This window comes from Bufo bufo, chromosome 1 (assembly GCF_905171765.1).
Source record: "Bufo bufo chromosome 1, aBufBuf1.1, whole genome shotgun sequence".
Classification (NCBI taxonomy): domain Eukaryota; kingdom Metazoa; phylum Chordata; class Amphibia; order Anura; family Bufonidae; genus Bufo; species Bufo bufo.
In genome coordinates, this window is record NC_053389.1 from 609326439 (window position 1) to 609470617 (window position 144179).

Below are 144179 nucleotides of genomic sequence, written 5' to 3' on the forward strand. Positions count from 1 at the left end.
TTCACCGATATCTCAATGGTATTGACGTTGATTTACAGTTCACCATCACCTATTCAGATACCGCCGTACATTTTATGGACACCAATGTATTATTTTCTAATGTGGCTCTTATTACACAACTCTATACCAAACCAACTGATAGAAATACGATGTTGAGATATGAGAGCTGCCATCCTCGTAGTATGGTGAAACATTTACCATACTCACAATTCTTGAGGGCAAAGAGGATTGTAACAGATAATATCACTTTGGACAAGACAAGATGACATGGTTACCAAATTTAGACAGCGAGGTTACCCTAGCAAATTGCTTACTGAACAAAAACACAAAGTTTTGGCAATGGATAGGGATTCCATACTTCAAAAATCTAGAGATAGGAATGTTCAAAGGAGAATTACATTCGTATCTAATTATTCTGAGTGTAGCGGCGAAATCAACAAAATTCGGAAGAGGCATTGGCCTCTATTAGGCAGTTGTTTGAAAGCGGTACCTGAATTTAGGGTATTACCTTTGTTTTCATATCGCAGATGTAAAAACATTAGAGATCAGTTAGTGAGAGCGGATGTAGGCCCCAAAACAACTATCAGACAGTCTACGTTGGCACCATTGGGCACTGGTTGTTTTCCGTGCTTGCACCTAAGGGTCGGAGTGGGTGCACCTAAGGGTCGGAGTGGGTGCACCTAAGGGTTGGGGTGGGTGCACCTAAGGGTTGGGGTGGGTGCACCTAAGAGTCGGGGTGGGTGCACCTAATCGTTGGGGTGGGTGCACCTAATGACTAGGGTGAGTGCACCTAAGGGTCGGAGTGGGTGCACCTAAGGGTCGGGGTGGGTGCACCTAAGGGTCAGGGTGGGTACACCTAAGAGTCGAGGTGGGTGCACCTAATCGTTGGAGTGGGTGCACCTAATGACTAGGGTGAGTGCACCTAAGGGTCGGAGTGGGTGCATCTAAGGGGGTCGGAGTAGGTGCACCTAAGAGTCAAGGTGGGTGCACCTAAGGGTCAGGGTGGGTGCACCTAAGAGTCTGGGTGGGTGCACCTAATCGTTGGGGTGGGTGCACCTAATGACTAGGGTGAGTGCACCTAAGGGTCGGAGTGGGTGCACCTAAGGGTCGGGGTGGGTGCACCTAAGAGTCGGGGTGGGTGCACCTAAGAGTCAGGGTGGGTGCACCTAATCGATGGGGTGGGTGCCCCTAATGACTAGGGTGAGTGCACATAAGGGTCGGAGTGGGTGCACCTAAGGGTCGGAGTGGGTGCACCTAAGGGTCGGGGTGGGTGCACCTAAAGGTCAGGGTGGGTGCACCTAAGAGTCGGGGTGGGTGCACCTAAGAGTCGGAGTGGGTGCACCTAATCGATGGGGTGGGTGCACATAATGACTAGGGTGAGTGCACCTAAGGGTTGGAGTGGGTGCACCTAAGGGTCAGAGTGGGTGCACCTAAGGGTTGGAGTGGGTGCACCCAAGGGTCAGAGTGGGTGCACCTAAGGGTCGGGGTGGGAGCACCTAAGGGTCAGGTAGGGTGCACCTAAGAGTCGAGGTGGGTGCACCAAATCATTGGGGTGGGTGCACCTAATGACTAGGGTGAGTGCACCTAAGGGTCGGAGTGGGTGCACCTAAGGGTCTGAGTGGGTGCACCTAAGGGTCGGAGTGGGTACACATAAGGGTCGGGGTGGGTGCACCTAAGAGTCGGGGTGGGTGCACCTAAGATCCGGGGTGGGTGCACCTAATCGTTGGGGCGGGTGCACCTAATGACTAGGGCGAGTGCACCTAAGGGTCGGAGTGGGTGCACCTAAGGGTCAGAGTGGGTGCACCTAAGGGTCAGAGTAAGTGCACCTAAGGGTCAGGGTGGGTGCACCTAAGAGTCGGGGTGGGTGCACCTAAGAGTCGGGGTGGGTGCACCTAAGGGTCGGAGTGGGTGCACCTAAGGGTCGGGTGGGTGCACCTAAGGGTCGGGGTGGGTGCACCTAAGGGTCGGGTGGGTGCACCTAAGAGTCGGGGTGGGTGCACCTAGGGGTCGGAGTGGGTGCACCTAAGGGTCGGAGTGGATGCACCTAAGGATCTGAGTGCGTGCACCTAAGGGTCGGGGTGGGTGCACCTAAGGGTCGGGGTGGGTGCACCGAAGAGTCGGGGTGGGTGCACCTAAGAGTCGGAGTGGGTGCACCTAAGAGTCGGAGTGGGTGCACCTAATCGTTGGGGTGGGTGCACCTAATGACTAGGGTGAGTGCACCTAAGGGTCGGAGTGGGTGCACCTAAGGGTCAGAGAGGGTGCACCTAAGGGTCGGAGTGGGTGCACCTAAGAGTCGAGTGGGTGCACCTAATCGTTGGGGTGGGTGCACCTAATGACTAGGGTGAGTGCACCTAAGGGTCGGAGTGGGTGCAGCTAAGGGTCGGAGTGGGTGCACCTAAGGGTCAGAGTGGGTGCACCTAAGGGTCGGGGTGGGTGCACCTAAGGGTCGGGGTGGGTGCACCTAAGAGTCAGGGTGGGTGCACCTAATCGTTGGGGTGGGTGCACCTAATGACTAGGGTGAGTGCACCTAAGGGTCAGAGTGGGTGCACTTAAGGGTCGGAGTGGGTGCATCTAAGGGTCGGAGTGGGTGCACCTAAGGGTCGAGGTGGGTGCACCTAAGGGTCAGGGTGGGTGCACCTAATCGTTGGGGTGGGTGCACCTAATGACTAGGGTGAGTGCACCTAAGGGTCGGATTGGGTGCACCTAAGGGTCGGAGTGGGTGCACCTAAGGGTCAGGGTGGGTGCACCTAAGAGTCGGGGTGGGAACACCTAATCGTTGGGGTGGGTGCACCTAATGACTAGGGTGAGTGCACCTAGGGGTCCACGTGGGGGCACCTAAGGGTCGGAGTGGGTGGACATAAGGGTCAGGGTGGGTGCACCTAAGAGTCGGGGTGGGTGCACCTAATGGTTGGGGTGGGGGCACCTAATGACTAGGGTGAGTGCACCTAATGACTAGGGTGAGTGCACCTAAATGTCGGGGTGGGTGCACCTAAGGGCTAGGGCGGGTGCACCTAAGGGCTAGGGCGGGTGCACCTAAGGGCTAGGGGGCGGGGGCACCCATGGGTCACCTGGTAGTCCAGGGGGGGTCACCTGGTGGTCTAAGTTAAATGGCTGAAATTTGATTGGCTATTTTAGGCTCCGCCCACTTTTTAACATTTGAATCCCAGTCACCCATTGACCAACTGTCATTAACAATGTTGAAATGGCAGCAATTTAAAATTTTCTCATTGAAGTCAATAGGGAAAATCTGATTGGTTGTTTGTAGCTCCGCCCACTTTTTAATGTCCCCAAAATGTGACATAAATTTTCAGGTTGACCCCATGACTAAGTGACCCAAGTTTGGTGAGTTTCACTCCGAAGCTGTATGAGTGACAAACGTTTGCAATTTTCCAATAAAACTCTATGGGAATAAAAGAGGTTTTCGGGGGCCCGCCCCAGGTGGGATCGGTTAACAAAGCACAAGCATAATTCTCGGGTATGTACCGACCAAGAGTGCAAAGTTCGGTATTTATACTCCTAAATATGTGGGAGGCGTAGCAATTTGAACGTCTCATTATAGTCAATGGGGAGAATTTGATTGGTTCTGTGTGGCCCCGCCCACATTTTAGGGTCTCCGAAATGTTCTAACAAATTGCGCGTTGACCCCATGACTAAGTGACCCAAGTTTAGTGACTTTAGTTTTAAATCTGTGCGACTGGGAGCGATTTGAAAATTTTCCCTGTCAAAGTCAATGGGAAAAATGTGGATTTTGGGGGTCCGTCACAGGGGCCCGGAGGGTGGGATCGGTTAACAAAGCACAAGCAAGGTACTCGGGTGGGTGCCGACCAAGTCTGCAAAGTTTGGAATTTATACTCTTAAAAATGTGGGAGGAGTAGCAATTTGAACATCTCATTACAGTCAATGGGGAGATTTTGATTGGTTCTGTGTGGCCCCGCCCACATTTTGGGGTCCCCGAAATGTGCCAAAAATTTTCGGGTTGACCCCATGAGTAAGTGACCCAAGTTTGGTGACTTTAGCGTCAAAGCCTGGCGAGTGGGAGCGATTTAAAAATGTACCCTGTCAAAGTCTATGGGAAAAAAGGGGGCTACTGTGGCCCGCCACGGAGGCCCCGGGGGTGGGATCGCTTATAAAAGAACAAGCAACTCGAGTCGCTATAGGTCGAAGAAGTGTAGAAAGCTTGGGGTATGTAGCCCCAAAACTGTAGGAGGAGTAGCATATAGAAAACGCGGCTAAGAATAATAATAAGAAGAAGAATAAGCTGAAACGCTTTTTGACAATCGAATAACAATATGTTGGCTTTTGCAAGCCAACATAACTAGATAGTGTCGTTTCTGAAGAAACCACAGGATGTTGGCTTCAAATCTGATTGGCTGTTGGTGGCTCCACCCACTTTTTTGAATTTTAATCCCAGTCCTCCAGTGACCAACTGCGCCAAGTTTGAAGACTGTGCCAATAAAAGTCTAAGAGCAGCAGCAGTTTGAATTTTTCCCATTTAAACAAATAGCTGAAATTTGATTGGCCTTTGTAGACACCGCCCACTTTGTATACATTTTTTACCCCAGTCACCCAATGACCTACGGTGCCAAGTTTGGGTATTCTGGCTTAAATACTGTGAGAATGACAGCAATTTAAATTTTCTCATTAAAGTCAATAGGGAAAATCTGATTGGTTGTTGTTGGCTCCGCCCACTTTTTCTATTTTTGAAGTGGAAGTAACCTATGACCTGATAAAAAGAAAAAGAAAACAAAACGAGCAGCACTCACTGTTGATAGGCAGGTAACTTTATTCCATGGCAGGAATAAAGTTACCTGCCTATCAACAGTGAGTGCCGCTCGTTTTGTTTTCTTTTTCTTTTTATCATATATGCTCACTGCAGCTACAAGCTGAGCACCTCCGTGAGGCACCACTCCTCGGCAGTCGCATCCTGACAATTTTAGGTTTGGTGTAGTGCCACTGGTTATCTGCTCTACATTTTACATAACCTATGACCTGATTTTTGATATTTGAAACCCCTGACATCAATAATGGCAGCATTTTTCAATTTTCTGTATTTTTCAATTTTCCCATTGAAATCAATCAAAGAAATCTGATTGGTTGTTTTTGGCTCCGCCCACTTTTCAGAATTTTAATCCTAATCCTAAATTGTACAACTGTACCAAGTTTGGGGACCCTGCCATTAACAGTGTAAGATCAGCGGCAGTTTTAAATTTCCCCATTAACCACCTCAGCCCCCAGTGCTTAAACACCCTGAAAGACAAGGCCACTTTTTACACTTCTGACCTACACTACTTTCACCGTTTATTGCTCGGTCATGCAACTTACCACCCAAATGAATTTTACCTCCTTTTCTTCTCACTAATAGAGCTTTCATTTGGTGGTATTTCATTGCTGCTGACATTTTTACTTTTTTTGTTATTAATCGAAATTTAACAATTTTTTTGCAAAAAAATGACATTTTTCACTTTCAGTTGTAAAATTTTGCAAAAAAAACGACATCCATATATAAATTTTGCTCTAAATTTATTGTTCTACATGTCTTTGATAAAAAAATGGTTTGGGTAAAAGTTATAGCGTTTACAAACTATGGTACAAAAATGTGAATTTCCGCTTTTTGAAGCAGCTCTGACTTTCTGAGCACCTGTCATGTTTCCTGAGGTTCTACAATGGCCAGACAGTACAAACACCCCACAAATGACCCCATTTCGGAAAGTACACACCCTAAGGTATTCGCTGATGGGCATAGTGAGTTCATAGAACTTTTAATTTTTTGTCACAAGTTAGTGGAAAATGATGATTTTTCTTTTTTTTTTTCTTTTCTTACAAAGTCTCATATTCCACTAACTTGTGACAAAAAATAAAAACTTCTATGAACTCACTAAGCCCATCACGAAATACCTTGGGGTCTCTTCTTTCCAAAATGGGGTCACTTGTGGGGTGGTTATACTGCCCTGGCATTCTAGGGGCCCAAATGTGTGGTAAGGAGTTTGAAATCAAATTCTGTAAAAAATGACCTGTGAAATCCGAAAGGTGCTCTTTGGAATATGGGCCCCTTTGCCCACCTAGGCTGCAAAAAAGTGTCACACATCTGGTATCTCCGTACTCAGGAGAAGGTGGGGAATGTGTTTTGGGGTGTCATTTTATATATACCCATGCTGGGTGAGAGAAATATCTTGGTCAAATGCCAACTTTGTATAAAAAAATGGGAAAAGTTGTCTTTTGCCAAGATATTTCTCTCACCCAGCATGGGTATATGTAAAATGACACCCCAAAACACATTCCCCAACTTCTCCTGAGTACGGAGATACCAGATGTGTGACACTTTTTTGCAGCCTAGGTGGGCAAAGGGGCCCATATTCCAAAGAGCACCTTTCGGATTTCACAGGTCATTTTTTACAGAATTTGATTTCAAACTCCTTACCACACATTTGGGCCCCTAGAATGCCAGGGCAGTATAACTACCCCACAAGTGACCCCATTTTGGAAAGAAGACACCCCAAGGTATTCCGTGAGGGGCATGGCAAGTTCCTAGAATTTTTTATTTTTTGTCACAAGTTAGTGGAAAATGATGATTTTTTTTTTTTTCATACAAAGTCTCATATTCCACTAACTTGTGACAAAAAATAAAAACTTCCATGAACTCACTATGCCCATCAGCGAATACCTTGGGGGTCTCGCCGTATTCAGGAGAAGTTGGGGAATGTGTTTTGGGGTGTCATTTTACATATACCCTTGCTGGGTGAGAGAAATATCTTGACAAAAGACAACTTTTCCCATTTTTTTATACAAAGTTGGCATTTGACCAAGATATTTCTCTCACCCAGCATGGGTATATGTAAAATGACACCCCAAAACACATTCCCCAACTTCTCCTGAGTACGGCGATACCAGATGTGTGACACTTTTTTGCAGCCTAGATGCGCAAAGGTGCCCAAATTCCTTTTAGGAGGGCATTTTTAGACATTTGGATACCAGACTTCTTCTCACGCTTTGGGGCCCCTAGAATGCCAGGGCAGTATAAATACCCCACATGTGACCCCATTTTGGAAAGAAGACACCCCAAGGTATTCAATGAGGGGCATGGCGAGTTCATAGAAATTTTTTTTTTTTGGCACAAGTTAGCGGAAATTGATATTTTTAATTTTTTTCTCACAAAGTCTCCCGTTCCGCTAACTTGGGACAAACATTTCAATCTTTCATGGACTCAATATGCCCCTCACGGAATACCTGGGGGTGTCTTCTTTCCGAAATGGGGTCACATGTGGGTATTTATACTGCCCTGGCATTCTAGGGGCCCTAAAGCGTGAGAAGAAGTCTGGAATATAAATGTCTAAAAAATTTTACGCATTTGGATTCCGTGAGGGGTATGGTGAGTTCATGTGAGATTTTATTTTTTGACACAAGTTAGTGGAATATGAGACTTTGTAAGAAAAAAATAAAATAATTCCGCTAACTTGGGCCAAAAAAATGTCTGAATGGAGCCTTACAGAGGGGTGATCAATGACAGGGGGGGTGATCAATGACAGGGGTGTGATCAATGACAGGGGGGTGATCAATGACAGGGGGGTGATCAATGACAGGGGGGTGATCAGGGAGTCTATATGGGGTGATAACCACAGTCATTGATCACGCCCCTGTAAGGCTTCATTCAGACGTCCGGATGCGTTTTGCAGATCCGATCCATCTATCAGTGCATCCGTAAAAATCATGCGGACATCTGAATGGAGCTCTACAGGGGGGTAATCAATGACAGGGGGGTGATCAGGGAGTCTATATGGGGTGATCACCACAGTCATTGATCATGCCCCTGTAAGGCTTCATTCAGACGTCCGGATGCGTTTTGCGGATCCGATCCATCTATCAGTGCATCCGTAAAAATCATGCGGACATCTGAATGGAGCTTTACAGGGGGGTGATCAATGACAGGGGTGTAATCAATGACAGGGGGGTGATCAGGGAGTCTATATGGGGTGATCACCACAGTCATTGATCACGCCCCTGTAAGGCTTCATTCAGACGTCCGGATGCGTTTTGCGGATCCGATCCATCTATCAGTGCATCCGTAAAAATCATGCGGACATCTGAATGGAGCTTTACAGGGGGTTGATCAATGACAGGGGTGTAATCAATGACAGGGGGGTGATCAGGGAGTCTATATGGGGTGATAACCACAGTCATTGATCATGCCCCTGTAAGGCTTCATTCAGACGTCCGTATGCGTTTTGCGGATCCGATCCATCTATCAGTGCATCCGTAAAAATCATGCGGACATCTGAATGGAGCTTTACAGGGGGGTGATCAATGACAGGGGTGTAATCAATGACAGGGGGGTGATCAGGGAGTCTATATGGGGTGATAACCACAGTCATTGATCATGCCCCTGTAAGGCTTCATTCAGACGTCCGGATGCGTTTTGCGGATCCGATCCATCTATCAGTGCATCCGTAAAAATCATGCGGACATCTGAATGGAGCTTTACAGGGGGGTGATCAATGACAGGGGTGTAATCAATGACAGGGGGGTGATCAGGGAGTCTATATGGGGTGATAACCACAGTCATTGATCATGCCCCTGTAAGGCTTCATTCAGACGTCCGTATGCGTTTTGCGGATCCGATCCATCTATCAGTGCATCCGTAAAAATCATGCGGACATCTGAATGGAGCTTTACAGGGGGGTGATCAATGACAGGGGTGTAATCAATGACAGGGGGGTGATCAGGGAGTCTATATGGGGTGATCACCACAGTCATTGATCATGCCCCTGTAAGGCTTCATTCAGACGTCCGGATGCGTTTTGCGGATCCGATCCATCTATCAGTGCATCCGTAAAAATCATGCGGACATCTGAATGGAGCTTTACAGGGGGGTGATCAGGGAGTCTATATGGGGTGATCACCACAGTCATTGATCATGCCCCTGTAAGGCTTCATTCAGACGTCCGGATGCGTTTTGCGGATCCGATCCATCTATCAGTGGATCCGTAAAAATCATGCGGACGTCTGAATGGAGCTTTACAGGGGGGTGATCAATGACAGGGGGGTAATCAATGACAGGGGGGTGATCAGGGAGTCTATATGGGGTGATCACCACAGTCATTGATCACGCCCCTGTAAGGCTTCATTCAGACGTCCGGATGCGTTTTGCGGATCCGATCCATCTATCAGTGGATCCGTAAAAATCATGCGGACGTCTGAATGGAGCTTTACAGGGGGGTGATCAATGACAGGGGGGTGATCAATGACAGGGGGTAATCAATGACAGGGGGGTGATCAGGGAGTCTATATGGGGTGATCAGGGGCTAATAAGGGGTTAATAAGTGACGGGGGGGTGTAGTGTAGTGTAGTGGTGCTTGGTGCTACTTTACTGAGCTACCTGTGTCCTCTGGTGGTCGATCCAAACAAAGGGGACCACCAGAGGACCAGGTAGCAGGTATATTAGACGCTGTTATCAAAACAGCGTCTAATATACCTGTTAGGGGTTAAAAAAAACACATCTCCAGCCTGCCAGCGAACGATCGCCGCTGGCAGGCTGGAGATCAACTCTCTTACCTTCCGTTCCTGTGAGCGCGCGCGCCTGTGTGCGCGCGTTCACAGGAAATCTCGCGTCTCGCGAGAGGACGCGCCGGCGCGTCCACTCGGAATGAATCAACCACCTCCAGGACGCGTCTGTGCGTACAGCGGTCCGGAGGTGGTTAAAACAACTGACTAAAATTTGATTGGCCATTGTAGACTCCGCACACTTTTTTATAAAATTTTTACCCCAGTCACCCAATGACCTACGGAGCCAAGTTTGGGTATTCTGGCTAAAATACTGTAAAAATGACAGCAATTTAAAGGGAACCTGTCACCAGTTTTAAATTTCCCCATTAAAACAACTGACTAAAATTTGATTGGCCGTTGTAGACTCCGCCCACTTTTTAATAAATTTTAACCTTTGTCACACACTGACCCACCCTGCCGAGTTTGGGTGCTGTGACTTAAATACTGTGAGAATGACAGCTTTTTAAAGGTTTCTCATTGAAGTCAACAGGGAAAATCTTATTGGCTGTCATTCTCACAGTATTTAAGCCACAGCACCCAAACTCGGCAGGGTGGGTCAGTGTGTGACAAAGGTTAACATTTATAAAACGTCCAATCAAACGTCTACAACGGCCAATCAAATTTTAGTCAGTTGTTTTAATCGGGAAATTTAAAACTGCCGCTGCTCTTAGACTTTTATTGGCACAGTTGGTCACTGGAGGACTGTGAGAATGTCTGTCTCATTTTGGGGATGCTAAAAAGTGGGCGGAGCCACAAACAACCAATCAGAATTCCCCTATGGACTGAGCGGGCGGACTGAGCGGTCGGGCACTTCGGACGTGGTCTGAGGGCCCGGCCGGGATGGGGGCCCGCCGCAGCAGTGCACATAACGTCAGTCGTCACTGTGTTCCTTCTGCACCGCACTGACGTCACACACACACTGCCAGTGGCGTAACTACAAGGGGCCCGCCGCACGGCAGCGTGTGTGACAGTTTATTTTCAAGTTAGTTAAATATGATCGATTCTTGTCATAATGTTCAGGGCCCCTTCACAGCAGCGGCAGACCAGGCCCCCTCGCTAATGTGATCTTAATCTTACTGTCTTCTGAAGTCTCCCGATGTGTCTGGGATTCAAACCCACAAACTTAATGTATCAGAGGCAAAGCATTTACCCACACAGCCATAAAGGCTGCCTTGCCAATGACTGAAAAAATATGAGACTTTTACTGTTGTAGCTGGCTAAGTGTACATCTATACACATGACAGCTGCCCCAACACACCCAGCACTGCTATATCTCTATATGACAGCTGTCCCAGCACACTCAGCTCTGCTATATCTCTATATATGATAGCTGCCCAGCACATCCAGCTCTGCTACATCTATACACATGACAGCTGCCCAAACACACCCAGCTCTGCTACATCTATACACATGACAGCTGCCCCAGCACACTCAGCTTTGCTATATCTCTATATATCTATCTACTGTATAGCAATACTTAGAGATATATAGATGTAGCAGAGCTGGGTGTGCTGGGGCAGCTGTCATATATAGAGATATAGTAGAGCTGAGTGTGCTGGTGCAGCTGTCATGTGTATTAGATGTAGCAGAGCTGGGTGTGCTGGGGCAGCTATCATATATAGAGATATAGCAGAGCTGAGTGTGCTGGGACAGCTGTCATATAGAGATATAGCAGTGCTGGGTGTGTTGGGGGCACCTGTCATGTGTATAGATGTACACTTAGTCAGCTACAACAGTAGAAGTCTCATATTTTTTCAGTCATTGGCAAGGCTGCTCTTATGGTTGTGTGGTTAAGTGCTTTTCCTCTGATACAGAAGGTTGTGGGTTCGATTCTCAGCAGAAACTTTTCTGAAATACAAGCACTGACTCCATATATGGACATACAGGGCGGGACACAGGAAGAGGCTGAATCGCATCGCTGACATGGAGGTAAGTAAAAGTGTTTATTTATTTTTTTAATACCCGACTGTTACTGCCATGGGGGGAGAGGGAGGCACTTGATACTGGCACATGGGGGGAGGGGGTTGGCACCTGATACTGGCACATGGGGGGGGGAAGTTGGCACCTGATACTGGCACATGGGGGGGAGGGGTTGGCACCTGATACTGGCACATGGGGGGGACATGGGTTGGCACCTGATACTGGCACATGGGGGGGAGGCACTTGATACTGGCACTTTTTTTTGGGGGGGGGGGGAGATGGCACTATACTACTGGGACATGGGGGGGGAGGAGAGAGGCACTTGATACTGGCACGTGGGAGAGGGGGTTTGGCACTTGATACTGGCACATGGGTGGGGGGGAGAGAGGCACTTGATACTGGCACATAGGGGGTTTGGCACTATGATACTGGCACATGGGGGGTGGGAAGGAGAGAGGCACTTGATACTGGCACATTGGGGGGGGGAGATGGCACTATGATACTGGGACATGTGGGGGGGGGGGAGAGAGGCACTTGATACTGGCACATTATTGGGGGGCATTATGGGGGACACTAGGCTGGCAGCCTATCATAGGCCGGACACTGAGGGGCATCTACTGGGGCACTATATATGGGGCATTTTATACTGTTACATTATGGGGGGCACTAGCAGGAAGGGGGGAGATGAGCACTATGGGGGAATTTACTGGGGGCACTATATAGGGGTATTTTATACTGGGACATTATGGGGGCACTATGGGGACATTAGCTCAACTGGGGGCATTACAAGGGGGTATTTCTGCACTGTAACATTATAAGGAGAATTATTTCTACTGGGGGGCATTATGGTGGGCTTTATTACTCCCCCATGGTATGACCCCCTAGTAGCAGCACCAGCCTCTCCCTGCTCTGCTATCCCTCTGCCCCTTCTCCAAATCCTTATTATGAAATCTTTCTCATTAGGATAAAACACAACATCAGCTCCGCCGAGCCCCCGGCCAAAGTGTTGAAGTGGCGTCCGAGATCCCCAAGGGCCAAGCCAAGTAACTGTAAGTTTTCATATGAAATATGTTTGTTATACACATATAGCCTACACTGTGCCACACAATATACAGTATACCGCTACACTGTGCCACATAATATACAGTATACCGCTACACTGTGTCCCACAATATACAGAATACCGCTACACTGTGCCAAAGGAGTGGGGTTTACACAGGAGGAGGGAGATGCGAAGTGCGCTGGGGGGGCCCTTACAAATATTTGCTGTGGGGCCCAGTCACTTCTAGTTACGCCCCTGCACACCGCAGCGCTGTTCGCGCACTCATTGGCGCTGTGGGATTCGCGGGAGAAGGAAGGGAACTCTGAGGAGCGTGGGCACAGAGTTCGCTGAGGTAATGGTTTTTGGTTAAGTGGTAGCCTAGGCAGCTTTACGTCTCAGCCATGTCTGGTCTGAAAGAAATTGAAAGACTGTGCTGGGCTGGCCGTGCTGCTGTTGCTGTGGGCTGTGGCAGGACCGGGGTGAAAAGGGGAGAAAAATAAGTTATAAAAAAGTCTGATAAATACCAGTGTGAATGAAGGACTGTTAAAAGGGGTTAATAACTACTGAAGGCCCTTCACAGTAGTTATTAACCCGTTTCAGCAGTCTCCCATTCACAGTATTTATTAATCCCTTTCACTAGTCCCCTCTTCAGTGAAGGGGGGACTGCTGAATGGGTTAATAAATACTGTGAATGGGGGACTTCTGAAAGGGGTTAATAAATACTGTGAATGGGGGACTGCTGAAAGGGGTTAATAAATACTGTGAATGGGGACTGCTGAAAGGGGTTAATAACTATTGAAGGCCCTTCACAGTAATTATTAACCCCTTTCAAATGTCCCCTGTTCACAGTATTTATTAACCCCTTCAGCAGTCTCCTCTTCAGTGAAGAGGGGACTAGTGAAAGGAGTTAATAACTACTGTGAATGGGGGACTCAGGACTGCTGAACTAGGTTAATAATACAGCGCTTTTCCATCCCGCAGAGTACAGTAAAGCAAAAGCGCTATAGTGACGTATTTTTTTTTTCTTTTGCTGGGCACTTACTGGGAGAGGGGCGTCGTTTATCAGGTTGAGGATGTGGCCTAGAATGTCCTCCTTTTTGGGGTGAAGCAAGTGGCCACCCTAGTCGCGAATCGTAATACTTACCTGTATAGGATAGGACTCAGGAGGGGCCTGGTCCTGTACACATGGGTGTGGCTTGTGGCAGAACATGGGTGGAGCCTGTAAGGGGGCCCTTGATTTATTTTGCCCGGGGGCCCTGAGGCTTCTCAGTCCGCCCACTTTTTAGAGTCCCCAAAATGTGACAGAAATTTTCAGGTTGAGCCTATGACTAAGTGACCCAAGTTTGGCGAATTTAACTTAAAAACTGTACGAATGGCAAAAGTTAAAAATTTTCCAATGAAAGTCTATGGGAAAAAATGGGATCTTTGGGGGGCCGTCCCAGGGGCCCGGAGGGTGGGATCGCTTAACAAAGCACAAGCAACCTATTCGGGTATGTGCCGAACAAGTGTGCAAAGTTTGGTAATTGTACTCCTAAAACTGTGGGAGGAGTAGCGTATAGAATATTGCTAAATATTCATTGGCCGTTTCTAGCTCTGCCCACTTTGGGGTGTCCCCCAAAATTCACAGTTTTGTTCGGGGTGACACCAACAATATGTGATCCGAGTTTGGGGAATATAGCTTCAAAACTGTGCGGGTGAGAGCGACTTGAAAATTCTCCCTGTCAAAGTCTATGGGGAAAAAGTGGCGTTTGAGGGCCCGCCACAGGGGCCCGGAGGGTGGGAACGGTTATTAAAGCACAAGCAACGAACTTTGCTATAGGACGAAGAAGTGTGGAAAGTTTGGGGTATGTACCCCCAAAACTGTAGGAGGAGTAGCGTTTAGAAAGAGAGGGGGCGCCAAGAATAATAATAAGCTGAACCACCAACGAATAACAGTATGTTGGCTTTTTCAAGCCAACATAACAATCGAATAACAGTATGTGACAGAATAACAGTATGTGACAGAATAACAGTATGTGACAGCAGGGCTGGCGCCACCCATAAGCAAGGTATGCCACCGCATAGAGCACACTCTTGCTGGAGGCGCCGGCCCCCGGCCCGTGGCGCCGCCTCCTAGTCCTAGCTAATTTATTCACTTCACTTGCCTCTGTGTAATCTCACACAGGCGCACTGGCAGAGGCATCGTCGAGCGAAGTGTGCATGCGCCGTCTTCCAACAACGCACCTCATTCGACGATGCCTCTGCCAGTGCGCCTGTGTGAGATTACACAGAGGCAAGTGAAGTGAATAAATTAACTAGGAGGTGGCGCTGGGCAGGGAGGGGGATCTGTGGATGACATTTATGGGGATCTGTGGTGGATGACACTTAGGGGGATCTGTGGATGACACTTATGGGGGGATCTGTGGATGACACTTGTGGGGATCTGTGGATGACACTTGTGGGGATCTGTGGATGACACTTAGGGGGATCTGTGGATGTCACTTAGGGGGATCTGTGGATGACACTTGTGGGGGGGTCTGTGGATGACACCTGTGGGGATCTGTGGATGACACTTATGAGGATCTGTGGATGACACTTGTGGGGATCTGTGGATGACACTTATGGGCAGGGGCGTACCTAGAGCATTTGGCACCCGGGGCGAACCCTTTGTTTGGCATTTGGCACCACTACATTGTATGCCATATTAAAGTACAACTTCTCCCGCAAAAATTAAGCCCTCATATATCTATGTGAATGGAAAAATAAAAAAGTTATGGCTGAAGGAAGATACGGAAGAAAAAAGAAAATGCATAAACATAAAAAAAAATGCATAAACATAAAAAAAAATAAAAAACTCCAGTATCCGAAAAATGCCCCCCAAAATGCCCAGGCACCGCATACAGATAATACTTATGCCCAGTTGGGGGGGGGGGGGGGCAGCCAATAGCAGGCCGTGTCGGAAATGAGCCTCCCTAGCGTCACCCGCGATGCTAGGGAGGCTCGTTTCCATTGTGGCCTGCTATTGGCTGCCCCCCCATGTCGCTGGATGTTTTCATCTGCGTGACGGGATGGGGGCAGTGGCGGCTGTGTGGGCATCAGGAGCAATGTGGGTGCCGGAGAATGAGGTAAGTACGGTGCCCTGGCATTTTGGGGGGCATTATAGCGGTTAGATAGCACAGTGTGAACATAGCCACTAATCATATCCCCACCCCCGCAAGGTGACTGATGTGCTGGGGAGGGGGGGCCCTGTAGGCTTATAGAGGACTCAGGAGGACAGTGTGCTCCCCCCGGGGGAAGGGGGAGGGTTAGGAGGAAACCACACTGTCCTCCTAAGTCCTCTATGAGCCTACAGTGCCCCCCACCCAAAAAAAAAACCACTGCTTGCTGCTGCCCTCCCCCCCATCAAGAATACCCATCCAACCATACATGAACTTTAACTTTTTGACTGACTGCTGTCTTCTTACTGTGGCAGGCACACTATGGAGCGGTCCTTCTGTCTGTGTCAGGGAGGCTGCACTCACTGGCTGATGGGCAGATGGCGGGCAGCGCGTAAGCTTAGAGCAGGAGACAGGGCTCTGTGGATGACAATTGTGGGGATCTGTGGATGACACTTGAGGATCTGTGGATGTGACACTTGTGGGGATCTGTGGATGACACTTGTGGGGATCTGTGGATGACACTTATGAGGATCTGTGGATGACACTTAGGGGGATCTGTGGATTACACTTGTGGGGGATCTGTGGATGACACTTGTGGGGATCTGTGGGTGACACTTATGGGGCTCTGTGGATGACACTTGTGGGGATCTGTGGATGACACTTGGGGATCTGTGAATGTGACACTTGTGGGGATCTGTGGATGACACTTGTGGGGATCTGTGGATGACACTTATGGGGATCTGTGGATGACACTTAGGGGGGATCTGTGGATGACACTTGTGGGGGATCTGTGGGTGACACTTGTGGGGATCTGTGGATGATACTTATGGGGATCTGTGGATGACATGGTATGTAGCTGGAGGGAGAAAACGTGGCCTTACCACAATGAAGGGTACAGTCTGTATAAATAGGTGGGCGACTAAAAAGGGGCAGGTCAAAGGGCATGGTCAATAGGCGGAGTCAAGAGGGGGTGGCAAAATTAGCTTACCTAGAGCATTTGGCACCCGGGGCGAACCCTTTGTTTGGCATTTGGCACCACTACATTGTATGCCATATTAAAGTACAACTTCTCCCGCAAAAATTAAGCCCTCATATATCTATGTGAATGGAAAAATAAAAAAGTTATGGCTGAAGGAAGATACGGAAGAAAAAAGAAAATGCATAAACATAAAAAAAAATGCATAAACATAAAAAAAAATAAAAAACTCCAGTATCCGAAAAATGCCCCCCAAAATGCCCAGGCACCGCATACAGATAATACTTATGCCCAGTTGGGGGGGGGGGGGGCAGCCAATAGCAGGCCGTGTCGGAAATGAGCCTCCCTAGCGTCACCCGCGATGCTAGGGAGGCTCGTTTCCATTGTGGCCTGCTATTGGCTGCCCCCCCATGTCGCTGGATGTTTTCATCTGCGTGACGGGATGGGGGCAGTGGCGGCTGTGTGGGCATCAGGAGCAATGTGGGTGCCGGAGAATGAGGTAAGTACGGTGCCCTGGCATTTTGGGGGGCATTATAGCGGTTAGATAGCACAGTGTGAACATAGCCACTAATCATATCCCCACCCCCGCAAGGTGACTGATGTGCTGGGGAGGGGGGGCCCTGTAGGCTTATAGAGGACTCAGGAGGACAGTGTGCTCCCCCCGGGGGAAGGGGGAGGGTTAGGAGGAAACCACACTGTCCTCCTAAGTCCTCTATGAGCCTACAGTGCCCCCCACCCAAAAAAAAAAAACACTGCTTGCTGCTGCCCTCCCCCCCATCAAGAATACCCATCCAACCATACATGAACTTTAACTTTTTGACTGACTGCTGTCTTCTTACTGTGGCAGGCACACTATTGAGCGGTCCTTCTGTCTGTGTCAGGGAGGCTGCACTCACTGGCTGATGGGCAGATGGCGGGCAGCGCGTAAGCTTAGAGCAGGAGACAGGGCTCTGTGGATGACAATTGTGGGGATCTGTGGATGACACTTGAGGATCTGTGGATGTGACACTTGTGGGGATCTGTGGATGACACTTGTGGGGATCTGTGGATGACACTTATGAGGATCTGTGGATGACACTTAGGGGGATCTGTGGATTACACTTGTGGGGGATCTGTGGATGACACTTGTGGGGATCTGTGGGTGACACTTATGGGGCTCTGTGGATGACACTTGTGGGGATCTGTGGATGACACTTGGGGATCTGTGAATGTGACACTTGTGGGGATCTGTGGATGACACTTGTGGGGATCTGTGGATGACACTTATGGGGATCTGTGGATGACACTTAGGGGGGATCTGTGGATGACACTTGTGGGGGATCTGTGGGTGACACTTGTGGGGATCTGTGGATGATACTTATGGGGATCTGTGGATGACATGGTATGTAGCTGGAGGGAGAAAACGTGGCCTTACCACAATGAAGGGTACAGTCTGTATAAATAGGTGGGCGACTAAAAAGGGGCAGGTCAAAGGGCATGGTCAATAGGCGGAGTCAAGAGGGGGTGGCAAAATTAGCTTTTGCCTACGGTGGCAAAAATCCTTGCACCAGTCCTGTGTGACAGAATAACTAGATGTGACAGAATAACAGTATGTGACAGAATAATAGGATGTGACAGAATAATAGGATGTGACAGAAGAATGGGATGTTACAGGGTTTTTCAAGCCATGATTAAACGCTAACAATTGTATAATAAAATCAATATATTGCTTAATAGTTAAAAGTAAGAATATTAATCAGTAGCAGTAAAATATCTAAATCTATTTCAGCAGCAGTAGTAGTACTTGTTTTAGTCCACTAGGCAGTTATGTCCAGTTTATTTACAGGTCTTGCAGTACCTGACAATGGCACTAGGTGGCTCTTAAGCGCCGCGCTTGAAATGACTAGGGCGAGGGAGCGCACGGACAATTACTGAAGTGTACTTGTGACAGAGATGTAGGGGGAGGGAGTGTGGAGAAGACGCCTCTGCCACTTCTGTAACTGTCTTGGACTGACCTGACTAGCACAGCAGGTAGGTCTTACTAGCACGGGGATGGCCTGTAATGTCCCTGTCCGGGACAGATGAAGGTTTTCTGCAGAGGCTATTGCACTGACTGAGGAGAGGACTGTGAGTATCACGATATTATCGTGCTGCTGGGTGCATTTTATGCTGGGGTCTGCGTAGAAATGGCAGTTTCCTAACCTGTCCCTGTTACCCTCCTGCCTCTATCCAGTGCTGGTTGCAGCTAGTTTTGCACTGGAGATCTGGTTGGGTTGTTTTGCAGGCAGCCCATGGATAGACAAGCTCCTGTCAAGTGAATAGCACAGTGGAAACATTTCTGCAGCAAATCTGCCCCCATGTGAATCCCCCCTGATATTTAGTTTCAGGCTATGGGAAGCTACAGTCTGTGGGTGGGATGCGTGGTCCTAAAACTGTGTATGGACTGAATCCCCCCCAGTCCTTACCTACATCGGTTTCATTATGGATACCCTGCTGTAAAAAGTAGTGATTGATTCTGATTAGATTATATTGCCGGGATCGCTAGAAAAGCGGCATGTTCACCTATGCTTCAGCAAGGCTGTATTCACACGCTGCGGAAATTCCATAAAATGATGTCAAAAGTGTATTTAGCTGCATAGTGTGAACACAGCTTGAAAGAAAACAGGTTGTGACGGAAAAGTTATACTCCTACACCATAACTGTCATAATCATACATGGCTGAGCACTAACACATTGGGTGATAATTATATATGTATAACACCACAGTCTTCTAATCACTAGATGTCAATTATTATTATTATTATTTGTGCAAGGAAAGAAACAGAAGAATATTATGTCAGTAGAAGAGCCTATGGCCGCGCCAAGTTATAAAGCACAGTTACAGCCAGGTCCATAAATATTACATTAAATACATTTCTGGCTCTATACACCACCACAATGGATTTGAAATGAAACGAACAAGATGTGCTTTAACTGCAGACTGTCAACTTTAATTTGAGGGTATTTACATCCAAATCAGGTGAATGGTGTAGGACTTACAACAGTTTACATATGTGCCTCCTACTTGTTAAGGGACCAAAAGTAATGGGACATAATAATAATCATAAATCAAACTTTCACTTTTTAATACTTGGTTGCAAATCCCTTGCAGTCAATTACAGCCTGAAGTCTGGAATGCATAGACATCACCAGACGCTGGGTTTCATCCCTGGTGACGCTCTGCCAGGCCTCTACTGCAACTGTCTTCAGTTCCTGCTTGTTCTTGGGGCATTTTCCCTTCAGTTTTGTCTTCAGCAAGTGAAATGCATGCTCAACCGGATTCAGGTCAGGTGATTGACTTGGCCATTGCATAACATTCCACTTCTTTCCCTTAAAAAACTCTTTGGTTGCTTTTGCAGTATGCTTTGGGTCATTGTCCATCTGCACTGTGAAGCGTCGTCCAATGAGTTCTGAAGCATTTGGCTGAATATGAGCAGATAATATTGCCTGAAACACTTCAGAATTTATCCTGCTGCTTTTGTCAGCAGTCACATCATCAATAAATACAAGAGAACCAGTTCAATTGGCAGCCATACATGCCCATGCCATGACACTACCACCATCATGCTTCACTGAGGAGGTGGTATGCTTAGGATCATGAGCAGTTCCTTTCCTTCTCCATACTCTTCTCTTCCCATCCCTCTGGTACAAGTTGATCTTGGTCTCATCTGTCCATAGGATGTTGTTCCAGAACTGTGAAGGCTTTTTTAGATGTCGTTTGGCAAACTCTAATCTGGCCTTCCTGTTTTTGAGGCTCACCAATGGTTTACATCTTGTGGTGAACCCTCTGTATTCACTCTGGTGAAGTCTTCTCTTGATTGTTGACTTTGACACACATACACCTACCTCCTGGAGAGTGTTCTTGATCTGGCCAACTGTTGTGAAGGGTGTTTTCTTCACCAGGGAAAGAATTCTTCGGTCATCCTCCACAGATGTTTTCCGTGGTCTTTTGGTGTTGCTGAGCTCACCGTTGCGTTCCTTCTTTTTAAGGATGTTCCAAACAGTTGTTTTGGCCACGCCTAATGTTTTTGCTATCTCTCTGATGGGTTTGTTTTGTTTTTTCAGCCTAATGATGGCTTGCTTCACTGATAGTGACAGCTCTTTGGATCTCATCTTGAGAGTTGACAGCAACAGATTCCAAATGCAAATAGCACACTTGAAATGAACTCTGGACCTTTTATCTGCTCATTGTAATTGGGATGATGAGGGACTAACACACACCTGACCATGGAACAGCTGAGAAGCCAATTGTCCAATTACTTTTGGTTCCTTTACAAGTGGGAGGCACTAATGCAAATTGTTGTAATTTCTACACCGTTCACCTGATTTGGATGTAAATATCCTCAAATTAAAGCTGACAGTCTGCAGTTAAAGCACATCTTGTTCGTTTCATTTCAAATCCATTGTGGTGGTGTATAGAGCCAAAAATGTTAGAATTGTTTCGATGTCCTAATATTTATGAACCTGACTGTAATTCTAGTAAAGTGGACCCATCCAGTGATGATGTAGTGAACACACACTTGGCATACTTCTGAGGCAGTGAGCACACACTTTACACACCACTGAGGCAGTAACCACACACTAGGCACACCTCTGAGGCAGTAAGCACACACTGGGCACACATCTGAGGCAGTGAGAACACACTGGGTACACCTCTGAAGCAGTGAGAACACACTGGGCACATTTCTAGGGCAGTGAGAACACACTTGGCACACATCTGAGACACTAAGCACACATTTGGCATACCTCTGAGGCACTGAGCACACACTGGGCACACTTCTGAGGCACTAAGCACACACTGGGCACACTTCTGAGGCAGTGAGCACACCTCTGAGGCAGTGAGAACACACTGGGCACACCTCTGAAGCAGTGAGAACACACTGGGCACATTTGTAGGGCAGTGAGAACACACTGGGCACACCTCTGAGGCAGTAAGCACACACTGGACACACTTCAGAGGCAGTATGCACTCACTGGGCACACCTCTGAGGCACCGAGCACACACTGGGCACCCTTCAGAGGCAGTAAGCACACACTGGGCACACCTCTGAGGCAGTAAGCACACACTGGACACACTCCAGAGGCAGTGAGCACACACTGGGCACACCTCTGAGGCAGTTAGCACACATTTGACACACTTCTGAGGCAGTGAGAACACACTGAGCACACCTCTGAGGCAGTTAGCACACACTTGACACACCTCTGAGGCAGTAAGCACACACTGGGCACACTTCTGAGGTAGTGAGCACACACTTTGCACACTTCTGAGGCAGTAAGCACACACTGGGCACACTTCTGAGACAGTGGGCACACACTTTGCACACTTCTGAGGCAGTGAGCACACACTTTGCACACTTCTGAGGCAGTGAGCAAACACTGGGCACACTTCTGAGGCACTAAGCACACACTGGGCACACTTCTGAGGCAGTGAGCACACCTCTGAGGCAGTGAGAACACACTGGGCACACCTCTGAAGCAGTGAGAACACACTGGGCACATTTGTAGGGCAGTGAGAACACACTGGGCACACCTCTGAGGCAGTAAGCACACACTGGACACACTTCAGAGGCAGTATGCACTCACTGGGCACACCTCTGAGGCACCGAGCACACACTGGGCACCCTTCAGAGGCAGTAAGCACACACTGGGCACACCTCTGAGGCAGTAAGCACACACTGGACACACTTCAGAGGCAGTGAGCACACACTGGGCACACCTCTGAGGCAGTTAGCACACACTTGACACACTTCTGAGGCAGTGAGAACACACTGAGCACACCTCTGAGGCAGTTAGCACACACTTGACACACCTCTGAGGCAGTAAGCACACACTGGGCACACTTCTGAGGTAGTGAGCACACACTTTGCACACTTCTGAGGCAGTAAGCACACACTGGGCACACTTCTGAGACAGTGGGCACACACTTTGCACACTTCTGAGGCAGTGAGCACATACTTTGCACACTTCTAAGGCAGTAAGCAAACACTGGGCACACTTCTGAGGCAGTAAGCACACACTGGGCACACTTCTGAGGTAGTGAGCACACATTTGGCACACCTCTGAGGCAGTAGGCACACACTGGGCACACTTCCGAGGCAGTAGGCACACACTGGACACACCTCTAAGGCAGTGAGCACATACTTGGCACACCTCTGAGGCAGTGAGCATACACTGTTGGTAAACCTTTGAGGCAGTAAGCACACACTTGGTACACCTCTGAGGCACAACACACACATCTGGCACACCTCTGAGGCACTGATCACACACTTGGTACACTTCTGGGGCAGTGAGCACATACTTGGCCGTGTCTATGGCACTGAGCACACACTTGGAGCACTTCCCATCTACTTCCTAATGTTCTTTCATGTAGCCTATGTGCAGTGTATAGTACTCGCTGAGTATGGTTACTCCTTCCACATGATATTCACTATAGCTGCAACTGCCGTCACTTGCCAAATCTAGTTCTTCACACTATGGTGGCACTTGGGCATCAGCATATATATTGATATGGATCCACAGATATGATATGGTCATTGGGAGTTTCCACCTGTAAAAGTACCACATTCTGCACATAATAACTTAACGTTGGTCAGCGCTGTATGACAATTACCCCCTGGGGATGTAGGCAGATAGTCCCGTTCTACATGCTGGCCAGAAGTGAGAGGGTTAATGAGGTTGAAAAAAGTCAGGAGCACTCTTAGGATCACATTACAGGCGTGAGCTATGCTTAATGATACAAATCATTTCACAAACATGAATACTTGCATTAGTCAGTGAACAACCCCGAGCACAGCACAACCTTTACCTGCCGAGAATCGGTGGATGACCACAGGAGGACCTGATTCAGGGGGCTCCTCCAATATCCAGACATACAGATGCCGTCCTGGTGCATCCAGTTTTTTCTGGACCCATTCATTTAAATCAATTAGTCTCAGATGGACATCAGATAAGATTGGTGGATGCTGCGATTTTCTCTGCACGGACCAATGGAAAACGCGGTGTCTGAATTGCACCACTTAGTTTACGTGTGCGATCAAGGTGCAGTCAAGGCATCACACGGATAGAAAACACGGTCATGTGAATCAGGACTAAATGTTACTATTACGGTTTATTGTTTTCTGGACTGACAAGTATCAAATGCTCTGAAATGTTCTGTCTGATAATGGGCTTAGGAACTATCAGTAGAAACTTACTCTGGAGATTCATTTACATGGACATACCCAACGTCCACAGTATTTACAAGAACGCCGTTATATACGTTGGGAGAATTTCCTGACATTATACATTGAATATAGATTACAAATGGAGCAAGCCTAAGAGGATGTTCACTCTCGCAGTGTGCCTACTGTACATAAGCTCTGTGACTCCCTGCCTTGTCTTCATCCTGTTGGACTATTCCTTAGGCTACATTCACACGTCAGTATTTTTCTATAATCCGATTTTCTGTCCGTTTTTTGCGGATCCAATGTTCCTGAAAATGTTTCCGTATGTCATCCGTATGTCATCTGTTTTTTGCGGATCCGCAAAAAACGGAAGCATGTATAAATTTCAATAAGCAAATAAAGTTGTTTGGATTTCTTGAAAAAAGAAAAAAAAAAAAAATTAAAATGTAATTTCCAGGAACGGATTCCGTATAAAACGGATGACATACGGAATGACATCCGTATGTCTTCCGGTTTTTGCGGATCCATTGACTTTGTATTGTACCAGGATCCGATTTTTCAGGAAAAGAATAGGACATGTTTTATATTTAAACGGACATGCGGAACGGAACAACGGAAACGGACAGCACACATTGTGCTGTCCGTTTTTTTCCAGAACCCATTGAAAATGAATGGGTCCAGATCTGGTCCAGATCTGTTCCAGAAAAAACGGAAAAGATCAGGAAAGAAAAAACGGACGTGTGAATGGACCCTTATGGTCAGGCTTGGAAATATATTTCATAAAATGTAACTGGATTGCTAGAATTCATTTCTTACAGCTGGTATACGATTTATAACTATACCGCCCCTTAATGTTAACGCAATGGCTTGAGAAGTCTGGAGTACTAGACCCACTGTCCCACCATTGGACCAACTTTTGGGATTAGAGCGGCGCACTCTTATGCAAGGAGAGCTATGAAATGTATACAATATAGTTGTGTTAGGGCTCATGTACACCAGCGCGTGTGCCCCGTGCTCATTTTGCGGACCGCAGACAGCAGGACCACAATATACGGGGAGAGGTCATGTCCATTTTGTATCACGGATGCGGACCCATTTGCGGAGCGGAGGCAAGAATCGGAAACTATGAAGTGCTTTCGTTCGGTCTGTGCCTCAACACTGCAAAAAAATAGAACATGTATGTTGCGCATTGTGGACCACTATTTGCGGTCTGCAGCACAGGGCACACACCCTCATATGCATGAGCCCTTAGGCTGTTTTTGGCATGTGTCACCATCCATAGCTGCAGTAGTAGGCTTTTCTGTTAATGGACAGTAGTATTTCTGTCTGTTTTTTGCAGTTTTTGTTTGTTTTTAGGCATCACTTGTTTATCATCTTTGTATATCTATAAGTGAGTCCCAAGTGATAATGACCCTTGTTTCCAGTGAGGTGAGATTCCTATACAGGGATGGCCAGTTCGCAGTGTTCGCCCGCGAACACATGCGATCTGCCATCTTAACTGACAAGTCCGGCGAGGCACAGGTACGGTAAGTCCTTACCTGTGCCTGTGCGCGAGCCGGTCTGAAATGAAATGCGGTCACCGGGAGCAGGCAGTTCCGAGAACAGCCGCCGGACGAACACTGCGAACTGGCCATCACTATTCCTATATAGATGTAAAATAAAGTTATGTCGCAGTTTTTCGGAATATCCTTATAAGGCCCATGCACGCAAACGTATGCGTTTTGCGGTCTGCAAATTGCAGATCCACAAAATATGGATACCGGCCATGTGCATTCTGCCTCACTGAAGTGTATGGGTCCTCATCTAATCCACAAAAAATGTGGATCCGATGCAGATCAAAAATACTGTTGTGTGCATGGGGCCTAAACTAGAGTAATTCTTCTGTAAGGACATTCACAGATCTTGAGCCGGTTGGTTAAGGAAAGTAGGGAAAATTGACGGCTCCACATTTGCACAACTGATCGCACAGACTCATTGCTGTAATTTTTGCTTAAACACTGACTTGAAGGGAGGGTAAAGTTATATTTTAATAATTGTACTGAATGTACTGTAGATTGTTTTGTAAGGATTTTTTCACTTTGACATTAAAGAGTCTTTTGATCTGTCAAAACTTGAATGAATGGTGCTGTGATTCAGTGTTACACAATTATATGCACGGAAAATGACAGTCTGGCCAAAGTGAAGAGCGTGATGAAGAAGAGAGGTACATATGACTCGGATGGGGCATGTCACCACTTTATTTTTGCTGGTTTCATCATATGAATCCTACATAAAAACCTTTGAGATCACAGGCATACAGAGGCATGGTTGATGCCACGTGAACCTCTATGGCAGTCCTATTACGGCTACGTAGAAAGATCTGTATGGGGCGAAATAAATACCACTATAGCAGCTGCTACAGGGCCCACAATGTTAGGGGGCTCCTGCCTGGCACGCACTCAATCAAGAGTGGAGGATGTGCATTATGTCAAGTGTATGCAGCACATCCTCCATAGTCCATTCCATTCTTCCTGCTCCCTGGCTCTATCGGGTCAGACAGTGCGGCTTTTCAATACTCCTCTAACAGATTTAGGAATCATGCACACAGCAATGTGCATTTCGGTGTGTAATCTTATGGCCAATGGAGGTGGGGGGTTATTCAAAAGTTTGCTATGGGGGCCAGCCTTTTTTAGTTACTCCTCTCCAAGAGTTTTTGAGATACTGGATGTTCTTCTGTATAATTGCAGTTGTACAACTGGAAAAGTGGTTTATCCGGTTCTGTGCCTTAAATTGTATAAGAGAAGAGGAAGCAGTGACACCATAGTTCACAAGGACCACCCGTTATCCTCTGATTCCACAGTAAATTGTAGGAATGAAGATGCAAAAACCGTCATTTAATAGTTATTTTCATAGTTATATACCGTAGTTATCATCATTCTAAGGACTCACAGTAGTAACCAGCCAAATCACTGACACAAGTGAAACTTTGGTTCATTGAACGAGAAGTTACCCACATATTATAGGACATTCAACAGATAGTAATCCCCAAGTGTGCTCCCACACGTTCAAGGTTTTTTGATGCAGTTTTTGAAGCCAAAATCAGGAGTGGATAATAAAAGGAGAGAAAGTAAGGGTACTTTCACACTAGCGTTAGAAGAAGGATCCGGATATCATTTGTTTCCGGATCTGGATGCGGATCCGTCTGACAAATGCATTGCAATACCGGATCCGTCTCTCCGTTGTCATCTGGAAAAACGGATCCGGTATTTATCTTTTTCACAGATGCGCAGGCCGGGAAACCGGATCCGTTTTTCCAGAACACTTGGTACCAGAACCGGCATTAATACATTTCAATGAAAATTAATGCCAAATCAGGCAAGTGCTTCGGAATTTTCTCCTGCCAAATACCGTAAAAGGGTCTGAACTGAAGATATCCTAATGCATACTGAACGGATTGCTCTCCATTTAGAATGCATTGGGACAAAACTGAAGCGTTTTTTTCCCGGTATTGAGCACCTATGACGGAACTCAATACCGGAAAACGTTAACGCTAATGTGAAAGTACCTTATAAGGACTGATATGTTATCTCTCCTTTTTTTAATCCACTCCTGGTTTTGGCTTCCAAAACTGCATCAGAAAACCTTAGCACCCTTATACATTCCTGTCTGAATGGGACTGAGTGGATAATAAGGCAGCAGTGAGGACATCCTCCTTGCTCCGCTGTTGGTCTGTTTGTCCTCAGTGGAGTTTTCATTGGTTGGTGATATGCAGTATGTACATTAGCAATGATGTTCTGAAGATCAGTTGGACTGTCCATCAATGTTTACCAAAACTTCTACTACCTGTTTTTGGGGAATAAAGATGGAGAATGGTTGTTTCGATTGGCAGCATTAAGCAAGCGTTTATTTGCCTGGTCACAATTTCTCACGCTTAGGCCTCATTCACATGTCCGTGATGAAATCTATGATAAGATGGTCAGTGATGTATCCGTGAACATTTTTCTGAAGAATCCGTTGGGTCCATGTGTCTGTTTTTTGCTCTCCGTGTGTCATCTGTGTTCAACAGACACTGCACAACTGAAAATTTATTTTCAGAGTATCTCCTCTTAGGCTGCGTTCACACTTCCGTTATTTGATCAGTTATTTCCATCAGTTATTGTGAGCCAAAGCCAGTAGTGAAGCCTATTCAGAGACAAGGTGTAATGAAAAGATCTGCACCTGTTCTTTGTATTTGACCCGCACCTGGTTTTGCTTCACAATAACTGATGGAAATAACTGATCAAATAACAGAAGTGTGAACACAGCCTTAATGGTCCGTGAAACACGGATGAAACAAGTATGGCGTCGGTGTTGTGACCATAATGGGTGTGATGGATTTGTAAAGATGGACAAAATAGGGCCTGCTTTTGTGCTAAAACCACAGACCGTGCTAAATCACCTTAAAATGAATGGGTTCGTGTGCTGTCCGTGGAGACCACGGGGGGAGTTTTCATCATGGAGGTAATATGAGATTGATGGGCTCCCTTACTCAGGATCGCTCACGAAACATGCGGATACTTGTTTAGCAAAAATGCTGTAAACATGACAAGTTATGTGAAGACTGAGAATTCATGAACTTTTTTTATAATCCATGCTTGGCATCCAGCACTGAATATACAGGTTCTGCCCACACCACACGTGTCACTTTGCCCATTGTAGAAGACTGTGAACCACAAGACATCTAATTATAATTAGGATTACCTCATATAAGCAGTTTGTTTTATAATAAACTTGATGCTAAGCGATGCGTACACCATGTTGCATGATAAAACTTGACTGTTGTAGAGAAAACATTTCATCTGCATGCACAGAGCAGTGCTTGTGTAACACAAGTGGTACGCTACCAATCCGAGACATTCAGCGGGAGATTTATCAAACTGGTGTAAAGTAGAACTGGCTTAGTTGCCCATAGCAACCAGTCAGATTCCACCTTTCATTTTCCAAAGGAGCTGTCAAAAATGAAAGGTGGAATCTGATTGGTTGCTATGGGCAACTAAGCCAGTTCTATATTACTCCAGTTTGATAAATGAGCACCTCAGTTTTGTTATCTTAGGAAAATGTCAGTATTCTAGGAACTGCTGTATCCAAGTGGACATGGTATGAGAAATACGTATGCAGGACATATGTTTAGATGCTGCTCCACAAGACTCAAACCATATGTTTTTCTGCAGCCTCCTCCAATAAATTTCCTCTGACGTGGAGACGTGGAGACATGGCTGTGTTCAAGCAGCAGAAGGTGGAAGACCTGTACATCATAGCCGATGAGCTGGGAAGGTAACATGAGGCGTATTTATAGCCCTTACGGGATTATAGACCCTAAAATAATAACCTGACTCGTTTCAGTGCAGCAGCTGCTTGCGTATGTCAGTGGGAAATGCTTATAGGTGTCTAAACCCAGAATTGGATCTTATTTTTATACTGTTTCATGGGTTGACCTGTGGCCATATAAAAAATATCAGAACACAAACGATATCGCATAAAATGGCATGAAATGAAATAATGGAACCTAACGGGGACACAACCATTTCTTCCCATCAATACAGTAAACTTTTATAAATTTCTTTCAGGGAGTACACTACATTACAGAAAATAATGCACTATAATAATAGATGCAAGCATGACATATGGACTAAGACCTCACTCCATTGATAAAATCTGAGACACTTGGTCAATATATTTTGATCAAAACACATCTAAGCCCACCTACCAAGCGACAAGGTGGTCTCAGTTCAGGTGGGTCCTACGCTAAACCTGCCTATGCCGTTATGCATTTATGTTCAGGAGCGCAGACCCTCGCACATATAGTGTGTTGCTCCTTGTTACCTCCATGTGCAACAGCAATCGGTGGGGGGAGGAGCACACACAGCTATATGTATCACCTTCATCAAGGTCGCCTATTAGATAGGTGGGGCAAAAGTGCACATGAATACTACTCCCAAGTATAAATGTAGCCTTGTACATCCGCAACATTCATTATTATATTGTGCAGGATATTTTATATATTTTTTCCCATTATTTGAGTACACTACTTAAAGGGGTTGTCGTGGATTTGAAAAATATGTCTGCTTTCTTCCAAAAACTGTAGCACACGTGTTCACGGGTTGTGTGCAGTATTTCAGCTCTGTACGGTTCACTTCAATGGAGATGAATTTCAATACCAGACACAACCCATGGACAGGTTTTTCCAATCCTGCACGGCCCCTTAAATCGCTTATTGAGTCAGTTACCTATGTGTTGCCTGCAAGGAAGGTATAGGGGCATTACATACGGCAGTGCTATTTATCAGTTCAATTGCTGGGGCTATGTGAGAGGTACTATTTTTTTATGCAGGGGAGGAGGGGGTTAACAGGAGCTCTCCAGGGAGATGCAAGTGCTTGTTGTCCACCCACAGAAAATAAATAGATAAGAGCTCCAGGGAGGTGAGTAACAAACATAAAAAGGGTGAAAATTACACTAGAGTTTAAAGGGAACCTGTCACCTCCAAAAAATATCCCAAGCCGGCAGCAGTACCTTAGATTAGCCAGCAGCATGTTTGTAACGATCCTTTTCTTCCTGCAGGTAGTTAAGCAAAAGCTGTAAAAACGTTCTTTAATCCCCTGCCGGCGCGCTTCTCTAGTCAGGCTTGAGGTCACGGGGGCAGCGGCCTCCTTGCTTCAAGTCACGGTAACCACGCCCCCTTCCCTGCCCCTTCGCTGTTACTGACAGCCGGCTGTTCGGCAAAGCCAGCCAAACTGTCGTGCAAAAGCGTCGTCAGTCACAGCGAAGGGGCAGGGAAGGGGGCGTGGTTACCGTGACTTGAAGCAAGGAGGCCGCTGCCCCCGTGACCTCAAGCCTGACTAGAGAAGCGCGCCGGCAGGGGATTAAAGAACGTTTTTACAGCTTTTGCTTAACTACCTGCAGGAAGAAAAGGATCGTTACAAACATGCTGCTGGCTACTCTAAGGTACTGCTGCCGGCTTGGGATGTTTTTTGGAGGTGACAGGTTCCCTTTAAATAATGTTATGCATTACTGCATATGTTTTTAATGCATACAGTAACCCATTTAAATTATAATTACTATTATCATTATAATTGCATAAATCAGTAGCACCCAAGAATAAATTAAACTGTAATATATTTTATTGGTGGCACCTTTATCACCTTCTAATAGTCTATAGTTCAAAATGCTAAAAATCTAAATCTTGCTCACTCACCAAGATAAATGTCATAGAGTAAAGCAGTAAATGGAAGATAGGGAGGAGGGGGATGCAACTGCAGATATTATTACAGGGAAACAGTATGAGGAGTGGAGAGAAAGAGCAGAAGGATGGAGGGTGGCCAAGGCATACAGAAAAGCTCGGGCAGTAACCGGAAGAGAGACTGAGAAAGACCCAAATTATCCAATTAAGACACAGTATATTTGGTAAATTGGGGATTTTTTTGTTTCAGTAGGCTTTAAATTTGTTGTTTATAGTGCATGTACCACAGTAGAAAATATCGTTCAGGTCTTGGGCAGTTCCATGCACAGTGCATTACACGAAAACAAGCATTACCTAGACATTAAAGTTGTTTTTAAAAAAATATTAATTAAGAATATTAAAGGGGTTTTCCAAGATTTTAGTACTGATGGACAACCGGGACCCCTGACGGTCAACTGTTTGAGAAGGCACTGGCGCTCCTGTGCCTACCAAGCACAGCAGCTATACAATGTAGGGTAAACACAGAGAGGGCCGCAGACTGATTGGAGGGGGTCCCGGGTGTCGGACCCAGACCGATGAGATACTGATGACCTAACCTGATGATAGGTCGTCAGTTCTAAAATCTCAGAAAACCTCTTTAATTATCAAGAGATTACCCTTAGCCTGCATCACCTCCTTAAATATCCATACATACCAGCTTTCTGCTGCTCCGGTCCCGTGTGCTAGCTCCCATTGCTTTACCCACCGGTCACTTTGTCCTGAGTAAGGCTTCATGCACACGACCGTTCCGTTTTTTTACGGTCCGCAAAACCGCGGATTTGCAAAAAACTGAAGAAATGCCTATTCTTGTCCGCAAAACGGAAAAGAATAGAACATGCTATATTTTTTTTTGCGGGGCCACGGAATGGAGCAACGGATGCAGACAGCACACGGAATGTTGTCCGCATCTTTTGCGGCCCCATTGAAGTGAATGGGTCCGCACCCGAACCGCAAAAAATGCGGCTCGGATGCGGACCCGAACAACGGTCATGTGCACGAGGCCTAAAGGGGCTAAATCCTTATGTCAATGTAATATTTTAGTTTTTCCTTTTCAATAAATTAGCATTCTGTTTTCATTTTCTCATAATGGGACATTGAGTTCAAAATGATGGGGAAAAATTCATTTTTATTTTTTTATTTTAGCACAAGGCCGCAACATAAAATGTGGAAAAAGTGAAAGGGACTTTCTAGATATTGTGACATACTGTACCTCTCTGAATACCGACCTAATTCTTCCAGTGCCAGTGAAAAGGAGAAGCTTCTTGTGTGCTGGTTCTTCGTGTGCTGGTTCTTCGTGTGCTGGTTCTTCGTGTGCTGGTTCTTCGTGTTCTGGTTCTTCGTGTGCTGGTTCTTCGTGTGCTGGTTCTTCGTGTGCTGGTTCTTCGTGTGCTGGTTCTTCGTGTGCTGGTTCTTGTGTGCTCGTTCTTCGCGTGCTGGTTCTTCGCGTGCTGGTTCTTGTGTGCTGGTTCTTGTGTGCTGGTTCTTCTTGTGCTGGTTCTTGTGTGCTGGTTCTTCGTGTGCTGGTTCTTCTTGCTTTTCCTGCAGGAATCTCTGTGTCTATGAGGATCTGAGTGGTAGAACTGAGCTGCTGAGCATATGCTACCACTGGCACTGGACACATGAGGTGGACACAGACCATGGAGCTCTATAACTATCATGTAAAAGCAATATCTGGATACTGGGGCATTATTTTTCTATGATCCCAGTCATCTCATAGAGAAATCTAACATTGAATTGTGAGACAGCTCCTTTCTATAATGAAACTAGCAGTCAGCTTATCGCTGCAGGTCCTTCTTCTGAAGTGAAATGGCCAAAGTGGTTTCATATTCCTGAGCGGGGTGGTATTTGGAATACATTGAGCAATGAATTCCCCTAATGTCACATCAGTTGTTCTAGTGACTGTTTAGTGTCTGACATTTTCAACAGATCCCTCATGACGTCAGGCAGTTTCTTTACTTGGCATGATTTACAGATGAACCCCACATTACGTCAGGCATTGAGGTTGCCAGACAAGAGATGAGAAAAGCTGGTGTCATGGTGACAGGGAGGATAGTCGGAGGCATGTGCTAGATGACAGGGTAATTTACTGTGTAACAGGAGGTGATCTAGAGCTAAATGTCAGATGGGACCCCCGTTCTGCCACCTGCAGGTTAACAAAGGACAGAGTTGCATTTTTTCTTTCCTTTGTGTACATTGTATTTTCTTTCTATATTATAATTTGAAACATATTAATTGAAATGTAAACCTCTAGATAAAGGAATTTGCACTTCCTGCATAAGTTACCTCTGGTTGTCTTATAAGCATTAGTTACTTTGCGTATTGTGAAAATGTAATGTCTTAGGCCTCATGCACACGACTGTGTCTGTTTCGCTCAGCCCTCAATAGAGCAGTCCTACCCTTGTCCATGATACGCACAAGAATAGGACACGTTCTATTTTTTTGGTAGGGCCATGGAACGGATTAAAGTGAATGGGTCCTCATCCAAACTGCAAAACATGTGCCTCAGATGTGCACCCAAACCACGGTCACGTGCATGAGCACTTATTGGAAGTATTGCACACCTGATGCTAGAACAAATGTGGTTTAACTGAAGGTTCACAAAGTTCTTTGATTTAGGCCTCATGCACACGACCGTTGTTTTGGTCCACATCCGAGCCGCAGTTTTGGCTGCTCGGATGCGGACCCATTCACTTCAATTCACTTCAGCACTCTGTGTGCTGTCCGCATCCGTTGGTCCGTTCCGTGGTCCGCAAAAAAAATATACCCTGTCCTATTGTTGTCCACATATTGCGGAGAAGAATAGGCAGTTATATTAAAGGCTGTCCGTGCCGTTCTGCAATTTTCGGAACGCACACGGACACCATCCGTCTTTTGCGGATCCACGATTTGCAGACCGCGAAACACACAACGGTTGTGTGCATGTAGCACCAGTCTTAGTCCCTCTGCGCTGCCAGTGGATGCACCATAGTTATGAGGAGACGCAGGCCTCTACATAACTTTGGCGCTACCTCCAGCAGACTGTGCGACATACTAAAATCTACACCAGGTCCTTTGCTGGCATAGATTTAAGTCATTTTCCATGCCAAAAAGTGGCGTATAATGTGTTTTCCTCATGCAAAAACAACTCTGGCACAACTTTTCTTATGACTCCATCTTGTGCCGTTCCTCTACTATTCTGAATGTTCCAGTCAGTGCTGCCAGTGTTAAGCCTTATGCAGACGTCCGTGGAACACTGTCCGTGAGATACCGGACTGGCTTTGCAGGAGCTCACGGCGTCATTGGTTGCTATGATGGAGTACGCTTTGTGCCGCCGTCGCAGTACAGTAATACACTCTTATAGATCATACGAGTGTATTACTGTACAGCAGTGGCGGCACGAAGCGCACTGTGTCATAGCAACCAATGACGCCATGTGCTCCTGCAATGAGGCTTTAGACTGTGCACGGACAGACCCCCAACTGGTAACAGACAGTTGTAACTTTAGGCCTCATGCACACGACCGTTGTTTTGGTCCGCATCCAAGATGCAGTTTTTGTGGCTTGGATGCGGACCCATTCACTTCAATAGGGCCTTAAAAGATGCATCCGTTGCTCCGTTCCGTGGTCCGCAAAAAAAATATAATCTGTCCTATTCTTGTCCGTTTTGCGGACAAGAATAGGCAGTTATATCAATGGCTGTCCGTGCCGTTCCGCAAATTGCGGAACGCACACATATGCCTTCCATGTATTGCGGATCCGCAATCTGCGGACCGCAAAACACACAACGGTCGTGTGCATGACGCCTTACTCGTAAAGGTTTAGCAGGAATAATAATGGAACAGTACAGCACAGAGTCCTTAGAAAAGATGCACCACAATTGTTATTGTATGAAAAATATGGAATTAAATGGTTAAATACGCACTTTCAAAATCATGATTTCACACATAGTTTTTTTTATTTTTGCAAAAACTCAAAAATTATGAGCATTTCTTTAATTATCTTGCATAGTTTTGGTTAATGGCATTTTTTTTTTCAAAATGCAGCATGCTCTGGCTTGCAATTTTTTTCAGGCATTTTCTCTGTAGGAAAAAAAAGAAAACTTTAAAGGGGCTGTCTCATCTCGCCGTTACTACCTTCAGTAGCTCTCATTGCCAGCGTAGCATAGCAAGCTATGTTCATTCCCTAAGGCCCCTTTCACACGAGCAAGTTTTCCGCGCGGATGCGTTGTGGGAGGTGAACGCACAGCATCCGCATGGAATCCTGACCCATTCATTTCTATGGGGCTGTTCACATGAGCGGTAATTTTCACGCATCACTTGTGCGTTGCGTGAAAATCGCAGCATGCTCCTCTTTGTGCGTTTTTCACGTAACGCAAGCCCCATAGAAATGAATGGGGTTGCGTGAAAATCGCAAGCATCCGCAAGCAAGTGCGGATGCGGTGCGATTTTCAAGCATGGTTGCTAGGAGACGATCGGGATGGAGACCCGATCATTATTATTTTCCCTTATAACATGGTTATAAGGGAAAATAATAGCATTCTGAATACAGAATGCATAGTAAAACAGCGCTAGAGGGGTTAAAAATAAAATAAAAAATCATTTAACTCACCTTAGTCCACTTGATCGCGATGCCGGCATCTCCTTCTGTCCCCTTTACTGAATAGGACCTGTGGTGAGCATTAAAGGACCTTTGATGACGTCACTCCGGTCATCACATGGTACGTCACATGATCTTTTACCATGGTGAATCACCATGGTAAAAGATCATGTGACGTACCATGTGATGACTGGAGTCACGTCATCAAAGGTCCTTTACCTATAATTAATGCTCACCACAGGTCCTATTCAGTAAAGGGGACAGAAGGAGATGCCGAGCCACGATCAATTGGACTAAGGTGAGTTAAATGATTATTATTTTTTTTAACCCCTCTAGCGCTGTTTTACTATGCATTCTGTATTCAGAATGCTATTATTTTCCCTTATAACCATGTTATAAGGGAAAATAATACAATCTACAGAACACCGATCCCAAGCCCGAACTTCTGTGAAGAAGTTCGGGTTTGGGTACCAAACATGTGCGATTTTTCTCACGCGAGTGCAAAACGCATTACAATGTTTTGCACTCGCACGGAAAAATCGCTGGTGTTCCCGCAACGCACCCGCACATTTTCCCGCAACGCCCATGTGAAAGAGGCCTAACTCAGAAACAACATAGCTTGCTGTGCTACACTGTTTCCATAGCTCTCATGCACAGCAATGGCAGCTACTAAAACAGCAAAGCACTGGAGTGCTCTGCCGTTTCCCGGCCAGGAGGTGGTTGGGACTGTGTCTCATCTCACCTTAGTAACGGCGAGTTGAGACAACCCCTCAAAAACTTAAAATATGTGTGACCAAAAAATTCCACAAAAATCCCACTTGTAATGTTATAAGTTGTGGTGGACCAAAGACATACTCTCTCAGGTCAGGTTTTATTCTAATTTCATCACAATTGCTGAATGTTAGGCATAGTCTACCTCTAATGAATATTAAGTTGATATGTTTATGTGGGTTTGAAGGCAAACCTAAAATACTCAGTGAAAGTATTCACACCCTTGGTGTTTTGTATTATACACTGTAATTAAGATGGGTTCTAATTCAGGTTTTAAATAATGGACCTGATAAAATATTCCACACTGTTAGGGTACATTCACACGACCGTGGTGTGTTGCGGACCCGCAAATTGCGGGTCCGCAACACACCCTGCCGGCACCCCCATAGAAATGCCTATTCTTGTCCGCAAGCTGCGGACAAGAATAGGACATGCTCTATCTTTTTGCGGAGCTGCGGACCCGAAGATCGGGGCCGCGCTCCGCAAATACGGATGCGGACAGCTGTCCGCATCCATTCCGTCCCCATAGAAAATGAATGGGTCCGCACCCGTTCCGCAACATTGCGGAACGGATGCGGACCCATTTGCGGTCGTGTGAATGTACCCTTAGGGTCTATTCACACGTCCGTAAGTGTTCTGCGGATCCGCAAATTGCGGATCCGCAAAACATGGACACTGGCAATGTGCATTCCGCAATTTGCGGACCGCACATTGCCGGCACTATAATAGAAAATGCCTAATCTTGTCCGCAATTGCGGATAAGAATAGGACATGTTCTATTTTTTTGCGGAAACGGAAGCACGGATGCGGAAGTGCGGATCTGCAAATGCAGATGCGGACAGCACATTCCGGCCCCATTGGAAATAAATGGGTCTGCACCCGTTCCGCAAAATTGCGGAATGGATGCGGACCCATTTTGCGGATGTGTGAATGGACCCTTAGTCCTTGTTCAATTTTCCATTTTTCACTGATCAGTGCTCTCCATATAATCCACGGATAACACGTTTCCCCATTGCTTTTGTAGAGTTGGTACAGTACTGAACAGTATTTTTTTACTGACCATGGGTCAGTGAGAATACCACATAGAGATGCACTACTTTTGTCCATGATGCGGACCAAACACTCCTTCTGCAATGTCACAAGATTTATTTCCATCCAGTGTTGCATTAATTTTTCACCAAGATCTTGTATTGATGATGGTAGAGTCTGACTGCTGCGCAAAGCCTTCTCCAGCACATCCCAAAGATTCTCAATGGGGTTAAGGTCTGGACTCTGTGGTGGCCAATCCATGTGTGAAAATCACAATTTGAGCCCGATGAATCCGGGCATTGTCATCTTGGAATATGACCGTGCCATCAGGGAAGAACAAATCCATTGTTGGAATAACCTGGTCATTCAGTATGTTCAGGTAGTCAGCTGACCTCATTCTTGGAGCACATACTGTTGCTGAACCTAGACCTGACCAACTGCAGCAACCCCACATCATAGCACTGGTCCCACAGGCTTGTACAATAGGCACTAGGCCTGATGGGTGCATCACTTCATCTCCCTCTCTTCTTACCCTGATGCGCCCATCACTCTGGAACAGGGTAAATCTGCACTCATCAGACCACATGACCTTCTTCCATTGCTCCAGAGTCCAATCTTTATGCTCCCTAGCAAATTGAAGCCTTTTTTTCTGGTTTGCCTCACTGATTAGTGGTTTTCTTACGGCTACACAGCTGTTCAGTCCCAATCCCTTGAGTTCCCTTCGCATTGTGCATGTGGAAATGCTCTTACTTTCACTATTAAACATAGCCCTGAGTTCTACTGTTGTTTTTCTTCGATTTGATTTCACCAAACATTTAAGTGATCGCCGATCACGATCATTCAGGATTTTTTCCCCGCCACATTTCTTCCTCGAATACGATGGGTCCCCACTATCCTTACAGTTTTTAATAATCCGTTGGACAGTTCTTAACCCAATTTTAGTAGTTTCTGCAATCTCCTTAGATGTTTTGTCTGCTTGATGCATGTCAATGATTTGACCCTTCTCAAAAAGACTAACATCTTTTCCACGACCACGAGATCTGTCTTTCGACATGGTTGTTTAAGGCCTCATGCACACGACCGTTGTGTGCATCCATGGCCGTTGTGCCGTTTTCAGTTTTTTTTCGCGGACCCATTGACTTTCAATGGGTCCGTGGAAAAATCGGAAAATGCACAGTTTTGCAGCCGCATCCGTGATCCGTGTTTCCTGTCCGTCAAAAAAATAGGACCTGTCCTATTTTTTTGACGGACAACGGTTCACGGACCCATTCAAGTCAATGGGTCCGTGAAAAAACACGGATGCACGCAAGATTGGCATCCGCGGTCCGTGGCCGTAGGCTACTTTTACACAGACGGATCCGCAGATCCGTCTGCATAAAAGCTTTTTCAGAGCTGCGATGTCTGTGACCGGCCTGGCGCTCCTCCTACTGGTAAGTGACAGGTCTGTGCTATAAGCAATGCGCCGCACAGACCTTTCACTTACCAGTAGGAGGAGCGCCCGGCCGTTCACAGACATCGCAGCTCGCAGGTAAGTATAATGCTTCTAAAAATTGCTAAGTAACCATGGCAACCAGGACTGCAGTAGCGTCCTGGTTGCCATGGTTACCGATCGGAGCCCCAGCGATTAAACTGGGACTCCGATCGGTACTCTCCGCTGCCACCAATGATAGGGGGGGGGAGATTTTAATTAGGAGGGGGAGGGCCACTGGCCACCAATGTATCTACAGTACTACAGGGGAGGGAGGGGGGGCCGGCCGCACTGGCCACCAATGTTTTAACTACAGGGGAGGGAGGGCCGGCCGCACTGGCCACCAATGTGTTAACTACAGGGGAGGGAGGGGGGGCCGGCCGCACTGGCCACCAATGTGTTTACTACAGGGGAGGGAGGGGGGGCCGGCCGCACTGGCCACCAATGTGTTAACTACAGGGGAGGGAGGGGGGGCCGGCCGCACTGGCCACCAATGTGTTAAATACAAGGGAGGGAGGGGGGGCCGCACTGGCCACCAATGAGTTAAATACAGGGGGGGGGGGAGGGGGGGTCTGCCAGGCAGCAGGGGGCAGTCATGTACACAGTCCTTATAGTATATTCTAACCTGAAGCGTCCCCATCACCATGGGAACGCCTCTGTGTTAGAATATACTGTCGGATCTGAGTTTCACGATCTAACTCAAATCCGATGGTATATTCTAACATAGAGGCGTTCCCATGGTGATGGGGACGCTTCAAGTTAAAATATACCATCGGATTGGAGAAAACTCTGATCCGATGGTATAAAAGGGACTCCTGACTTTACATTGAAAGTCAACGGGGGACGGATCCGTTTGCAATTGCACCATATTGTGTCAACGTCAAACGGATCCGTCCCCATTGACTTGCATTGTAATTCAGGACGGATCCGTTTTGCTCCGCACGGCCAGGCGGACACCAAAACGACTTTTTTTTCATGTCCGTGGATCCTCCAAAAATCAAGGAAGACCCACGGACGAAAAAACGGTCACGGATCACGGACCTACGGACCCCGTTTTTGCGGACCTTAAAAAAATTGGTCGTGTGCATGAGGCCTTAGAAATGAGAAGCAACTCATTGCACCAGTTGGGGTTAAATAACTTATTGCCAGCTGAAAGATAATCGCCCATGCAGTAACTATCCAATAGAAGGGTAATAACTATTTGCTTAGTTAAATCCAGGTGGCGACTTTTTTTGGGGACAGACAGTGTATTTTGTTTCCGTGTCCGTTCCGTTTTTTTTTGCGGGTAGGATGCGGACCCATTCATTTCAATAGGTCCGCAAAAAATGCGGACAGCACACAGTGTGCTGTCCGCATCAGTATGTCTGTTCCGTAGCCCCACAAAAAAAATAGAACATGTTCTATTCTTGTCCGTTTTTCAGACAAGGATAGGCATTGTTACAATGGAAAATAGAATGATTGGCACTCACAATTTATATGGGTCACGCAGGATATTGGTATTTAATCATTCTATTTTCACATTATCTATTTGGTAAACGGGGGTTTACAATTGATCGTGCACCCGGACAGAATTCTCCACACTTAGTAGAGCCACCCATATCTGAATTCAATTGTTACAATGGATGCCCAAAAAACGGATGACATACGGACGTCATCTTTTTTTTGCGGATCCGCAATTTGCGGACCACAAAACACATACGGTCGTGTGCATGTAGCCTTATAGTCTATGGATCAGTGAAAAAACACGGAGTGGCCTAGTCAAAGTAATCTACCAGAGTGGAAGATGTTGGAGAGGTTTTGCCTGGAAGAATGGGCAAAAATTCCAGTGTCTAGATGTGACTCTAGATAGACATACCCCCAAGAGACTTGCATCTGTAATTGCAGAAAAAGGTAACTCCGCAAAGTATTGACTTTAAGGAGATGAATTCTTAGGCACTTTAAAGTTTTTTCTTTTTTTTTGTCTTATTTATTGTTTATATGACAGTAAAGAAATATTTTGTACCTTCAAGGTGGTAGACATGTAGTGTAAATGAAATGGTGCAAACATCCAAAAGTTCAATATAATGTTAGGTTGTAATGCAACAATACTAGAAAAGCACCAAGGAGGTAAATATTTTCACAAATGATCTCGAACAACATATGTTTGTTCCCCTTTACTTAATTTAGCACAGTTTTGCTTTCACACATTTTAATTGTATCTAACAAAGGCTTTTGTATGCTCTTTAGGCCTCGTGGACACGAACGTTGTGTGCCTGTGGCCATATTGCGGCCCGCATACGGCGGGTCCGCAATACACGGGCATCGGCCCTTGTGCACGCCGCATCACAGATGCGGACCCATTCACTTGAATGGGTCCGCAATCACGGAGATGCGAAACAGAAGCACGGATCGAACCCCACGGAAGCACTACTTTCTATTTTTTTGCGGATCACGGACCTATACAAGTTGAATGGGTCTCAATCCGTCCCGGCCGCCGCGCAGAAGTTGACGTGCAGTCCCCAATGCATGATAACGGATGCACATCGTTGGTGTGCAAGAGGCCTCAGTCAGTTTTGAAATTATAAGATCACTTAGATGACTCAAGTTTACTCCCTTCAAGACTAAGCCATTTTCTGTTGTTTTTTTTTTATTTTGTTTTTTACTCCCAGCCTTCCTAAAGCCATAACTTTTTTATTTTTCTATTCACATAGCCATATGAGGGCTTGATTGTTGTGGGACAAGTTGTACTTTTTAAAATGGCACCATTTACGGTTGCATGCAGTGTAGTAGGAAGCGGGAAAAACATTCCAAATGGAGTGGAATTATAACAAAAACAGCCACAGTTTTATTGGTTTTGCTTTTACAGCATTTCCTATGTGGTCAAATTGACCTGTTACTTTAATTGTCTGGGTCAGTACAATTACAACAATACCACATATGTATATTTTTTTTTGCGTTTTAATACTGAAAATATTTTTTTTTCTATGCATCACCATATTGTTACCCCCATAACCTTTTATTTTTATGTGTATGGAGCTGTTTGAGGGCTCATTTTTTTGCAGGGCAATTTTTATTGCTACCATTTTGGAATGTGTATGACTTTTTGATCACTTTTTATTCAAAAGGTGAAGCAACCAAAATACAGCAAATCGGCCATTTCGCCATTTGCCATATGGGATAAATATTTTTACATTTTAATAGTATGGGCATTTTCACACACGGTGATGCCCTTGATGTTTATTTTTTAATTGTTTATGTCATTTTTATTTTGGGGACTGGGGATGATTTCAATTTTTATAAATAAAAAAAAATAATATATATATATATATATTTTTTTTTTTTTCCTATAGTGAACTATGAGAAACAGTCATTAGATTGCTTTTCTCATAGACCCCTAAATGTATGGCTATGTGAAATACACTTTGGGGTCATTTATTAAGACCGGCAATTTTTATGCTGGTCTTATTCCCCGGATGGAATAAGGAAGGCGCAGGCCTCTACATAACTTTGGCTCTTGGTACTGCCGGCCCCTTGCTGGTGTAGTTTTCCACGCCATAAACTGGTGTAGAAAACAATAAATGAGACCGGCTGGCCGACCCGCCCACTTCCACTCCCACATCACGCCCCCTTTTTCCTCCACCTCAGAAAAGTGGCGTAAGCGGGAAAAAGTTGCAGATTTTGCTGTAGAACCCCTTTGCAACAAAATCTGTGCCTTTAATACGCATACGGTATATTTCTTAATAAATGACCCCCTATGTTTCTATGGAGCCCTACCTTTCCATAGGAGCTAGTGTGCAGCAGCCTTGTATCACTCACCCTCCAACTCACCTGATCCTCGCTAGGGGGAGCGGGTGCACAGCTGAGCGTGTGCTCCCGTTTTTTTTACGTCATATTTGCTGCTGTCACATTTGACCAGGGCATCTGAGGGGTTAAACATATGCAATCATTTAAAATAGGAGGCAACCTGTGGCTATGGAGCCTGCTGTGCTCGTGAGTGGATGACATTTTTAAATACTCAACCACCAATGTAAATTTACCAAAAGGGAAGGAGTTAAAAGGGTTGTCTCACTTCAGCAAATGGCATTTATCATGTAGATTAGGTGGGTGGTCGTAACCATGGATACAATCAGTGTATAATGTGATGGAGAATTATATCCAGCCAGCAAAGGAGGCAAAATGGACAATCACAATACATTAGTAAGTGTCTTGTATTAACTTTCTCTACATGATAAATGTCATTTGCTGAAGTGAGACAACCCCTGTAAAGGGCTTATCCCATGACTAATGTCAAAAATGAAAATCAGACATCGTATAGTACATGGCAATCTGTTTCTAACAAAGCTAGAACCAGCCCTGTACCTCACATGGATCCAGGGATCTCCCCATTTATATCAAGCTGGCAGCTCAAGGGGCGTGTCTTTCCTGCTGCAGCTAAGGGGGCGTGTCCATGCTCTCCCTATCACAGCTCAGGAGGCAGATGAAGGAAGAAACTGAGCATGTGCGGCCATCTCAGTGAGCAGGTCAAAGAAATAAGAAATTAAGTGGTACTATACAGATACATTTTTATTGAATAACTCAGTAGCTATACAACCTTTTTAATTACATGCAATTACAAAAGTGTTCAGATCCAGGTGCTGGTTTGAAAACTGCAGAATATTTTTTGTGGGACAACCCCTTTAATATGGCAAAGCCCAGTACATGAGGGCTTTATGGCTTCCTAGTACAGAGATTCTGTATGTATGGAGATATTCTCGTGCATGCCTCTGTAAGAAGGCATACACAAGTACTGTAAATGCTGCCTTTATGGCTGTGTGCATGAGCCCCAATGCTCATCACTTCCGCTTTAAAAATGCAGTCTGGAGACCTTATTCTGTGCACATCTGCTGATACCGTGCTAACCACTTTTCAGACACATGATAACCTCTACATGCTCTGCATGTGTCACTCACATTCTTCTCATAGCATTGCTACTATATTAAGATTCCCAGGAGCCTTTTAGGATTTAGAACATGCTTTCTAATGTAAGACATTAGTCTTCATATCGTTGTTGCTCGGAAAGATAATGCTTAGTCTCTTTCACCTAATTGGAACTGGACAAGTGATATTTTTATTGGTACGGCCAGGACACGTAGCCTAGTTTCACAAGAAAAAGGGCCTCACTTTGGCAGCAATCTAGAAACAGACTGGACTCAAAGATTTGTAAATAGCCTAATACCAGATAAAAAAGAGTAAAACATACAGGGTCTGATAAATCCAGCTGCATCACAGGGAAAAGATATCTTCAAGGAATGACTATTTATGCCCTGATTTATCATGTCTTCATTCCAGAATTCTGGCTTGAAAAAGTCGCAAAATAGGGCTTTTGCGACTTTTTGCACTTGCTTGCGCAAAAATGTGCAACTTTTTCACTCATTTGCGCAAAATTTACTGACTTTTTGCATTTTTACACCACTCACTCCAGTTTTGTAATGTGGGTGGAAAAGCGGGCGTGCTTAGCTGTGTAAATGAGTTTCACTCCAGATTTATCACTGAGACGTAAAAAAGTCCCAATCTCACTCCAGCAGGAGGGGGTAGTAGGAAAACTGGAGGAGCTTTTCTAGACAAAAGTGTTAGACCACTTTTACACAAGCAAGTGTTCCATGCGTGATGCGTACGCATTGCGCCCGCACGGAATCTGGCAACGTTGGCCCCATAGAAGTGAATGGAGCTGTGTGAAAATCGCATCCGCAAGCAAGTGTGGATGTGATGCGTTTTTCACGGATGACTGAATGACTTTGTTTGCGAAATTGCGCATTTTTTCACTGCAACGCATCCGGACCTAATCCGCACACGCTCGTCTGCAAGGGGCCTTAGGTTTAAGGATAAGACAAATTTAGCAAACAACATGTGACATTTGATAAATGTGTGGTAAAGTACATCAGCACAGACTCAAGCAAAAATGACTTCAAATATTCCTCTTATGATATATTCCCACTTTAGGCCTCTTTCACACGAGTGAGGTTTCCGAGCAGGTGCGATGCGTGAAGCAAACGCATAGCACCCTAACCTAATCCTGACCCATTCATTTCAATGGGTGTGTGTGCATTTTTTTCACACATCAGTTCTGCATTGCATGAGAATCGCAGCATGTTCTATATCCTACGTTTTTAACGCAGCCCTGGTCCCATAGAAGTGAATAGGGCTTCCGTGAAAAAAAAACATTGCATCCAGATGTAATCCGGATGCAGTCTGGGTGCAATGCGTTTTTCACTGGTGGTTGCTAGGAGATGTTTGTAAAACTTCTGTTTTTTTTAAAAACAGATTTATTGCATCCACGGGGAAAAAAAATGAACAACTGAACACAATCGCAGACAAAACTGACTGAACTTGCTTGCAAAATAGTGCGAGTTTCACTGAACGCATCCGGAGCCAATCCGTATCGTTTGCGTGAAAGGGAGTTTTCAGTCTGTTGGAATAGGTTGGCACATAGGAAGATTCACACACAATTTAATATATTTGAATGCAAAAGCTATGTTATAATCAATCGAATTTCTTAATAGAAAATCTTTCCATTATACCTTGTCTTTGAGTAGGCTTCACTACTGGTTTTAGCTCACAATGACGGAAATAACTGACCAAATAACTGAAGTGTGAACTCAGCCTAAAGGCTCATGCACACGAACATGCCGTGTTTTGCAGTCCGTAAGTTGCAGATCCGCAAAACACGGATGCCGCCCATGTGCCTTTATAGAAATGATCTATAATATTTGCGGGGCCAAGGAACGGAGCATCGGATCTGGACAGCACACGGAGTGCTGTCCGCATCTTTTGGGGCCCCATTGAAGTGAACGGGTATGCATCCGAGCTGCAAAAAATGCGGCTCGGATGCGGAACCAAATTACGTTCGTGTGAATGAGCCCTAACTGCTATAGAAGGACTGAGCTGGAGTAATGTGGCTGTTTTGTAACCTGGGTACTGTGGCTGGCACTGGAGGACATTATCACTGACACCAAGGGCCATTGTGACTGACCTTTGGGGGCACATTTTACCTGACGCTGCAGGGCATTGTGGCTGCCTTTGAAAGCACACTGTGGCTGGCACTGTACACTGTAGCTAGCAATCAGTGGGGTCACACTGGTGAAGGCATCATGGCTAGCACTATACACACCTCATGTTCTGCAGGCTTCATTTTGAAGACTCTGTTTCTCTTATTAAGGGCTCGTTCACGGTCGCTCGGTTGGTGTCCTGTGCTGTAAACCGTAAATTGCGGTCCGCAATGCACGGGCACCTTCCGTGGGGCAGGCGCATGGGGATCGCAGACCCATTCACTTGAATGGGTCCGCGATCCCTCCGTTCCGCAAAAAGATAGAGCTTGTTCTATCAGGTAAAAAATTAGAGGGGCAAAGGTTTAAAAGTAATATAAGGAAGTATTACTTTACTGAGAGAGTAGTGGATGCATGGAATAGCCTTCCTGCAGAAGTGGTAGCTGCAAATACAGTGAAGGGGTTTAAGCATGCATGGGATAGGCATAAGGCCATCCTTCATATAAGATAGGGCCGGGGGCTATGCATAGGATTCAGTATATTGGGCAGACTAGATGGGCCAAATGGTTCTTATCTGCCGACACATTCTATGTTTCTATGTTTAACCCCAGAAAGCACTCCGTAGTGCTTCCGTAGTGTTCTGTTCCGTGCTTCTGTTCCGCATCTCCGGATTTGCGGACCCATTGAAATGAATGGGTCCGCATCCGTGATGCGGAATGACAACGGAACGGTAGCCGTGTATTGCCGATCCGTCGTGTGAACGAGCCCTAAGAAAAAAGTTTTGCAGCAGCTGAGGGGTGTAGTATAAGGGATACTGTAAATGATTAGAAGTCTTCTTGGAGCCAGCTGTAAGTTCTGTGAAGTCCTTGGTGACTTCTTATACTTTTACAGGAGGAAAATATTATCCTACATTTACTTTTAATCCTAGGTACCCTTTCACTTCCTACCTTTGCTATAAGGGTACGTCCACATGGCAGGGTTGTGCCTGAGTACCACACGGGTTGCAGCTGGCTCTTGTTAAGGCTACTTTCACACTTGCATTTTTGCTGAATCCGGCAGGGTTCAGCAAAAATGCTTCCATTAGGCCCCTTTCACACAAGCGAATATTCCGCGTGGGTGCAATGAGTAATGAAAATGCATTGCGCCCGCATGGAATCCGGACCTATTCATTTCAATGGGGCTGTGTACATGTGCGTTGGTTTCCACGCATCACTTGTGCGTTGCAGCATGTTCTATATTCTGAAATTTTCACGCAACGCTGGCCCCATAGAAGTGAATGGAGCCCCGTGAAAATCGCATCGCACCTGCAAGCAAGTGCAGATGCGATGCGTTTTTCACGGATGGTTGCTAAGAGATGTTGTTTGTAAACCTTCAGTTCTTTATCACGCACGTACAAAACGCATTAAAACGCATTGCACCCGCGCAATAAAAAATCTGAACAACTGAACGCGATCGCAGGCAAAACTGAATGACTTTGCCTGCGAAATCGCTCATTTTTCACTGAACGCATTCGCAACACATCGTCTGCAAGGAGCCTTACTGATAATACAACCGTCTGCATCCGTCCTGAACGAATTTGTTTGTATTCATCATGAACCCCATTGAAAGTCAATGGGGGACGGATTCGTTTTCTAATGTGTCAGAGAAAACGGATCCGTCCCCATTGATTTGCATTGTGGGTCATGATGTATCTGTTTTGATCCGCATCCCATGACGGAAAGAAAACCACAGCTTGCAGCGGTTTGCTCTCCGGTACGAGAACGCAACCAAACAGAACTGAATGCATTTTGGAGCATTACCTTCTATTCAGTTACGTTTTGTCCCCATTGACAATGAATGGGGACAAAACCGAAGCGTTTTTTTTTCCGGTATTGAGACCCTATGACGGAACTCAGTACCGGAAAATAGAAACGTTAGTTGTGAAAACCTAACTTATGAAGACCGCATAGTCCGCAATGGTCGGCATTGCTAATATCTCCCTTCAACCATTAAACGACCGCACCACGTGGTTGTACCCTTACTGTCTTTTGCCCCTGACATATCTTGATATCATTACAGTCAGGCTCTGCTGCTCACATGGGGCAGGCATTGAGTATTCAGTATATATTTTTATTAGCTATGCAGTGTAATATGCACCTGTGTCTTTCCTCTATGAGTAGGAAAATCTCTTATTTTTTTGTAGTGCCCTTAGCCGTGATCATGTCAGTGTTGGAAATAGTATATAATATGAATTCCACATTGATTTTGAAACTTTCCAAAACTATACTAGACTTGTTGTTTCCAGTGTAACCAGTCAACAACCCAATTTGTATGGGGAGCTTCTGACTTTCCCCTACAGATGATGTGAGAGTAGAGAAGGATTGGACACTTGAATTGCAACACCGGAGCCTTTTATTCCTGAGTGATAATCCACCGCCATAGGTATCTGACTGCTGCTTTCTGCTCACTCCCCATGAAAACGCATGCACACAAGCCAAGCATGTACAGGTGAAACTCGAAAAAGTTAGAATATCGTGCAAAGTTGATTTATTTCGGTAAGGCCTCATGCACACGACCGTTCCGTTTTTTGCGGTCCGCAAACCGCTGATCCACAAAAACCGGAAGACGCCCGTGTGCCTTCCGCAATTTGCGTAACACAACGGGCGGCCCATTGTAGAAATGCCTATTCTTGTCCGCAAAACGGACAAGAATAGGACATGCTATTTTTTTTTTGCAGGGCCATGGAACGGTGCAACGGATGCAGACAGCACACAGAGTGCTGTCCGCATCTTTTGCGGCCCCATTAAAGTGAATGGGTCCGCATCCGAGCCGCAAAAACTGCGGCTCGGATGCGGACCCGAACAACGGTCGTGTGCATGAGGCCTAATGCAACGTAAGAGGTGAAACTAACATATGAGATAGACTCATTACATGCAAAGCGAGATATTTCAAGCCTTTATTTGCTATAATTTGGATGATTATGGCTTACAGCTTATGAAACCCCAAAGTCACAATTTTGAGGTACCCTTTGCTCAGGAGATATGGATTAATTAGCTGACTAGAGTGTGACACTTTGAGCCTAGAATATTGAACCTTTTCCCAAAATTCTAATTTTAAGCTGCGTCAATGCAATTCCTTTTAATTTCCATTACTGAAATAAATGGACTTTTGCACGATATTCAAATTTTTCGAGTTTCACCTGTATGTGTATTGGGGATTTGGGAGAGGTAGTTGCTGGCTGAACGAGTGCTCCTTGGACAGCTATTGAAGGTGTATAGACATCATTAGGCAACATTAGGCCTCTTTCACACGACCGTATGGCTTTTTCAGTATTTTGCGGATCCGTTGTTCCGTTTTTTTTCCCGTTGTGTTTACGTTCCGTTTTTCCGTATGGCATATACAGTATACAGTAATTACATAAAAAATTGATGGTTCCGCAAAAACGGAACGGATACAGAAGACATACGGATGCATTTCCGTATGTGTTCCGTTTTTTTGCGGATCCATTGACTTGAATGGAGCCACGGAACGTGATTTGTGGGCAATAATAGGACATGTTCTATCTTTCAATAGAACAGAAAAACGGAATGCACACGGAGTACATTTCGTTTTATTTTGCGGAACCATTGAAATGAATTGTTTGCGTATACAGACTGTATAAGGAATGCAAAAAACGGCCCGTAAACGGCAAAAAAACGGTTGTGTGAAAGAGGCCTTATAATATGTTGCATGGACTTAAAATTGGTTCATCTGCTTCCATCAAGATTTCCATCATTTTGACTGTATTGGGAATCAATGTGATACCTATTCAAGTGGAATGTTTTTTTGTGCATCGAGATGTTGCTGTGGATTTCCCCTCTCTTTAATGGCTCATGCACACAAACGTATTTTCTTTCAGTGTCCATTTCGTTTTTTTTGCAGACCGTATACGGAAGCATTAATTTCAATGGGTCTGCAAAAAAAAAAAACTGAAGTTAATCCGTGTGCATTCCGTTTCCGTATGTCCGTATTTCCGTTCCGCTAAAAAATAGAACATGTCCTATAATTGTCCGCATTACGGACAAGGATAGTACTGTTCTATTGTGCCTCATGTATACTAACGTATTTTCTTTCCGTGTCCGTTCCGTTTCTTCTGCGGACCATAAACGGAACCATTCATTTCAATGGGTCCAAAAAAAAAAAAGGAAGTTACTCCGTGTGCATTCCGTTTCCGTATGTCCATATTTCCGTTCCGCAAAAAAATATCCGCATTACGGACAAGGATAGTACTGTTCTATTTGCACACGACCGCATGGCTTTTCAGTGTTTTGCGGTCCGTTTTTCACAAATCCGTTGTTCCGTTTTTGTTTCCATTGTGTTTCCGTTTCCGTTCCGTTTTTCTGTTCCGTTTTTCCGTATGCCATATACAGTATACAGTAATTACATAGGAAAAATTGGGCTGGGCATAAAATATTCAATAGATGGTTCCGTAAAAACGGAACGGATACGGAAGATGTACATTCCGTATGTGTTCCGTTTTTTTTGCGGACCCATTGACTTGAATGGAGCCACGGAACGTGATTTGCGGGCAATAATAGGACATGTTCTATCTTTCAACGGAACGGAAAAACTGAAATACGGAAACGGAATGCATACGGAGTACATTCCGTTTTTTTTGCGGACCCATTGAAATGAATGGTTCCGTATACGGACCGTATACGGAACGCAAAAAATAGAACGGAAACGGGAAAAAAACACATTTGTGTGCAAGAGGCCTAAGTCGCGCGACACATGTCGTCGTGTAGACCTAGCCTTAGGCTACATTCACATGGCAAAATCCACAGCAGAAAAATCAGTAGCTAAAAACAGGTCCTTTTTGGTGATGATTTTGTAATTTGGTGGTGATTTTAGAGGCGTTCTTAGGGTACTTTCACACTTGCGTTGTTTGATTCCGGCAGGCAGTTCCGTTGCCTGAACTGACTGCCTGATCAGGCAAACTGTATGCAAACGGATGTCATTTTTTCTGACTGATCAGGCATTTTTCAGACTGATCAGGATCCTGATCAGTCAGAAAAATGCCTGATCAGTCAGAAAAATGCATTGCAATACCGGATCCGTTTTTCCGGTGTCATCAGGCAAAACGGATCCGTTTTTTTTTTTTTTTTCATTTTTAAAGGTCTGCGCATGCGCAGACCGGAAGGACGGATCCGGCATTCCGGTATTTTGAATGCCGGATCCGGCACTAATACATTCCTATGGAAAAAAATGCCGGATCCGGCATTCAGGCAAGTCTTCAGTTTTTTTCGCCGGAGATAAAACCGTAGCATGCTACGGTTTTCTCTTTTGCCTGATCAGTCAAAACGACTGAACTGAAGACATCCTGATGCAAACTGAACGGATTACTCTCCATTCAGAGTGCATGGGGATATGCCTGATCAGTTATTTTCCGGTATAGAGCCCCTGTGACGGAACTCTATGCCGGAAAAGAAAAACGCAAGTGTGAAAGTAGCCTTACAAGCATCTGGATGAGTTTTTGAGTAAGGTTCTTCTGCTTCCCCACTGACTTCTGTGGAAAACCACCATCACATCTACTTTAAAGCAGTAAAGTTTTAAAGTGAACATAGTGACATCACTAACATGGAAAAGCTAGTTATGGAAGGAACTAATTACAATATGATAAGGCATAAAAATGTTTCCTCTTTGTCCTCAGGCAGCACAGAGTGGTATGTGTTTGCTATCTAATGACTTAGGCCTCATGCACACGACCGTTGTTGTGTTCCGTTCCGCAAAATGGGGTTCCGTTGTTCCATGATCCGTTTCCGTTTTTGTTTCCGTGTGTCTTCCTTGATTTTTGGAGGATCACCAGACATGAAGGAAAGTTAAAAAAAAGTCTAAGTCAAGTTTGCCATGCAAATGATAGGAAAAAAACAGACGTGGACGCGGATGACAATCTTGTGTGCCTCCGCGTTTTTTCGAACCGTTATCCGCGAAAAAAATAGGACAGGTTATATATTTTTGACGGACTGGAACCACGGATCATGGACGCGGATGACAAATGGTGCATTAGCGGAGATTTCAACTGACCCATTGAAAGTCAATGGGTCCGCAGAAAATCACGTAAAACGGAACAACGGACACGGAACACAACAACGGTCGTGTGCATGAGGCCTTAAGGAAAGCAAAACTACAGGTAAGAAAAATGTTCTCTATCCATCTCACAAACCTCTGCTATTTCATCTGGTCAAGGGTGTCCACCTGCTGAGACCACTGTTCCCAAGGCTGTGCTCAGGGGCGGATTGGCCATAGACCTTACAGGGAAATTTTCCCGATAGGGGCCGTACAAGCCCCCATCTCTGGGGCTTTCACTGGCTGGGCACATAATAAACTATCAGTGGTAATTAACTCTGTGAGAATCAGGTACTCATGTAATCGGCCAGTGACATGCCCTCCTGAATTCAACTATGTCCCGCACCTCACCTCCTTAGCACTCTGCTCCATATCTTAAAGGGGTTGTCTCACTTCAGTAAGTTGCATTTATCATGTAGAGAAAGTTAATACAAGCCACTTACCAATGGAGTGCCTAGGGTGTTTGGCACCCCAGGCGGGTCCTTTCTCTGGCACCCCCCCCCTTAATACTTGACCACATACCTCTTACATCCAGGGACATCTGTCATGTGGACCTTCTCTTTCCTCTTCTCCTCCGTTACACCGCCATGACAAAATATTTCAGACGCATCTCGTCTCTACAGAGTTTGTAACACAGACACGTTAGATTTCTCTGTCTTTCCATCAACTCCCCACAGTGTCATCCTGCTGCCACCCCCAATACTGTGCCCGTTGTGCCCCCGAATGGCCCAGGTACTATACTGCTGAAAAAATAGTGACCCCAGTAGACATAATTGGGGTCATTTATCAAACTGGTGTAAAGTAGAACTGGATTTCCAAAAGAGCTGTAAAATATGAAAGGTGGAATCTGATTGGCTGCCATGGGCAACTAAGCCAGTTCTACTTTACACCAGTTTGATAAATTACCCCAAATGTCCCTATAGTGTCCACAGTAGCTATAATGTCCCCTAGAGTGCCCCCAGTAATAATAACACCCTATATTGTGCTCCAGGTAATAATCCCTGTAACGTGTTCCCAGAAATAATAGAATTGCCACTACAGTGCCTCCCCAATAGCAACGCCCCCACACTGCCCCATATAGTAATTTCTTCCACACTGCCCCCACATAGTAATTTGCCCCCCACACAGTAATTTCCCCCACACTGCCCCATATAGTAATTTGCACCACACAGTAATTTCCCCCACACTACCCCCATACAATAGTTTCCCACACACTGCCCCCACAGTCATTTCCCCCAGACTGCCCCATACAGTAGTTTCCCCCACACTGCCCCCATATAGTAATTTTCCCCACACAGTCATTTTCCCCACACTACCCCCATACAATAGTTTCCCCCACACTGCCCCCACAGTCATTTCCCCCATACTGCCCCTATACAGTAATTCCCCACACACTGCCCCATACAGTAATTTCCCCCACACTGCCCCCACACAGCAGTGTCTCCCACACTGTCCCCACACAGTAGTTTTCCCCACACAGTAGTTTCCCCCACACTGCCCCCCACACAGTATTGCCCCCCACACATTAGTGTCCCCCACACTGCCCCCCACACAGTAGTGTCCCCGACACTGCCCCCCACACAGTAGTGTCCCCGACACTGCCCCCCACACAGTAGTGTCCCCGACACTGCCCCCCACACAGTAGTGTCCCCCACACTGCCCCCCACACAGTAGTGTCCCCCACACTGCCCCATATAGTAATTTGCCCCCCACATAGTAATCCCTCCCATAATAATTTGCCCCCACAGAGCGTCCCACCATAATATTTCCCCCCCACATGTCCTTCTGTGTCGCCCCACCTCCCGTGTCCTCCAAAGTTGGCACATAAAAATAAATAAAAAAAAGCTAAAATACTCACCTATGTCTAGGCGCTTCCTTTCAGAGGAAGGCGCGCACATTTCACTGTGCTGCTGCGTCCCGGCACAGGCACGCGCGATGATGTCATCATGCACGCCTGCGCTGGGATTTCGCTACCGCATAGGCCTCAGGCCTACTAGGTCTGAAGCCTATGGCGGTGATCGGTGGCGAGGCAGGGAACTATGCGCTCCCATGCCCCGCCGCAGTATGTAAGTATGTGGGTGCCAGCGCTCCAGCAATGAGCGCTTCCATCTGTATTGATGGAAGCGCTCATTTCTTTTGGAACCCCCTGAGGGCCGGCACCCGGGGCGGACTGCACCCCCAGCCCCCCCTAGGCACGCCACTGCCAATAATTAATGTATTCTTATTATCCATATTGCTTCCTTTGCTGGCTGAATTCATTTTTCCCCTACGCCCATGACAGCACCCTTGAGAGAGACTGATAGGAATCTCAATGTCCCACTTGGTACCCCTGGCACCAAACTTCTAGTATCGGCTTGGTTTGAGTCCCTTTCTGACGTCAGGAGAGTGCTTCACTCAGTAGGTAATGAAAGACACAACAGTGATGTACTGAATAAACACTCTGAGGTTTATTTTTAATGCACACAGGTTATATAGAGGGGGCTTTACCCTCTTTATTAGCATATCATCGTATGTTATGTATTTAACCTATCATATTAACACGTTTCATTCTACAGTCAGAGAAATAGAAACAAAAACGGAACTTCCATATTAGGAATATTGTCCGGGAGTAGTGCCAAAGAGATAAGATTCAGGGTTACAGAGAATAGAAACCTTACAGTTATTAGTTTTACAGCAATCAGAGTTACTTCTTAACAGAGAAACAAAACTTCAGCAAAAAGCAGAATTGGTTTTGACATAATAAAGAACATGGATTCCTTTCAAATCCCCTCTTAGAACCTTTAGTGTTTCACACTACATGGTTCTTTCCTTTCTTGTCCTCCTGGGGTAGAGTAGTCTGATATAATGACATATTAGAGAGCCCTTTTTCTAGCATTCGTCTCACACAAGGAATAACACATAATGCTACAACACCTATTACTACAATTACTATTAGTATGACAATCCCTAGTTGCATGAGACCTTGTTTCCAACTTGTGAACCACCCAAAGTATTGATCCCATGGATCATTTATACCTGAGTTCTTTTTCAGTTCTATTGACAGATCTTCAAGCTTTTTTATAGCTATTGTGACCTTACCAGTGGGGCCAGTATTATTTGGTATGTATGTGCAGCAGGAGGTTGGATCAATCAATACTCGGCACACTCCGCCCTTCTCTGCAAGAATCATATCCAACACCATTCGATTCTGGAATGTCATGATTGAGTCTGCTTGTAGTTCTTCTGCTACCCCTAGAAATGCATCTCTGGTATAGTTTACAAACCTTTGCTGATTGTAGTATATGTAATTTATCCAATCCACATTTTTATTCACAGTAATGGAAATATTGATTCAAATCCGGCAGCTACTTGATCTCTAGCTTTGAACTCATCTGGGACCCCTCTTGGAACACCTATTGCATCTATATACACATGGGGATCAAAACTTGAAAGGGGGTTGCTTCTTTTGTTTATCTTTAGCACCCCTTTGTCTATAATATCTGATTCAGTAAAAATGTGCATGTTCATTATAGCTTTGGCAAGCGCACATTCACCTTTCCAGGCACCTTCCAATCTGGATCTTATTTTTCCATCTCCACAGATCCAGTACACATCTCCTATGGAGTACACTTGGTTCTGAGTGAGGGATATGTTTAGATTGCTGTATTGGTGACAATAACCTTTGGTGAAATTCTGTACATTCCTCCCATGTGTACTCCCTTTGTAACATGTGTAGTTACCTGGATATACCTGGATACCTGCCCCATGGCGAGGATTTTTTAACAAAAGAGGGTATTTTGATTTCCATTCTGTACATACACTGTGGTTATAAGACATATTAACAAAAAGAGTCAAAAAACATTCTTCAACACTTTCTGGTAACACTAGGGGTACGGTACTTAGGTGTGGCTTGGCAGCACCGCATATGTAACAGTTACTTTTATTCACAGAGGCTGCACTATACTTCATCCACTCCAGCCACAAATTAACATCAGAAAAACCCGTCCCCATGGCCAAAGTATCCTCATATGTGGAATTAGATATGGCCCTTAGGTTTTTTAGAGAAACTATATGTGGGGCTAGTGGGTTTTTTGGGACACCTGTGATGGGCTGGTATTCCTTAGACTTATACATATCTCTAAGTTTGAACATTTGTGTTACCTGAAGTCTCAGCTCCCCACATTTTATGGAAGTACCATCCCAATACATAATCTCCTTCATCATATTTACCAGGGTTGTCTATTGTCAATACAATCTTCATTTCCGATGACCTTTTTTTGCAATAATTCAATGAGGAGGTGTCCACATAACACGTCCCTCTCTCAAGGAGTGTCATTCTAGTCAAAAGGGACTTAGAATTTTTATCCCTCCTTTTGAGGGCGCTTTCTGGTTTATATCCCCATTCTGTCCCTGTATTCCATCCCACTGATCCCCAGTATCCACAACCTTTTCCCCAGTATGAGTCTGTTACACATATATAGGCCTGTCCTTCTACATAGTCGTTGGAACAATAGTTATAATATGAACATGTTTTCAATGTATCACAAAGGCAAAAGGTGTAGGTAGCTACGTGAGTGTTAGATGAATTATACCAAAAGGTGATGACGCCGCCCTTGCTAGTTGCGGCTACTTCTTCCTTACTACTAATTGGTAAAATCAACAAGATTATTGAAGCAATCTTAGTCAGTACATTCAACCATTTCCCAGAAAGGGGTGAGGAGCTCATCATGTTGGAGGTCAGGGCTGTCTGCCCCCGTTAGTACCTCTGGGCCTTGTTGGAGGTCAGGGCTGTCTGCCCCCGTTAGTACCTCTGGGCCTTGTTGGAGGTCAGGGCTGTCTGCCCCCGTTAGTACCTCTGGGCCTTGTTGGAGGTCAGGGCTGTCTGCCCCCGTTAGTACCTCTTGTCCTTCTTCAAGGCCAAGGCTGTCTGCCTCCGTTCCTGCCTCCTCTCTTGTTCTCACAAGCTTCACTCGGGTGGCGTGGATCCAAGTTGGAGACTGTTCAGTCAAGCACAGCTGTTCTGGTCACTGCAACCACGGTAGTGGGTGGGCCATATGCGAAGTCACCTTGGGATTTTCCTTTCTTCAGTGTTTTGATCACTACCTCATCCCCCACCCTGTATGGGTGGGTGGGTTCCTGTGGAAGAGAGGGAGACTTACAAGCAACTTTTTCCTCAGTTTTATTAAGAACCTGTATCAATTTGGTGACATATTCTTCCCTTATTAAATCAAGATCACCTTCCTGCACTATCATTGGGCGTCTTGCCCAGGGGGTGGGGAAAGGCCTTCCCATGAGTATCTGTAAGGATTCTCAATGCTGTTATATCCTACCCCCTCTTTGCAGACTAATCCTGTCTTAGGATTTTTCTGCAATACTGGATAACACCAGTCTTGCTGTTCCTGTTCAGTGGAATATCTTTGAAGATCAGTAAGCATTTGTGACATCTCAGGGGTTGGAGGTGCCAAACATGGCATCTCCCAATGGTTACATGGACCTGTGGGGTTGCATTTGGCCACTCGTTTCGCCACCTTATCTGCCAGCGCATTGCCCTGTGAGACATGATCCTTACCATCTGCTGCCGTGAATCCTCTCCTCAAATCATACCATGGTCCCACACTACCCCATGTGCGCACCTACTATCAGTATAAATGGTGACAGATCTATCAGTATGTAGAATACATGCTCTAGTGAGTGCAATGAGCTCAGCTGCCTGCTGTGTTGAGTGTGGATGCCCTTGAGTAGGCCTATAACATCATGTGTAGTGTGCAAAAATGGTGTAACGTCACATTGTGAAAGGAGTTGCCAACTCTACCATCATAGCACAGGCTGCAAGAGAACACAGACATGCCGGCATCCCTTGAACAGGGGTGGGCATTACCTTTGAGAAAAATACACAAGGACGCAACTTGCCTCCGTGTTCTTGTGTCAGTACACCCGCCATGGTTTTACAATTTTGTCGTGCAAACATGTGGAAGTTTGTAGTCAGGGAGGCCCAATCCTGTACTTGACATTAATGAACATTTCAGATAATCAAATGCATTGTACATTTCTGAAGACCATCTTATTAAATCAGGTTTGTCCTGCAGTGTTGCCTGCCTCAAGATATTGTCATAGTAGGAACAGTCTGGGATCCATTGTCTGCAGTAGTTTATCATTCCAAGGAAGGATAGCATTTCCTTCTTGGAGAGCGGGGTGACCAAGCCCGCTACAGACTGAACTCTCCCTGGACTGATCCTCCTTTCCCCCTTTTGAGGACAAACCCCAAGTATTGGACTTGCTGTTTACACCATTGCATTTTCCCTAATGACACTTTGTGTCCACATTCAAACAACCATTGTAACAGTGATATACCATCCTCAATGTTGGCCTCCACTGACATACTGCACAACAGTAAATCATCCACGTATTGCAACAACACGGAACCTTGGGGGGGGTGCCATGGTTTTAACGTGGTTTGGAGGACTATGCTGTACACTACAGGTGAATCAGCACATCCCTAGGGCATTCTGCCCCAGGTCAGTTGACATCTGTCAAAGGAAAAAGCAAAAATTAGTCTGGTCTTCTTGTCAACTGGGATAGAAAAGAATGCATTTTTCAGATCTATCACACTGAACCAAACAGCGTCTGCTGGAATGGCAGATAGTAATTGAGTGATGTCAGGTACAACAGGGGCTATGGGCACAATGATGTTGTTGATGGCCCTTAAATCCTGTACAAAGCGGGTAGTACCATCTGCCTTTTTCACTGGATTCACGGGCGTGCTGTAGGGTGAAATCACCTCTTCCAGGATTCCCTTTTGTAGGAATTCTTTTATCATTGGCCTAAGTCCATCGAGTTTCTCTTTTGGCAGTAGGTATTGTTTCTGGAACACTGAAATGACACCTGGTTTTACAGTAGCTTTGTAAGGTGTGCAATCTATGAATCCTGTGTCATATTCATTTGAAGACCATAATGCAGGGTTAATGTTGTTAAGTTCTGGGTGGTTCTGTATGTTTGCAAGAATCAGTGGCACTGGTGTAGAGATTGGAATGAGATCTGAGTGTACTCTTATGCCCTGATTTTTGGCTGACACTTGTAAGTCAAGCTTAATGAACAAATCTTTACTTAACACAATTGAGGTTGCACTGCTATCTACCATGAATCCTACTCTGAGTCATCTAAGTCCACCCCTTTTAGTCGGACGCTGTGGTCCCCCTTCTGTCTGTCATTAGTGTCCCAGCTGTCCATGAGGACAGAGCTCTGATGTGAAGCACAACACTTAACATGTAACACGTAACTTCAAACATTGAAACAAACAGATCTGACAATACAGACATGAACACACAAAGGGCCCATAAGAAACTTTTCATTAACTTCGATAAAAAAAATGTACAGCTTGATCAATGCTGTTGACACCAATAAAAACCAAAAACTTCCAAGAAAAATAAAATTCTCAATGCGCATATTATATGAAAACAAATATCGTACTCCATACACATTCATATACATTTCATGTACTCATCTTCACAAAACAGCTCATAACCACGCCCTTACACATAAAAACTGAATTGCACACACAGCTCTCCTAAAGCATCCATTAGGGCTCTTTCACACTTTCAACTCCACTACAACTCAGAGCCACACCCATTCACATTCCACTGAATCATTTGTCTTCCCACCTAATCACACAATTGTCTTTGTTTCATCCCAAAACTTGCAGCACAGACAAACACAGCTTTCCGGGAAACAGCCACACCACACACAGAATTGCTGATGGTCTGTCGCTGTAAGACAATATACATGTTATAATCATAAAGTCATTTTGTTAAACCCAAATCATTTTATATGTCAGGTGTTCTTAGTTAATGTTGTACATATATAATAATTCTTGTTAAAAGCTGGATTCTCACATTACACTGCTTAGGAAAGAAAATTATTGAACAATTTTTGTCTTCTATAATAATATTACACATATAACATCACTTACTCTGCAGGATTCCCTACTCCTTTGTATCATGTAATCCATATCCTAGGACGGGTCATGGTCAAAATGTGGCCATGCTTCTTTGTCTCCCAGACAAAGACCCTTTATCATGTCCATGTGGTACGGGCTATTATCGCCGTCCCTGGGAAAAGGGGCTAGCAGCTTGCATGAACTCAGTCCATCCAGCTAAGTTATCCACCCATGGGTTAAATAGGAAGTAATTTGTGGGGCTACACCGTGCAACATAAACTTTGCATGTTTCTCCCGTCTCAGGTTTGGGATGATTTGTTTTAGACCCTTGTGACCCCATTCCGTCTGATATTTTAATGATGCTACTTTCCTAGGACTGGCTGTACTGAAGCGTTAAGGATTCGACAAATGAATGCTGTCAACTAGGCAAAGGACTCAGGTCTGATCAGAAAATATCAGAGTGTCTCATCAAACATATAATTTGTTGCTTTGGTCTGCCGCTTGTGTTCATCTATCTGCGGGTTAATGGATTGCTCCCAGCCGGGGGTGGGGCGTATTGCAGACCTCCGCAACACAGTAAAACAACAATGCAATGTCCTTAAAACTCTATGCAAATAGTGAACTTCAGTCCGTACACTTACCACCCGGACATCAGTATCCTTATCTCAACTCTAATAATCTTATACTTTAAAACAACATTAAAAGAGTCAAACCAAGCTCCATCCTTGTCTCCCTGAGACAATATTATGTAGTGCGCACTATATTTTCTCTGAGTGATCCTCACGACGGACTCCCGGAGTCCCCGGGTCACTCCCCCAGACTCCCGGAGTCTGTACCCTGTATCCCTGATACAGTAATTATACTAGAAGTTGTAGGTTCTACTTACTAGATCGAGACGTGGTCCTCGGATCGGCCAGAGGACAATAACAGATGCCTTCCTTACCGAACACGAGGAAAACCTTCTCAATCCCCGGACACGAGCCCCCAAACTGATAGGAATCTCAACGTCCCACTTGGTACCCCTGGCACCAAACTTCTAGTATCGGCTTGGTTTGAGTCCCTTTCTGACGTCAGGAGAGCGCTTCACTCAGTAGGTAACGAAAGACACAACAGTGATGTACTGAATGAACACTCTGAGGTTTATTTTTAATGCACACAGGTTATATAGAGGGGGCTTTACCCTCTTTATTAGCATATCATCGTATGTTATGTATTTAACCTATCATATTAACACGTTTCATTCTACAGTCAGAGAAATAGAAACAAAAACGGAACTTCCATATTAGGAATATTGTCCGGGAGTAGTGCCAAAGAGATAAGATTCAGGGTTACAGAGAATAGAAACCTTACAGTTATTAGTTTTACAGCAATCAGAGTTACTTCTTAACAGAGAAACAAAACTTCAGCAAAAAGCAGAATTGGTTTTGACATAATAAAGAACATGGATTCCTTTCAGAGACCGCCTCAATCATCAGGACAGGAAACAGGAACGTACGTGGAGAGCTCACAAGGAGGGCCTCTACCCCTATAGTCCCAATTCCTGTTTCCTGTCCTAAGGATAGGACATGCGGTGGAGAGTTTAAAAGATTAGGCTGCAGGAGCCCAGCGTAATATACCAATTTGGGTTACCTGGTGCGGCGCAAGACTCAACGACTCAACTAGGAGCCGCCTGCCAAATCTGGGGCAGCGTTCTTCTGGGTCTCTGACTTTTTGGTTGTCGAGTGCAGTCCCGGGACTTACTGTGAGGTAGCACCTGCACGCCGGATCCTCCTGGCAGTGTTTAGGCGGTCCGGGGCCTGTACTGTTCTTCTTCTGGCTTCTGGTAGCTTTACAGAAGCTGGGGGAGGTTCCTTCATTTCTATGCACGCTCCGTGCGTAAACCGGAAGTTGCGGGTCGCGACTTCTCGTATTTGGTTCCGGGTAACCAGCGTTCCGGAAGGCAAGCTGATGCATCCTCCCCATAAAGGCCGCATTTGGTACGCCGGCAGGGACCTGACCTGGGTTGCTTGGACTTCAACCAGATAGTTCAACCTCCTTCCCAGCGTGCGGTCAGAAGGATCCCAGCCAGCCTGTAAGCATTCCTAGGTGCATATGGACGCTCTATTCGGAGACATGGAAGAAGAGAGAGGTCAGCGCGCTGATGTACAGGATGGTCATGATGGCAGACCGGTATTCCTGGTGGGGTAAGGGGGTCAATCCCCACCTTTTGTATTCCTCCCTGTTGTGCCTAATGGGGTTTATTCTCTGATTTTGTTTTACAATACTAAAGAGGCCCCTAGGAAAGTCACTGCTAAAATTAAAGGAAGAGAGTGTGCCATCTGCAAGAAAAAACTCGCCTTTTCCTGGTCTAAAATGTTATGTCAGCATTGTGATAATAAGGTGGTAGAGGAGGAATCCCCATCATTACTTCAGAGCATCAAAGAGATTGTCAAATCTGAGGTCTCTGATTCTATCAAAATGTTTAAGAAGTGCCTACCTTCCTCAGCCGCTGGCAAGGAAGGTCATTCTAATATCATATCTGATAGTGATTCTTCCGGGGAGAATGAGCAAGGAGAGATCCTAGATAGTTCAAGCTCTTCCTCAGATGAAATTTCCACGGGTAGACTTTTATTCCCCCCCGGAGGATACGGATTCCCTACTCAAAGTTATTAGAACCACGATGAAGGTGGATGAATCCAGAAAACAAAAGTCCATTCAAATGTAGTAATAGGAAAATGAGCGAGCACTCATACACTTGGCAACCAGATTGACATGTGCAGAAAATATTTATTAAATCCCCATAAAATACAAGCAATAAAATTTATAAGAACAATGTAGCAATAATATACAACATTACAGTCACATATATTATGGTAGATATGATCGACACTATATTCATATGACTCAATAGTGTCGATAAATTCAATAATATAAATCTCACCAAAAAACTTCAAGTATATGCTGTTATTTGGGAAAGAGGAGGTATTATCTTCTAGCGCTCTATCCCAATTTGGGAAACTGAATGTCCCTGAAAATGTTGTAGGTGTATTCACTGGGAGTGCAATATGTTCATAAAGTGTCCACAGGAATCCTGATAATGTGAAAAGTCTCTTATAGCATATCCTTTTAAGCTCGATATGAGCTTTGGATTGAAGAAAACTTTAAATCGATGTTTGGCTTACCGTCTAGCGTCTGCTGTCTCCCTATTGCTTCAATGGAGCTTTAAATATTTGCCGGCTTATTCAGTCGCTCCATACAGCAAGCTGGTTTAAATTTTGCGGGAGTTCCAAAGATCGCGGTAGTTGCCACTCTGTTCCGCAATTTCCTTTGGTGCAGCTTTCGACGATAAGAATAGTTAATCCTTTACTGTAGAGATTTTCTTCTGTATGGCCATACAATATTATCGGAGGCTTTTCAATGCAGGTACATCACTTGTTTCACCATACGCGTTACGGGTAGATTCACTCTCCCTTCCTCAGTGGTCAAGTGTCTGCCTGCTCTGCCTCCATTTTTATCCATTCCTTTAATTGCTTCCCAAATCTTGGACACCTGTTGTTCATGCTACTCCCAGTTTGCCAGGAAATCCTCCCACATAATCAGGGGATAATTCTATCCAGCCTTGATTTTTTATTTATTTAATTTTTTTATTTTTTTCTCTTGCAGTTTCCATGCGTTTTTTATGCGTTTTTTTGGGGACACATGCGTTTTTTGGCCCAGATGTCCCAATTGGTGTGATATATCATTGTGTGAAATATAAACTTGATATCTGATTGCTAACACTTATAAAATGACTTTTTATAATAAAATATTATTAAACAAATTTTCAATATTAAAATATCAATATAAAAATATAAAACAATAAATAATAAATGTGAGGAATCTTGAAAGTTTCATAGGAATCCTAGAGTTTGATACAATTATTCGGATTTGATAGAGAAAGAAGGGTGGGTATCTCGGAGCCAAGGACACGTCGCAGCGCCGATAAACGGCCTAGCATGCGACGTGCCGTCGGCCACGAGACACCCAACCTACATAAATCCAAAAATTTCCAACTCCGAATTAAGGCCTTTCGGTTGTAGAGATCCAAATTCATAAATGCGTCTGGATTCTATCCTAGACATTTGTCTGATAAAATCACCGCCTCTCCAGTGTTTCTCCACCTTCTCCAGTGCCGTAAACATCAGGCTCGATGGATCCTGATTATGCATCTCTTTATAATGTTTAGATAGGGAATGTTTATCATAACCCTTACTGATGTTGGCAATATGTTCAGCCACTCTTTTTTTGAATGGCCTCTTAGTACGTCCTATATATTGTCTGTTACAAGGGCACTGGAGAAGGTAGATAACTCCACTGGAGTCACATGTAAGACAATCTTCTATCTCCCAATTAAAATTGTTCTGAGTCGAGGGGACATTAGTCGTCAGGCGGGTTTTTTTTATTCATTCTACAACCCATACACCTTCCACATTTATAAAAACCCTTCAAACTCAGCCAAGTTCCTGAAAAACTCAACTTATTTTGTTTCCACGGTTTTACGGTAGGGGCCACCTTGATACCTAGATTGGGTGCCCTAGTGAAGGTAATCGTTGGAACAGTCGGGAGTAAGTGTCCCACAATTTTGTCATTCAACACATGGTGCCAATGGGTTTTAATAATTTTCAGAATCTTCCTATAATTCTCATTAAATGGAAGAACAACTCTCATGGCTTCTTTATTTTGTGTTTTATCTTTCTCATTATCCATCTCATTTTTATCTTTATTGTCCTCCTTATTAAAGAACTCTCTTCTATCTAATTTCCTAATTTGGTTGAGTGACTCCTCCACTAAGTTTTCAGGATATTCCTTCTCAATAAATTGTCTTATCATCTCAATGGCTTCCATCTCAAAAGTATGTCCCTCTGTGCAGTTCCGCTTAATCCTACGGAACTGACTAGAGGGAACATTTGTCAGCCATTTTGGCAGGTGACAGCTAGAAAAATCAATATAACTATTTCTAGCTGTGGATTTACAAAATGTCTCACATATATATTTATTACCAGATTGTGTGATTAATAAATCCAAGAATTCGGTGCTCTCCTGTATGTTTGAGGTAAAGACCAGATTTAAATTATTAATATTAATTGTTTCTAGGAATTTTTCCAATTCTTCTTTACTCTTTTTCCAGATGAAGATCACATCATCTATATAACGGCGCCACAGGGCCAGATCCGTCCCCAGCCTTGGCTTGATGAGGTTGTACTCCCACTCAGCCAAGAACAAATTAGCATAGCTGGGGGCGAATCTGGTCCCCATGGCGGTACCCCGCTTCTGCAGGAAGAATTCCCCCTCAAAAAAGAAGTAGTTGTGGCTCAGGATATACTCTATTCCTTTCGTTATAAATTCTTTTTTTATTGCTCCATATGAGCCATCTCTTATTAATTGCATTTTTACAGCATCAATTCCTTGCTGATGTTCAATCACAGTATAAAGTGACTGAACATCAAGTGTACCCATAATCCATCCAGACTGGACATCTAAGTTTTCCAGAATCTGTATGATTTGGGTCGTATCTTTAATATAGGAATTGGTTTTCTTGACTATTGACTGTAACTGTACGTCTATATATTTGGACAGGTTGGATGTGATAGATCCAATCCCTGAGACGATAGGGCGTCCTGGAGGATCATTCGGATTTTTATGCACCTTGGGCAGGCAGTAGAAGCATGGTAGCCTCCTCTGCGTGCCCAAAACAAAATCCAGTTCCTGCTGTGATATTGTACCATTATCCAATCCGTCCATACTGTATCTCCTGAGCTCCAACTCAAATCTCTCAAGGGGGTCTCCCCCCAATTTTTGATAGGTCTCCCCATCTGAGAGTTGTCGGAAACATTCCCTATTATAATTAATTGTGTCCATCACCACTACCGCACCTCCCTTGTCCGCGGGGCGTATGGTGATGGAATGTTTTTTTTGTAGTTGTTTCAATGCCTCAAACTCTCCTCTGGTAAGATTGTTTGTGGCTCTTGATCTAGCCTTTAATTTGCAAATATCTTCCTCTACACACTTCTGAAAGGCTCCTATTTCTTTACTGATTTCACTCCTTGGAAACATATTTGATTTATTTTTTAGGAGGTTTTTGTTAGGGTTTTTTGTCTTGGGTTTTTTCAACTATCACTTTCTCATTCCTCACAATTGGATTTTTGATAAAATATTTTTTGAGGCAGATATTCCTTATTAGTTTTTGTACTCCTATATATGTAGAGAATTTATCCATCTTATTGGTGGGGGCAAACTTCAGACCTTTCTCTAACAGATTATTTTGGGTTTTAGTCAGGGTGGTTGAACTTAAATTAATTATTGCGCTGAGATCCGTTGCTAGTGATGTCTTTTGTGATATGTGTCTCTTCCTCTTACTTCGTCTTGTCTTTCTGACCCTCCTCTGTGTCTTGAGTGTTGGTATCTTACTTGTTCTGTGTGATTCATCTTTTGGGGTGCATGGTGATCCTGTCTCTGTGATATGTGATGTTGTCCCTTCCCTGTGTTCTGATATTGATAAGTGCTCTTGGGTCTTAAATTGTAGTGATGTGTCGGTGATTCTAAACTGTGATTGGGAGGTGTCCTTTCTATGTGCCGTATTCGTGCTCTGTGATGTGCTGGGGTATGATCTAAAAAATGCCGATCAGACAGCTCCTCATATCTGTTGGTCACAGAGATTGAGTAGCTGTCTGATAAGCCCTGCCGATCCCTATCCCCTTCCCTTTTCTTCCCTTTTTTGGGATCTCATTCTGTGATAAGGGAATTTGTTCCCCATATCTTTCACCCTGGTGATTTCTCTGTGTATTCTGGTGTTTTTTAGTTTTTTTTATTAATGATCTCACTCTCAATTTTATCTAATCCACTACAGAGTCTTTGTTGCCACATTTCAAATTCACTATTTCTAGAGAATTTTTCAAGGTGGTCTTTTAATTTTCCAATTTTTTGATTCAGCACTTCCAATAGTGCTGTTCTGCTTTTTATTATGAGTTGCATGAGTGAAATGGAACAGGAGAATAGTAATCTATTCCATTCCCCCTCAAACTCCTCATCCAGGAGATCTTGTGCTGGGGTTTTGTTCAAGATTAACCCCTTAGGAATTTTACCATGCTCTATATACTGCTGTAGGGACCTTATCTCCCAATACTGTCTGAGTTGTTTCTGTAGCAGTCCCTCTAATTCTCTAAAGACATCTGCCATAGCTTTATCGCTACTAAAAACATCATCCTGCATATCATCAAATTTAAAATTTTCTGCTTTTGCTTTTTTACTTTCAATGTGGTGCCAAATGTCCATAATCTACTGTTCAAGCTCTTCCTCAGATGAAATTTCCACGGGTAGACTTTTATTCCCCCCGGAGGATACGGATTCCTTACTCAAAGCCCATTCAAGTCCATTCAAGATATAATGTTTGGGGATCTGGGTCACAAAAGATCTAGAGTTTTTCCGTTAAATGAAAATTTAAAGCATTTAATTCAGAAAGAATGGAAGAAACCGGATAAAAAGTTTTTTATTCCCAGAAGTGTAAAGAGAAAATATCCTTTTGATGAAGGCGAGTCATCCTGTTAGGACAGGCCTCCTAAACTAGATGCCCCTATTGCGAAAATCTCAAAGAGATCTGCTTTGCCTTTTGAGGATCTTGGCGCTTTAAAAGACCCGATGGATAGAAGGGCTGAGCTGTACCTTAAAAAAGTTTGGGAGGCCTCTACTCAGGCCTTTAAGCCTAATATAGCCACTACCTCCACTGCCAGGTCATTAAAATTGTGGCTTCAGGATTTAGAATCCCACATCCAGAATAAGACCTCTAGGGACCAGCTCCTAGTTTTTTTTCCCAATATACTTAAAGCGGTGGACTTTATTTCAGATGCATTGGCTGATGCATTAAGATTAAATGCCAGATCCACTGTTCTTTCCAATTCAGCTAGAAGAGCGATTTGGCTGAAAGGATGGTCTGGGGACACAAGTTTGAAAAACAAACTTTGTTCTATCCCATGTAAGGGTGAATTTCTGTTCGGTTCAGTTCTGGATGACCTATTGGAAAAAGCCTCTGATAATAAGAAGGGTTTTGCCGTATCTAATCCCCCTAGGAAGCAGCAGTTTTTTCGAAAAAATAACAGACGTTTCGATAAATCAAATAAAAAGCAAAAGAGGTGGAGAGAAAACAAGAGTAAAAGGGATAAAGGTTTCTTCTTTAATTCGCAGTCCTCTTCAGGCCCCAAGTCTAGTCAACAACGACGGTTACTGTCCTGTGGGGGGAAGACTATATCTTTTTTTCTCGGGCTTGGGGAAAAATTTCTGCAAGCCCCTGGATAAATGGAATCATGAAAGGCGGTTTTCGTCTAGAGTTTCTCTCCCTCACCGAAAAGGCTAAAAGTTACAAGTTTGACTCAAAATTCAGCAAAAGACCTAGCACTAAAGGAGGAAGTGTTTTCCCTTTTAAAGAAAAATGTCCTAGTTCCCGTCCCAGACTCAGAACAAGGAAGAGGGTTTTATTCTTCCCTTTTTCTCATACCCAAGCCGGACAGTTACTTCAGAATGATCATAAATCTGAAAGACTTAAATCAATACCTCGTCTACAAAAAATTCAGAATAGAGTCCGCGCAGTCGGCAATAAAGCATCTTTTCAAGGACTGTGTAATGGCCACCTTAGACATAAAGGATGCTTACTATCATGTCCTGGTTCATGCCGATTTCCAAAAATACCTCAGAGTAATTGTGTCTATGGAAGGTCAGGTGCATCATCTACAGTACAGAGCTCTTCCATTTAGAATTTCCCAGGCTCCGAGACTTTTTACAAAGTTAATGGCAGAGGTCATGGCCCACATAAGGGAAAAAGACATTCTCATTATACCTTACTTAGACGACCTCCTGATAGTAGCAGAATCTGTGGAACTTCTATCCTCTCGTCTGCTAGAGGTGGTAAACATTTATTTTATTTTTTTATAAATTCTTTATTTTCAATTTACAGAAAATACATCTGAACAAGATAATAACATCTATTGATAATCCAAAAGAGCATTGACGTTTTATTACTCAGCTTAGTACACTTTGCACATAAAGTATAATGGTATAAAATTGTAATATAGCTTTACAATACTGTCGGTCTTACATACCTAGAGTAACTGAGTCAGTCCTAAGTTAACGATAACAGATGCATCTGAGATATAGCCTATTGTAACAATTTCCATGTGTTGAGATCTAACCTCTGCTTCTAAATATCACCTAGCAGACTATTTGTCTCCTGGGCCTCTATAAATGATATACCTTTTTGTGTTTAGTGAAAACATAGATATAGGAAGAAAAGATAGATAGAAAAGCAGGGATTGGAAGGGAAAGATGGAACACCAAAAACAAATTAAACAGTCGCCCAATGTAGAGCGCGTGAAAGAAATGGCGGAGATTTTCACTTCAGGAGGCCAGGCTCTGCAAAGTCAACTGGAGGAGGAAGAGGGGGGGGGGACCCCACGAGATCAGACTATCTCCTTAGGGCATCAACCCTCCCATCTTGGCAATGCCTATCACCCAGTTCATGGAGGCCCCCCGTCTTCCCCCGTATACCTCTGAGGCATCATGCGCCCACGGCCTTCCCTCCGCCAACAGCCGACCTCTTTGTGCCTTCACAAAGCCAGATCATTTCGATGAAAGTCTCAGGTTGGTTGCGGTGCTGTTTTTTTCCGTCGGCTTGTTATGCCTTTGAGGCTTATTTGGTGGCTCTATTCCATCGTTCAAGACGTGGAAGAACCGGCAGGTAAGTGTTGAGCGGGACCGGCAGCAATGACGGCACCTCCACCGGGGGTATATCGAGTAGCTGCCAGATCCTTTGGCGTGTGAATGATGATGCGTCTGCCGCTTTTAAGTATGGACAGACCAAATGGGTAAAGCTTGGCATTTCGGAGACTGTCCAGGAGGGGTTTAATCAAACGCCGTTTTGCTAGCGTGGACGGGGCCACGTCTTGATAGAACGCCAGGTCAGCACCTTCGTAGGAGATTCTGTTTCTCTCCCTGGCTGCAGATAATATGCTTGCCGTATCCACGTATGATAAGAGGCCGCAAATCACATCCTGTGGTCTCTCCGATGGGTTCGGTGGCGGTCTTAGCGCCCGATGGATGTGCTCAATTACTATAGATTGTGCTCTTTCTTGGCCGACCAGGGCGGCAAACAATTCCATCGCCACCTTATGAAGGGCTTCTGTGGCCCATAACTCCAGGAGCCCCTTGATCCGAATATTTTGTCTCCTGCTCCGATTTTCTTGGTCCCCTATCATGAATAGGGCCCTGTTGATTTCTACTGTGTGGGCAGCTAGTTGGTCTGCTAATGCTGAAAAGTGTGCCACTATGTCTGTAGCCGTATTCTCCAGAGATTCTACCCGGTTGCCCATTTGTGATATTTCTGCCTTTATATCTGAAAGTTCGGCTATGACCAGTTTGAGCGCTTGCTCTAGTGCCTTTGTTAGAAAGCTCTTGAAATACTGGTGTTTTCAGTGTCTTCTCTCTCCCTCTCAGACATGCTCTCTTGCTCAGAGTCATCAGCACTGCGTGACGCAGGTAAAAATACCTCCACCATCTTGGGTCTCGCTACTGGTGCCTGCTCGTCTCTTTTCTTAAACAATTTCTGTATGTCCTGCTGGCTTTTTCGGGGTCTGATGGTTTTTGACGGGTCAGGACCCCTTTCTCTCCCATACTTCACCATTGTTAGGTCTGGTCGTTTGCTGTAAAATGGGTTTTCAATGCTCGGGTGCAGAGGAGCTACAGCTTCATGCTGCCATCTGCTTCTGCGGCCAGGCTTCGCCCCGGAGGTGGTAAACATTTTAATAAATCTCGGATGGCAGATAAACTGGGAAAAATCCAACCTAACCCCTTCCCAACAATGTGTCTTTCTAGGTTTTATCCTAGATTCAGAAAATCTATGGTGCATCCTCCCTCAGCACAAAATAGACTGATTAAGAGAAGACGTGTGAGACTTGATGGCCTCAAAAAATCGAACTATCAGGCAAGGGATGGCAGTTCTTGGCAGAATGACCTCCACAATACCAGCAGCAGGTTGGTCCCTGTTTCGCTCCAGGACGCTTTAGTGGCATATCCTAAAAGAATGGCAAGGATCACTGTCCCCGCTGAATACCCCTCTTCCTCTCACCCCACAGGTGATACAGTTCTTAAACTGGTGGCTACAGCCTTCAGATCTGTCTCAGGGCTTCCCCTGGATTCTGCAAGAACAAGTAACCATAACCACGGATGCCAGTCCAACCAGATGGGGGGGGGGGACATTCTGTCAGTGGGGGGTGCTGCAGGGAGCTTGGAGTCTAACAGAAAGCCAGGATTCCCAGCATTTCACAGAACTAAGAGCGGTTCTGCTAGCCCTAAGAGCTTTTCTGCCCAGATTAAAGGGAATAGGAGTAAAGATATTATCAGACAATGCTACGGTGGTCTCCTACCTAAACAGGAGGGACAAGGTCAGAGCGTCTTATGTCCCTAACCACAGAAATTTTCTATTTAATCATTCCTTTCATTCCTTTTATCAAAGCAGTACACCTGAAAGGAACAAAAAACAAAGTCGCAGATTACCTAAGCAGAAACCATTTGGATCAAGGAGAATGGTGCCTGAATCAGGAGGTCTTCAACCAGATAGTTCACCTTTGGGGTCATCCTCAGATAGACCTTTTCGCAACCAAGCAAAACAGAAAATGCAGTCTCTTCTTTTCTCTGATTACAAGATATTCTCCATCAGGGATAGATGCCTTCTCTTTCTGATCAACTTCTGTATGCCTTTCCTCCTCTGAGACTTCTTTCAAGGGTTTTGCAGAAACTGAGGCAGGAACAGACGAGGCTCATTCTAATTGCACCCTTCTGGCCGAGAAGAACTTGGTTATCTTGGCTAAGAATCCTATCCCTGCCAGATCCCTGGATTCTTCCGGACAGGCAGGATCTGTTATTCCAGTGACCTGTCTATCATCCAGAAGTAAAGACTTCACTTGGCAGCTTGGCATTTGAGGGAGAAATAACGTAGAGGTCTATCCAAAAAGGTCATTTCCACCCTTTTATCGTGTCGTAAGGAGGTAACCTCCACTATTTATCTTAGAGTATGGAAGACTTTCTTAAGGTTTTTGGGGACTCCCGTTGATCCTTTGAGTCCCCCCCCCCATGCCTAAGGTTCTAGAATTCCTTCAAGAAGGCCTCAATAAAAACCTTAGGCTTAGCACCCTTAAGGTACAAGTTTTAGCTTTGAGTGCCTTTTTGCCCTATTGCCAATCATCCTTGGATTAGGAGATTTTTTGAGGCAGTTAGTAGGATTAAGCCTGTAATCAGGTCGTCTATTCTCCCGTGGGATTTGAATCTAGTCCTGTCTAGGTTGATGGAGGCTCCTTTTGAACCACTACAGGATTTACCCATTAAAATATTATCTTTTAAAACTGTCTTCTTGGTGGCCATCCCCTCTGCTAGAATGGTGGGGGACATTTCTGCCTTTTCAGCTTTTCAGCTTTCCCTCCCTATACTAACATCTTGGAGGATAGGGTGCTTAAAATTGAACCAGACCCAGCATTTCTGCCTAAAGTGGTCTCTCTCTTTCATAGGTCCCAAAATCTTGTTTTCCGGACTTTGTGTCAATCCCAAGATGTCAAAAAATGCCTGTCACATTATCTGAATGTCACCAGTCAGTGGAGGAAATCCTCTAGGCTGTTCGTACAATTTGGGGGAAAAATAAGGGTAGTATGGTTACATTTAGGACGTGCTTGCATAGGAAAAAGCGTCAGCCTCTCTGGTGGCCGGGACCATGGGAGCGCACATAGGCCTGTGCTTTTTCCTATATTGTGGAGCAGTGTATAATGTGATAGAAACATGAATCCAGCCGGCAAAGGAAGCAATATGGATAATAACAATACCGTATATGCCGGCGTATAAGACGACTGGGCGTATAAGACGACCCCCAACTTTTACACTGAAAATATAGAGTTTGGGATATACTCGCCGTATAAGACTACCCCTTTTTCAACACACAGCAGTACATTACTGCATCCCACCACCATCCCTGGGTACCTCTGCCATCCCTGCATCCCACCACCATCCCTAGATACCACTGCCATCCCTGCATCCCACCACCATCCCTAGGTACCACCGCCATCCCATGGTATCACCACCATCCTTGCATCCCACCACCTTCCTTGTCCTCCCTCCCTGCCTCCCAGACCCTAAACATGTGCCACCTATACCCTGAACATGTTTTTGTTATGTTATTCTTCATATTCACATTCACATATGCACATCTGCGCCGCACTTAGATACGCCGCACAGAGATCTCACACATGCGCAGGAGCGAGATGCGAGCGGCCGTGAGGATCCCGTGTATCCACGCTCGCTGCATGAAATCTCGCACATGCATAGGAGCGAGATGCGAGCTGCCGGGAGGATGGCGGTACAAGGAGCATACAAGGTACAGAGCAGGGGGGAGGCATACAAGGTACAGAGCAGGGGGCGGTATACAAGGTACAGCGCAGGGGGGGCATATGCCGTGGGTTACATCGCAGCTCTCAGCTGCTGGGGATACAAGGCAATAGCCCAAGCTCTCTCTGTTGATAATTCGGGCGTCCCGGCACTGCAGCGCCCGCCATACCCGGCGTATAAGACGACCCCCGACTTTTGAGAAGATTTTCATGTGTTAAAAAGTAGTCTTATACGCAGGAATATACAGTATATTAGTAAGTGGCTTGTATTAACTTTCTCTACATGATAAATGCCACTTATTGAAGTGAGACAACCCCTTTAATTAGCGACAACTGGAAGAGCAGGAGAGAAAATGGCCGCTATTGATGGCCACCTCAAGGGATAGCTTTTGGGGCAAGATATTGTGCCGCACTGTGGTATGTAGTATTTTACTGTATGGTATTGCTGATCGTCCTACTTTTGTTGTCCCACCTGCTGTCAATTTAAACCCTCCTACCATATGGGGTCACTTTTAGTTTTTTTTTCCAGGGCCACTTTAGGTACCCAATCCACCCCTGGCTGTGCAATACATTCACTGTGTTCTAGATCAGATAGCGATATCACACCTCATGTTTGGAAAACCCGTTTTATTTCACATATATGTTGTTTAATACATTGGTTTGTGTGGATTTGCATTTTTGACCCTGCAGAGCTGCTCTTTATTAATAGCCCTTGAAAATTCAGTTTTAAAAGAGAATTAGAAAGTGGTTTCTGAGGGTGTACAGTCTGAAAAAAATAAAACATGGAACAAAGCAGGTCAGTTGCATAACCTACATAATAATTGTCTGTCTGCTGAGCTCGTAGTGAAGATTTATTGAAAATTGGCTTGGAAGTTATTTAATCATCCAATCTAAAGAGGTTCAGTGTAGAATGCCAGAAAGATTACTGTTGTAGCTAAGAGGTATTTGTACGAATGATATCATGGAACGAGAGGAAGAGGAAACCTCTGTTTCAACCATCGACAGAACTCTTTACGAAGTGCATTGTAAACTGTGTACATAAATAGGTGGCTAACACGTGTAAAGGGGTTGTCCAGGCATACTATTCCACCCAATCTGACAGCTGGCATGGAGATATGCAACTACCGTACATTGTTACTGGGCAGGTTGGGGGGAGTCAACTGTTCAACAGCCAGCAACTATCATGTATGGATCATATTCAGCTTACTGCTACCCGCCCCTTAAAATCACCAGTCATCAGACAGTTGGCGCAGTAATCTGACCACCCAGCGTGATGTCAGATCGGGTGGAAGAGTATGCCCAGGCAGCACCTTAATTTAATTGCATGCACTCTTATTGTGGCTGTAAAAAGATAATGATAATGTGCCCTGTGTGCCTCAGTGTGGAGCAATATGTTATCTAGCAGAATTATAGAAAACATAGTGGAAACCCGACAGATAATAGTGGGATCCATCGGATGTCGTTGTGTTAGGGTGCATTCACACGATCGTATTTTTGGCTCCGCATCCGTTCCTCAATTTTGCGGAACGGGTGCGGACCCATTCATTTCAATGGGGCCGCAAAAGATGCGGACAGCACACAATGTGCTGTCCGCATCCGTAGATCCGTTCCACGGCCCCGCAAAAAAGATAGAGCATGTCCTATCCTTGTCCGCGGACAAGAATAGGCATTTCTATCATAGGGCCAGCTACATTCACACTGCCGATATCCGTGTTTTGCGGATCTGCAATTTTCGGACCGCAAAACACATACGATCGTGTGAATGTAGCCTTAGACATAGGCCTCATGCACATGACCGTTGTTGGGTTCCGTGTCTGTTGTTCCGTTTTCCATGATTTTCTGTGGACCTATTGACTTTCAATGGGTCAGTTGAAAACTCAGAAAATGCACCGTTTGTCATCTGCGTCCGTGATCCGTGTTTCCAGTCCGTCAAATAAATATGACCTGTCCTATTTTTTTCCACAAACAACGGTTCAAATCAATGGGTCCGTGAAAAAACACGGAGGCACACAAGATTGTCATCCGCGTCCGTGATCCGTGTCCGTTTTTTTTCCTATCATTTTCAAGGCAAACCTGACTTAAATTTTTTTTTCACTTTTCATGTCTGGTGATCCTCCAAAAATCAAGGAAGACACACGGAAAAAAAAACGGAAACGGATCACGGAACAACGGAACCCCGTTTTGCGGACCGTGAAAAAATACTGTCGTGTGCATGAGGCCATAGGCTGGATCCATTCAATTTTTTTCCACCTGAACAGAAAAATGTAAAATGTGCTGCAGATGTGAATCTAGCCTTTTTTCAATCTCTTATTTAAATAAAAAAAACTCCCACTGATATTTCTGCCAGTTACATGTTAATAATCTCTGGTTCTTCTCATAGTAAATGTTCCTAGTTTCTAATATATTCATCCACATGCAGCCATGTTATTTATCAGAATGCCCCAGCTGTCATGCCATGGAAACCGCTTGTGTTTTTTTCCATACGGCTTGCTGTTTTTATGGCAGTTTTTTGGTGCCGTTTTGTGCAAAACAAGTGAATGGATGGGATTTTTTTCTATCAGCTTTCTATCCTCGCTGCAGAGGAAGGAATTGAGATGGGCCCATGGACTGCTATTGCTCCTGTCTCCTGCAGTGAGGAGGGTGAGCGCCATATGAGAGAGCTTCTCTCTCCTCCTAGGGAGGAAGGGAAGAAAAACGCCTGAAAAAACATCTAAAAACATCTAAAACTTCAGCATGTTGCATTTTTAAAGCAAAAAACCCTCTATCAGTTAGAAAAAAGGTCACTACTCAGTGCTTGTTTGCTGCACATTTCATTTGTGTTTTTACTACATAAGCTGCACCAAAAACTGCAAAAACATAAAACATGTCCTATTCTTGTCCGCATTACGGACAAGGATAGGAGTGTTCTATTATGGCTCCGCAAAAGGCAGAATGCAAACGACTGGTACCTGTGTTTTGCGGATCCACAATTTGCGGACCTTAAAACAGGCAACGGTGGTGTGCATAAGTCCTTAGGGCCCCTACACACACAGATTAGTTCACTGAAAAAAAACCACTGTGTGGACAAGGCCTCTTGCACACGAACATGTGCGCCCCGTGGCCGTGCTGCGGCCTGCAAAATCCGGGCCATAATGCACGAACACCCACCGTGGGGCAGCCGCAGCGGATCGCGGACCCATTTACTTTAATGGGTCCGTGATCCAGCCGTTCCGCAAAAAGATAGGACATCTTTTTGCGGAACGGAAGTACGGGACGAAACTGCGTGGAAGCACTCCGTAGTGCTTCCATAGGGTTCCGTTCCGTGCTTCCATTCCGCATCTCCGGATTTGCGGACCCATTGAAGTGAATGGGTCCGCGATCCACTGCGACTGCCCCACGGTGGGTGTTCATGCATTGCATGCATTCGTGTGCAAGAGGCCTATGAATGGGGAGCCGCAAAAAATACGGATGACGTCCATGTCACTCTTTTTTTTGCGGATCCATTGTAACAATGCCTATCCTTGTCCGCAAAAGGGACAAGATTAGCACATGTTCTATTTTGCAGAACGACCATGCAGACATATGGAAACGAAATGCACACGGAGTCATTTCCTTTTTTTGCGGACCTATTGAGGTGAATGGTTCCACGGGCCGCAAAAAACGGACATGGACACAAAATACATTTGTGTGCATGGGCCCTTGAACTGCTTTGATTGTCTTTTGGATATATGGAGCATTTTTGAATGTACACCCTATGGCTGTTTGTGAGTAGTGCGATAATACAGCGTGTTACTACACACCAAAGAATGAGCCAGCAATGGGTGCTGCACCAGGTGAGAAGTGACATGGGTGGTGAACCCTTGTTTGCTGTCTGCTGACGCATTGGACTTGTCATGAGGACAATACAAATAAGTTATCAGAGAACAGGGCAGCACATGATGTCACTTTATAGCAGTCATAAAAAACAAACAGGCATGTCTTCTATTGCAGGCTAGGAGTGTGAACAGATAAGGCTGGATTACATCTGATCAGCCATGTGACAGCAACTCACAGCATAAAATCACCTTACCAAATACTAGGACGTGGAAGAAGTGTGAGAGACTTGTATGTGGCAGGCCGCAGACGGGGGAGCTTTTGAATCTGCTGGATTCTCAGGCCACAAGCACAATTGTGTATTATGTACTGATTTTGAAATCTGCAGCCTGGCAATTCTTTCTTTGAATTTTCATTTCAGATTTCACTCTTTGCAATTAAAGGCATGCATTAAATGGCCCAGATTTACTAATGTATCTGCGCCTAAAATTTGTCAAAAGTGGTGCGCTTTGGGCCGCGTGTGTCCTTCTTCAGAGTTCGCTGGAACCTGCGCATAAGACCTCATGCACACGACAGTTGTTTTTCTCGGCCTCCGTTCCGTTTTTTTTGCGGATAGGATGGGGACCCATTCATTTCAATAGGTCAGCAAAAAAATGCTGATAGTTCATCCGTTTGTGTTCATCCGTCTGTGGGGGGAAAAACGAATCCTCCAAAAAAAACGGATGCCGCATGTGTTTTTTTTGGCGGACGCAAAAAACAACTGTCGTGTATATGAGGCCTTAAGCTAAAAAACATCCAGTGGTCACCATTGCTGTAGGTGGAAACACCATGTCAAGGCAGAGAAGTGAGGATTCAGCTTCTCTCCTAAAGGGTTGCTGTGGTTTCAAAAAACTTGATATATCGTAAAAGTTTTGATCGGTGGGGGTCTCTAGAATGAAAAGAGAAATGCTTGCATGACGCGCTCTCTCCTCGCTGCAGAGGAAGGAATCAATATGGTCCCATGGACTTCTGTTGCTCCCATCTCCTGGAGTGAGGAACGTGTGATATGTGAGCGCCTCTCTACTCGTTCTAGGGATCAGTGGGGGTCTCAGAACTCAGATCCGCACCGATTAAAACTTTTGATGTGTCCCTATGTTATATCAAGGTATATATATATATATATATGTTTTTTGAAATCTCAGTGGCCCTTTAAAAGTTATATTTTTGGATAGGTTATACATCACCTGGCTTAAAAGATGCATTTGTTTTTGTTTTTTCAAAAAAAGGACATATATGGCATCTCCTCTTTTTCAATTCACTTCAGTTTTTTGCTATCAACACTGCATGCAGAAACCCGACCATGTGGCCGTACCCTAATGTGACCAAATTTATGATCCAATTTATCAAGTGCAACCTTCTGACACATTTAGCACAATTTCCACCTGTCCAGTTTTATCCTAACAGTACAACATCATTAATAAATATGGCTAACATATCTCAGTAATGTACCCGGCACCTAACAGAATTCCCCCAACAAAGTATTGAGTAAATGTGACCTACCCAGTTGTAAAAAAGTGTACTCAAAGAGGGCCTCTCATCACCCCTGACATGTCTGTTCTAGTAAATGCTTGTATTCCCCATGAAATAAGAATGCTGGGTCATCTTTTCTCATAACCTGCATTGCGTAGCTCCTGTTATTCCTCCCAAATTTTTATGAATAAATTAACAACTGGATGTGAACATTCTCCTTGGCAAAGAGGTGTGCCACACAGTCTGAAAGGCTAGATCTACACGACGACATTTGTCACGCGACATTTTGTCGCACCAATGTCGCCCGACAATTTTTATAATGATAGACTATGGCAGTGATGGTGAACCTCTTAGAGACCGAGTGCCCAAACTGCAACCCAAAACCCACTTATTTATCGCAAAGTGCCAACACGGCAATTTAACCTGAACACCAATATCATATATCTCCCATGTACTTTATCATTTAGCTATAATAACCTGCCTACATTTAATGTGCTGCCTGTACTGTGCATAGCATGTCCTGCACTGATGAATGGCAGGAAAAGTCTAAGCCGGCATATTGGTACACCATAGACTTTCTCCAGGGTGCGGGTGCCCACAAAGAGGGCTCTGAGTGCCGCCTCTGGCACCCGTGCCATAGGTTCGCCATCACTGGACTATGGTGTCGCACTGCTACATGCGACATGCTGCGACCTCGACGCGACAGTCGCAAAAAATTAATTTGAGATGGATTTTTCTGCGACTGTTGCGTCGCAGTCGCATGTTGCATTGCGACACCATAGACTACCATTATAAAAATTGTCGCGCGACATTGGTGCGACAAAATGTCGTGCAACAAATGTTACAGGGTAGTTGTGCCCTATGTCGCGCGACACATGTCGTCGTGTAGACCTAGCCATATTGTCAGCACTGATTGGACAGCATCAAAGTGTGCAGTGGGTCACTCTCCTTTCCTCCAGCTGGTAGAAGCACTTAGGGGGTCATTTACTATTAGATATACACCAGTTTTCTGGCATATATCTGTCGCAGATTGCAACACAAAGGTTACTTGCACCGCATTCTGCGACTTTACCCTGCTCACACCAGGTCTAAAAAATGCTTTGGTGAAATCTCGCGCCGTTCAGCATTCGGCACAGGCGCGGTGAGGGAAAGACGCTCGACGGCTGCCAGCTTCGGCGCAAGATTTCACCAGAGCACATGGCTGGCAGACAGATGCGAGCGCTGCCTGGCCCTGTCAATCAGGACTTGGAGGGAGGCAACAAAGGTGGGAGAAAGGAGCCTCTAGGAGCAGAAACAATCCCCCCCCCCCCCCCCCCCCCCCCGCTCCTAGAGGCTAATTAGCATATTATAAAAGTTAGATTTCTGGCATAACGGGGGGCATAGATAAAAGGAGGAATAGGCTAGTTAGGTTTAGCTGACATTAGCACATCGCTAATGTCAGCTAGCGTAATAGGGTTAAATCTGGTGACAGAAACCCTTTAAGTACTATTTCTTTGTCCACCATTTCCCCTGAGGGTGCTAATATTTTTTCTCCATTCTTTACTGTTTTCAACAAACGTGCTTTTTTTTTTTTCTTCAGTGGACAGTTTGCCATTGTAAAAAGATGCAGAGAGAAGAAGACTGGGGTCGATTACGCTGCCAAGTTTATCAAGAAGAGACAAAGTCGTGCCAGTCGTAGAGGAGTGACGCGGGAGGAGATAGAACGTGAGGTGAACATCCTGCGGGATGTTCAGCATCCTAACATCGTCACTCTGCAGGATGTGTATGAGAACAAGACTGATGTGGTCCTCATCCTAGAGCTGTGAGTCCCTGGCACACATAATGATGAGAGGAAATCATTTCAGTACAGTGAAAGCCAAACGTGATTGATTTTATGAGTTATTAATCTACTAGGCAGTAAATAGAATGGGGCTGGGATCGGCACATTGGTACACGGCTGATGATACAGAGTATTTGATGTCATCTACTTATTGAAGCATGATAACTGTAGGAAAACCAAACTTGTCGACATGAGGAATATTAATGTTGAAATGACGGAAGCATCAAAGGCAGACGCAGGAAAAGCTGGAGAACTCATATTCCAGAAGGAAATGAAACATCTCTTCCTTCCTTCAACATCCCTCTTATCCAAATATGTGAAATCTTTTACATAGTAACATTTGTAAAGGGGTCTGTTGTCTGGGGTGGAAGTTTCCTGCTAAAGGAGATGTGTCAGCAGAAAAGAACCTATTATTTAAAGAGGACATGTCATGGGTTTGTAGTAAGTGAGATAAATATCTGTACCTGCCTGTATGGCCCCCCGCAAATTTTGTGCTCAGTATGCTAATACTGAGCATCGGAGCAATGGGGAGGAGACGCAGTCTTTCTCTGTGGGCGTCTCCTTCTCCCTGGCTGTAGTGCTGTCCAATCGCAGAGCGTCACAGCCAGGGAGAAAAAAACTCCCCAAAGGGAGACAACAACAACAGGAGTGAACCCGAGATCTGATAGCACCAGTTCCAACGGCTCCACAGCAACAGTTGTCCCAACTCCACCAGAGGTCAGAATAGAAGATCTGGAAGGAAGATCTAGATCTGGCAACAAGGGAAGCAGAAAGGGAGACTATATAGTAGCTGGGGGTGGCTGACTAAATGGGAAAAAAGGATCGCAAACCTAAGCAGGGAAACCTGGCCCGGAATCTATTCTCAGCATTAGGTCTTGAGAAACCGAGCGAGTAGCCACCCGCTGTGACCTTCTGACCCCAGGCACAACAGGGTCAGCGATAGGTCGTGACACCCTTGTGACAGTGTCACCTGGATTCCACCTGCACTGCTAGGCTGAAAAAGAGATTTCCAGAAGATCTTCAATCAATGGTCAGTGTAGTCTACTGGCAGAACACAGACATTCGTGTATTGTCAGTGGTTTTCACAGACCCATAGACGTCAATATGTGTATTTGGTCTGCATCACGGATCAGAGAGGTTACATGTCTCCGTTGTTTTTCCACTAACCTATTGCCATTGGAAAAACAAGAATGTGTGAATAAACATTTTAAATTCAACAGTTATGTGTGCTATCTATGGAGAATATGGACAGAACATTAGTGATTCACTAATGTTTGAATGACGCCCTAAAGGGGTTATCCTATGAGTAATGTAAAAATTATTGTATAGTGCATGGCAGTCTCTTTATAACAAACTTAGAACCAGTCCTGTACCTCATATGGATCAAGACATCTCCCCATTCATTGCTGCAATTGCTCTGCTAGATTTATTTTCAACCTGGCGTGTCCTTTCTGCTGCAGCTGGTGGCAGTTGAAGGAAGGAAGAATCTAGAGAATTTAGGCCCCTTGCACACGGGCGATTTTGTCCGGATGCGTTGTGGGTGCATTGCGGCAAATCCGCTTGAGTAGGCATGCAATTTCAGTCAGTTTTGTCTGCGATTGCGTTCCGTGGTTCAGTTTTTTTCACGCGAGTGCAATGCGTTTTGCACGCGCGTGATAAAAAACGGAATGTGGTACCCAGACCCGAACCCGGACTTCTTCACTGAAGTTCGAGTTTGGGTTAGGTGTTCTGTTGATTTTATTATTTTCCCTTCTAACATGGTTATGAAATAATAAAAAAATAAACTCACTTCATCCACTTGTTCGCGCAGCCGGTATCGTCTTCTTTCTTCTTCCTGCAGGACCTCTAAAAGGACGTGGTGAGCGCAGTGACGTCAGCGCAGGTCCTGCTGAATGAAGATAGAGGGGCAAGTGCTGCGTGAAAAACAATGCTCATGTACACAGTCCCATTGAAATGAATGGGTCAGGATTCAGTGCGGGTGCAATGCGTTTACGGAACGCATTCCACCCGTGCGGAAAACTCGCTCGTGTGAAAGGGGTCTTAAAAAAAAGGAAGGAAGAATCTAGAGAATTTAGAAAAAGGGTAAACATCAGGTGGCGCTATGCAGATAGATTTTAAGTGACTAACTCAGTGGCTACACAAAATTGTAATTACATGCAATCACAAAAATATTTAGATCCAGGTGCTGGTTTGAAAAATGTAGAATATTTACACTGCCTAATTGAGCAAGCCATTATCGGAAAGTAACCATTGCCTTCTTGTCACTGGAAGTGAAGAGCTGCATTTACTGTACAAGTAACAATCAGTTCCACTGTATGGGAGCAGTGATGGCTACTTTATTAGCTCCTCCCCAGGCAGATTAATTGATTCTAGGCAGCAGATCCCTGTTCACACAGCACGATCAGCTGCACAGAAACAATGGTTTAATGTGCTGCACGAAAAAGCGTTTTGTTCATTCATCAGGTGATCAGCAGAATATTTACATGGGCCTATTATTGGGAACAAGTGCTTGTAGTAGCGATCATTCCCAATAATCGTCCTAACAGTTGCAGTTGCCCATGTGATCCCTCCATTAACGTCATTGTTTAAGTGCTTTTTTCTACTTCGTTTTTATGCACAATACTTGTAGTTTAGATAAGCTAGTGACATGGGGTCGTGCGTAACATGACTGATATTGACAGACTTTCCATATCTAGTCTGTGGTTCACTAGACGGATATTGCAAGTTTTCACTTCCTCTACCTCTGACTTGTTAGTTTGTTTAAAGAGGACCTGTTTGGCCTTCATTCTAATAAATAATTTTGTTTCCCATTAAATAACAATTTTGAATTAACTCTTCTCTGGCAATGTCATCACTGATTGGACAGTGTCATCATATGGTGGGACACATTCCCAGTTGGTAACACCCATTTGTCATTTTATTCATACACTTCTTGTAGGAATAGTAAAATCCAGAGTTAATAAAAAAGATGCTCAAGAAATGTTATATTGTGAGGGATACAAGTATTTACTAAAATAGATATGCCAGGAGAGCTGACAGATCTTCTTTAACAGAACTACTTTACTAAAATAAAATGTTCCTTATTAATTTTTATATTTGTGCTGTGTCTTCTGTGAGGCGCAGTATTGATCTCTAAAGGGAGTCTGACAGGAGTTTTGACTATGTTAAACTTCTGAAAGCACTAGGTAGGGGCTTGGGAGAGCAGTTTGTGGAGCTTTTTTTTTTAATCAGGAGTAGTGTGAATATGAAGCTTTATTCTAAAAGATTTCCTCTCTTCGAGTGCCCTTGGCAGGGCTTCATTGTCAAGTGGTTCTGCATTGAGCTGCTTCACGGCCCTTTGGCTCTGCTGTGAGTGACAGCTGTAGTGCACTCTTGGTTGGATGCTACTACTGTCACTCAGAACAGAGGGGAGGGGCTGTGACGAGAACACTTCTATGTTTGTTCTGCCACCTGGGCACTTGCAAAAGCAGAAATTGTCAGAATAAAGTTCATATTTACACTACTCCTGATAAAAACTTCACTAAATGTATGTTTGTTCTGCCTTCCCCAGCCGTTCCCTGGTGCTGTTAGCAGTTTAGCATGGTCAAAACTGCTGATAGACTCCCTTCATTGCCACTAGTGTAGGGTTGGCTTTATACTACTCTTCTCCATGACCGTGAGATTTGGAATACTGAATTATAATGTAAAGCAGAGTATATATTTGTATTCATACTCTCCTGTTTCTTAGACTTCTGTGTATGTTATCATAGTGATTATGTCTTTTGTCTGTTTAGTGTTTCTGGAGGAGAACTCTTTGATTTCTTGGCTCAGAAAGAGTCTTTGAGTGAAGAAGAGGCTACAAGGTTCATCAAACAGATACTAGAAGGCGTGAACTATCTGCACACTCGCAAAATTGCACATTTTGACTTAAAGGTGAAATCATGTTGTATGAGGTTACTTGCTTGAGTCTGCATTTGCTGTAATTTGTGCTAAAGGTTTCAAATGTTGCGATGAATGATGATGATGAATTTGGTGCATCTTTATTTCCTTAATGCATAATCAGGTACATGTATGTGATCAGCATTAAGCGGTTGTATGGAGCGGGCTCACCCACTGAGCGCTCTCCATATATTCCGGGTGCTGGCTGTATAATACAGCTGACACCAGGCATTCAGTAGCGACCATGGCATCTATGGGGTTAGACAAAGGGAAAGAGCTCCCTCTCTCCTCCAATTGGAGACTCTGTGGCAAAAATAAAATTTGGATTTTGGAAAATAGAAATGAAAAAAACAAAAATGCAGAGACAAAAATTAGCCTTTTCCAAAGGCCTAGTTCACACGAAAGTTTTTTTTGCGAGTGTACGGGCCGTTTTTTTGTGTTCTGTATACGGAACCATTCATTTCAATGGTTCCGCCAAAAAAACGAAATGTGTTCCGTATGCATTCCGTTTCCTCATTTCCGTTTTTCCGTTCTGTTGAAAGATAGAACATGTCCTATATTTGGCCGCAAATCACGTTCCGTGGCTCCATTAAAGTCAATGGGTCCGCAAAAAAACGGAACACATACGGAAATGCATCCGTATGTCTTCCGTATCTGTTCCGTTTTTGCTGAACCATCTATTGAAAATTTTATGCCTAGCCCAATTTTTTCTATGTAATTACTGTATACTGTATATGCCGAACGGAAAAACGGAATGGAAAAACGGAACAGAAACGGAAACACAACGGAAACGGAACAACGGATCCGTTAAAAAACGGACCGCAAAACACTGAAAAAGCCATACGTTCGTGTGAACTAGGCCTAATGGGGTTAAAGGGGTTGTCCAGGTTCAGAGCTGACCACGGATATATCCTCATTTTCACCCCTCCGGCCCCACTGATAAGAGCATTTCATGCTCCGATGCTCTCCTTTGCCCAGCGTTGAATCGCGCAGGGAAAAGGCATTTTTTTGTGATCTGGTGATGTACCACGCTCTCCATGGGGACTGCTAGGTGGAGGCTTCCGCCCAGCAGTAAGCCCGGTGACGTCACCAGCACTAATGGGAGGACTTTAGCACTGCCCTAACCTGTAAAACGACTGGGGCAGCGCTAAAGCCTGCCCATCAGAGCCGGTGAGATCACCGGGAACACTGCTGGGTGGAAGCCTCCGCCTAGCAATGCGCCAATGTAGACAAAAAGCCTCGGAGCGTTTCATCAGAGGGCCTGCCTGGGTGAAGATGGGGATATGTACAGGTTCAACTCTGAACCTGGACAGCCCCTTTTCAGTGTAACACTACAGTGCCCTTTTCAATGGCACACCTTTGCTAGTGTAAGATTATAACCATAAAAAGTTGTATTTGTATTACAGTAAATCAGCTTGACAGGCTAACCAAATCCACTTTCCCAACCACTTTTCTACATTGGAGTAAGTTGTGTAAAAATGAAAAATGTTGCAACATTTTGCACAAATAAGCCCAGAAAGGTGCAAAGCTTGATGAATTCCCTCCTAAGTATTTTCTTCCTGCTCCTACTGTTTAGGATCTGCTGCACTGTATGAACAAGGTCAAAGCATTTTCAGATGTGGAATTGTCTTTTGTGTATTTGTATATATTTTACAATAATGTTCTTTTTCAGCCAGAAAACATTATGCTGTTGGATAAAGCAATTGCTGTACCCCATATAAAGCTCATTGACTTTGGCCTAGCACATACAATTGAAGATGGGGTAGAATTTAAGAATATTTTTGGCACACCAGAATTTGTCGGTATGTAAGACTGTCTTATACTTTTGTAATTCACTAATTGCATTTAAGTTGTTAGAGACGTATCTTCACAGAGTGTATCACTTTATGACCACATGTGCATGTATTTCCAAAAAAGGATGTGTCTACATTCTAGAATTGCAAGTGGTGCAATGTTCTGGAGTCTAGAGGAGGCTATTCTTATCTACTAGTTGTCTGGACACACAAGCAGGCATCATGATGGATCATGTAAAAAGCATGCTTTTACTAGCTGGTGGGACAAGCATGCATCATGATGGATCATGTAAAAAGCATGCATATATTAGCTGGCGGGACAAGCATGCATCTTGATCGATCATGTAAAAACATGCATACACTAGCTGGCGGGACAAGCATGCATCATAGTGGATCATGTAAAAAAGCATGGATGTACTAGCTGGTGGGACAAGCATGCATCATGATGGATCATGTAAAAAACATGCATACACTAGCTGGCGGGACAAGCATGCATCATGGTGGATCATGTAAAAAACATGCATACACTAGCTGGCGGGACAAGCATGCATCATGGTGGATCATGTAAAAAACATGCATACACTAGCAGGCGGTACAAGCATGCATCATGATCGATCATGTAAAAAACATGCGTACACTAGCTGGCGGGACAAGCATGCATCATGGTGGATCATGTAAAAAGCATGCATATACTAGTTGGCGGGACAAGCATGCATCATGATCGATAATGTAAAAAACATGCATATACTAGCTGGCGGGAAAAGCATGCATCATGATCGATCATGTAAAAAGCATATATATACTAGCTGGTGGAACAAGCATGCATCTTAATGGATCATGTAAAAAGCATGCATATACTAACTAGCTGGCGGGACAAGCATGCATCACAATGGATCATGTAAAAAGCATGCATATACTTGCTGGTGGGACAAGTATGCATCATGATGGATCATATAAAAAGCATGCATATACTAGCTAGCGAGGCAAGCATGCATCATGATGGATCATGTAAAAAAACATGCATATACTAGCTGGCGGGACAAGCATGCATCATGATGGATCATGTAAAAAAACATGCATACACTAGCTGGCGGGACAAGCATGCATCATGATGGATCATGTAAAAACATGCATATACTTGCTGGTGGGACAAGCCTGCATCATGATGGATCATGTAAAAAGCATGCATATACTAGCTGGCGGGACAAACATGCATCATGATGGATCATGTAAAAAACATGCATACACTAGCTGGCGGAAAAGCATGCATCATGATCGATCATGTAAAAAGCATATATATACTAGCTGGCGGGACAAGCATGCATCTTAATGTATCATGTAAAAAGCATGCATATACTTGCTGGTGGGACAAGCATGCATCATGATGGATCATGTAAAAAAACATGCATATACTAGCTGGCGGGAAAAGCATGCATATGATCGATCATGTAAAAAGCATGCATACACTAGCTGGCGGGACAAGCATGCATCATGATGGATCATGTAAAAAGCATGCATATACTAGCTGGTGGGACAAGCATGCATCATGATGGATCATGTAAAAAACATGCATATACTAGCTGGCGGGACAAGCATGCATCATGATGGATCATGTAAAAAGCATGCTAATACTAGCTGGCGGGACAAGCATGCATCATGATGGATCATGTAAAAACATGCATACACTAGCTGGCGGGACAAGCATGCATCATGATGGATCATGTAAAAAGCATGCATATACTAGCTGGTGGGACAAGCATGCATCATGATGGATCATGTAAAAAGCATGCATATACTTGCTGGTGGGACAAGCATGCATCATGATGGATCATGTAAAAAGCATGCATATACTAGCTGGCGAGGCAAGCATGCATCATGATGGATCATGTAAAAAGCATGCATATACTAGCTGGCGGGACAAGCATGCATCATGATGGATCATGTAAAAAACATGCATACACTAGCTGGCGGGACAAGCATGCATCATGATGGATCATGTAAAAAAGCATGCATACACTAGCTGGCTGGACAAGCATGCATCATGATGGATCATGTAAAAAACATGCATACACTAGCTGGCGGGACAAGCAGGCATCATGATGGATCATGTAAAAAGCATGCATATACTTGCTGGTGGGACAAGCATGCATCATGGTATATTATGTAAAAATTATGCATACACTAGCTGGCAGGAAAAGCATGCATCATGAAGGATCGTGTACAGGGCCTTCTTTAATATTGATTGGACCCTGGACAAGAATTTACTTGGGCCCCCTGGATCCCGCCTTCCCACCCCCTAGCATGCAATCACGCCCTCCACCACAACAGACACACACAAAAAAAATCTACACACCTCGTAGAGTAGTAAACTTTAAAGGGGTTTTGCAGTTTGTTTAAACTGATGATCTATCCTCTGTATAGATCATCAGCATCTGATCGACGGGGGTCCGACACCCGGGACCCCCGCCGATCAGCTGTTTGAGAAGGCAGCGGCGTTCCAGCAGCGCCGCGGCCTTCTCACTGTTTACCGCTGGCCCAGTGACGTCACGACTAATAGTATCAATGGCCTGGGCGGGGCTAAGCTCCATTCAAGTGAACACGCCGCTGCCTTCTCAAACAGCTGATCGGCAGGGGTCCTGGGTGTCGGACCCCCGCCGATCAGATGCTGATGATCTATCCAGAGGATAGATCATCAGTTTAAAAAAAAATGCAGGACCCCTTTAATAATGATGAGTGGCCGCTAGAGGTGTTCCTTGGCAGTAATGTAAATACTACCTTTTTTTCTGAAAAGGCAGTGTTTCCATTAAGAAGCTTGCAGAGACATGCTATAGACACCAGAACTACTACGTTTAGCTGTTGTGGTTCTGGTGACTATAGTGTCCCTTACTATAGAGGAAAAAAAAGAATCAGCACAAAAGTATCAAATAAAATGGCTGTATCATTATTCTAAAAATTAAAAAAAGCACAACTTCTGACACAAACATATAGTATTTTGTAGATTACTTTTTTTTTTTTTTACAATGTGCACTCCTGTACTGTACCACTAACCCCTCCATCCTCCCCTACAGCATATGGCTACAGCATATGGCTACATGCACATGAACATTGTTTGTTTCCGTACCCATTCCGTTTTTTTTTGTGGATAGGATGTGGACCCATTCATTTTAATGGGTCCGCAAAAAATGCGGACAGCACACCGTGTGCTGTCCGCATCAGTATGTCCGTTCTGTAGCCCCGCAAAAATATTGAACTTGTCCTATTCTTGTCCGTTTTAGGCATTGTTACAATGGATCAGCAAAAAAAAAAAATGGGTGGCATACGGATGTCATCCGTTTTCTTTTTGCAGACCGCAAAACACATACGGTCGTGTGCATGTAGCCTAAGGGAAAGACGTCTGTTACTTATCACTTGATCTATGGTGGAATTGTATGGTGTTCTGCCTTGCACAGAGATGCCTTCTCCCATGACAGGGATATGGGTGGTCAGTATCACTTTGTCATTGTACTGGAGCTTGAAACTATATTTCTTTCGGTTGCAGTGGGTTTAAAAATCTCAGTCATAGTACAGTACATACGGTAGGGGTAAAGTGGACAAAACAATCACTTATTTATACACGGCAGTGTGAAGTCGTTTTTCCCTTTTTTATGGTGTAAATAAAATAAATAATGCACTTCAGTTAAGAAAAAGTATTGTACCATGTTGGAATGCTACCTGCTGAACAGCACATATAAACTCAACCTTTGGCCGGTTTCACATAGTCAGGCCTAGTTCACATTTCTGTTTTTCACGGATGTGTGCTAACTGCATTTTCCACAGACAGCACATGTACTCATTACTTTGAATGTGTTTATTCACATATCAGTAGTTTTTTACCGACCGTGGGTCAGTGGAAATATCATGGAGGCATGCACTACTTGTGTCCATGATACCATTGATGGCACCAGTGTTCTGTCAGTGGTCTTTCATGGACCACTGGTAGGAGATGCTCTGGAAATTACTTTTCGGCTGAGCAGTGTCCATAGAATACGGATGACACACTGAGGACACACACGGACCAAGTATGGATTTTCATGGATGTCTTCATGGAGGAAACACAGACTTAGGCTGGGTTCACACGAACGTGTGTGACCCGTGCCTGTGCAGCGGCCCGCAAATAGCGGGCCGTAATGCACTATCGCCGGCCGTAGGTCAGCCGCATCGGATCGCGGATCCATTCACTTTAATGGGTTCGCGATCCGCCCGTTCCGCTAAAAGATAGGACTTGTTCTTCCGAGGGGTCCCGTCCCGTGCGGCCGTTCCGCGATTCCGGATTAGCGGACCCATTGAAGTGAATGGGTCCGCATCCGTGATGCGGAATTCACACGGAACTGTGGCCGTGTATTGCGGCCCGCGATTTACGGGCCGCAATACGGCCACAGATCACACACGTTCGTGTGAACTTAGCCTTATTTTCCACAGATATTAAACAGACACAGAAATGTGAACAAGGCCTTATAAAACCATGTCTCATTTGAATGGGATTAAGCAGCTGTGTGCTGCAGCATCAAGTCCAGCCACAACCCTATGTAAGGCACTGTGCCTGAGAAAGCAATGATTGGGACATGGTGCTCACTGGAATGCCATGGCCCCTTCATTCAGCTGATATGCGGGAGTACAACTCAGATGATTGGTTGGAACCACACAATCAAATATCTTTGGCCTGTACTAAGTATAGGCCATCAGTGTTACAGAAAACTGCTTTGACAAGCCATTACTTTAAAATGCTTTGCATTTTGGCTTGGATTTCAATTCTAAACAGATGTTAATTTGCAATATGTTGTAGAACCAAGTAAAAAAAAAAAAAAAACGTTTTTAGGGCTCATGCAGTTGAGCATAGGCTGTCCATGCACGTATCGCAGACTTGAATGAGTCAGCAATCCGCAAGATCTTACTCGGTACGGAGCAGAGGCACGTATCAGAAGCCCACTATGAAGTGCGCACTGCAAAAAAACAGAACATTATATTGCCGAACATTGTATTCAAGTCAGTGGGTCCACATCTGCAAATGGCATTCACATGGCCAGTGCCCGTGCATTGCGGACTGCTATTTGCGGACTGCAGCACAGGCACGGCGTACACACGCTTGTCTGCATGAGCCCTTGGGCCCCTTGCAGACGAGTGTTCCTCCCGCAGCAAGTCCACATCGCAGCACCCGGCCTGACCTCCCAGCACTGACGGTATTCACATAGCATTATATTGATTTATGATGCTATGTAACCCTTAGGCCTCTTTCACACAGGCGAGATTTCCACGCGGGTGCAACGCGTGAGGTGAACGCATTGCACCCGCACTGAATCCGGACCTATTCATTTCTATGGGGCTGTGCACATGAGCGGTGATTTTTTGCGTTACGTGAAAATCGCAGCATGTTCTATATTGTGCATTTTTCACACAACGCAGGCCCCATAGAAGTGAATGGGGCTTCGTGAAAATTGCAAGCATCCGCAAGCAAGTGCGGATGCGGTGCGATTTTCACGCACGGTTGCTAGGAGACGATCGGGATGGGGACCCGATCTTTATTATTTTCCCTTATACCATTGTTATAAGGGAAAATAATAGCATTCTGAATACAGAATGCATAGTACAATAGGGCTGGAGGGGTTAAAAAAATATAATAATTTAACTCACCTTAATCCTTTTTGCGCAGCCGGCATCTCTTCTGTCTTCTTCTTTGAGGAATAGGACCTTTGATGACGTCACTGCACTCATCACATGGTCCGTCACATGATCCATCACCATTGTATTTTTTTTTAACCCCTCCAGCCCTATTGTACTATGCATTCTGTATTCAGAATGCTATTATTTTCCCTTATAACCATGTTATAAGGGGAAATAATACAATCTACACAACCTTGAACCCAAAACTGAACTTCTGTGAAGAAGTTCAGTCTGGGTACCACATTCAGTTTTTTATCACGCGCCTGCAAAACGCATTGCACCCGCGCGATAAAAACTGAACAACTGAACGCAATCGCAGTCAAAACTGACTGCAATTGGGTACCTACTCACGCGGGTTTGCCGCAACGCATCCAGACCTTATCCGGACACGCTCGTGTGAAAGAGGACTTACAGTTCTGGAATGTATTGGATAACACTGGCAGCATTATGCCAGTGTTATCCAATACATTCCAGAACTGTAAGGGTTACATAGCATCATAAATCAATATAATGCTATGTGACCCCCCCCATCACTGGGAGGTTAGCCTGGGAGCTGCGTTGCGGACTCGCTGCGGGAGGAACACTCGTCTGCAAGGGGCCTTACAGTCAGCGTCTGCAATGGCAGGATCAAGACATCATATCAAAAAGAATGGTGCAGACAAAAAAAAGTGAAGCAGTTATCTATTGCAGCAAATCAAATCATCTCTTTCATTTTCAAAGCTGCGCTGGAAAAGGAAAAATAGAATTGAATTACCGTATTTCTATCATGTAGGACAGGATGTCTTCTGTTAACAGTGGCAATGTTCCTGCCTGTCTAGAAGCAGTTGTTCTTTTAATATTGAATATTTAATTTTGTAAATTAACTTTTCAGCTCCTGAAATAGTGAATTATGAACCACTAGGACTGGCTGTAGATATGTGGTGAGTTTTTTGTTGTTAAGGAATATATAAAAGAACGTCAAAGGGACCTGGCCCTTTAATACTAAGCATTTCATTTCTCTGTTTTAGGAGCATTGGTGTGATCACATACATATTGTGAGTATACAAGGGTTGGGTGAAAATATATTGGGTGGCCCAGGAGACTGGAATCAAAGCCAATACTGGCTAGGGGGTATACTGCTGCTCCATTGCTGACACACATTCTTATCTATAGGCCAGTGTCACCGGAAGCTGTCAGTGACATCTAGCAGGCAGCTCTCAGCCCCGTAAATTGTTGGCAGGCAGGAAACAAGAGACAATATCAGAGGATTCTGCTTCCTGAACTACCTGATGGAATGCCCCATAGTGTCAATGTAGCAGAAGATTAGCAACTAAAGCAAGCAATTAGTGAGAATTAAAACTAGTAGCTGCTTGTCTGGAATTCTGCTTTAACCCTTTCTACCCCAGGCCAGTTTTCAACTTCCTGCCCAGGCCATTTTTTGTAAATCTGACATGTGTCACTTTATGTGGTAATAACTTTGGAGCACTTTTACTTATCCAAGCCATTCTGAGACTGTTTTCTCATGACACATTGTAGTTCACTACGTAAATTTGAGTCAATATACACTGCTCAAAAAAATAAAGGGAACACTTAAACAACACAATGTAACTCCAAGTCAATCACACTTCTGGGAAATCAAACTGTCCACTTAGGAAGCAACACTGAGTGACAATCAATTTCACATGCTGTTGTGCAAATGGGATAGACAACAGGTGGAAATTATAGGCAATTAGCAAGACACCCCCAATAAAGGAGTGGTTCTGCAGGTGGTAACCACAGACCACTTCTCAGTTCCTATGCTTCCTGGCTGATGTTTTAGTCACTTTTGAATGCTGGCGGTGCTTTCACTCTAGTGGTAGCATGAGACGGAGTCTACAACCCACACAAGTGGCTCAGGTAGTGCAGCTTATCCAGGATGGCACATCAATGCGAACTGTGGCAAGAAGGTTTGCTGTGTCTGTCAGCGTAGTGTCCAGAGCATGGAGGCGCTACTAGGAGACAGGCCAGTGCATCAGGAGACGTGGAGGAGGCCGTAGGAGGGCAACAACCCAGCAGCAGGACCGCTACCTCCGCCTTTGTGCAAGGAGGAACAGGAGGAGCACTGCCAGAGCCCTGCAAAATGACCTCCAGCAGGCCACAAATGTGCATGTGTCTGCTCAAACAGTCAGAAACAGACTCCATGAGGGTGATATGAGGGCCCGACGACCACAGGTGGGGGTTGTGCTTACAGCCCAACACCGTGCAGGACGTTTGGCATTTGCCAGAGAACACCAAGATTGGCAAATTCGCCACTGGCGCCCTGTGCTCTTCACAGATGAAAGCAGGTTCACACTGAGCACATGTGACAGATGTGACAGTCTGGAGACGCCGTGGAGAACATTCCGCTGCCTGCAACATCCTCCAGCATGACCGGTTTGGCATTGGGTCAGTAATGGTGTGGGGTGGCATTTCTTTGGAGGGCCGCACAGCCCTCCATGTGCTCGCCAGAGGTAGCCTGACTGCCATTAGGTACCGAGATGAGATCCTCAGACCCCTTGTGAGACCATATGCTGGTGCGGTTGGCCCTGGGTTCCTCCTAATGCAAGACAATGCTAGACCTCATGTGGCTGGAGTGTGTCAGCAGTTCCTGCAAGACGAAGGCATTGATGCTATGGACTGGCCCGCTCGTTCCCCAGACCTGAATCCAATTGAGCACATCTGGGACATCATGTCTCGCTCTATCCACCAACGTCACGTTGCACCACATACTGTCCAGGAGTTGGCAGATGCTTTAGTCCAGGTCTGGGAGGAGATCCCTTAGGAGACCGTCCGCCACCTCATCAGGAGCATGCACAGGCGTTGTAGGGAGGTCATACAGGCACGTGGAGGCCACACACACTACTGAGCCTCATTTTGACTTGTTTTAAGGACATTACATCAAAGTTGGATCAGCCTGTAGTGTGTTTTTCCACTTTAATTTCGAGTGTGACTCCAAATCCAGACCTCCATGGGTTAAAAAATTTGATTTCCATTTTTTTATTTTTGTATATGATTTTGTTGTCAGCACATTCAACTATGTAAAGAACAAAGTATTTCAGAAAAATATTTAATTAATTCAGATCTAGGATGTGTTATTTTTGTGTTCCCTTTATTTTTTTGGGCAGTGTAATTTTCCTTTATTTATTAAAAAAAATCCCAAATTTACCAAACATTTGGAAAAATTCACAATTTTCTAAATTTGAATTTCTCTACTTTTAACACAGATAGTAATGCCTCATAAAATAGTTATCAGTCATCATTCTCCATATGTCTGCTTAATGTTGGCATCATTTTGTAAATGTCATTTTTTTTTTTTAGGACATTAGAAGGCTTAGAAGTTTAGAAGCTATTTTTCAAATTTTCAACAAAATTTCCAAAATCATTTTTTTAAGCACCAATTCAGACATAAAGTGATTTTGAGGGGCTTGCATAATGGAAACCATCCATAAATGACCCAATTTTAGAAACTACACCCCTCAAATAATTCAAAACTCATGTTACAAAGTTTGTTAACCCTTTAGGTGTTCCACTAGAGTTAAAGGAAAATAGAGTCGAAATTTCAAAATTTCATTTGTTATGCAGATTTTTCATGTTAATCAATTTTTTTCTTGCAACACAGCAAGGGCACGTGGCAGTGGTCAGAAGGAAAGGAGCGCCATATGGATTTTGAAGCTAGAATGGTTTTTAGGCACCATTATATATTTGAAGAGACCCTGACGTACCCCTACAGTAGAAACCCTCAAAAAGTGACCCCATTTTGGAAACTACACCCTTCAAAGAATATATTAAGGGGGGTACTGAGCACTTTGACCTCCTAAGCGTTTTACGGAATTTGGCTGTGAAAATTAAAAGTTTCATTTCTTCCATTAAAATGATGCTTTAGCCCCAAATTTTTCATTTTCACAAGGGATAACAGGAGAAAACGCACCTCATAACTTGTTACCAATTTTCTCCTGAATACGGCAACACCCCATATGTGGTGGTAAACTGTTGGGGGGGCACATGGCAGGACTCAGAACGGAAGGCTTTTGCAATGCAGATTTTAATGGATTGGTTTATGAGCGCCATTGGTTTTTATTTTTTTAAGTTGTATTGTCTTACATGGGGCTAATTTTTTGCCAGATGAGGTGACCTTTTCATTGCTACCATTTTAGGGTACATAAGACTTTTTGATCGCTTGGTATTACGCTTTTTGTGAGGCAAGGTGAAAAAAGGCTGTTTTGGTTTAGTTTTTTCTTACTTTTTTTACAGTATTCACCTGAGGGCGCATATAATGTGATATTTTTATAAAGCAGGTTGTTACGGATGCGGCGATACTCAATATGTCTATTATTTTTATTTTTGTTAAGTTTTACACAGTAAATGCATTTTTGAACAAAATTAAATCTTGTTTTTGTGTTGCCATTTTCTGACTGCCCTATTTTTTTTATTTTTCTGGTGATTGTCCTAGGTATGGTCTCATTTTTTGCGGGATGAGATGGCGGTCTGATTGGTACCATTTTGGGGTACATAAGACTTTTTGATCGATTGGTGTTACACTTTTTGTGAGGCAAGGCATAGTTTTTTTGTTTTTTTTTCACAGCATTCACCTGAGGGGACATCTCATGTGATATTTTTATAGAGCAGGTAGTTACGGACACGACGATATTGAATGTGTTTATTATTTTTATTTTTGTTAAGTTTTACACAGTAAATGCATTTTTGAGCAGAATTAAGTTTTACACAGTAAATGCATTTTTGAACAAAATGAAATCTTGTTTTTGTGTCGCCATTTTCTGACTGCCCTATTTTTTTTTTTTAGATGATTGTCTTAGGTAGGGTCTCATTTTTTGCAGGATGAGATGACGGTTTTATTGGTACCATTTTGGGGTATATATGCCTTTTTGATCGCTTGGTATTACACTTTTTGTGAGAGAAGGTGACCAAAAAAATTGCTGTTTTGGCACAGTTTTTTTTTACTGCATTAACCTGACAGTGCGGATCATGTGGTATTTTTATAGAGCCAATCGATACGGACGCGGCAATACCTAATATATATACTTTTCTCTTTTTTTTCTATTTTTTCCTATTTTTTTTATTACTTAATGATGGGAAAAGAACGCTTTTTTTTACTTGAAACTTTTATTTTTTTATTATGCAAAACTTTATTTTAACTTCTTTTTTACTTCTTTTTTTCCCCACAACTTTTGGGGGTCTGTGTAATGCATTGGCTGTAACTGTATCACTCACTGTAATACACTTACAGCTTACTGCCTGTGAGATCCAGGGGGCTGGATCTCACAGGCTAACAGGGAAGGCAGCCACAATGCCTAAGGAAGGCATCGGGCTGCCGTCCCAGCCATCGGGTCCCCGTCACAGCAGCGCTGGGACCCGATGGGGACAGGGAGGTAACTCCCTCCCTCCACACACCCCGCACATGCCATAGTGAGGGTTAATGCGCCGCCATTGGTGTTTTCACTGATGCCGGCGCATACAGGAGGGGTCCGGCTAATGGGAACAGCAGCTGATTGGGCGGGCGCAGCTCCTGCACCCGCCCGATCAGCGCGCCGTAGTACTACGGCGCTGGTCGGGAAGTCACTTCCTGCAGCACCGTACTATTACGGCGCTGGTCGGGAAGGGGTTAACCTCCAGCCTGGAGTTATGGTATATTACCGTCTGAGACAGCTCAACCTGATGATTCATTTATTATAATGATTAGAGGCAAAAAACATTTACCTCATATGCAATATAATTAATTGCCTTGTGTGAAAGTCCTTTCAAATTGAAACCTCCAATACTTTCATTTTAGGTTGATTGCTTCTTACTCATATGATGTCCTTGAACTAAAAGAAATTTAGAAAAAGTGAAAGTTGCATCCATATTGAAACATAAGACTGCAGGAAAGGGTCATGATTAACTTCATATATCCTTACATTTCACAGTAAAACAGTAAATCAGTAAATAGACAGGTATGATAGATAGATAGATAGATAGATAGATAGATAGATAGATAGATAGATAGATAGATAGATAGAAGATTGATAGATAGATAGATAGATAGATAGATAGATATGAGATACTGTAGATAGATATGAGATAGATAGACAGGTATGAGATAGATAGATAGATAGATAGATAGATAGATATGAGAGAGAGAGAGAGAGAGAGAGAGAGAGAGAGATAGATAGATAGATAGATATGAGATAGATAGATAAGATATGAGATAGATAGATAGATAGATAGATAGATAGATAGATAGATAGATAGATATGAGATACTGTAGATAGATATGAGATAGATAGACAGGTATGAGATAGATATGAGATAGATAGATAGATAGATATGAGAGAGATCCCTAGATCGATATGAGATAGATGTGAGATAGTGAGATATGAGATCGATAGACAGACATAGATAGATAGAAATTAGATAGATAGACAGACAGACAGACAGATAGGAGATAGACAGATAGATAGAATTTGATTTGTTATACACCATCAGTCACTGCCCATTCACTGTTCATTTTAATTGTAACCTTTATTATTCAGGTTAAGTGGAGCATCCCCATTCTTGGGGGAGAACAAACAGGAGACCCTTTCCAACATTACAGCAGTTAACTATGAGTTTGATGAGGAATTCTTCAGCCATACGAGTGATTTGGCCAAAGACTTTATCAGGAAGCTGCTTGTGAAGGACACAAGGTGAAAAGTGAACAATGACAAAACACATTCTTGTAAAGGTTTTAGCAAGATAAACATTGGAAATGGGTTGAATGCAGTTTTGTAATAGGTGCAGTTTATTTTGGACAAAAACAATGTGTACGTCATTTTTGGATCTATATCAAGTGAGGAAAATACTAAATGTGCTGTTTATCAACACTCTTCATTGTTGGGGGCAGAATTAATTCCATGGGGAAGCCTAACAATGAATTACTTGAAAAACCACATGAAATGCGTGCCCTGTGAAGTCAGTTATTTTCTTCCTTAGATCAACAATAGTAAGATATGCCACAAATAATATACAAGGAAATATAATTATAGCCCTAATTAGGAATTTACTGTGCCTCACATAGCTTTCCTAAATTGTAGGCATTGTCTTGCCATTTATGGAAGCAGAAAATCAGTAAATGGAGCGCAGTACAGAGTTCACTGAAGCCAGCTCTAGCCATTATAGGGAAACATGGATCCAGATAATGTCCTTTAATCATGTGCTTCTCATCTATCCACCTGTGTCTTGGCATACAGTAGACATGTAGACAGTGCCAGGCTGCTTGGAGTTTTGCTGTGAGGCACCGGCATTGTAATACACTACATAATGATATGTGCCACAGTATTGACCCATTTCTTTCATGTAAGTAATGCAGTGAATTGTTTTTCCAACAAAGCAGCAATTGTTTGAGATAAGTGACCCAATCAAATTATACAAGCTGGACAACAACTCCAGCAAACAGAGGACAAAACGCCCATACAAAATCAGGACATTGGAACAAAAGAACAAATGCTTCTAGTACTAGGGCTGTTCACCTTAACTTTTGGGATTGGAAGTGTACTCGAAGTGCTGTCACTGTTATGAGCTAGAGGGACTTCATAATGCAGGCTTCTTTATGGTGGCCATGGCCAGGTAGGACAGCAGCGGACCTCCACAGGAACACTGAGAACTATGTTTAGGAAGCAAAAAATATATGATGCTAAAATCTAGGGCTCACATCTTCAGGTTGTCACTCATAATCTGTATCTTTTCTTCAGGAAGCGCCTTACTATCCAGCAAGCTATTTCACATCCGTGGATAACAGTGAGTGCAACAATCTTTTTACCCTTGCATGAGAGTGATGTAACATGTAAGATTCCATCAAGTCGCTATGGTCTGATGGTTGTTAGGTCTTTAGGGTTGAAAATACTGTATATATGCCACTTTCTTAGACATAGTATTTAGGCAGTGTTGTAGAAGTTTGATACAAAAGCTTTGTACTCTACTAACAGACTGATACTAATTTCATTTGGTCACTTTTTTACCGTGCTGCATTTTCTGTCTGTGGAAGCCTCACTTTCTTACACCCTGACCAAAGATGTGGACTACTGACCTGTTCACAAGTGAAGCATGGCGTGGTATGGGTGTGTAATGTTTTATCCATATCTGTGGATTCCTTACCCGGCATGAATATATGCACCCCAGTTTTCAGAAACAGTTATAGACTTGTTTTGGTACTTATGTCTCCTTTTTACCTAAGACACTTCAGTCCAAAGAGGAGAACAAAATTCATGATACCAAGAGGACTGCCATGCGGAAACTGAAGGCTAAGAGATTAAGGGAATATACAATGAAGTCTCATTCCAGCATGCCACCCAACAACACATATGTTAATTTTGAGCGCTTTGCCCAAGTAGTGGAAGACCTGACTGGTGCAGAAAAAGAACTCAGCTCGTTGGCGACAAACTCTGATTCCCTCCAGGAGGATATAGAAGCTCTGATATCTATCTACAATGAAAAGGAAGCTTGGTATAAAGAAGAGAATGAGAATGTGAGACATAGTCTTTCTCAGCTCCGATATGAGTGTCGTAAAGTGGAGTCCACGAAGAAGAACCTTAATCATGACATTCACTTTGTAGAAGCCAGTGTCGAAAGTGTTGCTGGAAGGTACAGGGATCTAGAGTCACGATATGAATCTCTGAGCATAGAAATTACAGAGGACCTTAAAAGGATTCAAGACTTAGTAGATGGATTCCCAGAAGGAAATGCTTGTTATGGATGTGGTAACTTTGGTACTGTATTCAACAGAGATATAAGTGAGTCATTCATGAATCTTCTCAATGGATCATGCAGCGAAGATCTTTTAGAACGCCTAAACCTCAGAAACACAGACTTTAGGTTGCAATAGACCCTATGATAATTGTGTAATGTGTTCATATGTCGAAAAAAATGTTACATATTTGCTTATATATAGATATTGTGTATAAAACGGAATCTATTTTCTAGACTATTTATTACAATTATATCTTGATACATGTAATGTTGGCTACACACTGTACTTAGTCCAGAATTACATCTTCCCCTAGCAATGACCTGCAAAATGAATCCAATTTAATTCTAATCATTTTCAAGTCTGCTGCTACTGATAGCCTAATTACAACCACAGATCATTGTGTATATATATATATATATATATATATATATATATATATATATATATATATTCATATTGTACATAAAGTCCAGACTGCAGACAACATAAAGCAGGGAGAGGTGAGTAGATTGATATACTGTAGTATATACGTACTGTAATTTTGGGGGAAAAGTATATCTTGTATTTAGCTAATTTAGGTACCTGCTCTTGCTATACAGAGGAGTCCAGTGGGTGGTCCTACAACTGATTTACAACTGATTTACACAGGATATATTATTTGATAATACAAATTTATCTTTAATGTAAAGAAATTTCATAAAAACATAGCAGATATAGGGAAACACTCAAAAAAGAAAAGAAAAGGTCCAGACATTATAGATATATATGTCATATAAAATATCACATGCCACTAGTGCACCACCACACTTTTATTTACACTTGTAGCATAATATATTATACAATGTGAGGTTAAATCATATATTATTTAGTTTTCTGTGGTTTGCTGCTGGTATTTTAGGGCACATGTGCCATTTTCTCACATGGTTCCATTGTTAGGAGCTGTGCGCTGCCACAGTACATGTTGATATGTCATTATGGGAGGATTTCAGATTGCTCTGCTAATCAGAGCAGAGGTGCAGGCAGTGGCATGCCTAGGGTGTTTGGCACCTGGGGCAGGTCCTTTCTCTGCCCCCCCCCCCCCAATACTTTTAAAAATTGTGCCACCTCACAATAGCATTGCCCTCATTGTACAACCGTCACAATAGTTATGTCCAGATATGTGCCCCCTAATATAATCCACATTGTGCCCCCCTTAAAGTACTCATCCCTTCATTGTGCCTCTTTCACAGTAGTAATGCCCTATCTCTGCCCCCTTCACAGTGGTAATACCCTCTTTGTGCCCCCTTGCAGTAGTTATTCCCTCTATGTGCCCCCTTCACAGTAGTAATGCCCATTGTGCCTCTTTTACAGTAGTAATGCCCATTGTGCTACCTTCACACTAGTAATGCCCACTCAGTGCCCCATTATACTTATGCCCCCTCACAGTAGTTATGCCCTCTCTGTGCCCTTTCACATTAGTAATGCACTCTGGGCCCCCTTCACAGTAGTAATGCCCATTGTGCCCCCTTCATAGTAGTAATCACCACTTTGCCCCCTCCACAGTAGTAATGCCCTCTGTGCCCCTTCACAGTAGTAATGCCCATTGTGCACCCTTCACAATAGAAATTCCCATTGTGCCCCTTCACAGTAGTAAAGCCCCCTGTGTCACCTTTATAGTAGTAATTCCCTATGTGGCCCCTTTGTAGTAGTAATGCCTCTGTGCCCCCTTTATAATAGTAATGCCCTCTGTGCCCCCTTTATAGTAGCAATGCCCTCTGTGCCCCCTTTATAGTAGCAATGCCCGCTGTGCTCCCTTTATACTAGTAATGCCCACTGTGCCCCCTTTATAGTAGTAATGCCCGCTGTGCCCTCTTTATAGTAGTAAAGCCCTCTGTGCCCCTTTATAGTAGTAATGCCCTCTGGGCGCCTCTATAGTAGCAATGCCATCTCCTCTGTGCCCCCTTTGTAGTAGTAATGCACTCTGTGCCCTTTTGCCCTTTTTTTGGTAGTAATGCCCTCTGTGCGACTTTATAGTAGAAATGCCCTCTGTGCACCTTTATAGTAGCACTGTCCTCTCCCCTCTGCCCCCTTTGTAGTAGTAATGCCCTCTGTGCCCCCTTTATGGTAGTAATGCCCAATGTATTTTTATAGTACCAATGCCCTCTCCTCTGTGCGCCTTTATAGTAGCAATGCCCTCTCCTCTGTGCCCTCTTTGTAGTAGTAATGCCCTCTGTGCCCCCTTTGTAGTAGTAATGCCCTCTGTGCCCCTTTATAGTAGCAATGCCCTCTGTGAGCCTTTATAGTAGCAATGGCCTCTCCTCTGTGCCCCCTTTGTTGTAGTAATGCCCTCTGTGCCCCTTTGTAGTAGTAATGCCCTCTGTGCCCCCTTTGAAGTAGTAATGCCCTATCCTCTGTGCCCCTTTGTAGTAATAATGCCCTCTGTGCCTCCTCTGTTAAAAAAAAAAGAACAAAAACACAGTACCTACCACCTTGTCCCATTCCTGAAGCTCACATCCCTCTCCCCTGCAGACACAGATCGCTGTGCAGCCCTGTGTGGGAGGAGCGCGATCTGTGCCTGCAGGCTGAATGGTGGAGCAGGGAGAGGTCTCCATGCTTCACCATTCTGTGCGCCACCGGCCTGAAGAGGAGAAGGAGCGCAGGAGCTGAGCTGTCAGTGAGTGACAGGACTGCATCTCCTAGTGCTCCAGCAATGAGCGCTTCCATCTGTATCGATGGAAGCGCTCATTGCTTCTGGCACCCGGGGGGCGGATCTGCCTGGTAGGGTTGATTCTGCTGATTAAAACAACACCTGGATGACTAAAATCTGTGGTACCATTCCAGAGAAGACAAAATGTATGGTAATTCTTAGGGGTGCAGCTCAGTTCTTTCGTTTTTTTGCATTTGCCATCATGTTGGTTTTGTCTGACCTTGTAATCCCACACATGCTCTGTAGATTCTATAATTGGCACACATGCAGTATATCTTAATCGGGTTTCCCTGTTACTGAGATGGTTACTAATCTGTGGCACATGAGAAAACATAGAGAAAACTTGAACTAAGCACTAATTTTGACAAGATTAGCCACCTAATTAATGTGTATGGGTCCCACAATGGGAAACACATGGCAGTTTCTTCGTTCCAAGTTTCTTATTCAACTATTCCCAATAAAATAAACATGCACGCTCAGTCAAATTTGGAGAAACAAGTGTTGGACTCATTATTTAATGTGCATGCTCGTCTTTAGATAATCAGTTGGGTTGTCCAGAGGAAGGACCTCCACCTGCCAGATATTTATCCTGTGGACATATCATTAATGTTGGTTGGGATGCCTTTGTAATTATCTTTATTATTAGAGCCATTTAATAAGAGGAACCAGTAATCTACTTGACAGACCACTGTATGTACAGCAAATGGTCCACTATGTCCACTATAATAGTTCACTGGATCACTGAACTGTAGATTATGTTAAGATTTCACAAGAGTAGTTTCAGTCAAATGATGTTATAACATCTTATTATTTTATTAAATATAACTATAGAAGATATATTGCATTAATGATAGAAACAATGGCAGCAGAATAATTATGATATACAAAGAGCCAAATCACACTCATTGACAAATGAACGTTCTATGTGTGAATGTAATGATGATATAAGTAAGTTATTAGAATATTGGAGCGAAAAGATACGTTAATTGGGGAAAACTGTACAGTTCAAAGGATGCTCTAGTACCCTGTTGGCCCACCTCTAGCCTGGATGCAAGATGAGATACGATTGGTCATGGAGACATACAGGTTGTGTATGGTGTCCTGTGGCACATTTGGGATGTGTAATGAAGATGGCAGACATGGTCTATCTGGACTGTCTGAAGCCTGTTCACCATGTGTACGTAGTTTCACATTACCGGTGTTCCCACCACCTCCTAACAGCTAGGTCAGAACAACCTAGAAGGTGGGCAGTTGAAATTACAACAGCATCAAAACCGCCATCCTGCTACTCTCTGTCCAATGATACGCCCTCTCAAAGTCTGTCAGCTGGGCAAAATGTCTGCAAGTGTGTCACAGAGGCATGTCTAGCAGTCAACAATGACTCACCAAAAGTTACACTAGCCAAAAGTAGCTTCTGAAAGCTTTTTTTCTAGGGCGGGGGGGGGGGGGGGGGAGCACTTGTATGCCCTCTTGTGGCAAGACTCAGTGTCTAATCAAACCACACCTGCAATCATTTACATATCTGCCTGAGAAATAACTGCATGCCAAGTTGGCACAATCTGACATTTGTATTTTGGTGTGTTATTTATTTATTTGTCAATGAGTGTATACTGTAAATAGCATCTCTATAAAATTAAGCAATCAGTATGTTACAAAAATCAATTGTTCCCTCAATTTACAATAACTTCAGCTTACAATAACTGTTTCACATCTGTTGGAGATCTATTAAATGGGGTTTCCTGATGCTAGATATTGATAATCTATCCTTAGGATTGGTCATCAGTATCAGATCAATGGGAGTCTGACATCTGGGAATCCCTAGTGATCAGATGATGTTGGCAGCCACTAGTGTCAGAACTAACACAGTGGACAAAGCGAGAAGCTTTGAATGGGCGCTGAACTGCAGGAACCCAGCACTACCACTACATAGATAACAGACAGGGGCGGAGTGGCCATACACCCTAAAGGGACCAATGCCTTCGGGGCACTCGAGCCCTGCTTATGGCTGCCAGTTGGATACCTAACAATCTGATGCTCTCAGTAGTAATTAATGCTAGGAGCATCAGGTACTTGTGTGCCTGGCCAGTGGCCACAGGTATCCACAGGTGCCTACCTAAATTCAACTGGATCACAGTCCTCAGGACTGTGATACAGTTGAATACAGCAGCCGGGGCAGTAGTATTTATAGAAGAAAGAAAACCCGCAGCTCAAGCTTAGGTAGAGCTCACATTCAGAGTAAACAAAGAGTGTCTTTCAGATAAAGTTCCTCAGATATATTACTTCGGTTCTCACATAAATCGATGCTCTAGTCTCCTAAGAATAAAAGAAAAGACGACCCGACATAGTGAAGTTCCGCTAACTGAGTATAAATATAGTAATTTAATGTACTCACAAGATCCATAAAATAACATTCATTTAAAATGTGCACATTCTCTCCTCAAACGCCCGACCCGGGTTTCGCCTCTGCTTCATCAGGGGCACCTGTGGACTTGTCTTGATTGCTCCTTTTTCAAGTCACTGTGGGCATTTCTACAGCCCGTATTTGCATGGTTATAACATTGAAGATATACATGCTCATTTCAAAGCTGATTTTCACATGGTTATAACATTAGAAAAATATATACTGATTTCAAAACTACCTTCTTATGATAAAACCCAAATATAAAATTAAAATTAGACCAATATACTTATAGAAACCTTTCCATTTAAAATATAGAGATACGTTTAACTCTATCTCCACTTCCCATAGAATCACATGACCAATCTTATCCATTCAACGTTCAATCATTGCTTCTCTCAATAAAATATATAAATTAACATAACTTCATCATATCTTTCTTTATCGAGGATCACTACCCCTCCCCCTTATCGGCCGGCTTGACTACAATATGTTCATTTTTCTCCAACGATTTCAAAGCCTTTCTTTCCTCATAGGTTAAATTTTAATAAACAGGTTGAGGGTCTATCTTCTCCAGTTCTTTTAATAGACCCCTTTTAAAAGCCCCAATACATTCATTATTTTTTGGTTGTGGAAAAAAGTTCGATTTGTTCCGAAAACGAGTGTGTATAATCGATCTGTATTGTTTAATCTAGGGTTGGAGGTAACGTATTTAACTTTATTAAGCTTCCTTATAAAATGATGAATGTCTGAATTATGTAGATTATCTAGAATGCTGAATTATGTAGATTATGTCAAAAAATGTTTTGAAAGCAAAAGCAGATGTCAAAGCAAAAAAACATAGGAAATATATTAAGATATCAGAGAATTATCAGTATAATCTAATATATAAAGCTGAGTGTATGAGTGTGTGTATATGTATGTATGTCCGCTAAATGAATCCGCACCGTCGCATTTACAATCACGAAATTTGGCACACAGGTACATCAGGTGTCCGGGAAGGTTTTAGACTGGGTCTCAGCTCTCTAGGATGTACCGTTCCTGAGATATTCCCAAAAAATGCATTAGCCAATAGAAGCTTGGTCACATGACCCTTATCAGCCAATAGAAGCTTGCAGGCCGTTAGCCTCCACATACACAGTTTTACTCCAGGTTTCCATTACAACCCAGCCAGTTTTCTTCACTGCTGTAGGTGAGCTTTAACCTCTTCAGGACACAGGGCATACCAGTACGCCCTGATGTCCTGGTACTTAAGGACACAGGGCGTACGGGTACGTCCTGTGTATTTCCGATCACGGCGGGCGGTGATCGGGACCCGGTGCCTGCTCAAATCATTGAGCAGGCACCTTGGCTAAATGCGCCATGGACCCCCCTGTGTCGGTGATCGCCGCAAACCGCAGGTCAATTCAGACCTGCGGTTTGCGGCTTTACCTGCGGTTTGCGGCGGCGATCGGCGGTGCCATCGGGTCCCCATGTGGCTGTAGGGGGGACCCGATGGCATGGAAGGCAGCGCGATGCCTAAGGAAGGCATCGCGCTGCCTTCCGGTGATGAGCCTGTGAGATCCAGCCCCCTGGATCTCACAGGCCGGAAGCTGTATGACTAATACACACAGTATTACTCATACAGCCAATGCATTCCAATACAGAAGTATTGGAATGCATTGTAAAGGATTAGGCCCCCAAAAGTTCAAGTAAAAATAAACAAAAACGTAATTTTCCCCAAATAAAGTAAAAAAAAATTGTTAAAAAATAACCCCTCAGATGAACACCGTAAAAAATAAAAAATAAAAACTTTTTTGTCACCTTACATCACAAAAAGTACAACAGCAAGCGATCAAAAAGGCGTTTGCCCACCAAAATAGTACCAATCTAACCGTCACCTCATCCCGCAAGAAATGAGCCCCTACTTGAGACAATCGCCCAAAAAATAAAAAAAACTATGGCTCAGAATATGGAGACACTAAAACATCATTTTTTTTGTTTTAAAAAAGCTGTTATTGTGTAAAACTTACATAAATAAAAAAAATATATACATATTAGGTATCGCTGCATCCGTATCGAACGGCTCTATAAAAATATCACATGACATAATCCCTCAGATGAACACCGTACAAAATAAAAAATAAAAACTGTGCTAAATAAAAAAAATTTTTTGTCACCTTACATCACAAAAAGTGTAATAGCAAGCGATCAAAAAGTCACACGCACCACAAAATAGTGCCAATAAAACCATCATCTCACCCCGCAAAAATCATACCCTACCCAAGGTAATCACCCAAAAACTGAAATAATTATGGCTCTCAGACTATGGAAACACTAAAACATGATTTTTTTTGCTTCAAAAATGATATCATTGTGTAAAACTTACATAAATAAAAAAAAAGTATACATATTAGGTATCGCAGCATCCGTAATAACTTGCTCTATATAAATATCACATGACCTAACCCCTCAGGTGAATACCATAAAAAATAAAAACGGTGTAAAAAAAGCCATTTTTTGTCACCTTACATCACAAAAAGTGTAATAGCAAGCGATCAAAAAGTCACACGCACCCCAAAATAGTGCCAATAAAACCGTCATCTCATCCCGCAAAAATCATACCCTACCCAAGGTAATCGCCAAAAAACTGAAAAAATTATGGCTCTCAGACTATGGAAACACTAAAAAATGATTTTTTTTGTTTCAAAAAAGAAATCATTGTGTAAAAATTACATAAATAAAGAAAAAGTATACATATTAGGTATCGCCGCATCCGTGACAACCTGGTCTATAAAAATATCACATGATCTAACCTGTCAGATGAATGTTGTAAATAACAAAAAATAAAAACTGTGCCAAAACAGCTATTTCTTGTTAAGTGTAATATAGAGCAACTAAAAATCATATGTACCCTAAACTAGTACCAACAATACTGCCACCCTATCCCGTAGTTTCAAAAATGGGGTCACCTTTTTGGAGTTTGTACTTTAGGGGTGCATCAGGGGGGCTTCAAATGGGACATGGTGTCAAAAAAAACAGTCCAGCAAAATCTGCCTTCCAAAAACCGTATGGCATTTCTTTCCTTCTGCGCCCTGCCTTGTGCCCGTACAGCAGTTTAGGACCACATATGGGGTGTTTCTGTAAACTACAGAATCAGGGCCATAAATATTGAGTTTTGTTTGGCTGTTAACCCTTGCTTTGTAACTGGAAAAAAATTATTAAAATGGAAAATCTGCCAAAAAAGTTAAATTTTGAAATTGTATCTCTATTTTCCATTAATAAATCAGTTTTGAATACCTTGAGGGGTGTAGTTTTTTTTTAGAATGGGGTCATTTTTGGGTGGTTTCTATTTTGTAAGCCTCGCAAAGCGACTTCAGACCTGAACTGGTCCCTAAAAATTGGGTTTTTGTAAATTTTGGAAAAATTTCAAGATTTGCTTCTAAACTTCTAAGCCTTGTAACATCCCCAAAAAATAAAATATTATTTTCAAAATGATCCAAACATGAAGTAGACATATGGGGTATGTAAATTAATAACTATTTTTGGAGTTATTACTATGTATTGTAGAAGTAGAGAAATTGAAAGTTAGAAATTTGAAAAAAATGGCCTGGTCCTTAAGGTGAAATAAGGCTGTGTCCTGAAGGGGTTAAAGGAAATCTGTCACCAGGATAATCGCTATTGAAGTAAAGCCATGACCTAATAGCACTTAGTACCTTATTTGAAGATGTGCCTTTGTTCCAGCAATAGATGTTTTATCCTCTGAAAATCCAGTTTATTTGGTATGTAAATAAGCCAGTAAGGTGCCCAGAGGGGCGTCACTCTTGCAGGAAGGAGCCCAGTGATGCCCCCTGCCACAATGTGTCCACCCTCAAAAGATGAACTTAAAACGCCCGCCCCCAGGTCCCGCTAAGTCACACCCCTGATCCAGTTAGGTCACGCCCCCTCCCACTCAGCCGACGGGGATTGAAACAATAAAGGTAAAAATTAACTTCTGTCAGCTGCAGGGGTGGGAGGCTCGGTGACTTTCTCCCTGCAGCTCACAGACAGCACAGTGCTGCTGTCTGAGAGTGAGCTGTTCAAAAGGACATCCTTGTGTCCGTCCAGGCCCTGCACCAGACGGAGGACAGGGAGTCTGAAAGCCGGACTGTCTGGCCTAAAACTGGACCTCTGGCCACCCTAGGGGCAGGCTGCTGTGGAGGTCACAGTTAAGGTGATGGTCCGCTATGAAGGTCAGTGTTAAGGGCCAGATTGCTGTAAAGTCCATTTCTATGGGGCGGGCCCCTGTGAAGGTCACTGTAAAGGGGGTGGTGTGCTGTGAAACTCACTGTTAAAGGATAAGGCTGCTGTAAAGGTCAAAGTTAAGGGGGTGGGCTGCTGTGGAGGTCCAATTTTAAGGGACGGGGCACTGTGGGGGGGGGGTCAGTGTTAAGGGGTGAGGGGCTGTAGAGGTCACTGTTAAGGGGGCGGGGTGCTGTAGATGTCACTGTTATAGTGGATAGTGTTGATATCTTTTAACGACACACACTAACATTAAATGAAATAGATTAAATATACCTGAGCAAAGTCGGGTCCTTCAGCTAGTAAAGTATATAAATGAAAATCTAAGGGAATGGTAGAGATGGGATCACAAGATGAGGAATCAAAGAAAGATACAATGGTATTAAATAAGGAGAAGATTCATACTCATAATAAGATACAATGGACAAATAGAAAGAATTATCAACAAAAAATAAGACCACAGAGATATGGCCACAATTATAAACCCAATAATCCTTCTTTTTACTACCACCCCCACCCCCCTTCCCTTACCATCAAAGGATGCACCCACCAGCGGGGTATAGAGCTAATATGTATGGGATTCCAACCAATCAACAGCCAAGACCGCAGAATTATAGATATGGAAATTATAGATCCCAGTATAACAACCAGTATCACCCATGAGTGGAGGGAAATACTTCAGGGGCTATGAATAATTCAAATAGGGCTCAAGATCAATAATTACAAAGTTTTCCTCACCAGAGTATAAAGGGGATTCAAAGGGAGGGAGAGATGAGAACAGTTTGGAAAGGTACACAAGTGGAAGGGACACGAACCGCCCAGAAAGAAAATCTTATAGAGGAGGGAGAAAAAGAAAAGATCAGCCCCAGAAACAAGAAAGTAAAGGAGAACTAAAGGAGATTTATAATCTCAGCTTGTATGTACTGAGTGAAAGTGAAAATAAAGTTTTAATGAAGGGGTTGAAATATGCGCCCACTAAACAGTTAAAGGGAACCTGTTATCAACTTTATGTTGACCTCACTGAGGACTGCATAAAGTAGTGACAGAAATGCTGATTTCAGCGGTGTGTCACTCATGAGCTAAAAGTAAGTGCTTGCCGAGAACCAGCATCATAATCATTGCAGCACAGGCCTTGAAAAGAGTCAAATCTACCTTTGAAGAGTCATGGTTATTCATAATCTCCTGCATTCTCATCCGTCTGCTGATGATTGGCAGTTCTCTCCTAGAGAGAAAGGGAGAAAACTAGGTAGAAGCCTGTCAGTCATCAGCAGGTGGGCAGGAGAGCAGGAATTCATGAATAACCAGGACTCTTCTCAGGTGGCCATGACTTTTCCAGGCCCAGTCTGCAATGATTGTTATTTTGGTTCTCGGCAACCACTAACTTATAAACGACAGACCGCTTAAATCAACTCACCTGTCTCTACTTTATGCTACCATTAGTATGGGCAGCATAAAGTTGATGACAGGTTCCCTTTAAATAAATTTGAGACCTTCTTAGACATTCATCGTTTTATAAGGAAGCTTAATATACTTAAATACGTTACCTCCAACCCTAGATTAAACAATACAGATCGAGTTACATAGTAACATAGTACATAAGACCGAAAAAAGACATCTTTCCATCCAGTTCGGCCTGTTATCCTGCAAGTTGATCCAGAGGAAGGCAAAAAAAACAACCTGTGAGGTAGAAGCCAATTTTTCCCACTTTAGGGGAATAAAAAATTCCTTCCCGACTCCAATCAAGCAATCAGAATAACTCCCTGGATTGGCGACCCCTCTCTAGTAGCTATAGCCTGTAATATTATTACACTCCAGAAATACATCCAGGCCCCTCTTGAATTCCTTTATTGTACTCACCATCACCACCTCCTCAGGCAGAGAGTTCCATAGTCTCACTGCTCTTACCGTAAAGAATCCTCTTCTATGTTTGTGTACAAACCTTCTTTCCTCCAGACGCAGAAGATGTCCCCTCGTCACAATCCTGGGGATAAATTGTTGCAGGAGAAATTATATACACACTGGTTTTTGGGATAAATTGAACTTTTTTCCACAACCAAACAATAATGAATGCATTGAGGCTTTTAAAAGGGGTCTATTAAAAGAACTGGAGAAGATAGACCCTCAACCTGTTTATTACAATTTAACCTATGAGGAAAGAAAGGCTTTGAAATCGTTGGAGAAAAATCAACGTATTGTAGTCAAGTCGGCCGATAAGGGATAAGAGGGGAGGGGTAGTGATCCTCGATAAAGAAAGATATGAGGAAGTCATGTTAAGATTATTACAAGATGACACTACATATAGAAAATTGAGGAAAGAACCAACCCCAGAGTATAAAAAACAAATGGAAACACTATTGGGGAGGGGCAAGGAAATGGGGATCCTCAATAATACGGAGTTTTAATATGCATTGAGGCTTTTAAAAGGGGTCTATTAAAAGAACTGGAGAAGATAGACCCTCAACCTGTTTATTACAATTTAACCTATGAGGAAAGAAAGGCTTTGAAATCGTTGGAGAAAAATCAACGTATTGTAGTCAAGTCGGCCGATAAGGGATAAGAGGGGAGGGGTAGTGATCCTCGATAAAGAAAGATATGAGGAAGTCATGTTAAGATTATTACAAGATGACACTACATATAGAAAATTGAGGAAAGAACCAACCCCAGAGTATAAAAAACAAATGGAAACACTATTGGGGAGGGGCAAGGAAATGGGGATCCTCAATAATACGGAGTTTTAATTTCTTTTGATCAAACATCCAGTAATTCCAGTGATTTATTTGCCCAAAATTCATAAGAATGTAGTGGATCCCACTGCCAGACCGATAGTGTCTGGGATTAACTCATTGACTAGCCGCTTGACTGAATAAGTTGATTCTTTTCTGCAAAAGTATGTGGCCAATACCCTGTCTTATCTGAAAGACACAGGGGATGTGTTAAAATTGATAAACAATTTGGGCCCATATACGATGGTATTGGCCACAGTTGATGTTGCATCTTTGTATGCTATAATCCCTTAAAATAAGGGCATCAATGCAATTAAGCACTGTTTTGCAAAAGACCCTGAAATGACATCTGAACAAGGGACATTTATTTTGGAATGCCTAGACTTCTGTTTATGTCATAATTTTTTGGGGTTTGATGGCAGCTTTTACTTGCAGTGCACCAGGACGGCGATGGGGGCGAAATTCGCCTCCAGTTTTGCCAATTTGTTCATGGCCTCATGGGAGGAGAAGTTCATAGGGCCGATGCTGGGAAGAAAGAGTAGGTCTGGAGAATTGATGTCTGGAAAAGATATATTGACGACTGCTTGTTGATATGAAAGGGGGATCGTGGGGGTTTGGAGGAATTTCTGTGCTATATTAATGCGAAAGAATGACCATTTTTGCTGAAGAAGGGAAATTAAAAACAAAAACCTTCTTCAAGCCCACAGATGCAAATGCCTATATTTCCACCACTAGTTGTCATTACAAACCCTGGATTAAAAATATTCCGAAAGGACAATTTTAAAGAGTGTATAGAAATCCAGCGCCAGCGCCGTTCAACAGATTCGCCTGCGCACTTCATTCCCCATTAGGGGTAGAGGCACAAGGCTGGCTAGATCGGGGTGTACGGGCCGGCACATGCGCATTAAACGCTCTTGTGCCACTGCCCATAATGGGGAATGAAGTGCGCACTCACGGCGAATCTATTGAACGGTGCTGGCGCTGGATTTCGCACTAAGAGGAGGACGTAATCAGAAGAACTTAGGGCGGGCCAGAGGGGTGAAAGGGGAGGGGCCTGGGCAACGGCCGCATGAACCCCGCCCCTGGGCACCTTCAGAAGCTAATTAACATATTGAATAAAAGTGTTTTTCTGAGAAAATCAGCGATGGACAGCAATATGGAAGGTAGCATTCTAATATGGGGAATGTAATGGAGATCCTGATGTTAGTGTTCTATAATGGTGATTTTAGGTGAAAGACTCCCTTCAAGGACAAAACAGATATAGTGTCTCTGCCCACTTAAAAAAAAACATAATAAGAATCCAGCAGGTCTAAGTTTTATAGGACTTGAACAGGTCCGTAATAGTTGGAGAGGTGGGGACCCATTGAGTAAAATTAATAGAAGGAAAGTTGAATGGATTTACCAACTCGGTACCCTGCAACATGAGGGTTTAAATGTCGAGTTTGATATAAAAGCTTGCATAGTGGACAAATGAAGTATAGAGATAGGAACACCATTACTAGCTAGCATAGCTTTAAATACAGGGAGTGCAGAATTATTAGGCAAGTTGTATTTTTGAGGATTAATTTTATTATTGAACAACAACCATGTTCTCAATGAACCCAAAAAACTCATTAATATCAAAGCTGAATATTTTTGGAAGTAGTTTTTAGTTTGTTTTTAGTTTTAGCTATTTTAGGGGGATATCTGTGTGTGCAGGTGACTATTACTGTGCATAATTATTAGGCAACTTAACAAAAAACAAATATATACCCATTTCAATTATTTATTTTTACCAGTGAAATCAATATAACATCTCAACATTCACAAATATACATTTCTGACATTCAAAAACAAAACAAAAACAAATCCGTGACCAATATAGCCACCTTTCTTTGCAAGGACACTCAAAAGCCTGCCATCCATGGATTCTGTCAGTGTTTTGATCTGTTCACCATCAACATTGCGTGCAGCAGCAACCACAGCCTCCCAGACACTGTTCAGAGAGGTGTACTGTTTTCCCTCCTTGTAAATCTCACATTTGATGATGGACCACAGGTTCTCAATGGGGTTCAGATCAGGTGAACAAGGAGGCCATGTCATTAGATTTTCTTCTTTTATACCCTTTCTTGCCAGCCACGCTGTGGAGTACTTGGACGCGTGTGATGGAGCATTGTCCTGCATGAAAATCATGTTTTTCTTGAAGGATGTAGACTTCTTCTTGTACCACTGCTTGAAGAAGGTGTCTTCCAGAAACTGGCAGTAGGACTGGGAGTTGAGCTTGACTCCATCCTCAACCCGAAAAGGCCCCACAAGCTCATCTTTGATGATACCAGCCCAAACCAGTACTCCACCTCCACCTTGCTGGCGTCTGAGTCAGACTGGAGCTCTCTGCCCTTTACCAATCCAGCCACGGGCCCATCCATCTGGCCCATCAAGACTCACTCTCATTTCATCAGTCCATAAAACCTTAGAAAAATCAGTCTTGAGATATTTCTTGGCCCAGTCTTGACGTTTCAGCTTGTGTGTCTTGTTCAGTGGTGGTCGTCTTTCAGCCTTTCTTACCTTGGCCATGTCTCTGAGTATTGCACACCTTGTGCTTTTGGGCACTCCAGTGATGTTGCAGCTCTGAAATATGGCCAAACTGGTGGCAAGTGGCATCTTGGCAGCTGCACGCTTGACTTTTCTCAGTTCATGGGCAGTTATTTTGCGCCTTGGTTTTTCCACACGCTTCTTGCGACCCTGTTGACTATTTTGAATGAAACGCTTGATTGTTCGATGATCACGCTTCAGAAGCTTTGCAATTTTAAGAGTGCTGCATCCCTCTGCAAGATATCTCACTATTTTTGACTTTTCTGAGCCTGTCAAGTCCTTCTTTTGACCCATTTTGCCAAAGGAAAGGAAGTTGCCTAATAATTATGCACACCTAATATAGGGTGTTGATGTCATTAGACCACACCCCTTCTCATTACAGAGATGCACATCACCTAATATGCTTAATTGGTAGTAGGCTTTCGAGCCTATACAGCTTGGAGTAAGACAACATGCATAAAGAGGACGATGTGGTCAAAATACTCATTTGCCTAATAATTCTGCACGCAGTGTATGTTAACGTAGTGTGGCAATGTGAATAGTGATGGGTGCAGTAAAGTCCCGGGGAAGCATGAAAAAGGGGTGTTGTTTGCACCAGGAGCGTGTCACCAAGGGGCCCGGCCTTGGTGGAGTATGGGCCCTAGATATAGATATAGGTGGCCACCAAGTTAGTTGGTGGACACCAAGATAGTTTGCTTAACTGGCTCCAGCTAGTCCGGGGCGGGCTTTTACTGGGAACAGGCAATGTGTTGGGTGGGTGCCTGTTCCCCATGCTCCAGTCCGGAATTGTTGAATATGCCCATGTCCAGGGATGCTATTTAATCCTGTTGCTGGACTTGGGTGTGTCTCCCAGTCTAGGGGAAGGAGAGAGAGTCTTTGTGAAACAGAGTCCTGCTGGAGGCTCTGTACGAGTGGTCTCAGCCGGGTTGGCTGAGGGGCCACGGGGCTAGGTGCTTGCCGGAACATTGGGGGACGCCTGGGTGCAAGGATCACGAGGCTGGAGTCGGGAGGACTACTGGGCCACACTCCCCGATAAAGGTACTGGACTTGGGACCGTGTGTGAACGGTACTCTGTACAGCCAGGAACCTGATGGACATTGGACTGGGAAAGCTGCATGTTATAACCGTGTGTGAATGATGCTTTAGGTGAGTCAGGGATATACTTTGTTTAGTTAGAGCCCATCTGGGCAGGTGTTTATTTTGTATGATTTATGTTTGTTTTGCTAAGGTGCCAAATAAAAGCGATGTTTGGACCTTATACTTGGTGTCTGGCGAAGATACTTGTGTCAATGACCCCCGGAGAAGAGCTAACCCCCCACAGTAGATATATATCTCCAATAATAACATCGGGATGCCTTTACCGAGTATGAGAGGAGTGTTTTTGTTTTGCGAGAACTTGATAGGGATTGTAGATATCTTTATATCGGTAAATGTGAGGAAGGTATTTTGCATCAGATGACGATCCACGGGGATGAGAAACTTATTGGGAGATCACCCACTGTGATACAAAGAAGGAAGGCGGGAACCATTGAAGATCATTTGGGATGTATTCAGATATTGCGGTAATTTGGGATGAGGAGGATTTCTGATAAGTGATAAGAATAGGGTATTGTGGATAAAAGTTGTATATTTCATTGAGAGAAGCAATTAGTGAACATTGAATCGATAAGATGGGTCATGTGATTCTATGGGAGGTGGAGATAGAGTTACTGTAACAGTGTAGTGTAGCTCTATATACTTTTTCTCAAATAATGTTTTAGTGTTTCCATAGTCTGAGAGCCATAATTTTTTCAGTTTTTGGGCGATTATCTTGGGTAGGGTATGATTTTTGCGGGATGAGATGACGGTTTTATTGGCACTATTTTGGGGTGCGTGTGACTTTTTGATCGCTTGCTATTACAGTTTTTGATGTAAGGTGACAAAAAATTGCATTTTTGACACCGTTTTTATTTTTTTACGGTATTCACCTAAGGGGTTAGGTCATGTGATATTTTTATAGAGCAAGTTATTACGGACGTGGCGATACCTAATATGTATCCTTTTTTTATTTATGTAAGTTTTACACAATGATTTCATTTTTGAAGCAAAATAAATCATGTTTTAGAGTTTCCATAGTCTGAGAGCCATAATTTTTTCAGTTTTTGGGCGATTACCTTGGGTAGGGTATGATTTTTGCGGGATGAGATGACGGTTTTATTGGCACTATTTTGGGGTGCATATGACTTTTTGATCACTTGCTATTACACTTTTTGTGATGTAAGGTGACAAAAAATGGTTTATTTAGCACAGTTTTTATTTTTTACGGTGTTTATCTGAGGGGTTAGGTCATGTGATATTTTTATAGAGCCGGTCGATACGGACGCGGCGATACCTAATATGTATACTTTTTTTATTTATGTAAGTTTTACACAATAATATCATTTTTTAAACAAAAAAAAAGATGTTTTAGTGTCTCCATATTCTGAGCCATAGTTTTTTTTTTTTTTGGGCGACTGTCTCTGATAGGGGCTCATTTTTTGCGGGATGAGGTGACGGTTAGATTGGTACTATTTTGGTGGGCAAACGCCTTTTTGATCGCTTGCTGTTGTACTTTTTGTGATGTAAGGTGACAAAAAAATGGTTTATTTAGCACATTTTTAAATTTTTATTTTTTACGGTGTTCATCTGAGGGGTTAGGTCATGTGATATGTTTATAGAGCCGGTCGATACGGACGCGGCGATACCTAATATGTCTACTTTTTTTTTTCCTATTTTTTACCAATTTATTTTTTACTTTATTTGGGGAAAATGACGTTTTTGTTTATTTATTACTTGAAACTTTAAATTTTTTTGGTGGGGAAACTTTATTTTTTCAACTTTTTTTTACTTTATTTTTTGTCCCACTTTGGGACTTCAACTTTTGGGGGTCTAATCCCTTTTACAATGCATTCCAATACTTCTGTATTGGAATGCATTGGCTGTATGAGTAATACAATGTGTATTACTCATACAGCTTCCGGCCTGTGAGATCCAGGGGGCTGGATCTCACAGGCTCGTCACCGGAAGGCAGCGCAGATGCCTAAGGAAGGCATCGCGCTGCCTTCCATGCCATCGGGTCCCCCCTACAGCCGCATGGGGACCCGATAGCACCTCCGATCACTGCCGCCGCATAAGGTAAAAGCCGCAAACCGCAGGTCTGAATTGACCTGCGGTTGGCGGCGATCGCCGACACGGGGGGGTCACGGGACCCCCCACCCCCGGCTTTGTGACAGGATGCCCGCTGAATGATTTCAGCGGACATCCTGTTCCGATCACCGCCCGCAGCCCCGCAATCTAGTTTTAAACTTAGGACGTACCGGTACGCCCTGGGTCCTTAAGGACTCGGCAAACATCCTAAGTCCTTAAGGGGTTAACTGCAGACTGTCAGCTTTAATTTGAGGGTTCTTACATCTAAATCAGGTGAACTGTGTAGGAATTACAACAGTTTGCATATGTGCCTCCCACTTGTTAAGGAACCAATAGTAATGGGACAGAATCATAATCATAAATTAAACTTTCACTTTTTAATACTTGGTTGCAAATCCTTTGCAGTCATTTACAGCCTGAACTCTGGAACGCATAGACATCACCAGACGCTGGGTTTTTATGCCTGGTGATGCTCTGGCAGGCCTCTACTGCAACTGTCTTCAGTTCCTGCTTGTTCTTGGGGCATTTTCCCTTCAGTTTTGTCTTTAGCAAGTGAAATGCATACTCAATCGGATTCAGGTCAGGTGATTGACTTGGCCATTGCATAACATTTGACTTCTTTCCCTGAAAAAACTCTTTGGTTGCTTTTACAGTATGCTTTAGGTCATTGTCCATCTGCACTGTGAAGCGCCGTCCAATGAGTTCTGAAGCATTTGGCTGAATATGAGCAGATAATATTGTCCGAAACACTTCAGAATTCATCCTTTTGTCAGCAGTCACATCATCATCAATACAAGAGAACCAGTTCCATTGGCAGTCATACATGCCCACGCCATGACACTACCACCACCATGCTTCACTGATGAGGTGGTATGCTTAGGATCATGAGCAGTTCCTTTCCTTCTCCATACTCTTCTCTTGCCATTCTGGCCTTCCTGTTTTTGAGGCTCACCAATGGTTTATATCTTGTGGTGAACCCTCTGTATTCACTATGGTGAAGTCTTCTTTTGATTGTTGACCTTGACACACATACACCTACCTCCTGGAGAGTGTTCTTGATCTGGCCAACTGTTGTGAAGGGTGTTTTCTTCACCAGGGAAATAATTCTTCGGTCATCCACCACAGTTGTTTTCCGTGGTCTTCCGGGTCTTTTGGTGTTGCTGAGCTCATCGGTGCGTTCCTTCTTTTTAAGGATGTTCCAAACAGTTGTTTTGGCCACGCCTAATGTTTTTGCTATCTCTCTGATGGGTTTGTTGTGTTTTTTCAACTTAATGATGACTTGCTTCACTGATAGTGACAGCTCTTTGGATCTCATCTTGAGAGTTGACAGCAACAGATTCCAAATGCAAATAGCACACTTGAAATTAACTCTGGACCTTTTATCTGCTCATTGTAATTGGGATAATGAGGGAATAACACACACCTGGCCATGGAACAGCTGAGAAGCCAATTGTCCCATTACTTTTGGTTCCTTTACAAGTGGGAGGCACATATGCAAACTGTTGTAATTCCTACACCATTCACCTGATTTGGATGTAAATACCCTCAAATTAAAGCTGACAGTCTGCAGTTAAAGCACATCTTGTTCGTTTTATTTCAAGTCCATTGTGGTGGTGTATAGAGCCAAAAATGTTAGAATTGTGTCGATGTCCCAATATTTATGGACCTAACTGTATTTTTCTAATGTTATAACCATGAGAAAATCAGCTTTGAAATGAGCATGTATATCTTCAAAGTTATAACAATGCAAATACGGGCTGTAGAAATGCCCACAGTGACTTAAAAAAGGAGCAATCAAGCCAAGTCCACAGGTGCCCCATATGAAGTAGAGGCGAAACCCGGGTCGGGCGTTTGAGGAATGAATTTTAAATGAATGTTATTTTATGGATCTTGTGAGTACAATAAATTACTATATTTATACTCAGTTAGCGGGACTACATTATGTCGGGTCGTCTCTTCTTTTATTCTTAGGAGACTAGAGCATCGATTTATGTAAGAACCGAAGCAATATATCTGAGGAACTTTATCTGAAAGATACTGTTCGTTTACTCTGAATGTGAGCGCTACCTAAGCTTGAGCTGCGCAGTTTTCTTTCTTCTATACGTATTGGCTATTTGTGAAAGGTACCCACCTCACAATAAAAACCGCAGTGCAAAAGGAGAATACTGATTTGGGACTGCAGATTACTTTCCTTTTTTTTTTTTGTTTCACTGTTGTGTATTCGTTTTGTTAGTTGTTTTCTGTATTCTATTACTATATATTTAGGACAGCAGTATTGTCTGCTGCACTGTAGTATTTGATTCTGCTGGGGTGGCATTTTGTGCTACACTACGGTATTTACTGGCCCTGTCTACTTGAGTTGCCCCGTCTTTCGTCAAATTGGACCTGTCCACCCCGATAACAGAGCTGTCTGATTCCACTGCGTTCTCTGTATTAGTTCCGGTTCCAGCGGCTGTTGCGAGCATCTAATTTGTAGGGATGGCAGGTGTCAGACCATTCTGATGTTGATGACCTACATATCCTGATATCCACCAAAAAAAGCCTTTATTATTTACCATATTCAAGGCTAACTAGAATATAATACAGACTCCCGCATATGGTATCCAGCCTAACCTAACTCAATAAACTCTGATTTTGATTTTCTAAAATTAATTAGTAGACTTGAATGGTGCTAAATGCATGTATTGAAGTCTGTATGTAGTCTCTTAAAGGGTTTAGGGGTCACTTAGACAGCATACTGTATGTTGATAGAAGAGCAACTAAGACCGTGCAGTACTGGGGATGTGCACATGGAACTGAGCTGAACCAGCTGCTTCCTCAGGGTCAGAGATGAGGACAGGAAGCTAAGAATAATTTGTGGAATGTAATGTTCACAAAACCTATTTTTGTACAAGTTCTTTTACAGTACATTTTCTGTTCCTTTCTTTGGGTAGAAAGATTTTTTTTTTACTATTTACAGGCTTCTATCCACTCATAACTAATTGGAATATGTGGTATATATTTTCTGAAGGGGTTTATACCTGCAATCAATACTTAGGTCTCTTAGTCCAAATACAATATTTGTAATAAAGGCCTTTGTTTGCTTATTACTGCTACCACTGATGGACCCATATAGTATTATCACAGCTAAAAGTTGGTGTTTCTCTTACCTAACCAATTAGCAAATCCTTTATTCAACATATCATCAAACAATACAAAGCTTTTTTTCTAACCCTAATACAATTCTTCAATATACCTAGTCATACAGTATATAAAACATTGATTATCTATCTAACCTGTTAACTCCTGGAACTTGTACTTTATGTGCTGTGACTACTAGATCTTACTATTTCCCTGTATCTTCTCCACTTGATATATCTAGCTAATCAGTCCTTATGGAACCCTGATTATATTGCAGTGTTTGCAGCTACTTGTCTGACTAATATTTATGCTGGTTGTTTCCTCAATATAATTGATACTGATATCCATCTCTATCTCCCAGCCAAAAGATAAGCATCAGGTCCTGGTAAGAAAAAAGTCAATTATCAACCTGGAGAATTTAAGAAAGCAATATATTCGGAGGCGGTGGAAGGTAACAATATTTGACAATTGATAATTTATGTATAATATTTGACATTACTTGTTTTTTTATAGCTGTTACCTTTATGTATTAAAACAATATAGTCCAAAATATGACTTGCATTTGCAGCATTGTAGTGCTTTCATTGTTGCTGCTCAATATTATGGCCCCATACTGCAATGATCAAGACATGTCTCACACTGAATGCTTTATATGTTTATTATGGGTTGTTCTACTGAAGGTTGAGTTTAAAAGATCTTATGCACATTCAATAGCTGTTGGCTGTTGTGCATGTGTTTTCAAAGGGATAAAGCAGTTGTCAGACATGTCTGACCAAGGCTTAATTCCAGGGAGAACAAAAGGATTGCACGTTGAATATACTCATTCCTTCTCTACCTTGACATATTGGGGAAGGTGGGAGTAGTGAGCTCCCAGTTTGGAAACGGTGGGTTTGGCCAACAGTGGTCTAACCCGTACTAGTTTAGGTGACAAAATACAGTCGTAGTCTTTATATTCTTAAACCCTTTAATAACCGGGAAATTTTCAATTTTTTTAATTTTCATTTTTTACTCCCAGCCTTCCCAAAGCCATAACTTTTTTATTTTTCCATCATATGTTTGTTTTTGGCGGGGCAAGTTGTACTTTCTAACAGCACCTTTTACGGTTGCATACAATGTAGTGGGAAGCGGGGAAAAAATTCCAAAAGGGGTAGCATTATAAAAAAAAAAAACTATTCTGCCACAGTTTTGTGGGTTTTGTTTTTACAGCATTTCCTATGCAGTAAAACTGACCTGTTACTTTCTTTTTCTGGGTCAGTATGATTATAACAATACCACATATGTATAGTTTTTCTTGTGTTTTAATGCTGAAAAAAAATAAAAAGTTTTGGAAAAACACATTTTTTCTTTGCATCACCATGTTCTTACCCCCATATTTTTTGATTTTTTTAGGTGTGTGAGCGCTTATTTTTTGGCAGGGTGATCTGTATTTTTCATTGGTACCATTTTGGGGTGTGTGACTTTTTGATTACATTTTTTTGTGGTAGGTGAAGCAGGCCATTTTGAGTTTTTTTCTGTTTCAACATTTGCCATATCGGATAAATATCTTTATATTTGAATAGTACGAGTGTTTTCACACATGTCGATACTCATGATGTTTATTTTTTTAATTGTTTATGTACTGTTAATTTTTGGGAAAGGGGGTTGATTTGAATTTTTTGTACATTTTTTTTCTACACTTTTTTTTATAGTTGCCATAGGAACTATAACAAGAAATCATTCAATTGCTTCCCTCAGACACCAATGCATTAGCCTCTACTGTAGTTTCATTTGCCTTTGATTTCCTGTGGAGCCATGCAGATATTTGTTCTATCTTGCAGGCTTCATGCACAAGGCTCTGCTTTTCTCCCTAAGAAATGCAGAATTGCAGATTAAAGAACTATTTGTTGTAGTATAATACAACATATTGTATGCAGTTTTTTTCAAATGCTGACTTCACATTACAATGTCAGGCATCATAATAAACTCAATGTGCAATAAAAATGCTAATCATAACATATTTCTGATTCATTTCTTGATAAAACTGTTACAAAAAGATTATGGAAGTCAGCTAAGAACTTTTACAAGGTCCAGGCAACCATTGTAAAAGTGTACTGGTAATCCAGTCCACTACTTCTTGAACATATGGAGACACTGTGGAAGCACAATATTTAAAAGACTATTCAAAATTATATAATTTAATGTAAAACAGAAATCTCACAGAGGTTACACTATTGGACTTCCTTACTGTTTCCTTAAAGGGGTTCTCCAGGAATTAAAATGAAAATACTTAAATATTACTTTATTATAAATATATTCCCAAATGCCTTTTATTAGTTATAATAGTTCATTTTGTCTAGGGATCAATCATTAGGAGAAATAAAATGACCGCCATCCTAATAGTACACACAAAACCTGTCCTAATCACACAGGACAAGTTACTTCACAACACTGAGCTAAAGAGCTGACTCATCCTCCTCTCTCCTCTGCTTGTCAGGGATTATGATCCTGAATACAGCTGATAAAATCTTCAGTTGAATCTCTGTAAGAATGGAGTTCATGAGGAGACATGAAGTACCGAGAGGATGTACAGGACAGACTATGGTAATGTGGGTCTGTCGTAATGGAGACTTCATACAAGTTATGATGCTCATTATCCACACCCCCAGTGTCGGACTGGGCTGTCTAGGGCCCACCAGTAAAATTTATCTTGGGGGGGGGTCCCCATATGGATACATTCAAATATGACCTGCTCACACAGCAGAAGACAGCAAGAAGAAGCTACAAGGTCCCTGCAGCAACTTTAAGAAGGCATGTCCCTGTGGTAGTAAGTCTGCTGTGTTATGTGCCATATGTGTAGGGGTTGGGGGGGCTAAGGGTCCACCTTGCTCAGGGGCCCACCAGGGGATTCACCTGTACCCCTGTGGGCCAGTCTGAGCCTGCACACCCCTACCTCCTCTCTGTCCTTCATGTCTCCTCATTAACTCCATTCCTACAGAGATTCAGCTGAAGATCATATTAAACTATATTCAGGATCTTAACCCTTGACAAATAGAAGATGAGGCAGCTCTTTAGCTCACTGCTCTGAATAAACTTGTCCTGCTGTGTGATTAGGACAGGTTTTGTGTGTACTAATAGGATGGCGGCCATTTTATTTCTCTTAATGAATGCTCCATAGACAAAATGAGCCATTATAACTAATGAAAGTTATTTGGGAATATACTTATAATAAAGTAATATTTACGTATTTTCATTTTCTTAATTCCCGGAGAACCCCTTTAACTCCCTTTCTTTTTCAATCAAATTGTTTTTATTATTCAAATAAAATTGGCATATTACAAGACAGTTTGTGTCTACAATTTTCTGTTTTTTTCCCCCCTCCACATCCCATATACAAAGAATTGTATAAAACATTATCACATATCCAAATACTTGGTACATCTCCAACCATTATTGTACATAGTATATATACCAAAAAAGAAAAACAATTGCAGAATTATTTGACTGTTTAGACCCAACAATCCCCTCCCCCCCCTCCCCTCCCCCAACTACCTGGCCCCCTTCCCCCCCCACAGATCTGAGCATGAATTCTCAAGACCTTATTATATTACGACATGAGTGTGAGACAACCATTCATTCCACAACTTCTCAAACTTCTGAGGACAACCTCTCCTAACAAACACTCCCCTCTCTAAAGTCAACATATCATGCACCTTTCTCACAAATTCCTCCACTGTTGGCGGACTCCCCTGGATCCACCTAAAAGCAATCAACTTCCTGGCCACATACAATAGTCTCCCAACTGCCACCTTGACAGCCTCTCCCCCACCAATCTCCTTCACATATCCCAGCACACAGATCTTTGGGTCCTTCTGCACCCTCAACTCCAGGTTACGATTAATCAAAGTCAACACCTCATCCCAGAAACTACTTAACACTGGACATGACCGAAGCATATGAAACAGATCGGCACCCTCCACCATGCATTTTGGACAATTCTCATCAGTTCTAACACCGATTTTCCGTAAAAACACTGGAGTTTTGTAGACTCTGTGGATGATAAATAGTTGTGACAACTTGCCCTGTTCACTTACAGACACTCTAGGGACTGCCTCCAATATATCTTCCCTCTGATCCTTAGAGATGTCCCCCAGATCCTTTTCCCATTTCCTCATCCTTGTAAGAGGGAATCCTATCAAAAATATGTCTAGAAGCAGAGTATACACCTGTGATATCAGACCTCTCTTTCCTCCAGCTGGAAGAACCAGTTTATGGACCACATCCATTTTTGCTATAATGCAACCCTTCCTCATCGTGACATCATAGGCGTGTCTCAGTTGCAAATATTGATAGAACCACACTTTAGGAATGTTGAATTCCTGCTGTAGGCCTTGAAATGATTTAAATACATTAATCTCGATCAATTGACCTATCCTCATTACTCCATGGGATTCCCAATTCCGGACTCCTGATAGAGAAATGAATTCTGGCATCAAGTTATTGTTCCATACTGGGGAAAGCTCACCTACCCCACCAACACCCCTGATCAATTTCACCTTTGCCCACACTTTTTTCATAAGCTCTATAAGCGTTGCTTTCTCTCTCCCCCCATGCATCCCTGCACCCTCCAGAATACCCATAAGGTCCCTACTACCCAACCAGTGTTGCAGTATCTTCCCCGTCACATCTGGTAGCTGAAATTCCATCCAACCCTTAAAATGTTGACACTGAGAGGCTAAGAAATAAATCCAGGCATTAGGGACAGCCAAACCACCTTCAGACTTAGGATATTGCAGCGTCTCCAGCTTAATCCTAGCTTGACCATATTTCCAGATAAGATCTCTGAATATCGAATGTATTTTCCTAAATCTCTCAAATGGGATCCATACAGGGGCATTATTCAATATGTATAGTAACTGAGGCATCATTACCATTTTTAAGAGATTCACTCTGCCCACCACCGACAAAAAGAGTCTACCCCATGTCCTTGCCTTCAGCCTAAAAGTATTTAGCAAAGGAGTTAAATTAAGTTCTTCAAAATCCAGCAATCTAGGTGTTATATATAGCCCCAAATATTTAAACTTGCCCACCCAGGGTATCAAACTATCTGCCTGCGCACCAGAGAGTGCCTGACCGTCTACCGGCATCAAGGCAGACTTCTGCCAATTTATCCGGAGCCCAGAGAAGCCACCAAATCTATCTATTAAAGCCATGGCTGCATCCAAAGAGCCCCCAGTGTCACCCAGAAATAACATAGTGTCATCAGCATACATTGCCACTTTATTTTGCGTCTCACCATATCTAAACCCCACAATATGAGGTGACAGGCGGATAAGGGCTGCAAGTGGTTCAATTGCTAGAGCAAACAATAAGGGTGACAATGGGCACCCCTGTCTGGTGCCTCTGGTCAAAGAAAAGCTATCTGACAGCCCCCCATTAGCTCTGATTCTTGCCTTTGGGATTAAATACAACACCTTCACCCACTGAATGAACCGAGCACCAAAGCCCATAACTCTCAAGGTTTCCCATAGGTAGTTCCATTCAACACTGTCGAACGCCTTGGCGGCGTCTAACGCAAGTAAGGCCCTATCTCCTCCATTATCCTTTAACTCCCTTTCTAATCAGTCATCCCCCTCAACTGGGAAAGAGACTTGGGAATCACCTTCACTCCAGAACAGAAAGACTATCTCTTCACACTGACGCATAAGACCTCAATAGCTAGCAAAACTCAGGAGGTGGGCTTTACGGTCCTCTCCAGGTGGTATAAGGTGCCCTCTAAACTTCACTCACTCTTTCCAACCACCTCCCCATTTTGTTGGCGGTGCGGAGGGGATCGAGGGACAATTTTACATATCTTTTGGGAGTGTCCTGTGCTTGCCAGCTATTGGGCGGAGGTATGGAGCATATCCTTTAAATTCACTTCTCACATTCTCCCTAAAACACCTGCCTCTTTTCTGCTTTTATCATAGTGAGATCCCTCTAACCACCTGTGGGACATCATTTGGTTAATGCCGCGAGGACATGTATTCCCCTGTCTGTGGAAACAGACATCGGCCCCCACAACAGCTCTCTGTTTTAGTAAAATCCAGGAGATCATGAGAATGGAGGACCTTACCGCCTCTATGAGGGGCACACACGCCAAATTTTATAAAATATGGCGACATTGGATTTTATTCCAGGGCTCTATTAGCCGTGTGGACCTGGAGCCCTTCCCTCTTTTTTTTCTCCTCCTGTGTTCCCTCTCTTCCCTTTCCTTATCTTCCTTTTCTTCTATACTTTTTCTAGTCTATTTCCCCTTCTCCATTCATAGCCTTAGGCTTTATTTAATATGGTTTTACAACATTTAGTTGACCTTTTCCAGGCAATGAGTATTGATGTGTAACCAATATGCCTATTCAGTGATACTTGGTATTTACTTATGCTTACAGACGAGAACTTACAGTGTTTACCTTGTTTTCAGAAAACTTTAAGAATTTACAAAAATAAATAAATAATAAAATTATGTTGATTCCCTCAAGACTGATATTGTCTGATTGGTGAGGTTCGACCACCCAGTACCCCTACCACAGTTTGAAGTCGCTGTGGCACTGAGACAAGCTCTGTGGCCTCTTCATTGTATACCAAGCACAACAACGTCCATTGCTTGGTATTGTAGCTCAGTCACATTCCTGATGATGGGTCATCATTATTTAACTCCTATAAAACCTATATCTTCCCCAAAGTGGTGACATGACTAGCAAGAGTTAACAACAGACAATTACAGTGTGCTACCATTTAATGAAATTGTGTACACTTATGTTTACTACTAATGCTATTTCTTTAGGTTCAGATAGACTGATGTTGCCTGTAGCTCACACTTTTATGTTATGTGTGAAAACGCTATTGCATTAAATTCAGTTTTTCAGTATACAATCTGAGATAATTTTAACAGGCATAACAGCTTTAACAATTAAAAGAAGAAAACTGTGCCAAGTGCAAATGAGTAGTGCCGTGCCCCACCCTGAGATAATGGATAATTGCTTTTACTCATAGTTAATAACCAGAAAGATTAAATTCTGCTTATATCTGTATATCAAAAGTGAAATGTCATCCTTATTTCTGAGAGACAAATCTATGAAAAAGCTGAATAGATTCAAAGGGTTAAACAAGTTGTAATTATTAATAAGGGTATAACATAATGTGGCTCCATGCCATAGGGGCTTATTCTAGTGCTGTGGTATTCTCACAAATCCAGGCCTGTTTGAATGGCTCCCTCCCATTTCCTGTAATTAAAGGTACATTTACTTTATATATCAAATTAAATGTCTGCAATTTTCCCACTTTATCAACAGTTCTAAGTAGCAAATCCAGGCATTTAAGTGAATTGTTATACTCTAGTACATTACCTTATATGACATACAGTTCATCACTTACTGGAACTGTTTTTTAAGGTGGTTGAGCAGCAGTGACCACATTACTTTGCTGACAGCCGATATAATTAAGTACTATAGAAAAGAATGTGAATATATTTCACAACCAAAAGTACATTGAAGTTCATAAAATCAGCAGTAAAACATCATTTCTTCGTGTGGGAAATAAGAAACTAGGCAGAGGGGGCTGACAGATGCTTATTTTCTTCTCCTAGTTGAAAAAACAGACAGACATTCTCAGCCGAGCACTGTTCATCTAGTGTTGTCCACTAGCACTAGGTGAGGGTCATCCACTCGACAAACCATAATCCAATAGTTCAGTGATTCCCAACCTGATTACAGTGTGGTAAACCAAATAGACACTGGGGTGGGTCATTGCACAGGGGGCTAACAAGATACCACTTGATAAATGATCCCCACTGTCTTTGTAGATAAGTTTAGTAGAGAAAAATGCCTCTTTCTCCACCATCCTTCACTAATCATTCACTCTTAAATCTGTTTTGAGAAACAAGAGGGATTATCAGTTTACTGAGGTTCCGATTACATGCTGCCCATAGAAGTCTATGGAAACAGGAGGGAGAGAGCGAAGCAGCAGTACAGTGAGAGAGATTGAGAGACAGACACAGATGCTGCTGAAAGCTTTAGGTTTTCTTATCCCTATGCTGGAGCTACACTGCTCAGTGCTATTGTAAAATGTCCTTTGTGCTGCAGCTGCTTCTGAGAGTGTCGTACAGAGAGATAGGGGAGATAGGTCTCCTCTCCTATGTGTGCTGTGCATGGGAGGTGTTATAGCAGCTAGTCTTATCCCACAAACTCAGGAAGATTTGACAGAGATAAAGCCTGTAGGTCAGGGATCAGCAACCTCCGGCACTCCCGCTGTTCTAAAACTATAACTCCCAAAATGTTCCACTCACTTCTATGGGAATTACAGAAATAGCCAAGCAAGCATGCATGCTGGAAATTGTAGTGGCACATCAGCTAGAGTACCAAAGGTTGCTGACCTCTGCTGTAGGTGAAAACACCAATGACAAATGCAAGGGATATAATGGCCAGAAATTGTGCACACACATGACAGCTTTTGCTGAAAAATCTAAAATGACAGGTCTGCTTTATGTTTGTCTTTTTTTCCTTGGTAACCTTAGTATAAGGTAGGGTGAAGCATTTTATAATTTTTGAGATTTTGGCTAATATCTGTTGAAATCTTCTCCTGCACCCATGGCAGGTATCCATGAGCAGGCCGGGTTTGCCACCCCTGCTGGAAAAGTGACAGTTTTTGCTGCTGCCCTCTTCTGAGGAACCCTTGTCAGGAATCATTGTATTAGAAAATGACCAAAAAGTGTGATCTGTATCTAATGTGCTATCAATCATCTTCTGTGGTGATGTACACTATACAAAATGTACAGTACTGTATAAGGAGTAGTACAATTTGGCTCTAAAAGCAGAACTTCACTATAAATAAGACCTGTCATCAGCTTTACAAAATAAATATTTTGTTTAATTGCTGCAATATTATGTCTGTTTTTGTTTTTTTTGTTGTTTTTTTTAATTCCACTTGGATTCCCTCCTCCCTTTCTTTTGCTGCCCCATTGTGGGAATTACCTGTGGTTTACTATCGGGATGGCTCCAGTGATGGAGTCTGCATAGTCATTCTGATACATATTTGGATGTGCAACTTCCTTCTTTAGTGCAAGCCCTGCTTTCTGTCCGTATTGATTTTGCATATATGTTTTTGGACTATTAGTCTAGCACTCCATGATTTGTTTTGTGAGCCTTCTCTTATTGTTTTCATATTCATTCTGTCTGGTCATTGCGGACAGTGTCATACCAGCCATGCTCATCACTAGGAGATTGTTCTATTTACCTTGTTGTACAGCTGTAGCTTCTGTTCTGCCTCCTCAGTGTACCCGCTGGGTCGTCTGCGCTATTTTGACATCTTCTGCTCTTATTCCCGGTGATGCTTTAGTCTGAGGTCTCTGACCAGTTGGCTTCTATATTTTGCGAGACCGCACAATGTACAGTTCATTCTGGGTCAAAAACATCAAACTGAAGCATTGCTGGAAGAAGAAGAGGATGATAGCACAGACAAGGCAGTGGGACGTGGAAGAGACAAACCAGATGCTGCAGCATGACATCAAGGTAAGTAGAACAATCCTCTTACAGATCAACATAGCCGGTCTGATGCTGTTCACAATGATTGGACAGTGTCAGAGTGAATATTCAGGCTCCACCTCTAGAGAATCACTGTATAGCCACAGTGAATTACCTTATAGGGTGGGAAAAGAAAGGGGGGACATATATTAGGAACAGGGGGGTCCATTCGGAAAAAACACAGTACTAAGGGGGACGTGGCAATTAAACAAGGTACACATATTTTATGAATCAAAGACAGGTCCATTTTATGACTGCAGACTATTTTGGATTTGGATTGCATTTCAAAGTTATAAAAAAAAATTATAACCGTATTACAGCTTTTTTTTTTTTGCTGTATTATTGAGTGGCACCAATATATAATAACTTTGATTCTTTTTTTTTTAGTTAAAGAGAACCTGTCACCGGGATTTTGTGTATAGAGCTGAGGACATGGGTTTGCTAGATGACCGTTAGCACATCCGCAATACCCAGTCCCCATAGCTCTGTGTGCTTTTTTTGTGTAAAAAAACTATTTCATACATATGCAAATTAACCTGAGATGAGTCTTGTACGTGAGATGAGTCAGGGATAGGACTCATCTCAGGTTAATTTGCATATTTATCAAATCGGTTTTTTTTACACAATAAAAGCACACAGAGCTATGGGGACTGGGTATTGCGGATGTACTAGCGGCCATCTAGCAGCCCATGTCCTCAGCTCTATACACAAAATCCAGATGACAGGTTCCCTTTAACAGCGTGAAAAACACAGCAGTTCCGCCATTTTTTTTGTTTTGTTTTCTTTTTATGGCTGTCACCATGCGGCATATGTGACATAATAACTATATTCTGTGTGTCGGTAAGGTTACATCAATACCAAATTTATATATTTTTTATGTTTTTCTGGTTTTGCACAATAAAAACTTTGGGGGTCATTTATAATGTGAAATAAGCCACTTTTTGCCATACTTTTGTTCCCGATCCGGTCACAAAGGGGATTTGTGGCCGAATATGTGACATTTCCCCGCTCACCCCACTTTTCCAAGGTGGCGGAAAAAGGGGGGATGTTATGGGCATTTTCTAAGCGGGTTTTTGCCGTATAAAATGACTATGCCTCTACATAACTTTTCAAGTTTCAAGCGCCAGCGGACATGGACTAAGACCGGCGTCTAAATCACCGGTCTTAGTAAATGTCCCCCTTTATTCTTAAATAATCAACATCGACTGCAGCATCTAAAAGGTTAAGCACCCAGGATAGAGGTTAACTTCAATCCTAGCAGTGACAGCAGGGTGCCAGCTATATACTACGGCTGGCATATGCAAGTGATGGCATGGGCACAGCTCCTGAGTCCACATCATACTTGCAATGACATAATAGTAATGCTCTGCACAGGAAGTCATGTAGAAAAGCAAATATATGTCTACAGGGATTACAAAAAAGAATGAAATATATATAGATTTAAGATGCCTGGAAGGTAACCACCAGCATCATTGTGATCTTGCCAGTTGATGCACTCTTGGTACCCATTCTTTTTTCTTTAATAGGTCATCCCCATATACCCCATATGGCATTATTGCATGTAATGTACATTTGAAAAGATTCCTTATTGCCTAATAATTTGACGATTGGTTCAACGTAATATGCATTTTCTCTCCTCAGCTTTCTTACAGTGTGGTATCGCTTTGCAATCACCTGCGTCGCTCCCTTAAGAATAAAGTTCTTGACGAAGAAAAGATTGCACTGGTAATTCCATTTTATATCATGTGTACTACAGACATTTATAGAATGAAGGCTGGCAGCAGACATCAATACTGTATGTCTCCATCAAAATTTGTATCCAGGGGAATGTATTTTTTAACAATAATCTCTACTTCTATGGCAAGCGAGAGCCATGAGCCAAAGGTCATCCCAACCTTTTCCAGCCATTACCCTTCATGTGAACACTACTCCAACACTTGTCTTGCGTCATCATAGTCATATAAGCTGCAGGACACATTAGGTGACAGATTGTTTTACACCAGGGGTGCACAACTTGTGGCCCAGGGCCCACGTGCTGCTTGCAGTGCCATTTTATGTGGTCCAAACCATCTGGTCACAGACATAATTGTTTGTGTCTGGTGGCTGCATAGCATGTCAGCAAGGCCAAGTAAGTACTTAGGTGCACTGTGTGGCTGTCTCTTGAATCTCCATATATTGTCAGAATGGTAGGATCCCGGACGTTAAGGAGGGATCCACATGGGATTAGGGTCATCCCTATGTCGGTTCCCTTGATAGTTTTGGCGGGAATACTTCCCGCCATTTTTAGTGTTGCCATCTCCGGGTAGATTGCCTGGGATGGCAAGATGGATTTGATTGGGGTTGCCAAAGCTTGGGCAATTTTGCCATGGTGTGGCAACCTTATTCTATTGGTCAAAAGTTTGGCCAATGACAGTGCTGGATATTCCTTTTTCTGTTGCCTTGGTGACATGGCTGTGATTGGTTATGGCTTAGGGGCTTGAGGGAATAAATATGCGGGCACAGCAGAAGCTGGGACGTTACATCATCTGAGAAGAAAAGAAGATCGTCGCTGCCCCGCCCGCCCTCCCAATATGTTGTTTTTTTTTTCCGTTTTTTTCAGGTCAGGGCTTTTGTTTAATTTGAGCTTGAGCTTATGGCTGAGCTTGTGTATTGTTTTTTTATCAGAGTTTAAATGAATGTGTCTAAATTGAGTTCTGAATGTTATTTATTTATTAATTAATAAAGGCCATGGCAAATTTATGAAAAAAATTATTTCCAAACAAAAGTGATTGGTTTCAGTGCTTTTATTTATATTCTTAATGATATTGTAAAGTAGTGGTATGACCTTTTATCCGATGGAAGTCTCCGGACCCCAGTGTGGAAATCCCCATAAATATCTTCATTATAGTTATATTATAGTTTGGAGATAATGGATAGCTGCACTGCATGATCTTTTTCTTCCTGGAGTGTGAACGAAAGAGAAGGGAACTCCTATTCTCCCAATACGTGGGAGTCCTGGAAGTGGAACCAGCACCTGTCAGACATTATTGGCATATATTTTACCGCTTTATGTTTTATTGTGACTCTTGAAATTTTTTCAGTCTATCATTGTGGCCTTTAAACAGAATAGGTTCTTTTCTAGGCTATATAAAGCAATGGGGGAATTACTGGGTTATTATGTCACTTTTTAAGTTTGCAAGCCTTCCCAAACGTGAAACACGTGCCTTTTACTTGAAAGTATCTAATTAAAAAGTTAATTATAAACCACTTTTAATTACTCGAGAAAGAAAACACCCACACATCTTCTGGTCTATTAGTGACTGTTCCATGATATTCTGCAGAATTTGTTTTTATCCTTTGTTATTCATTTTTTCAGGCCTTAAAGGGGACCTAAACCTTTGCTGAAACCACAAAGGTGCAGCAGTGCTTCTCAGAGAACTCTGTGCCACTGGGTTTTATCAACTCTGCTTAGCTTTTCCAGCATGTGGAGTACGGATTCATAAAAGTTATTTGGGATCCGTACTACATTTCTCTACTGTAGAAGTGAACGCTCATTAAATATTGTATTTTTAATTGTAATTTTTATTGTCATTTCAATAATACATACACAAAGTTGAACGCAAGTTGTAGCATAATGAAGGTGATATATCCAGAGTGGAAAATAGAAAAAATAGAAGACGAAAAAAAGAATTCCTGCCAATAGCTATCTCAAGAGCTATATGTTAACAACAAAAGACAATACTTGAAACGAAAGACTGCAATAATTGGGAGAGGGAAGTAGTAGACAGAGAGAGTACGATTAGGCGCACATTGTGGAAACATTTAGAGTCACAACATTTGTACAATAGGGGTTCATATCAGCAAGTTGGTAGTATCAAATAATTATTCCATGGGGACCACACGCTATCACAGAAGTCCACCTTGAGAGAAGAGCAGTAAGATATTCCAGACTGCACACCTCTTTTATCCAGTACCATAACTCATGTCTAGTAGGGTCTGATGGCCCAACTTTGAGCTATGATGCATCTAGCTGTGCTGAGAATTTGAAAAATTAATTTAGTGTAACCTCCACGCAAATAAACAGGAAGAATGTTAAAGAGGTAGCTAAGGAGGTCAAGGGGTAGGTCTATCCTTAATGCATGGCTGATAAGCCTCTTTACTTCATTCCAAAATGGACAAGTCAATGGAGACTTAAGTTATGGAGAATGCTCGGCATATGATACCAGAACGTAAGGAATTTAGTTTTGATATGTAACACACCCCAGTGATGAGCCATATTCTGGTTCAAAGTCTCAGCTAGGGATGATAATGTGGGGGAGGTGGCAGCTGGTGCTACAGGTGCGTGGCCGGTTTCCACAGCAGTCCATGTGTTTACATATTGATGTAGTATAAGTAGGCAGTGAGAGTGGACTATAAGCGGGTCTTAGGGAGACTGGAAAGTAGGTCTTAGGGAGAGGCTCCAACAAACCACCACCAACAGCCACATTCTCCTAAAATCAGGGAGTATTAGCATCCGGAGTACAAAGGAACCACCATTGCTATTCTAAATGTTGGACTGTGTTTGTGTAAGAACTGTGGCTCTCACCTAAGATAAACTGTTGCATTATTGCTACCCACAAATGGCCAGAGTATCACTCCAGATTAGGCAGCTGAATTGACCCCATGTACCTCAGTAAAGTTCACAGTTATTGCAGCACCTCCTGTCTCTGCATTAATTATTTACTTCTTGATAACACCTTCACTACACAATATTATAGATACACTGACAGACAGTAATTCTTTAAAATAATCAAAAGTTTAAAAATGGAGCTTTAGATTACCTACAATAGTGGGTAGGCAATGGTCCTACTGTCGTAGGAGAATAATTATTATAGGACATACATGAATGAGATATGTCAGAGCATGAAGTTAATGTTCTTATGTGTTTCATTTCAGAGAAATTGTGCAAGTGATGTTGAGGATGAAACAGAAAGAAGGCAAGTGATTCAAACCAGAAGAAGAAGCAGCGTATCCTGAGTGCCTTTTATTTGGAAGTGGAGTATAGTTCCTGAAGGTCAGCCAGTGCCCCTGCTTATGGACTATGCGGAATGCTGTGCATTCAGATTATACTGGCTAATAGGTTCAGATTTATACTACACTTTTACATCCCTACAGGAGACCATGAGTCAAGGAACCATAACTGTATGTTCTATGTTGCCCTATACTCATTAACTATAAAGGACTTGCATTAGCAGGAAAGTTTACATTAGAGTGATGGCCATGCTCTACCAAATGAACTGGGGACATAGCAGTAGCTTTATTATAATTGATGGCATCATTTACATTGCTATGTTTCTATGTAAAAATGTGTTGTTTTTTCTTACATCATTTGAATAGTTTATATTGCTTTAAGCTTGTAAATACAGAAAGCCAGCATCACCAGATCTGTATGTGAGTATATGCTGTGAAGCTTGCCTCTGGACAGGTTAATTTTTTAATGGCCGGTTACTGTAACCGAGTTGATTGAGAATTGCATTCCATGAGTGTACTATTAGCAATCATATGTGCTTTTTCAGAACAAGATTTCTGTTTGTAATATAGCCAATAGTACAGCTGTGTCCGGATAGATTTTGTCTTGCACTAAGTAGGACAGACTCCATATCTGTCGGATGAACTGTTGTGTAATATGTGCCTTTTACGGTCTCAGTCCTTAATGTTAGACTTCACTTTGCCTTTTGTATACATAATGTTTACTTTCTGGTTTCTAGTTCAGTAATTTTTTTAGGAATCCGAAAATAAAAAATAAAGCTTCCATTTATATTTTGAGATCCATTCACCTTTAAATAAAGTGCAAACAGCAACACAGTTTATGCTTGTGTGAACCTGGTCTCATACAGATTTTCAGTGGCAATGGATGGAAAAACATTGTATTAACTTTTACTATTTTACTACATGGCTGGGAACAAGACACTACTGAAAGTAAACATCCATTATATGGATTCACATTGACGTAGCAAACTTGCTATTTTCTTAACCTTGCTTATCAGGTGTGCACTATTAGGCCTCATGCACACGACCGTTGTTGTGTTCCGTTCCGCAAAATGGGGTTCCGTTGTTCCGTGATCTGTTTCCGTTTTTGTTTCCGTGTGTCTTCCTTTATTTTTGGAGGATCACCAGACATGAAGGAAAGTAAAAAAAGTCTAAGTCAAGTTTTCCATGCAAATGATAGGGTGAAAACGGACGCGGACGACAATCTGGTGTGCCGCCGCATTTTTTCACGGTCCCATTGACTTGAATGGGTCCGCGAACCGTTTTCCGTGAAAAAAATAGGACAGGTTATATTTTTTTGACGGACTAGAACCACGGATCATGGACGCGGATGACAAACGGTGCATTAGCCGAGTTTTCAACTGACCCATTGAAAGTCAATGGGTCCACAGAAAATCACAAAAAACGGCACAACGGACACGGAATAAAACAACGGTCGTGTGCATGAGGCCTTAACAGTATGAATGCTAATGCTGGTCTTTGTTATGGTGTACTCACATGTGGCTAATTTGTTGCAGATATTTGTGGGTTCCATTCACTTGACTGTGGTCGCATGCGCATGGATTTCTGCATGCTTCATTCAGATGAATGAGGCAATCACAGAAATTTCCGCAAGAATTCAGCCACATGTGATGAAAATTCCCTTCAGCATTCATTTTATTTATCTGCACCCTCTGAATGGTTGTGGTTCTGACAACAGTTAAGATTTATGGGGAGTTGGAAGAGAGAGGTGTCAGGTAAAAAAGCTTTAGTAAGCTAATGTATATGCCATTGTGGTCACGTACAATATTGTTTATATATATATATACACTGCTCAAAAAAATAAAGGGAACACAAAAATAACACATCCTAGATCTGAATTAATTAAATATTCTTCTGAAATACTTTGTTCTTTACATAGTTGAATGTGCTGACAACAAAATCACACAAAATTAAAAAATGGAAATCAAATTTTTCAACCCATGGAGGTCTGGATTTGGAGTCACACTCAAAATTAAAGTGGAAAAACACACTACAGGCTGATCCAACTTTGATGTAATGTCCTTAAAACAAGTCAAAATGAGGCTCAGTAGTGTGTGTGGCCTCCACGTGCCTGTATGACCTCCCTACAATGCCTGTGCATGCTCCTGATGAGGTGGCGGACGGTCTCCTGAGGGATCTCCTCCCAGACCTGGACTAAAGCATCTGCCAACTCCTGGACAGTCTGTGGTGCAACGTGACGTTGGTGGATAGAGCGAGACATGATGTCCCAGATGTGCTCAATTGGATTCAGGTCTGGGGAACGGGCAGGACAGTCCATAGCATCAATGCCTTCGTCTTGCAGGAACTGCTGACACACTCCAGCCACATGAGGTCTAGCATTGTCTTGCATTAGGAGGAACCCAGGGCCAACCGCACCAGCATATGGTCTCACAAGGGGTCTGAGGATCTCATCTCGGTACCTAATGGCAGTCAGGCTACCTCTGGCGAGCACATGGAGGGCTGTGCGGACCTCCAAAGAAATGCTACCCCACACCATTACTGACCCAATGCCAAACCGGTCATGCTGGAGGATGTTGCAGGCAGCAGAACGTTCTCCACGGCATCTCAAGACTCTGTGACATCTGTCACATGTGCTCAGTGTGAACCTGCTTTCATCTGTGAAGAGCACAGGGCGCCAGTGGCGAATTTGCCAATCTTGGTGTTCTCTGGCAAAGGCCAAACGTCCTGCACGGTGTTGGGCTGTAAGCAGAACCCCCACCTGTGGACGTCGGGCCCTCATATCACCCTCATGGAGTCTGTTTCTGACCGTTTGATCAGACACATGCACATTTGTGGCCTGCTGGAGGTCATTTTGCAGGGCTCTGGCAGTGCTCCTCCTGTTCCTCCTTGCACAAAGGCGGAGGTAGCGGTCCTGCTGCTGGGTTGTTGCCCTCCTACGGCCTCCTCCACGTCTCCTGATGTACTGGCCTGTCTCCTGGTAGCGCCTCCATGCTCTGGACACTACGCTGACAGACACAGCAAACCTTCTTGCCACAACTCGCATTGATGTGCCATCCTGGATAAGCTGCACTACCTGAGCCACTTGTGTGGGTTGTAGACTCCGTCTCATGCTACCACTAGAGTGAAAGCACCGCCAGCATTCAAAAGTGACCAAAACATCAGCCAGGAAGCATAGGAACTGAGAAGTGGTCTGTGGTCACCACCTGCAGAACCACTCCTTTATTGGGGGTGTCTTGCTAATTGCCTATAATTTCCACCTGTTGTCTATCCCATTTGCACAACAGCATGTGAAATTGATTGTCACTCAGTGTTGCTTCCTAAGTGGACAGTTTGATTTGACAGAAGTGTGATTGATTTGGAGTTACATTGTGTTGTTTAAGTGTTCCCTTTATTTTTTTGAGCAGTGTATATATATGATGTATCAAAGTATTAGCCACCATTGTGGTGTAAAAAATTTGCACATTGTGGAGCTCAGCGGGAGGAAGAGGGTCTTTCAGTGGCCTGCCAGATGTACTATAACTTACACTAAAAAGTGGCATAAGTTATAGCTCAAGTCTACCCCAACTAGGGGCATTTCTTGGTTCTAAATTTGAGTTTCTTATGCCCAGAAAGGCAGAGATGCCCCTAATTTATTAAGAGGCATCTGCCTGTTAATAAATTAGGCACTTTTCACTCCAGCACACGGGGAACGTATGGGAACTCCATATTGAGAAATCTCATTCATAATTTTATGGGAAAAGAATGAGCAAAACTTAAAATATAGACTAGTTTCACACTAGCGGCATGGACCTCCAGCAGGCTGTTCCGGCAGGTGAACAGCCTGTTGGATCAGTCCTGCCGCTAGTGAACGTGTGCCCCCGGACTACCGCTCCGGCCCCATTGACTATAATGGGGGCGGGGCGGAGATCCCACGGCAGCGATCGCAGAGAGGCCGCTGGAATAAAAGTACGACATGTCCAGAGGTCCGTGCCGCTAGTGTGAAAGTACCCTTACACATTAAAATCTGCTCTTTCTGAGTTTAGTTGTACATGGGGGCTGTCTTATCAGATTTATAGCTTTCTCTTTTTAGGTGTGTGTACAGAGATAGATGTTATTAATAAGATGGCCCGCGTGTTTAAATGAAAATAGGCAGAAAATTGAATGAATAAATGATACATTTTTCTGATCCCCCCCCCCCCACACACACACACAACTACACATCAATTAGGAGGCCAAACAATTTCTTATCTGTCTCAGACAACTGTGGTATTGTTTAATACTGTGTTGTACTGTTGTCATGTACCCACATAGTCTGAACATCCCATTCCATGTTACAGTAGGAGCTGGTGAATCATTGTCTCTGCAGTGTGGTCATTCCAGTGCTAGTTGATGACACCAGGAATGGTGACGCTGGATACCATACTGCAGGAGGAGGAGGAGGTGTCAGTCATTGTGCCCAGTGCCGTTCCTGTGCTAGTTGATGATATCAGGAAAGGTGACCCTGGATACCATACTGCAGGAGGAGGAGGTGTCAGTCATTGTGCCCAGTGCCGTTCCTGTGCTAGTTGATGACATCAGGAAAGGTGACCCTGGATACCATACTGCAGGAGGAGGAGGTGTCAGTCATTGTGCCCAGTGCCGTTCCTGTGCTAGTTGATGACATCAGGAATGGTGACCCTGGATACCATACTGCAGGAGGAGGAGGTGTTAGCCATGGTGCCCAGGGCTGACTTGATGGTTGACCTTGCAGCACTAGAATAATTGGAATGCAGCATCTATAGGTGGGGTTAAGAATGAAAGGCCAAAGGAGTGACTAGAGCCTGCGGAGGCATGGAGACCATAAAACCACCATGTGAGGATGGGGAGTGAGAGAGAGAGAGAGAGAGAGAGGCTGTTGAATGGGAGCTAGTAAATGTGAATTAATCCAGTATCATTTAAGTTTGGCATTGTATTAGGACCTGATCAAAGGCCAGGTAGATACTCAGGCTGTGAGAAAGTGTGTGGTGAATGGAAGAAGCAAGGGAACATGTCATCAGATGACTGCACCAGTGAGATGGAAACAGCATCTGTAAAACAAAACTCTTTTTTTGCAAGTACGGATGTTTTAAGAGGCACCAACAGTGAACTTGTGTAAATAGCAAAAGTTACTGTCACGTTGAACTATGTGCTGAGTGCCCAAGGTAAATAGGTACTTTGAAAGAGACAGTAACAATCTGAACTGTGGACAATTTTGCTAAAAGGGACTGCACTTTGGAAATACAAAGTGCTGTTGATGTGCAAACTAAAGCTGGATTTATGTGGCCAATTATCAGGAACGAACATTCCTATCAACATTTGTTCCTAGTAATCTGCCTGTGTAAAGGTGCCGCAGATGACCCAATGAACTAACAAAACGCTTGTTAGGGTCCATTCACACGTCCGCAATTCTGTTCTGCATTTTGCGGAACGGAATTGCGGACCCATTCATTTCTATGGGGCCGCACGATGTGCTGTCTGGATCCGGAATTGCGGATCCGCACTTCCGGGTCCGCAATTCCATTCCCCAAAATATAGAACATGTCCTATTCTTGTCCGCAATTGCGTCATTTTCTATTAAGTGCCGGCGATGTGCAGTCCGCAAAATTCGGAACGCACATTGCCGGTGTCCGTGTTTTGCGGATCCGCAAAACACTTACGGACGTGTAAATGGACCCTTAATCGGGTGAAATGATCTGAGGTGCAGGCATCTCAATCATCGTACAATCATGCTTCCTTTCCGACAATCTACTGCTCCTCTCAACATCTAAATGCGCCTTTAGTCATCACAGGCCCTGGAGGCACAACGGCTTTGTAGGCAAGAGACTAGTACAACCTCACAAACAATGCATACATGGGGAATGCTTGGGTAGGAAGTTTAGGCAAGATCCATCAGCCATCTCGGATGTGACCTGACTTCTTGGGCTCAAAAAGATTCCAGCGGGTTATAGTTCCCTTTTCATACTAAGCATAGAGATCCCTGTTACTTGATTTTCCTGATTCTGGTTTGAAGGCCATTAAATTCCAACAATAGTTATAATAAAAATAATAATCTAGAAAATAAAAAGGATGAATGCATTTTTAATGATAGGGGATAAATCGGGTTGTTCTTTTCCGGCACTAAGGTTCCGTCCTAGGGCTCTATACCGGAAAAGAACTGATCAGTTTCACCCCCATGCATTCTGAATGGAGAGTAATCCGTTCAGGATGCATCAGGATGTCTTCAGTTCAGTCATTTTGACTGATCAGGCAAAAGAGAAAACCGTAGCATGCAACGGTTTTATCTCCGGCGAAAAAAACGGAAGACTTGCCTGAATGCGGCATTTTTTCCCATAGGAATGTATTAGTGCCGGATCCGGCATTCAAAATACTGGATCCGTCCTTCCGGTTTGCGCATGTGCAGACTGAAAAAAAGGTGAAAAAAATAAATGCCGGATCCGTTTTGCCGGATGACACCGGAAAGACGGACGGCATTTCAATGCATTTTTTTGACTGATCAGGCATTTTTAAGACTGATCAGGATCCTGATCAGTCTTACAAATGCCATCAGTTGGCATACGTTTTGCCTGATCCGGCAGGCAGTTCCGGCGACGGAACTGCTTGCCGGATCACTGCCGCAAGTGTGAAAGTAGCCTTAAAGTTTTTTTTTTCCCGGGATACCTTTTCTGAAGAACCACCAGCATGGCCGGACCTGCAGTGGGATTTATAATTACCTGACGCTGGGCTCTGCCTCCATGGCTCCCCCAACTGCAACGTAGGTCTCAGCTCTCCCTGCTTCAAGATCTGGTTTGACGTTGGTCACGTGGCTGCTGAAGCCAGTGGTTGGTCACAGCGGTAACTCATACGTCATTTCACTGGGTAACATGACACATGAGTGACGTCACCTCTGCGGTCAATCATTGGCTGCAGTGACTGGAGGGTCTGCTGAAAAGGTCCCAGGGGAGAACAACCCCTTTAAGTAATATTAGTTAATAACAGAACTCTGCATCATTATACAGGAAATATGTCCATTATCTTTATTCTTAGGCTGGATTCAGAGGGACATATTAAAAATCACGCGTGTAGTTACAACACAGGGATGGTTTCTAATATCTGTATTTCCGGGTATGAAATGGACCTGGCAACAGCCGAAAACAATTGTTTGTCTTAGACCTCTTTAACATGGGCGTCATGGATTTGGGCCGAATAAGATGCTCAATTTTCCCACGAGTGCAAAACATTTTAATGCGTTTTGTACGCGTGTGAGAAAAATCGGCATGTTTGGTACCCAAACCCGAAGTTCAGGCTTGGGTTAGGTGTAGTGTAGATTTTATTATTTTCCCTTATAACATGGTTATAAGGGAAAATAATAGCACTCTTAATACAGAATGCTTAGTAAAATAGGGCTGGAGGGGTTAAAAAAAAATAAAATAGAATTTTATTCACCTTAATCCACTTGTTCGCGCAGCCTGGCTTCTCTTCTGTCTTCTTTCTTCAGGACCTCGGTAAAGGACCTTTGATAACATCACTGCGCTCATCACATGGTCCATTACATGATCCATCACCATCGTGATGGATCATGTGACGGACCATGTGATGAGCGCAGGGACATCACCACAGGTCCTTTTCCTCCTTCACAGCAAAAAAGAAGACAGAAGAGAAGCCGGGCTGCGCGAACAAGTGGATTAAGGTGAGTTAATTTATTTTATTTTTTAACCCCTCCAGCCCTATTTTACTAAGCATTCTGTATTAAGAATGCTATTATTTTCCCTTATACCCATGTTATAAGGGAAAATAATAATAATCGGGTCCCCATCCCGATCATCTCCTAGCAACCATGCGTGAAAATCGCACCGCATCCGCACTTGCTTGCGGATGCTTGCGATTTTCACGCAGCCCCATTCACTTCTATGGGACCTGTGTTGCGTGAAAAAAGCACAAAATAGAGCTCGCTGCGATTTTCACACAACGCACAAGTGATGCATGAAAATCACCGCTCATGTGCACAGCCCCATAGAAATTAATGGGTCCGGATTCAGTTCGGGTGCAATGCGATCACCTCACGCATTGCACCCGCGCGGAGATCTCGCCCGTGTGAAAGGGTCCTTAGTCTTCAGATCCGTATTCCATGAGACACGGACCAGAGTAGTACAAACCCTGAGAGAGCTATGAATTGCACCATGAACTTCTATGAGTCCACGTGCTGTCAAAGTACAGTCTA

General features: G+C 43.5%; 2 protein-coding genes across 3 annotated transcripts; both read left to right on the plus strand.

Moving 5' to 3' along the window:
• The first annotated feature begins 18497 nt into the window (after window positions 1-18497).
• LOC120985613 (death-associated protein kinase 2-like) lies at window positions 18498-101176 on the plus strand. 2 transcript variants are annotated; one of them, XM_040413645.1, is made up of 10 exons: window positions 18498-18622; window positions 28983-29085; window positions 80177-80398; window positions 84190-84328; window positions 86007-86136; window positions 92696-92744; window positions 92832-92858; window positions 98349-98501; window positions 99546-99591; window positions 100028-101176. In XM_040413645.1, exons 2-10 carry the CDS (start codon window positions 29024-29026, stop codon window positions 100673-100675), a joined length of 1476 nt encoding a protein of 491 aa, XP_040269579.1. In that variant the 5' UTR covers window positions 18498-18622; window positions 28983-29023; the 3' UTR covers window positions 100676-101176. The 2 variants fall into 2 exon arrangements, with proteins under 2 accessions (XP_040269579.1, XP_040269578.1); XM_040413644.1 differs by having other exon boundaries at window positions 18579-18718.
• Window positions 101177-116438: 15262 nt separating this feature from the next.
• LOC120985615 (death-associated protein kinase 2-like) lies at window positions 116439-137008 on the plus strand. The gene is made up of 4 exons (XM_040413646.1): window positions 116439-116740; window positions 121825-121914; window positions 132638-132721; window positions 135911-137008. The coding sequence occupies exons 1-4, from the start codon at window positions 116723-116725 to the stop codon at window positions 135989-135991; spliced, it is 273 nt and encodes a 90-aa protein (XP_040269580.1). The 5' UTR covers window positions 116439-116722; the 3' UTR covers window positions 135992-137008.
• Window positions 137009-144179: the final 7171 nt, after the last annotated feature.

Coding starts and splice junctions, on each gene's coding strand:
- LOC120985613 (XM_040413645.1), top strand. CDS start 29,024: ATGGCTGTGTTCAAGCAGCAGAAGGTGGAAGACCTGTACATCATAGCC. Junction 84,329..86,006: donor TTGCACATTTTGACTTAAAG/GTGAAATCATGT, acceptor GTTCTTTTTCAG/CCAGAAAACATTATGCTGTT. Junction 86,137..92,695: donor TGGCACACCAGAATTTGTCG/GTATGTAAGACT, acceptor TTAACTTTTCAG/CTCCTGAAATAGTGAATTAT.
- LOC120985615 (XM_040413646.1), top strand. Junction 121,915..132,637: donor ATATTCGGAGGCGGTGGAAG/GTAACAATATTT, acceptor TTCTCTCCTCAG/CTTTCTTACAGTGTGGTATC. Junction 132,722..135,910: donor ACGAAGAAAAGATTGCACTG/GTAATTCCATTT, acceptor GTTTCATTTCAG/AGAAATTGTGCAAGTGATGT.